This window comes from Phocoena phocoena, chromosome 6, assembly GCF_963924675.1.
Source record: "Phocoena phocoena chromosome 6, mPhoPho1.1, whole genome shotgun sequence".
Classification (NCBI taxonomy): Eukaryota; Metazoa; Chordata; class Mammalia; order Artiodactyla; family Phocoenidae; genus Phocoena; species Phocoena phocoena.
The window spans coordinates 76,520,480-76,664,658 of NC_089224.1; the positions used below are offsets into that span (position 1 = coordinate 76,520,480).

Genomic DNA, 144,179 nt, shown 5'->3' on the forward strand with positions numbered 1-144,179 from the left:
CTGCAATATTTACCTTTCCTCTGAACTTCCTTAATTCAAATTAGAACACACTTCTTCAGTCACAACCATTTAGCAGAATCTGAGTTCAAAATCTGAGTTCAAGCATCACCTTCTCTGGAAACTTCCCTGACCTGCATCCACCCAGCAAAGGTCATGGCTCACTTCTTAGTGTCAAAATCTTACCTCTTACCACCTCAAACAGGTCAGAATGGCCATCATTAAAAAATCTACAAATAACAAATGCTGGAGAAGGTGTGGAGAAAGGGAACCCTCCTACATTGTTGGTGGGAATGTAAATTGGTGCAGCCACTGTGGAAAGCAGTATGGAAGTTCCTCAAAAAACTAAAAATAGAGTTGCCATATGATCCAGCAATCCCACTCCTGGGCATATATCCAGACAAAACTATAATTCAAAAAGATACATGCACCCCTATGTTCACAGCAGCACTATTTACAATAGCCAAAACGTGGAAACAACCTAAATGTCCATCGACAAATGAAAGGATAAAGAAGATGTGGTACATATATACAATGGAATACTACTCAGCCATAAAAAAGAATGAAATAATGCTATTTTCAGCAATATGGATGGACCTAGAGATTATCATACTAAGCAAAGTCAGAAAGACAAATACCACATGATATCACTTATATGTGGAACTTAAAATATGACACAAATGAACTTATTCACAAAACAGAAACAGACTCGTAGAGAACAGACTTGTGGTTGCCAAGGGGGAGCGGGGTGGGGGAGGGATGGATTGGAAGATTCGGATTAGCAGATGCAAACTATATATAAAATGGATAAACAACAAGGTCCTACTGTATAGCACATGGACCTATATTCAATATCCTCTGATAAACCATAATGGAAAAGAATATGAAAAAGACTATATATAACTGAGTCACTCTGCTGTACAGCAGAAATTAACACACATTGTAAATCAACTATACTTCAATTAAATATATATATATATCTTACCTCTTTCATGACAGCAACTCCCAGCAACATTCACTTAACCTCTGCAAATTCAACCCTACGTAAATTGTTCCATTAATCAGCTGTAAAATGTGACTGTCATGACACATATACTAAGTACAGAAAAACAAAATAATCCAGTGGGTGAACAAACATCAAAAAATGAGCACGGTAGAGAGAAGCCAACCCAAGGAGGAAGCTTGTAGCTTGTTCCCATTCCCAGAATGAGGGACACAAGGCCTTGTGCTTTGGTCTCATCCCATTGTTAGATGCAAGATGAAAGGCCCAATGGGGCTGAGGTAGGAGGAACCTAACAAGGTTCCAGAAGTGATGTCAGCCCCAATAGCCACGGGGTGAAGTGGTAAGGATGGCCTGTCTTCCTCTTCTTCTAATACGGCCTCCAAACCCCTCTTCCCTCCAGAGAAGTCTGTCTTTGTCAGCCTAGTTCTCGCCGAAGTGGTAATACAGAATCCAGAAAACGTGTAGCAGGAACAGGGTGAGAGAGGCGACAGGAAAGTAGACGCCATCCGCTTGCTGCTCGGCTCTCGGTGCCTTGTTTCCACGTGGCGCAAGGGACAGGGTGCCCGTGCAGGGCAGAAAGGGAGCTAAACGAGGAGCTGGCGGGTTACGGAGGATGAGGAGGAGGAGGGAAACTGAAAAGGCACAAGGGTTGGGTCCAGGAGATTCTTGAAGATGAGGTGAGACGCTTTGAGACCGTTCTGGGAAGAGAAAGATTGGGCAACAGAGGAAGGCGTTGCTAAATGTGGCTGCGGATCTCGCGAGAACATAAAGGTTTACTTCATGCAAAGTGGTGCTGTCCTGGGCTTCCCTGGTGGTGCAGTGGTTGGGAGTCCGCCTGCCGAGGTAGGGGAGACGGGTTCGTGCTCCGGTCCGGGAGGATCCCGCGTGCCGCGGAGCCGCTGGGCCCGAGAGCTATGGCCGCTGAGCCTGCGCTTCCGGGGCCTGTGCTCCGCGGCGGGAGAGGCCGCAGCGGTGAGAGACCCGCGTACCGCAAAAAAAAAAAAAAAAAATGGTGCTTTCTGTGAGGTGAGGGTATTGACTGAGAAGGAGCAGAAAGGGGCGTTTTGGGGTTCTGGAAACGTTCCGTATCTTAATCTGGGGTGGGGAGGGGTATAGGCTTGCCAGGTAAAATATAGGAAACTCGGTTAACTATTTGGGACAATGAATATCAAAAAAGATTGTTTATCTGGGCTTCCTTGGTGGCGCGGTGGTTGAGAGTCCGCCTGCCGATGCAGGGGACACGGGTTCGTGCCCCTGTCTGGGAGGATCCCACATGCCGCGGAGGGGCTGAGCCTGCGCTCCACGAGAGAGGCCCGCGTTCCGAAAAAAAAAATAAAATAAAATAAAAGATTGTTTATCTGAAATTCAAATTTATAAACTGGGTGGATTTGCTAAATCTTGCCACCATAAGGTGGTAGTTACATGAGTACAGACCAGTGCTTCTCAAGTGGGGGTGATTTTGCCCCAGCCGACAACTCTGGTGACATTTTTAGCTGTCATGACTTCGGTGGGCATGCTACTGGTACCTAGAAGGTAGAGGCCAGGGATGCTGCTGCTAAACATCCTACATGGCACAGGGCAGCCCCCTCAACACAGAATCATCCAGCCCAAATGTCAATAGTGTTCATCTTCGTAAAAAGTCAGCAAGCTGAGGTTTGCTGATATGTTCTTTTTACTGTACGTATGTCACAATAAATAAATTTATGACAAAAAATTATTCTGCGATATCAGAGACCTTAAAATGAGTGTAGGTTTGAATTAAACGGGATAGTGCATCTCAACAATATCAGGAAAAAACCCTCTATTTTTAACTACATTTTTTTCATTGGAATGTGCTTCCCTAAATTTGAGTCCATGAGGAGATTGGGCAAAGTGGGGCTCCAGGGTTATTGAGTTGCATATTTCTGCAACATTTACCTAAGACTTCATGGCCATGGCTCCTGGGGCAACCCAGCAAACTCACAGGGACGCCATGAGATATTTTACCTTTTTAAGGGAAACACAGGCACTCAACTACTGCCAGACGTACAAAATACTAGCTTGAGCTCATTCCCAGTTTTTAAGCATTAGATCAGAAAAATCACTATGGAACAGGAAATGAAGGGTGACAGTCTTCAATCTGCTTCCCAAATGTGAGAAGCTGTGAAGTTCCCAATTGGTGCACACATCCCATTAGTAAGCATGGTCATCTCAAAATATTTTTTTCTTTTGATTTATGTTTATTTCTTTAAATAGCTACCAAGTTTATAAGACACAAATATTATTAAGTTGTTTGAACTTAACTACTTAATAAGTGGAACTATTAGATATTTCTTTCGGCCTGTGGTGCTGTGAACAGAGAAAATTTGGGAAGCTCTGCCTAAGAGAACCGAATGGTTGTGTAAATTCAGCAGTATTTATTATTATACATATCACACTATTTTAGTTTTTGAAAGTAAGTGTGTCTCTCCTCCTTAAGGAGATCATCTTTGTCAACCTGAAGACAGAAATGTTTGCTAAATGACTACTGTGTGAAGGGGAGGAAATGCCTTTTATTTTTTAAACCACTTTTATTGAGATATGATTGACATACAAAGAGCCGTACATATTTAACGTACACAACTTGATGAGTCTGGAAACCAATGAGACCAAAGGGGGGGAAAAAAAAAGAAGCTTTTTAGAGAGAGCTTGTTACTCCCAGAATGTAGCTAACATGTGATTTCAATCAATGGGTTAAAATGTGAAAACCCACAAAAAAGAGAAGAAAAAAGGAAAATTTGGGATCAGAAGATTTGAGAAGCAGGGTTTTCTTTCCTCATCTTGACATAACACAGACACAGCAGCCTCCTCTATTCATGGGAGCAGCTTGGCCTTAGTGCGAGCACAAAAGGCACAAGAAAAAATTCTGAACATTAGGGCAGCTGATGTCATGACATCTATCTCATAATCACCAGTGGAAAACAGCCCATTCCTCCATGGGTTAGCATAGAATTTTTCAGTTGTGTTCAAAGCATTGCCACAGAGACACTCATTTTGTCACCAGCTTCTCACTTAGCAAACAGCAGGAACACCACTGGGCTTCCAAGCCTGGCTAGGTTCAAATTCCCTGGCTTTCCAGAAGGCATCCGGGCCTCTCCGCTTTTGCACAGGACAGTATCCCCATGACCCCTTGCAGTTTTCCACGGTTGTCTCATACCCAGTCACTCTCAGGCAAGCACAATTAGTTGCACTGCCTAGTGCCAAGGGAGAAGTGCCAAGCTAGTGAGGAAATGAATCAAAATGAATTGAAATTATCTGCAGAGAACTGATGAGGAAGCCTCCCGCTGCGGCAAAAATCAATGAGTGAAAAAAATGGTCTGCCTGAGAAAATCAATGAAACCAAAATGGGCTGACCATAGAGAAGAATTCTCTCATATACACAGGCCATGCCTGACCTCAGATGTGCTCAGCAAATACAGCCCTTGCCCAGGTTGTTGAAGGGAACATGACCTTTCCTCTGCAGCGGTGCTTCTTAAACTTCAGTGTGCACATCAGTTACCTGGGAGCTTGTTAACATGCAGACTCTGATTCAGTAGGTATGAGATGGGGCCTGAGAATCTGTATGTCTAACAAGCTTCCAGGAGATACTGATGCTGCTGGTGTATGGACCAGACTTAAGTAGCAGACATCTAGAGGAATGTGGCTTCTCAAAGTGTGTGGTCCCTCTACTGCAGCATCAGCATCATCTGGGAACTTGTTAGAAATGCAAATTCTTCGACCCCACCCCAGACTGACTGAATCAGAGGCTGTGGGGCTAGAAATCTGAGTTGGTTTTTTTTTTTGTTTTTTTGTGGTACGCGGGCCCCTCACTGTTGTGGCCTCTCCCGTTGCGGAGCACAGGCTCTGGACGCACAGGCTCAGCGGCCATGGCTCACGGGCCCAGCCGCTCTGCGGCATGTGGGATCCTCCCGGACCGGGGCGTGAACCCGCGTCCCCTGCATCGGCAGGCGGACTCTCAACCACTGTGCCACCAGGGAAGCCCTAGAAATCTGAGTTTTAACAAGCTGTCCAGGTGGTTCTGATGCACTCTCACATTTGAGAACCACAAGTATTCTAGATCTAGGCCACGTTTTCATGTAGGTCCCTGACCATCTATCTCTACCATGAAAACTTCTCATGGTAAGCAAACCTAAGATCCATTGCCTTCCTCTGAAATCATCATCCTTAAATCTCTATTTTATGTTGTTAACTTTTCACACGCTCTTATTTGTCTCCTAAACTATATCAAGAGCTATTGTCTACCAAACTACATCAAGAGCTATGAGACCAGGGTCATAACTTGCAGAGCTCTGCATCTCCAGCTGCTTTAGCACTGTTTCCTATATAGCATGTGATCAATTAGCACTTGTTGATAGGTTGATGATGTTTTGTGGATTCACAGTGAAGTCAAATATGGCCGAGAAGCAGGAATTTAGTTGCTAGGTTGAGCATCCTCTTCAAGTAACTAAAATATAGGTATTTGCATTCATTATCTAATGCTGCATAACAAACCACCCAAAAACTTAGTGGCTTAAACAACAATACTCATTTGTTATCTCTCATTTTTTCTCTGGATCAGGAATTTGGGGCTGGCTTGGCTGAGCAGTTCTGGCTTGGCTTATGGGTCTCTGATGAGGTTGTAGTCAGATATTGGCAGGCTGAAGTCAACCAAAGGCTGGACTGGGCCTTAAAGATCTGCTTCTAAGATGACTCACTCATGTGGCTGGCAAATTGGTGCTGGTTGTTAGAAGAGGCCTCAGTGCTTCTCCACTGGGCTACTTGAGTGACCTCACAATATGGCAGCTGCTTTCCCCCAAACGAAGCCACCCAGAAGGCCAAGGCAGGAAGTCCCACACTGTCACTTTCTTAGTATTCTTTTGGTCACACAGGTTAGCCCTGGCAACACAAGGGCCTGAATACCAGAGGCAAGGATAACTGGAGGCCATCTTGGAGGCTGGTAATCACACGTTATCTTCAGTTTGGCACAGACATTGAGTTTGCTCTCAAGGAGCTCACAATCTTGGGGAGGGAGAAAAATAGTAAACAAGTTCATAGACAAAGGACTTAAGACAGAAATACATGCGTGGAAAAAAAGAAAGCAACAACAGAAGTAGACGAGGTGGGGGTAACTTTAGATAATGAGGTCAGGGACTCTCTGAGGTAGTGAAATTTGAGCTAAATGATGAGAAGGAACTTCCACGTGGCAACCAGGCAGGGGGAATGGTTTGGGCAAAGGCACTGGATAAACTTGAACAAGCTTGGCATGTTTCAGAAACAGAAAGAAGCCAAGTGTGGCTAGATGGTAGTAAAGAAACAGGGAGTGCCAGTGAGGAGAAGCCAGCATCCAGCGAGGCAGGAGGCAACCTGTTTGTTGTCTCCAAAGCCGAGAAAAGAGAGTTTCTAGAACAGAGTAATCAACTGTTTTAAAAAGCGGCTGAGAGGTTGAACAAGAAAAACATAAAGAACTGGCCAATGGATTTGGCAAGGAGAGCCCTGGAGACCTTGTCAAAAGCAGTTTCCGTGGCATGGCTGGGATTAAAAGCCTGATGAGTCTGTTGAACTGAGGCTGGAGGTGAAGAAACAGTGGCAACTGGCATGGAATTATTCTGAAAAGAACTGATGTGATAAGAAGACAAATGGGGCAGCACCCCTGAGGGCGTGGAGTTAAGGAAACTTTTTTGTTTTGATTTTGGGCTTCTGGTTTTGGCTTTTGGTTTTAAAATAGGAGATAGGCCAGCCTACGTGAAGTATGCTGAAGGGAGTGATGTGAGATACAGAAGTCTCTGGAACATAGCAGTCACTCAGTGTATGCAGTTCTCATCCTTACCCTTGTGACTGAATTTTCTTTAGACCCAACTAAATCAAGACAGCTAATTTGGCAACTTGGGACATTTTTTTCCTGATTTCATTGAGAATTGTAGTTCTTTTGGTAGCTCTTCTCATTTAACCCATGAGTAGCTTTTCTTTTTTTTATTGAACCGTAGTTGATTTACAATTTTGTGTTAGATTCAGGTGTACAGCAAAGTAATTCATATATATATTATTTTTCAGATTCTTTTCCATTATAGGTTATTACAAGATATTGAATATAGTTCCCTGTGCTATACAGTAAATCCTTGTTGTTTATTTTATATATAGTGCTGTGTATCTGTTAATCCCATACCATGAGTAGCTCTTTAGACTTTAGTGTCTAATTTCTAGAGTTTATGGAAGAAATAAAGCCATCATTTTTCTACAATATGCAGTTTTAAATTCCCACTGCTTAAGACTAGTCTCCTTTCTTACAGTCTTCTGCTTATTCCTCCTGAGTTTTTGTGACTAAACGGGGCTGGGTGCAGAGACTCAGCCCCAGCTCTGCCCAGCCTAGGGTGTCTCCAGTGATCTCAAAGGGCAGTGAAAATTTTCCTACCGATTATTGAAATAGTCAACTTTTATTTAATTTAAGTACATATATATGCCATAAAGGAGGGCTCTTTTTTTTTTTAGCCAGAACTTCCCATTGCTGCCCTGAGGCACATGGGGAAACCACAGGTCCCCTCGGAGGTTGCGATACGCGGTGCACAAACACTCTCTGTTCCCCAACTGTACCTAATGAATATTTTCCTTTTCTGTATGTGCCACAGCCTGAAGAAGATTGGGAAATACTAATTTTAAAACACTGAGTAGGAGTCAAGTCAGTCCAGGCCTTCTTGCTTTTTTCCTGTCTCCTCCTGGATGGACCCCTAGCTGTCGTCCCAACCTCCATGGTCAGCCCTGCCCTTCTCCCTTGGAGAGTCCTACCCTCTTTCAACTCTATAGGACAGGGTTCTACTTAGGTTTAAGGTTGCTGCCTGGAGAAAGAGGTGAAGGAAGAGACTTCAATAAAATCAGTGATCCTCACGTGTACGTAGGTTACTGTCAATCTCCCTGGTTGCTGTGAGTTAGCACGAACCCTACTCCGGAATCCCTACTCCGGAGGCAGTTAATTAGAAAGTGAAGAACCCTAATCAGGAGTACATACTCCAAATTCTGTAAGTCCTTCAAATATTATCTGAATCAGAACCAAGTATGCCGTAATGTTAGAGATGTTAGGTTTCAGTTTTTCATTGGGAATATAGGTGTTTTCAAGCTATCTATTGGGCTAGAATGATTATACATGTACCACCGTCCTGTAGGAACAAAGCAATAAGCACAGGAAGGCCTGCAGCCCAACAGCTTCAGGGCAGTCCCCAGTTCCAGAATACCACGTGTGCCTGAATGGACTGTTGCCTGACCCAGCTAGACTTGCTGATGTCTCCAGGCAAAGCACTGTTCACAATGCCCACAAGGATGGAAAACGGGCTGCACCAAGCCTAGAGCAGACGTCGTATGTTTCTGAACCTGTCTCCTTACAGAAGCCAGAATACTCTGAGACCAGCTTCTATTTCTAACAGACCACCTGTTTCAGTTACCTGCTGCTGTGTGACAAACCACCCCAAATGTAGGGGCTTGAAGCAATGATTTGTTAATTTTCAGAATTCTGTTGGTTGGCCATGAGTCACTGTTGTGCTGGTCTCATGCAGGTATGTCGTCTGATGGTTTGCCTGGGGCTATATGTAGGCTTTTCAGATTGGTTTCTTTCACTTAGGAATATGCATTTAAGTTTCCTCCATGCCTTTCATGGCTTGATAGTTCATTTCTTTTTAGTGCTGAGTAATATTCCTTTGTTTAGATTATCATAGTTTTTGCACTGTAGTGTTCTGGGTTTTCCAGGAAAACAGAACCAATATATACACGGGGGGAGAGAGAGAGAGAGAGAGACAGAGAGAGAGAGATTGAGAGATCATATGGAATTGGATCATGTGGTTATGGAGACTGACAAGTCCCAAGATCTGCAGTCGGTAAGCTGGAGACCCATGAAAGCCAATGGTGTAGTTCCAGCCCGAGTCAGAGTTTGAAGGTAGGAGAAGACTGTCCCAGCTTGAAGACAGTCAGGTAGAGAAAACATGAATTCGCACTTAGTCTTCTTTTTTTTGTTCTATTTGGGCCTTTAAGTATTGAATCAGGCTCACCCACATTGGGGAGGGCAATCTACCTTACTCAGTCTACTGATTCATATGTTAATCTCATCCAGAAACACACTCACAGACACAACAAAATAACGTTTAACCAAAAATCTGGGTACCCTGGGGCCCGTTCACACATAAAATTAACCATCATATACAGTCACCTACTGAAAGACATTTTGGTTGCTTCCAAGTCTTGACAATTATGAATAAAGCTGCTCTGAACATCTGCGTGCAGGTTTTCGTGTGGACATACGTTTTCAGCTCTTTTGGATAAATACCAAGGAGCACAATTGCCGGATGGAATGGTAAGTATATGTTTAGTTTTGCGAGTAGCTGCCCAGCTATCTTCCAAAGTAGCTGTACCATTTTGCATTCCCACTAGCAATGAATGAGTGTTCATCCACGTCATCAGATTTTTACACCAATTTTGATATTTTAAATATTGCAGTAAAACATAATTTATCTTGATCACTGTGATTTTTGGCATCACCTTAAACTTTGAGCCTCAGTCCTCATCTCACCCTAATCCTGGCCCTGGATGCAGTTCCTTCAGGACAGAAACCATGTCTTATTATTCTTTTTAAATAAAATATGGCAAGTAGAGCACTTAGTAAAGTACCTGACATACAGTAAGTACTCAATAAATGTTAACCATAGTGTGATTATGTCCTTCAAGTAGCACCTACCAGAGTTACCTGCACATAGTAAACGTTTGTGGAATGAAGTAACAGCTTTTTACACAAATGAAGTATCCTCTTACTTTTCACATATTTTAAAGGCACATTATTCTCTGTTTTGTCAGGCTGAGCAAATTTGGTGTCTGGGGCCTGTCCATATGTTTATATTCACCTCTAACATGTCAAGCGTTGCATTTTAAAAAGTCAAGTCTAGTGCTTTTAGGTAGCAAATGCTTCCATTGAATCCTGGATGGAGAAAGGATTTTCTATTCAGGCTGGAAAAAAAAAACCTGGTTTCCTCTGCCTCTCTTGTTATGGAATGTGATGCAGATATGCATTTGCTCTGGGATTCTACTGGTGATTAAAATAACATTATAAGGGACTTTCCTGGTGGCACAGTGGTTAAGAATCCACCTGCCGGGCTTCCCTGGTGGCGCAGTGGTTGAGAGTCCGCCTGCCGATGCAGGCGACACGGGTTCGTGCCCCGGTCCGCGAAGATCCCACGTGCCGCGGAGCAGCTGGGCCCATGAGCCATGGCTGCTGAGCCTGCGCATCCGGAGCCTGTGCTCCGCAACAGGAGAGGCCACAACAGTGAGAGTCCCGTGTACCGCAAAAAAAAAAAAGAATCCACCTGCCAATGCAGGGGACATGGGTTTGAGCCCTGGTCTGGGAAGATCTCACATGCCGTGGAGCAACTAAGCCCATGCACCACAACTACTGAGCCTGCTTTCTAGAGCCTGCGACTCACAACTACTGAGCCTGCGAGCCACAACTACTGAAGCTCGCATGCTAAGAGCCTGTGTTCTGCAACAAGAGAAGCTACTGCGATGAGAAGCCCGCACACCGCAATGAAAAGTAGCCCCCGCTCGCCACAACTAGAGAAAGCCTACGCGCAGCAACGAAGACCCAACGCAGCCAAAAATAAATAAATTTATTAAAAAAAATAAAATAACATTATGATTCAATAAAAAGTGCACAAGGCAGTGTTGCTTGCACATGTCTCTGTCGTTTTCTTTTCTTTTTTTTTTGCAGTACGCAGGCCTCTCACTGTTGTGGCCTCTCCCGTTGTGGAGCACAGGCTCTGCGGCCATGGCTCACGGGCCTAGCCGCTCCGCGGCATGTGGGATCTTCCCGGACCGGGGCACGAACCCGTGTCCCCTGCATCGGCAGGCGGACTCTTAACCACTGCGCCACCAGGGAAGCCCCGGTTGTTTTCTATTTAAAGTTCAAAAAATAAAGTATAATTCAGAACTGACTTTAGGGTTTGCTCTAATGTTTTATTGTCTAGTTTTATTTGATCGGCATTCATTTCTTCTACGATTTTCCTCACATGCTAGAATCATTGAAATGTGGATCCAAATGACAGAGGATTTCAACCACCGGCAAATTATAGAACTGCAATTCCTAAAACAGAAGTAGCCATAAACCGGAGTCATTCAAAATATAGACAGTGATGAGAAGAGAATTTTGTGAAACAGCCTATGGAAACGCCGGGAGAAAAGTTTCCCATTCTAACAGGACAGTCACTGATATTTCTGTGACTGTGCCTGGAAGCTACTCCAAAAGTTCTGGCACTTACGCAAGGCAAAGCATTTAATAACCTGCTTCTGAGCAGCTGTCAATTAACAACGTAAGGAACAATACACTACATACAATGAAATTTCTGTTTAACTCAGATCAAAGGCTTATTTATACCCATTTCTGTATTTCCCAGCCTACTTCAAAGAAATCATACGTGCATCAAGGGCTTTAGACAAGCCAGGTGGGATGTCGGCCTTGCCCGCCGCACAGTCAATTTGAGGAAAGCAAGAAGGGAAGGAGGAGCAGAGAAAATGGTAAGTTTAATGGTTTTCAGCTTGTGAAAATATTGGCTAACTGGTGATTTATCTTCATGTTTCTCTCTCCAGGAGGGGGAGAAAGGCCAGCACCAAAATCCATTTCAGCACTTTTCTCGTGTGAGTCATTCAACCAACCAACCCTTCAGCACTTCGCCCTCAGAAAACGTGTTGAGTTGTGGCTGATGGGAAGGAAAGCTTCCCTCGGCGGGGATGCCGAGAGGAAGAGGAACGTGTATGACTAGGGCAGTGTGGTCTCCGGCAGAGCTAGTTGTAGAGGGGGTATTGCTCTGAAGATGTGTTTTATCAGTCAGGCAGGTTTGTGCCACAGAAATGTAAGTTTATATATTTCATACCACCATTAATAGGTAGCAATTTATATTTACCAAGTTCAAATAATCCATTGAGGTTTAAAACTTAAACAGTGAACATCTAGTCAATTTAATCTAAATAATCTAAGTCTAATGTTAGTAGAGGAGCTCAGAATAGATGGGATACTGAAGTGTATTTTTATTTTAACAAAAGCCAACTGGAAAGGCAAAAATTCATACTGTGAGTAATCCAGCATCTCTACATGGCAACGGTGAGAGCTGAAATGACTTTGAAGCACTCTGTTCCTTTTAAAGCATCCCTTCTGCTACTAACTGTCCCACATTACTAAAAAATAACCAACCCCTGTTGAAACGTTCAACTGAACTGCAGCCGTGACAGAGCATTTTTTTAACGGCATTTCCCTTACCTGTGCGGGATTCAGCTCCACAGATGCTAGAGACGACTTAGAACTTTTCAGTTATTTAGATGTGTACGTTAAGATTTCCAACTACTTCATCCTGAGAGTCCACATCTTCTAGAAGGGAAAACATCTAAAATGGATATAAATTAGTAAACAATATGACTAAATGTTTAGGCAGAGATTGAAAACAACACTAAGATTTACATTCCATGTACTGAAGGTATGAAAAGCCCACCTCGGAATACCTTCCATGTACTGAAGGTATTCCGAGCGTCAAAACATCTGATAAAATAAATGACAGCCACTAGCAGACGGTCATCATGCTGCTAAACATTAGTTCAGAAATTAGAAAGACAAACATGGTAGACAAGGTTTGCACATTGACAAAGTGGCGACGACGGAAAGCAGTAATAATCACCTGGACCATATTCCTGAATTCTTATTTGTTTGATAAAAGGTTAGAAGAGCAGACATCTTGCCTGGGTGAATTCTATTTTATTCACTCTTCAAATAAAAGTCTTTCGAGCCCAACAATATGTCATGGGATTGTACAAATTGGCATTTGAAGATATCAAAAGGATGCCTGACACCTAGAGAGACACGGAGACACGTGACTTCACTGTCAGTTGCTGGCTTTTCTGTTCCTGTTTCCATGACATTACATAGGCGTTGGGGGGGAAGGGGGAGTTATGGGTTGTGTTAGTTCATTACTTCAAATAAGATGCTTGAACCCTTTACCTTCTTTGCACCCATCTGATACTGGTTTCCCTGGTAACGGAATCAGGGATGCCACCCACCCCCCACCCCAAGAGCTGAGAGCAGGAACTCTTACTTTACTGATCTCGGAAGATAACACTGAAGGGGAGAGTCACGAAGGCTACGGTTCCTGGGTTCAGCCAAAGGGGTGAAAGAAGAAAAGGAATTAAAGTGACCTGAAACTTCATAAGGCTTAAAAAAAAAAAAAATAAAACAAGGGTTTCTTTAATTCAAAATCTAGTCATTCAAGTAAAACCAATATACAGGTGATGGTCTGCCAGGGACCTTAAAAACTGCCATCCCACAGGTCTCAACAGCTCCTCTCCCCACGGCTCATACTCATGCATTTTCTTATGCATCATGCTCACTTTGCTTAGAGGGGAAGAAAAGAAAAAGGAAAATTCCAGACTAGGGCTCTTTGGGTCATTTTCTTCCCATAGATCAATGTTTTCTTACACTGAGTGATTTGCTTTCCAAGGGACTATAGTTGTTTTTAAAAGGATTTTCACTGCAGACGGTACGTTAAATGGAGAATGTGGTAGCATTAAAATGACTGTCTGCTTAAAAAAATAATATACAAGAAACCATAGGGGAAAGAAAAGAGTGGCCATTAAACTAAACTATTAAGAATGGTTGCACTTTACATTCCAAATGTGAAGTTATGTACTGGGGCTATTACAATTGCAGAGTGCTGTGTAGTGTGGATTCAGTAGAATGGCCATGTAAATTGAAAAGCAAACTAATGTCTCTTCAAGCTCTGGAAACCACAGAAGGAATTTGCTCCCAAGTGGAAAACTCTAGGCAATCAACCAATGAATCACTCACCCAAAGAACAAGAGCTTTGTCTTTCTCATCAACTGTCTTTTACACAGAAGTGAGATACGGGTCACTTCATACAATAAGAAAACCAGAAGGGCATAGGTTTTGTCACATAGACCTCACTTGAGTGCTGATGGTTTGTATTATGGAAAGGGAAACAGTGTGTTCCTTTCTTTCATTTTGCCATATAAAACATTCTCATGAAATATTACAACTGAAATGCTTGATAAAAATAAAACTCTTGATTGAGATGCTTGTGTTGGGTGGAGGGAACAGATTTTACTTTTATGCAAACAAGAAAGCCAACTACAAACATGAAAAATAGGCTTATAATATATTTACACCCTATGATCTAAAAATCCCATGCTTGAGGTTATACCAAAGAAGTAGTTCAAAAGAAGAAAACAGTTCTATACATGGAGATAGTTGATGCAGTAGTGGTTATTAGAGTTAAAATGTGGTAAAAAAAAAAAATAAAATAACCATGCAACATTGCAGAAGTAGCCTAATAAATGGTGGTGTATCATTTGATGGAACCAATAAAAAGAACTGAAGACTATGCAGATATATGGGGGGGAAAGAACTTGTGATAGTTTAATGTGAAGAACAGAATACTACAGAATGAAATGAGTGCTGTGCTTACATGTGAATGCACATAGAGACTTAAGGGAAATACCACAAAAATAGAAATATTAGGATGGAGAGGTTTGCAGTTTTTTTTAAGCTTTATAGTTCCTTCCTTAGTGATATAGATCTGTATAGATATCTACGTATATAAAAGACAGTAATCTGATTTTTGGACCCTCCTGCCTTACTTTTGTAAGTGGCTTTGCATGTTGGCTATTGCTTGCTCAGTCGGTTTCAGAGCATACAATAAAACTGGGTTGTTACACTGGTTAGCTCTCTAACTAGATACAGAGTGAGGAAAATAAAGAAATAGTATCAGGCTCTGCTTACAGCAAGGGTGATGGCCACATGCATCCAAAAAATGCTGACACTGACAATTAACAAACAGGTAGAAATTGTGCAAGCCTTAAAGCACACTCCTTTTGGGTGAAATGCATAGTACAGCCTTTAAAACTGCAAGAGATATATGCCATCCAAACTCTAAGGAATATTGAAGCATACATTTTCTTCCTAGAGAGCACAGTCTGAATGATCAGTGTTCCAAGAGATGAACGGTACCCTCCCAACATAACCTATTAAGTTAAAATCCATTTACTGACACTGTCAGCATCTTCTCCAGAGCTGAGATAAGCTATGAAGAGTAGACCTACACCAGTTGCCAGCAGACGGTGTCAGGACCGAAACAAGTCTGCAGCACCCCTACAAGTGCTGCAAAGCAATTCCAAGTTTCTTTAGAAATTGCCTTTTCAAATGTTGACACCTGAGTTTGGTTATTTCTAGGGAAAGATGCCAGTTCAGAAGGTCCTGGACACAGAGGCCTGACTTTACAAGACCCACAGATGTGCTTCAACAGACTACACTGGAGTTGCTGACAGTGCCAGTTACTGATGTGCGAGCTTGAGTTCATTCTGAGACCATCTCCTCATTGCCCAAGGCGTTCACAAATAACAACAAGCAGGTAAGTTCAGTGGTCAGCCAGACAGGGACTCAAGTGGCAGCTTCTCAAACAAGAGTGACCAGCCAGCATCATGTTAAATTCTCAACATGGTTAAAGTCTCAAAAAATGATAAAAATTTGTAAATTTTGTTTTAAAAATCTCAAATTTCTTAAAATTGTTGAATTCTCAAACAAATGGCGTCTCATTTAATGCTTGCAACAACAACCCTGTGAGGTAGGCATTTTTATTACAATTTGACAGTTGAAGAAAGATCCTGAGGGACTAAGGAACTTGCCCAAGGCCATGTACATATGAATGTATGTATATGTATACATATGAATCACCCCTAGTATCCTTACCTGATGGGAGTTGATTCCAAATGCAGTGTTCTCCTAACAGTGCCCAGTTTGTGTCCTCATTACAAGCAGGATACTACTCACGCAACTACAGAAGAACCTTTTATTTTAAACAATAAAAATGGTATAGAAGTAGGTTATAGTTCCCTGCTTTTAACTCATTACTAACATTTACCGTCATTGTGGTTTGCTAAATTACCTCCTTGAGGCCAGCAAAAAGTAACGATGGAAAATAATTAACACATGTAATTATTATAAACTATTGATTCTTAATATTGAAAATAAAACCCACAAGTTTATACAACAGAAAGCTATCTTGAAAAAATTGGACATCCACTTTAAGTGGCTGAAAGAAACTCGCAAGGGTCTATGAAAGATTTTCTAGGAATAGTTAACAGGACAGACATATTAAGTATGAGGACAGGATGATCAAACAGCTGAGCTCTTTAGGATCCTTTCAAAGAATGAATATAAGTTAGAACAAAACTAAATGGGGAAATGAGATATCATATATGGCCCATCATTAGCAAATATTCTTTAGAGTAAGAACAATGTGGTCAACCTGAAACAAACTAGCATTGCCATGCTTTGCTGAGGGTAGTATAAATGGGCCCAATATTTCTGGAAGGCAATTTGGCAGTGAATAATATCAGTGATCTGAAATATCACTCTATCTCTTGATGCAGTAATTCCATTTCTTGGGATTAACTCTAAGGAAAGGAACAGGAGTAAGGCGAGAATATGATATACAAACATTTTCTCTATAAGAATTGTATCTCGGTGTTCAAAATAGCCTATATGCCTAATAAAAGAGAAAGGGCAAGTTAGAGTAAACCTAGCATAGCAAGTTGTTTGTGAATAAATTTTAATAATAAAGTCAACTGAGTAGCAAAAACCCTCAAATAACCTAATTTTTTAAAATGAGCAAAGGACCTAAATAGACATTTTTCCAAAGAACACATACAAATGGCCAACAAATACATGAAAAGGTTTTTAACATCACTGATCATCAGAAAATGCAAATCAAAACCACAAGGACATATCACCTCACATCTGTTAGGATATCTATAACCAAAAAACAAGAGCTGACAAACACTGGCGAGAACATGGAGAAAAGGGAACTCTTGGTGGGAATGTACATTGGTTGAGCCACTACGGAGAACACTACAGAGGTTTCTCAAAATGTTAAAAATAAAACTACCATATGATCTAGCAATCCCACTTCTTTGTAGACATTCAAAGGAAATGAAATCATCTTGAAGAAATATGTGCACCCCCATGTTCACTGCAGCGTTATTCACAATAGCCAATGTACAAAAACAATATCATACCTTGTGTCCATCAACAGATAAATGGATAAAGGAAATGTGACATATGTAAGTATATGTATGCATATATATTTTATATATATATATATATATATATAAAATGGAATTATTATTCAGCCTTTGAAAAGGAAAGCCTGCCATTTGTGACAAGATGAAATAACCTAGAGAGCATTAAGCTAAGTGAAATAAGCCAGACAGAGAAAGACAAATACTGCATGGTGCATTATATGTGGAATCTAAAAAAAAAATTCAAACTTATAGAAACAGAGTAAAGGATGGTTGACAGGGGTTGAGAGAAATAGGGAGAGGTTGGTAAAGGTACAAAATTACAGTTATAAGATAAATAAGGTAGAGGATGATAATAATAATGTATTGTATAACTGAAATTTGCCAGGAAAGTAGAACTTGTGTTCTCACCCCAAAAAAAAGGTAAATATGTGAAGCGATGCATGTGTTAATTAACTGGATGTGGGGAATCCTTTCACAATGTATATGTATATTAACTCATCATGTTGGACACTTTAAATATTTTACTATTTTATTTGTCAATTATATGTCAAGCTGAAAACAAAAAAGAAAAAGTGAGAAGCAGGTTAAATGAATATGAAACCAGTAACTACCTCATTGGGCTTTTGTGAAAATTCAATGAGATAATACAAAGTGTTCAACTGTCCTTGGCACATAGTAAAACACTCAACAGATTGTTCACTTGTTCGCTATTATTAATCATCTGTACTATAGTTGATATAATTGGCATAAAAATAATATATTATTTCTAAGTGGTACAATTATAGGTTTTTATTTTCTTCTTTGTACCTTGCCATATTTTCCAAATTGAAAATCAGAGATATATGATACTTTTATGAATAAAAAAAATAATCATGAGAAAACAACTGGAAGCCCTTGGACCAGTACCTGGAACACAACAGTTCTTCCAAATACTTGCTGGAGCGTCACCCACCGGCGGCCCTAGCCAGCTAATGTCAAATGAGTAATTCACATCCAAGACTGCTGAGAGCCGCCTGCCCGTCTCTTACTGTTGGTCTCCTTTGGGCAGTGACTCACCCACGTCCCCCTCCATTACTGCCAGGAGATTCTTCCCCAGTGCCCCCCGCTGGAATAATTTCACCTTAGCCCAGTGACCGTCCCCATGTTGAGGTCACCCACTCAGTAAACACTGGCTGACTGACTGAATCTAATATGATAATTTGAAGAAGAAAAACATTCTGTAAAGTCAGTAGCTTACTGTTCTACATACAGTAAGTATTCCGGTTTTTGAAGAACAATTTCTAACTTTTAATTATGCATCACCACTCCAACATTGTGTACATTCTCGAGGCTTCCACTATATGAGGTGATTATGGTAGGTTTTCCAAGCCTTATAATAAGACTCACATAATTCACACTGAGTAATGGCTAAGTAAAAAAAAAAAAAAAAAAAAAAAAAAGCAACTTTTTTAAGAGCTCAATTTTGGTTTAGACCTATTATAATATTTAGCTGCTAAAGTTAGTTTTGGGAACAGAGACTAATGTAAGAACAGCAACATCAAAACAGTATGCCTTGCATTTTATTTTGGTTTAGACCTATTATAATATTTAGCTGCAAAAGTCAGTTTTGGGAACAGAGACTAATGTAAGAACAGCAACATCAAAACAGTATGCCTTGCATTTTATTGTCATTTTACTTTTAATCCTCAGCCCAAAGCCAAAAGTATACGGTTATTCCAGTCTTAAGAGAATATGAATATACTCTAATAGTTGATAGCTCTACTGTAAAGATTATTGCTCTAGATTAGCAGTTCTCAAAGTGTAGTCTCCAGACCAGCAGCCTCAGGAACAACTAGGAACTTGTCTGAGAAATGCAAATTCTCAGGTCCCACTCTGACCTACTGAATCAAAAACTCTTAGTCTGGGACCCAGAAATCTGAATTTTAATTAGTCCTCCTGGTGATTCTGATGCAGACTATAAAGTCTGAGAAAAACTCCTCTAAAAATAGGAACCCAGTTAACACCAAACCACTTAACTGTTGAAGTACTAGGACAAAATATGAAGCCAGAGAAGTTCTGGCTGTCTGGAGAGAAAGTTCACTGGGGCACAAAATGCGCCTTACACAAGCTTCATCTTGCTCAGGGGAGACTGAACCTGTGGTGATCTGATGATTTCACTGCCGAAGGAAGAGTGAAGAGAAGATATTCTTGAGAAACAAACAAGCCACGATCTACAGCAGGGCGGAGGGTCTGAAATGTCCTCCCTCATGCTCAAGCTGATGGCAGAGGAAGCAATCTCTTGATGGAATTAAACAGCGTGCTGAAATTGAGAATTTGATCCCTTTCTCTGATTTGCTGGAAAACTTTTGGGGAAGTCACCACCTCGTTGTGCCATTAGCAAAAGTGCAATTTAAAAAATCCCTGTATGAATGCTTTGGAGCCAGCTGTTACTTGCCAGTCATGAAATATTCAAAGAATTAACCCATCAAAAGTCCCATCTCTCAGCCAGTGTGAGGATTATTATAATGTATGTCAGAAACTTCCCTATCATCTGCCAAATAACAAAAACTTTAAAAATGTTAATTATCATATTGATGAAATATTTTGTTCTTATTATGAAGTACCAGAAACATCTAGTTATGAAAAAAGGCATTACAAAACCAATCTCATTAGGCCTTCAATTTTTACCCAGCAAACTTCAATCCCACGGAAGAGCCACGTGGCAGAAACCTACGTTCAAGGTTAAGACTGTGAGTGATTTAAAACAAAACGGAACAAAAACAAGAGTAAATATATATAAAATAAAACCTATTAAAAAGAATGGGGAAAACAATCATTTGCATAAATTCAGTCCTAAATTAGTAAACACAAACCTATCTACACACCTATGTACATCAGGGAAATGTGCAAGTTGTAAATATTTCAGATAAAATGAAGAGGAAATCTGGAGAGCTGGGAACGATCACAGGCCACTCTGCAAGGCTAGAAAGAACAAACCTGAATTTGGTTCTATCTCCCATGAGGCCAGGAGGACACAGCTTCCCTGAGCCTTGGTTACTTAAATAGGGATAACGACATTCATCTCCTGATATTCTTATATGTGAACCTGCCTTGCACAGTCTCCAGGAGGATCTGAATTTGTTGAACACTAATTTATAATCCATATTCAAGGCAAGAGGTACATAAACATTTGGCTTACCCAGGTGTCAACGATCACATGATTCCAATCTCCCGGGGGAGAGAAGTGGGGCCTCCTAACTTCACAGTTGAGAAAGAAATCTCCCATTCATGTCCTCCATCTGTGAGACAGTTGGTGGTCCCAGTCGTGCTTCACATCCCTGAGTCTGACCTTCAAGACCCTGAGAAGGAGGTATGACTATTTTATCGTTCCCGTTTTACAAGTGAGGAAACAATTGTCTCGGTAATTCCCCGAGATTCCAAACCCTGAGCAGAGGGACGAGCTCTGTAGAACGCCTCTTCCAGGACCAGACTAGAGTCTCATCCAAAAGCAATGGAACTGGTTTCATCAGATTCAAGATAATCGATGTCTTGATAAGATCTAGACCCTCAGAAAATCCCATGAGAGAAAGAATATCGGAAGCTGGGGAAACCATAAAGCATGAAGGGAGAAAATGCACCAACAGAAAATAGGACTATTTCTTTAACCCAGAATCCCTTCAAATATATTCCCCCTTCTCCAGGAGCACCCGCTGCACAGTAGGAGAAATCTCGTCTCCCACGTGACTAAGTCCCCACCAAGGGACCAGTAGTGGAAGTGATGGACAAATTCCTAGTCCCCTGCCTGGAAGCATACCCCTTCCCCTGGACTCCCACTCTTTCCCCACTGCTGACTAGGAGTGGAGGCCCACGGGAATAACGGTGTAAGTGCAGAGCTGCATCCCTGCCCTGAGGCTCCGGGTCATAGGTGGGTAAGACACAAACCCTTCTGTGGTCTCAAAGCCACTGTACTGTTGGGTGCTGTTACAGCAACCTAATCTCTACTCTACAGAAAACAGGGATGGTGAGGCAGGGAAGGAGAGAGAACAGAAGAGGTAAACAGCTCATTAACAAGCCATCGGAGTCTGTAGTACAGAAAGTTACTTCATTATACAAGGAAGGGATGAGAGAGAAATCAGCTTTAGTAATTAGGCCTTTGCCATCCACTTACTGAGAAGAGAAAATATTTAACGAACTATGTACATAAACATTATTTTGGCAAAAAGCAAACAGAATAATGTTGTTAAGTGTATAAAAACAAGAAGGTCTGGATAACAAACGAAAAATGTTACGACAAACTGCCAACAACTTGCTGGATCATAAGAAAATAAGAACATTAAAAGATTCCTTAGGTGCTATTTTTAAACAGCGAGAAAACCTGGTTTAAAATTATTAACCATTATTTTTGAAAATATAGCAGTAAATAATAGGTATATAAAGAATGAGTCATGCAGCCTTTCCAGGAGGAACCATGCACGGCAACTTATTAAAAGCCCAGGGTTACAGGTTTCATCTAATCAAATTAGTGAAAGCTTGTCCACAAAGATAAGGACCAGACTAATGACAGGGAGCCAGGGCTGTAGCTGCAGGGAAAAGCCTTAACGAGAAGGATGGAGTGAAGTGCTGAGTGCGGTTGGCTCACGTCAATTAATATAATAGATCAAATAAGTATTAATGAGATAAAACCAGCAGGCATCCCACCTTTCTTTTACAGGTTAATGAACTCCACAGCTTTGTGGATATCATCAGTCTTAACACTAAACCCAAGTCACCTCCCTTTCTTGAAATGTGCAGCTTGTGAAGGGAGAGACTAGAGATTTGAAAATGCTAGGCTTTCCTAGAGAAAAGAATATTCTATCTCCCAGTGAATCACCAAGAAAAGGCAAAGCTTTAATTTGTGACCTCGAATCACAACAGTATCCAAACAAAAGAATGAATCTTGGCAAAGTTATTTTTGCTTCCCAAATAAAATCGTCGTTAATAAACCTCCGGTTACTCATTATTCCTAGTCTTGACTTCCTGGTTAACTCAGAACTGTTAATTAGGTTCTAGTGCAGTGGGAGTCCGTGACAAAATATATTTATAAAATAAGAAGTGCACTTTAAAACTTCCTCTACAAATGTTTGAACTTTGCTTATAGAACCCGCACCAACGATCCCAAAGCGTTGATAAAAACAATGAAGGAGGAGAAGGAAAACCACTTATTGGTACTAAAGCCTTTACTGTAATAAACCAAATATATTTACAATTTATACAAATGTTTAACCTTCAACAAAAATACAAAAAAACATTTCACAAGATGCAAAACGAGGAAACAAGTTCATTGGAGACACCACTGCTCTACCACGGACAGACAGGAGGGGAACGGCAAGGAACAGAAAGGTAATCTCGGCAGATCTCACAGAAAGAAAAGGATGGACTCTTCCCGGGTCAGCGGGCTCCATTCCTCAAGCCCACAACCCTCACCCCTCTGTCCACTTTGCCTCGGTGCTCCATTTGGTCTAGGTAGGTAGGTGACCTTCTGTTGATGTGCTCACTGCCTCCTCTTTGTAGACGCAAAGTAGTTTTGTGTCAAGGTTTGGAAACAGGTTTTTGTGTTTTTAAAGTTACAACTTTTCTATTTCTACAAATTCAAAACATTTTGGCCCAATTCAACTATAAACGTTAAACCACATAATGTTTTCAGTAGATGACTTCATAGACTGTAGCTTTCTTGTCCCCTGAGCCAGTGACTATGTACTTATCATCCACAGAGATGTCACAGCTGAGCACGGATGAGGACTCTTTGGACTGGAAGAGAAAACAACGGACATGTGTTTAATGTGGAACAGAGATGCTCAGGGCCCTGCTCCCAACAAGGCACCTTCACTTCTGGCGTCATCAGCAATGCTGTGGTCCAACTGTCTGTCATTCTATGTAAGGAGCACGGACTTACCTGGAATATGCTAGCTCCGTAGGGTGTCCGCCAAGCATTGAGGAGGTTGTCTTTTCCAGTACTCACAAACCATTTACCTAGAATTAGCAAAGGAACATGTGGTTGTGGCTTAACTAGATTAGAATTCCTGCTATACTATTAGCTACTTGGGCTTAATCAAACTCAGAGCATTTTTAATCATGAACTATCATGTCCAAGGGGTTGGGCCATGACATGAATAGACACAGCAGGTTTTAAATCTGGGCTCCACTGTGAACCATCTGTGATCTTGGGTTTAATCAAAGCGGTGGCAGGAACCATGTCAGTCCCGTTAGCCACTGGATACATGACAGGTAGCTTCACACCGAGCATGCAGTGGGTCCTCGAATAGTCAGTCAATGAAGTTGTCTTCTGTTAGTTTCTTTATGATAAAATGGGACTAGGAAGGATTAAATGACGAATCTAAGTTAAACGGCAGACAGCACATATGGCACATAGGATGGTCAATATGTGATAGCTATTCATCCATCCATCTGTCCGTCCGTCCATCCATCCGTCCATCCATCCGTCCATCTCGTGAGTAAATATTTGACCCCCCATGAACTTCTTCCCTCATTATCCTCACTGCAGAGTGTAACGGTCTGGGTGCAGCCAAGTGTTCCCTTCTCTGCCCATGGGCTGCTCATCCCGGTCAGTTCATAGCAACTTCCTCTGCTCCTGCCTCATTTTTCTATAAACTCCCACCAACCCCTCTCAGAGGGGTTGCCTCCACCCACACCCCTGACACTCCCTGCTGAAAACAAACATGTGTCAAAACTTTGTATTAGGCAATTCTATCACCTGCTGACTTTTCCCAACTCAGGGAAATGGACGAAAACAGACATCCCTATGCTCTGAGGGACATTTTAAGACAACAGAATTACTGCATCCAGCTGCTCAGAGAACAACATTTTTTCCAGATATCATCTCCACTATATTTTTTAGAAGTATTTTCCATTTAGGCCATCAACATTTCCCGGTTTCCTTTCCGTTGAACTCACCACAATAAGCAAATTTCAGGGAGAGCACACAGCTCTCGTGGAGATGCAGCTGGTACTTGTCAGGTTTGTTCACGTGGAGAACTTCCACGTTGCTGCTCTCCATGCCCACGGCCAGCCACTCCCCAGTTGGGCAATAACCAAGGGAGAATATCTACAAGAAGCAGAAGAGGCTCACTGAGTATTCTGCCCAATAGACTTAGGAAGTGAACAGACAACAAGAAAAGGGGAAAAACTAGCAAGAACAGGAGGAGGTAATAAGCAAAGGCAAAGTCTACAGGACAACCATGCCAACCCAGATAACTCAACTGTTAAAGGCCTTTATGAAACAGTTGGAAAAAAATAAAAACAACTGCAACACTTATGTCATGGGTGATAAAATCAAGAAATTATTCTTAATAATAATGGTATTCTGTGTGTTGTTTGAAAGGGTTCCTTATCTTTTACAGATACTAACTGAAATACTTATGGATGAAATGATATAACGTCTGGGATTTACTTAAAGATAATCCAGTGTTTGGGGGCAGGGATAACAGATGAGACAAGACTGGTCGTGTGTTAGTAACTGTTGAAGCTGGGTGATGGGCATATGTGGTTTATCATATAATTCTCTGTACTTTCATATATGCTTGAACATTCTCTGTTCTCATATATTGAATATATTTGAAATTTTCCATAAGAAGTTTTAAAAAAGGGCAGACCAAAAATAGGATCCTACCCATAATGGGAACAGGGCTGGAAGGGAACAGGGAAGACTATAAGAAACTCAACAAAATTTTGACATGAAATTTAGTTGCATGTATAGTTGTTTTCCATTTCTGTCCTATTTTTCTGACTGGAATTATTAAAGAAAAAAAAGTAAGTAAATAAGTCACGATAAAAAGAACAATTCCACCATCAACAGAAAACACTTAAAATGGCATGCACTATCTTTCCCCAAACAGGCCTAGATTCAGACACTTGACATCTGAATAAGCTCCACAATCCACAAAGTTGCCATTTTTATATCATTTCAAAACTCCATAAATCGAGTCACCCATGAGTCCAGTGTCTAAGGGATGAGTAATAAAATGGGCATCAACTGAGATACCGCTGTATTTTTTAAGCTCCCTGATTTAAGCAAAATGAATCAATTTGCAGAGCTGTTATGATTTTTCTCTACTCCTTGTGATATCCTTGCATATTTCTCAAGGTCTATTTATATGTGAATAAAATCATTTCTCACCCCCACATTAGATGGACAACACATCAGACCCTGTATGTTCTTCACGGCACAAATTCCTGAAACAAACTCATATACAAGTAAAACAACTAACACGTCTTAACCTACAGCATTTTAAAAACCAGTCTAAGTGTTTCAGGGTAATTTGTGTGTGTGTGTGTGTGTGTGTGTGTGTGTGTGTGTGTGTTTGTATCTCAAATTAAAGCCAGGTCTGTTTGTCTAGCTACTACTCTTGGGGGGAGGGGAAGGGAGGGGGGAGGTATGGGGAGGGCGTGCACCACACACACAGCACCGCGTGGGTTCCGGGGAGGGACAAGCCTGCACCTGGGAGGTGAAGTCGTGCTGCTGCAGCTGCCGCCCTTCGCGCAGGTCCCAGGACCGGACCGTGTTGTCCAAGCCGCCCGTCCAGAGCTTGGTGCCATCGTTAGAAATGTCAATACAGCTGGCCCCGTCTGTGTGGCCCTGGAATTGCCTGATAAAACAAACCAGATTGAATAATGATTTCCTGCCAGAGCTCAAGGTAAACACTGTTGTGTTGTTAGTTTTGGACTCGCTGTGCGTGTGTCATCTCCTCGGTGTCTGCTGATGTGCAAGATGAAACCAACCTTCCCCCCGAGGAGGAGAGGAAACGGCACCTGCAGACGTTCTTTTCCTTTTTTCATGATCCAAGTGCTGAAGAAATGGAATGCCGTTTTAGGTCACCACACAGGAGAAGTTAAATACGCTCCTACAGCTATTCTTACAAATCTGTCTGGAAGGTAAAATTCCTCCTAGGTCTGGAAAAGTGTTTTAAGTGTGAAAGTGGGGGAAAAAAAGACAAACACACAAAATCCCAAGTGTATTCCTTAAAGAAAGAAGCAGGCTTGGCCTATAACTGTGCAGGCCTGAATCACCACATCACCAGCCCAGGGCCGAGGAGCACTCCCATTTTCATGAGTGAGTAACACCGCAGTGCCCTTCGTGCCAACAAAGCATGAGCTCATGTATTTACTCAACCTCGCGTCTTCTATTCGAAAGAGCCCCACGTTAGGAAATCTGGACTCCTGGAGACAAAGGGGCATGCCGGCCTCCTGACTCAGAGGTGTGGGGCCGAGACAGAGCCGATTGCTGACTGACCCCTGGGCACGGTCCTGCCCTCAAATCTGAGCACAAGGCTGTTGTTCTCTTAAAGGGGAACCTCGTGCCTCAGTTAGAAACCACCACCAAAGAACAGACTTGTGGTTGCCAAGGGTGGGGGGCTGGGAGGGATGGACTGGGAGTCTGGGGTTAGCAGATGCAAAATATTACATTTAGAATGGATAAACAACAAGGTCCTACTGTCTAGCACAGGGAACTCTACCCAAACTCCTGGGATAAACCATAATGGAAAAGAATATAAAAAAAAAGAATGTGTAACTTTGCTGTACAGCAGAAACTAGCACAACACTGTACATCAACTATACTTCAACAAACAAACAAACAAACAAAAAGCAAAGAACCACTACCAAGGACAACCAGCCAACAGGGATTTGCTGAGTGCGATGCTCTGCCAGGCCCCAGGCAGGGCTTGCCATGGGGAGGTGGACGTAAGCCACCACGGGGCTGGTGGCATGGGAGTCGTGGACCTGGTTTTGCAGGCCAAGAGGGAGCTGGCAGAGGAGTGACTGGAACAGGTGAGAAGTGTTCCGAGGTCTGATCAGGATGGCGAACCAGGCAGAATCCATGAGAGAACTGCTTGGAAATTTCAACGCCCGGAGAAAAGTTTCCACCGCCTCTCCTTCCTATTACCTTAGTATTCCCGCAGAGCTCCCAACTTTAAAGCTGAGCTTGGAATTTAAACGGCATGGAGGAAAAGACAAGAGCACCACTGTTGCCCTGAATTCTGAGACAAGATGTGAACCATCACTCCAAAAATCTCTTCCCTGAAAACTACTCAGAGCTTCCATCCTGGTCCTCTCCCCCATGCACTCCAACTCTCTGCCTCAAACATCCCAGCCTGCGCCCAAGGCTTTCCCGCTGGTCTGGAGCAGTCCTGCCCCACATTTCCAAAGTGCTGCTTTTCCGTCCTCAAACAGCTCGTGAAACCCAGGGACCTCCTCTTCATTTCATCCCCTGAATTTTTTTTTTACCTCTGAAACTCATGAAATACTTTGACTTCTTGAAAACAACTGTGTTTCTCTGCTGACCTAAGCTCTTGGTGGGTGTCCCTCCATCCCTCCGTCCACTTATCTCAGCGCTACCTTCAGGTCAGGCTCCTAGAACGCAGATCCTAGGGCTGTTCAGAACGTGCTGGGTCACAGCAGATACAAAGATATTCAGGAGACTCCGTACTGCCCTGTCACACAGAGTGGCCGCTAGCCACGTGTGGCCTGTCCAAACTGAGAGAGAGAGAGATGTGTGAAGCAGGCCAACGTATCCAACAGGTACTTACTCCCTGGGGGCCAGCACAGAGCAGGGGCCCAGAACATACAAGAGGGCAGAGTGCCTGGGCCCCATTACAGCTCCTCCACGATAACATCAGGATAACAGCAGTGCAGAAGCGACAAGGATTAAAGAGATGAATATTTGAAAAGCACTTCGAATGAATATTTTGGGAGAGCTATTTATTAAGTTTAAAAAAGAAAAAAGCAGGAAGAAAAGAAAAAACAGCCGACACTTGCTAGGCTGAAAGTTTGAAGGGGCTGTTGGCTTGGCTCCGTGTGTTCACTTTGCTCACTCTCTGAGCTGCCCGGAGAGTGACAAGAAAAATAACCACACTGTCACCGACACACAGGGACAGAGCCTGGTTTGGTGACACTTAGTGGATTTCTACAGAAACGGCTGAAGAAAGAGGGAGCTGCTAAAATCAACCCCACAGCCCGTCCCTTCCCTCCAGCTCTGGGCCCGGAAGCACGGGAGGAGCCCTGCTAAGTAACCTCCAAGTCTAAAAAGGCACCACGAACAGTGTTCCTGAGCGAAGATGAACTGTGACACGAAAGGGCGAAACACAGGCCCGTTCCGCCGTAGATGTTTAACTAGTTCTTCCTTTTCTAAAGACTTTTCTCTAACATCCCTGATGTGAGCACCGACTCAGCCAGAGGGAGTGAGCTGGCCAGAGCCGAGGAGGGACACAAAGCTGGCAGATTCCAAGCAGCTGGGCTCCTTCCTGGGTGAAATGACCCCTGGACAGAGCTTGTTTAGTTATTGAGAAACACAGCTACTCTAAAACCATTTTGTGGGTGAAATTCGTGGAATCTCCTCTTCTAATGTCCTTTTGTTGATTTTCTGTCATCCTTTATCAGCTGGCTCCTGTGCGCACATACGAGGTTCTAGGCAAAGCCAAAAACATCTAGTATTGAGGACCTTTTGTACCTCCATCTAATCCATGGTATGCTGCCCCTTGGCAAAAGTCAGGAATGTTTTTTAAACAAATCTGGCATGTGTACGTGGCTGAAGAATGGGAACATTAGGGAGGTAAATATAAAGCCTGGGTGACACCCAAGCGTGGCCACAAGACCGTAAGCCCTCTGAGGGCGGTGATACGGTACTGACACCCAGATCCAAGCCTGGCACATGTGGGCTGAGCCTGGGGGCAGGCAGAGAAGCAGGGGTAACAGGGGGCCTTTTTTTCTTTTTTTTTTTGGGCGGTACGCGGGCCTCTCACCGTTGTGGCCTCTCCCGTTGCGGAGCACAGGCTCCGGACGCGCAGGCTCAGAGGCCATGGCTCACGGGTCCAGCCGCTCTGCAGCATGTGGGATCTTCCCGGACCGGGGCACGAACACTGTCCCCTGAGTCGGCAGGCTGACTCTCAACCACTGCGCCACCAGGGAAGCCCTAGGGGGCCTTTTGACCCAGGTACTCAAGCAGGGAAGCCCCACTCAGGAAACCACCCCTGCTCACCTCACCAGCGTCTGGTTGTGCAGGTCCCACACGGCAATGTTGCCGTCGCTGCAGCATGAGAAGCAGACCTTGGAGTCGGGGCTGATGGCCAAGGCGTAGCAGGCGGGGGCCGAGGACGTCAGCTCTGCCTTGATGCGCGGGGTGGGAGCCGCCAGGTCCCAAATGGACAGGGTACTGGCTTCCCCTCCCACTATGAGAGTGCAGCCATCAGGGAGCAATTTGCAGGAACGGATGTAGTTATCCCTGTTCTGTGAAATAAACATAATTCAACTGTTATAATGCATGACCAAGCGGTAACAATGCCATGTTCTCTAACTGCTGTCTCCGTTGTTGACTTAAAAAGTGGTATTTCGTGGACACTACCAAAGCAAGCGTTCTGTAGTAAAGATCAGCATCTGATGGCCCCTGGCTCCTCTGAAGTCGTAAACAAAGCAAACTCACAGGATTGCTCAGCATGTGTGAAGGCTTAGATATAACTGCCACCGAAGCCCAATTTCCTGCTGAGTAGACGGAACTGAGATGATCAGGGGATGTAAGGTAAGGGTACATGTACTTCTTTACAAAGAAACCACTTTTCACAGCTAGTTTATAAATCTTTGACCTCATCAGCCTCCGTTATTTACTATTTGGAAACTGCAGACATACTACCTATGCTTTGGTTTTCATTACTCTTAAGTTTCTGCCTAAGGCTTGTACTGTGTCTTTATTAGCCAAATGGATCCTTGTCTGAGACTTGAACACAGCTGCTTTCTCAAGTTGTAACATGGCTGCTGTGATATTTAAGCCTCTCAATCCAAAGGCCAAAAAAATGAATAAAAGAAGGCATCTGGGCTTCCCTGGTGGCGCAGTGGTTGAGAGTCCGCCTGCCGATGCAGGGCACAGGTTCGTGCCCCGGTCCGGGAAGATCCCACATGCCGCGGAGCGGCTGGGCCCGTGAGCCATGGCCGCTGAGCCTGCGCGTCCGGAGCCTGCGCTCCGCAACGGGAGAGGTCACAACAGTGAGAGGCCCGCGTATGGCAAAAAAAAAAAAAAAAAGGCATCTCTCCCTCAAAACCAACACATTAGAAAAGGGAGGTGGGACCTAAAATGACCCCCGCCCTCTCCAACAAAGAAATAACTGCTATCCTTTGACCCAAACAGATACAGTCAGAGTCTTTAGTATGCTTTAACCATGGCCTATTGTTCAAAGATTAGAGAAACTTTAAGCAATGTAATTTCAAAAAAGATGATGAGTGTTACAAAACTCTCCTACCATTGGGTTGCCAAAAAGCTTGTTTGGGTTTTCCCGTAAGATGTTTAAGTATGTTTCCCTATGTTTAACTTTCATTAATGGATATATTTTTAAGTTATTTGATTGCAAAAAAAAAAAAAACCCAAGAATTAGCCCAAAGAGGCTTTTCGTCTCAAAAACACAGTCAGTCTTCGTTTTGGAAACACCCTCTCAGGAATCCTTGCCACTTGCCAGGGGGGGCAGCAGGTAAAGTGTACCATATGCCGAAGCAAAGTGCAGGCAGACACCCTACAGGGGCAGGGCGGCCTATAGTCCACTTAAGGCCAATGGTACGTGGTGTGTAAATCCTGTGGCTACTGTGTAGAGAACATGTCCTGATGTATTCTATGATCCTGAAAAATGCAACACGGTATTGGCTGGGGGGAGGCGGGGAAGCATTCCCACCACCCCCGTTCTGCTGAAGGCTGCCCTGATTTCTTGCAGTGCGATCTAGTAACTCGTTCGTAAAGTTAAGGTCATAAAACTCAGCCAGGTCTCCCTGAAAACACAGACCCTGTTCAGAATGGTTTTATGCCACGTTATCAAATGTTTACTCTTCAATATTTATCCAAAGGCTGTAGGGAAATTAAAAGTCGAGGGGAGTGCAGGGCTCAGAGTCCAGGCCTAGCTGCACGCCATCCATTAAACGGGAAACCCCCTTCTGAATACACATTCAAACAAGAACCGCTTCTGTAAACTACTGTTAAAATATGCTTTAAGAGAAATCCATCAACTCTGGGATTTAACCACTGAAACAGCAACAAATGAAACCTTCGCGCTGAGGGGAGAGAGTGGGGAGAGCTAAATAGCTAACACAGGAAACAGAATGGGCTTCCATTTCCTCATAATGGGAATAAAACCCAGGCCCCAACAGCGATTTCCTTACTGAGACTCCAGGAGGAAATTACCCTTGTGCACCAGCTCCTTCTCACTCACCAGACAGTCGAGCTGAGAGACGGGGCTCTTGTTGCCAGGGTGGCTGATGTCCCAGACCTTGACGCAGCCCTTGCCGCCCGTGTACACGTGTCGCGTGGGGTTGCTGATGGTCACCGCACACACCACCTCCCCGTGGTTCAGGGTGTTGATCTGGCGAGCGTGGCGGGGGATGCCGGGGCCAATGAGGGCGTCCGGGGGGAAGGGGACAGGCTGCATCTGACCGTCCGCAGTAACGTGGAAGGAGTATGCACTTTTGGGGAGGGGATGGTTAGGGAGAAGGGAGAAGAACAGGAGAGGAGACAGAAAAAACATTTATCATAAAGCAGTTAGTCCCTACCGCAGCATGCTTCTATGAGAAAGAGCAAAGATTCTTGCCACGACTTCCTTTTGAAATCAGTATAAGTTGAAGTGTTTACTGATGAAACAAACGAAATAAATAACAGCCAAAGTCCAGTGTGTTCAAAAAGATATATATTAAATGCTTTTTTTAAAAACTTTTTTAAGATTTTTAAACTGTGCTCTTCATTCTGTAAGGCATTCCTTCAAATCCTGTTAAAAAACATTACATGTGCTTCCAAATTAACATAAAATACTTCCTTCTTGTACCCTGTATAATTGTATGATTCCTTAGTATAATTTAAAATGATTATTTTTGATGCTTAAGATGAAGCCCTTGAGAGCTCATAATGATTACACACGGTAAACCACGTATTTCAACATCAACAAACAAAAACAGCTTTCTAAACGTACCAGTTTAAGGCTTGGACTTAAACTCTCTTTTGCATAATTAACAGAAAATAATAAAGAGATTCTCTTACATCAAATGGCTTTGTGACAAGACTTCAAGTTTCCTCCTCAACAACCTCCCTGTCTACTTTGGCCACAAAGCCCAGTTTTATCAAAGGCAGCAAAGCTTTCAACTAAAAGACTATTCTTCCCAGCGTTGCTCTAGCCAGGTATGCCCATGTGCTGACCGACGAGATGTAGGCAGAAGGTGCTGGGCGGCACTTAGTTCATAACTTGAAAGAAAGGGGACCCTGAGGGACATGGAAACTACCTGTACTTTCCATTCAATTTTGCTGAATGTGAACCTAAAATTGTTCTAAAAAATAAGTTTATTAATTTAAAAAAAGGGGCTTCCCTGGTGGCGCAGTGGTTGAGAGTCCGCCTGCCGATGCAGGGGACACGGGTTTGTGCCCCGTTCTGGGAAGATCCCACATGCTGCAGAGCGGCTGCGCGTCCGGAGCCTGTGCTCCGCAACGGGAGAGGCCACAACAGTGAGAGGTCCGCGTACCGGGGAAAAAAAAAAAAAAAAAAATTTAAAAAAAGAAAAAGAATTTTAAAAGAGGGAGGGGAGAGTGCCTTCCTTCTTCTCTTCCTCCTTCTTGCTACCTGAACTATGAGCAAGATGACTGGAGCTCCAGCAGCGTTTCTGGGCCACAAGGTGACTCTGAAGATGGAACTCAATTGCTGAGGGGGACAGAACAGAAAGATAGAATGGAGAGGTCCTGGTGACACTGTGAGACCTGGGGCTGTATCACTGGGGCTGTGATACCTGCCCTGGGCTACTGACAGCCAGTATCTTTTATGGGAGAGAGAAATAAACTTCTATTTTACTTAAGCTATTATTTTCTTCCCTGTTAAATACAAACAAACCTAATCCTAGTGCACACTTCTGTTTCTACACTAAAATCTTAAAGCATATTTTTTCTCTAACAATCTAATTATTTAAACTCCAAGCACTCATATACTACAGATACTAGAAAGCACGCACAAAGAAAAGACCCTGTAGAGGATGGAAGATATAGGAGTGCTAACGTTTTATTTCCCACCCACATCTGAACTAGGCACTTTGAAGACCACTGCTTTCACTTTCTTCTTATCCAAAGCATCACTCGGTGATCTAGAAGTTCAACATTAAAACTTTTCTATAGGTCTGCATACATAAACAATAAATGAAGTACGTAGGGCTTCCTCCCTCCCATAACCTTCTGGAATAAGTCTGGGCCCTTTCTGGAATTTATCAGTGGCACCTTGCAGTCCCTTTACAGATCCTAAAGACCTTGGGCATTAATACAGAACTTACATTTTCATTTTAATGCTAACTCAAATTTTGAAAAATAACTAAGCATGCACAAAACTTAAAACTGATAGAAGTTATCAGGTTTCTACCTGCCTGCATATAAAACCACATACTTCCTTAGCTTGAAAATAAAATACATGCTGTTATTTTCCTTCTATAAAAACAAAATATCGGGCTTCCCTGGTGGCACAGTGGTTGAGAGTCTGCCTGCCAATGCAGGGGACACAGGTTCCAGCCCTGGTCCGGGAAGATCCCACATGCCGCAGAGCAACTAGGCCCGTGAGCCACAACTACTGAGCCTGCACATCTGGAGCTTGTGCTCCGCAACAGGAGAGGCCGCGACAGTGAGAGGCCTGCGCACCGCGATGAAGAGTGGCCCCCGCCCGCCACAACTAGAGAAAGCCCACACACAGAAACGAAGACCCAACACAGCCAAAAATAAATAAATAAATAAAATTTAAAGAACAAAACAAAACAAAATATGAAATATATGAAAAGATTTTTAAAAGAACTTCCCCTTCTCCCTGACCAAAGGACACAATTTTAGATACGTTATCTCCTGGCAAACTGGTTCCAGTAATTAATCTTATACAGCTATTTGGCCCAAATCCTTAACATTACTCTTAATTTGAATGACTGAGTACACATAATGGGAACCACAAAGAATGTCCTAGAAAATAAATATGCATATAAAACAACTACAGGTCAAAGTCCTTACGTCAAGGGTTTGGTTTAGTACCAAACCGCTAAATCTCCTATTTTTTCATACTGAAGTATATTTGATGTACAACATTATATAAGTTAGAGGCATATAATACAGTGGTTCACAACTTTTAAAGGTTGTGAGTTTATAGTTATTATAAAATAATACTCATTATTATTTTATAATAAAATATATTTTATAATTATAAAATATAATATACTCATAAAATAATACCATTCGTAGTTATTATAAAATATTGGCTATATTCCTTGTGTTGTACAATAATATATCCTTGCAGATCATTTTATACATAATCGTTTGTAACTCTTAATCCCCTACCCCTACTTATCCCTCTCCCTCTTCTCTTCCCTCTCCCCACTGGTAACCACTAGTTTGTTCTCCACATCTGTTTCTTTTTCGTTATTATATCTCCTATTTTTAGCTCACAGTATCCTTTAGTGTCCGTAGTTATGTATCAAGCCCACATGATACTTCAATACATGCACATTACACTTAATTGAACCTATGCCATTTATTAGAGGATATTTGGAGTTGGAATCAAATAGCATCGTATTATTGCCCTTGAAGATAAGACCACAAGAACTGGGGTTTAAGTCTATTCACATTCTAAATTATGTGACCCAGATATCAGGCACCACGACCTGGGTCTGAAAATAACAAATGAACGGTGGTAAACGTGGGGAGAGAACTTGACTCTTAAAGCTTTCTGTGCTGTGAGGAAAATGGCAGACGCGAAGGTTAGTTTTTCTGTTCGCCATAAATCAAGGTGGGTACCTCTAGGTGGGCAGTTTCCGTCAGGTATCCTTTTAGCAATTCCTGATTTTTAGGGGAAGGAAATTTTATCTCGCTTCAACTGGAACTCTGCTTATTATAGAGTTAAATGTTCCAGATTAAAATAGATGCACGAAGTACAGAGGGCTGTATGCTTGTCTCTGGAAGGTACCCACCTCTCCCCTAGGTGTCCTCTTCTTTAAACTGTACAGGAGGTCTGTGATCATCATACTTAAGCAGTTTAAAATTGATTCACAGTGCAGCGAACTGCTGCCACAAGCTGTGAACATTCGTTTGTCCCAGGGGAAACCCATATGGCTGTTAATACAGGAGGAAGCTGGCGCTGTCTGCTGTGCTGGAGGGCCTAATCGAATGAACAAACCCCAGTGAGGCACAGGGCGGGTGTGGCTCACAGAGGGACCCACAGGAAGGAAAAACCAGGGGAGCAAACAAGACAGCTTGGAATCTGTTATGCACTTCCGGGAAGCACACAAACGTCTTTGAGAAAGTCCACATGGATGGCGCATCGTGACAACGTTCAAGAGATCCCAGAAGGAAACTTACCCTCTTTACTGACTGAGGAACTAGGGAAAGTAAGATCAACCAGGAGGGCGAATTTATAAACGGATAGTGTACATTTATAACTATCTCTCAAGCCTGAATTCAGAAAGAGACCAGCCACAAAAGGATGCATCTGGTACAACTGCGTTTACAGAAGTTCAAACCCAGGCAGGATTCGCCTCTGGTATAAGAAGTTGGGGCGGTGGTTCCCCTAGAGACTGGAAGGGGCACGGGAAGGGGTTTTTCAGGTGCTCTTGGCGCAAAGTCACTGGGCTATACACACGATGTGTACATTTTTTTTCTATATGTATACCTCAATTTTAAAAACTTGAATTTATTTGTTTATTCAAGAAAAAGGGGAGAGGAGGCTCCTGACCGATGAACACAGTAGGCTGGGTCCACAGCCAGGTTAAGAGCCCAGACTCTGGATTCAAAGGGACCTGAGATGCGGGGGCCCCCGGCGCGAGGTCTCACTGACTGTGGTTTTCCGAACGGGACTAACTACCTGAGCCCTGTAATGTGTCCATTTTCTGATCGACAAGATAGAAATAATAATAAAATGTTGGGGTCGCAGGGGTTGTTGTAAGGAAAATAAGAGAGAAAACAGCTGCAAAAGTGCAAAACCCTTAACCGTGCTCGACACCTGCAGGGGTCTTCGGGAAATGACAGCATCGATATTAAACACCCATGACTTAAAAAGAGGAAAGTGAGGCTATGTTGAAGCCAGGGCTCTTATCTCGAACAGGGGACCAGTGTGAGGGCCAGGAATGTGGAAAGGGAGGAAGGCGTGGGGTGGGAGCCAGGAAAGCACAGGGCGACGGTGAGGCCAGGAAAACCGGGAAATTCATAAATCCTAAAAGGCGAGGTGGGGAGACAGCACCGGGCAAAGAGGAGCGGAGGACGTTTGGAGAGAGAATGGTGGCAAAGTGTGGGGCAGAAAGAAGGAGGCCCTGGGGCCCTGCTTAGGGGCCACCCGCCCACATCCCAGAGCCTCAGAGAATTGAGTCCCCCTGCTGTGTGAATCAAGCGCCTGCAGACCAGGGTCTGATTCGGAAATGTGGTGGCAGAACTGAACAGAACAAAGCCCACTGGACCTCACAGATTTAAAAGCGGAATGAAATCAAACTCATTCAAACTCTTCAGTCACTGGGCACACGGCAGAGGTAAAGGCACTCGGAGTCCCCACGGGTGCTACAAACTGGGAAACAGGACTGCGTCCTGGGGAAACACAGTGTCTTTCCCTAGCAGACTGGCTCCTGTTAATAAAACTATGCTGTGTTCCGTGGGCAAAGGAAAACAGGCGTTAGAGTTGTTGGTTTGCTGGAAGTAGAGAGGAACGGCAGTGGCCGGATTCAGCGAACAGTGATGAAGAACCACGGACCCCAGAGATAAAGGCTGCGGCCAAGACCCCACTCACTGCCTGTGAACCTGGCCCTCTTGAGGGGGAATCTGTTGCTGTATTAACAGGTATCAAAAAGAATCTGATCATGTCAAAACCTTCACTGGCTCTTCCGGCTCTACGGCTCACCTAGCCCTTCACAATTGAGTGTCGATGAGTCTCAGTTCATGTGACCGCCTTGTATCCTAAATTCCCAGCCGCATGGAACAACGGGCCAGTCCCCTAAAATATCGCATGCTGTCACGTCATGCACAAACTGTTCCCTCCTGCCTAGAATAGCACGGCGTCCCCCTAAGCGCACGTCACTTCCCCCTCCCTCGGCCTGCCTCAACTCCCCAGGTGTCGTGAGTCCTTTCCCAGGACCCTGGCTCATCCTATAAATCGGTATCATGCTGAGAACTACAGCCCACGTTTACATGTGTCTGTCTCATTCCCGAGTCGTCTGGGATGACTTCGCCAACGAGCATACAGCTGGCACTCAGTAAATGAATCCGAAAGCCCCGAGTCATTTACTGCTACCTAATCACTTATAAATCGAGGCATGAAAGGTTGCTCCAGCAGCCTTTCATTTGTAAGCTGCCAGGTTGCTCCTTGTAGCTTACTCTCGTGTAGCTACGGAAAGTGAGCTACAAGAAGGTGGGGAGTCTCTAACCACCTGGGCTCTGCCAGGCAACTCTCCCAAGGAACTCCTAGTCGTCGTACCAAACGTGGCTCAGAGGTGGTACCAACTTTCCCAAGGGGGGAAGGCAGTCCCTAGAGATGAAGAGCTGATGAAGAGCAAAACAAAAGGCAACGAGAGCAACAGTAACAGTGAAATCCACAGCCCACCCATCAGCAGAAGCCGGTGGATGTGGAACCCCTCAGATACCAGCTGCAGCAGAAGTTGCCATGGGTCAGGAGTCTAGGTGCTGAAGAGCATGCAGTAAAGTTCAGGAAGTGAGGGGACCCAGGTCAGAGTTTCAGTTTAGTCACTAATAAGATGGGGGGACCACACGGAACTTATTTGGGCCTCATTTCCCTGTTTTTACAACATGCCCTGACAAAACTTACCCTACCAACGTGACTGCTGAGGTGTGGGGGAAATGAAAGCACGTAGGAAAGTACGAAGCACGATATAGATTCAGCCTTTGGTTCCCACGTCACAGAAGGCAGCTCGCTGTCCCTTATTATTTACAGCAGGGAAGAGGCACAGAGGAGCTTAACAGGCCCAACTCAGCTCGTAAGCAGGAGAGGTCAGCCAACCACAGAAGTGGGGCTCTAACCTTTACCTTAGCTTCCACATCGGCACTACCTTCGACACTCTCGACTCAAGAGGGCTCGTGGGGCCCATCAGGAGGGAGACGCCTACCCTACACAAAAGGAGAACACCAGGCATGTCAGCGTCACTGATGTGCTTCATTATGGAGCCCTGGGCACAGGAGGCTCTGAGGGCTGAGAGCTGGGGCGTTTGGCTCATTCTAAGACAGATGAGAATAATGTTAACTTATGACTTTGGAGGATGCTCTCAGCCTGAAGAACTAGTATAGGGAAGGTGGAGGCTGGGGATGCTGTGATGTGGGGTGATAAGAAAACCAGAGCCAGGCTTCCCTGGTGGCGCAGTGGTTGAGAGTCCGCCTGCCAATGCAGGGGACACAGGTTCGTGCCCCGATCCGGGAAGATCCCACATGCTGCGGAGCGGCTGGGCCCGTGAGCTATGGCTGCTGAGCCTGCGCTCCGCAATAGGAGGGACCACAACAGTGAGAGACCCGCGTACCGCAAAAAAAAAAAAAAAGAAAAGAAAACCAGAGTCATGTTATTCTAAGATTTCAGGGACAAAAATGTCCTCAGGTATATAATTCATCTCCTTCTGGTAAAACCTCTTTCTTTGCCAATGTAACAAGCTCTACCTTTAACATTTTTTAGGGTCTGCACACCTAACTCCTAACATCTGTGAAATCCTTTACTTCTTTCACAGGATTTTTCTAGTTTGGCATCCGGGCATCCTCTCAAACATGCAGATCCAGGTGCAACCCCTACCCTATCTGAAGACAGCATTTCTGCATCAATGGAGGGCTTTAGTAACAATTAAATGACAAGTTGAGGACTTCAAAGCCTTACAATAGAAGACTTTTTGTTTGTTTCCTTATTTAGTTGAATGCACGGCTATCCTCATTTTTTAAAAAAGCAAATGCAGAACTTCCTAAAATGGATAGGAAAAAGAAAATTACTAGACAAAGTAAGGAAGAAGAGATGGCCTAGCTGATATACTAGGAGGTTCTCTGGTCAAAGTCAGCATTTATGATTCTGAGCTCTAGGTCCTACTTCCTCCATCAATTAAACATTTCCAAATTGTAAATGTGCTGGGGCAGCAACCGGGCTCCTAGGTAGGACAAAAATACAAACCAAGAGATGCGTGGACGAAAAGTAAGACAGAGATAAGTTTAAAATATACAGCCATTTCAAAGCTCAATTCAAAAAATCCTAGCAAAGGAACCAACCACTGCAGGCAAACAACAGTATTCGATCAAGAAATAGACAAACTGTGCCTGGTAAGCTGAAAGCCATTTCTGAAGAGGTGAAGAGGGAGAGAGAGGGAAGGGACAGTTGTCCAGCAGCTAAACATAACTCACATCAAAAGGAAGGGCCTCACACCTCAATATAACTCCAAGAAATTAGCTACACATTCCCAGACCATCAAAAAGTAGAAAAACAAGAGTTAAACTAAAACCCACATGGTGATAATATGGCACAAAATAAGCATGTTACTTTTAGCATTTAATAGACAAAAAATCGGGCTTCCCTGGTGGCACAGTGGTTGAGAGTCCGCCTGCCAATGCAGGGGACGCGGGTTCATGCCCCCGTCCGGGAAGATCCCACATGCCGCGGAGCGGCTGGGCCCGTGAGCCATGGCCGCTGAGCCTGTGCGTCCGGAGCCTGTGCTCCGCAACGGGAGAGGCCACAACAGTGAGAGGCCTGTGTACCGCAAAAAAAAAAAAAAAAAAAAAGACAAAAAATCACCCAAATATCGTGACAAGTAAAAAAGGGGGCTGAACTAATTTTCAAATCCACGAAATAAACTAAGTGTGGAATCCAGACATGGTCAGCAGAGGGATCAGAGAGGAATGGAGGGCAGAGGGAGGAGGACTGGCCACTGACACATCTTCTCAGCCAGAAGCCGGGACTGGCCCCTATTCACTGCCGCAAATCATGTTTTCCTAAGAAGCAATTTTACCCCAAATGTAGTTCAGATTTTCTCTTCCCTTTAGGCTCCAACTCCAAAAAGGTAGTTTAAAGATTTATTTAAACACTAAACAAGTGGGTGGAAGATTTCTCAATTACGTGTCTAGCATTAAAACACAGGGTACAGGAACCCGGAACTTACCTGGAATCTTAAGCCAAACTATTATTAGTGTGAGTTATGACTGACCTCTAGGTGCTACTATAGGAAGCAGGTAGAGCTCAGCCCCCCAAGTATTTATGGAGAGGAAAGCGGTGCCACGGGGCCAGAAAAATGCCTTGAGGGGAGAGAGGCGTGGAGTACAACGAAGATGTCAATCTGTCTAAACTTCAGGTTTCTTCCTTATCAGTGATCTCCACAGAGTTCAGGCAACAAATTTCCTAAAACTAAAAATGAGTTCAAGTTAAGCTGACCAAACAACAGCAATTAAATTTCACCTTGAGGGTTTGGAAACACAGTCAGGGTAAACCGCTTATAAATCAGCATTACACATCTCTAAAATGCAAACTGCACTCTCCCTTGGAAAAGGATGAATCATAGGGTCTTGCGCAATCCTGGGCTCACCGCCCCCTCCACCAGTCAACGGGGCAAACATTTGTTTACTGGGTATCTGTGCTCAAGGGGACTTCAGAAGCTTCAGTTCTAGTGGGGAAGAAGCTGACTGAAACATGACCTGGACATAGGATTATAACTCAAGGCCAAAGTGTGGAAAGTGTCACAAGACATTACAAGGTGCCAGAAGAGAGACAGCACATAGGGAAAGGCAGAGGCTTCACGAAGGAGGCAGCAGCTGAAGCGGTCTTTGAAGGAAAGAAAATATTTCCGCAGGAAGAGGTAGAGGCTAGTGAGAAGGAAATCTGCTCCAGGTAGGAGGAGGGCTCTTCTCTTCATGGAACAGAGCGTTATCCCATTTGGCCAGAGCACAGGATGCAAAGAACACAGCACACAAGGCTGGAAAAAAAGGCTGGGGTGATACTACCAGAGGGGCTACATCAGGAGTTTATATGCACCTTTTGAAGATATCTGAGCAAGAAACAGACAAGATCAGATAAATATTTCATTAAGGGAAAAACTCACCTATGATCTTAGTGAGGATTTTAACAAATAAGAAGACTGGGTAAAAACGGGAATTAAACAAGGAAGTACCAAAGGCTAAAAGTTTGGGTCCAGATGTTAGATAGAATAGGGACAATGCTGGGAGATTGGGATTGACATACATACACTAATATGTATAAAACAGATAACTAATAAGAACCTGCTGTATAAAAAAAAAAAATAAAGTTCAAGAGAAATGAAAAAAGAAGAAAAATAGGGACAATGCCTTTAACAAAAAGAAGTTAGGAGAAGTTAGAAGTGGGAGAGAGAAAAAATGTCCAGGTTGGTTGGGAAACCCTACTGAGATCTTAGATCACTCTGACACCAAAACAAGTACAGAACAGTGGCAATGTCATCTTGCTCTACGCCACTTTGATAAAAACAATGGAAGGAAGCAGGGCGTTTTGCATATAGCTGGTTCCTCCACCTGGAGTCTTTTGCCCTTCCCCTACACAATTACTGCAGCTCTGAAAACACTCTGAGAATCCTCCCCTGACCCTCCAGATGGGATCAGCCCTTCACAGAATTTCACAAAAACAGTACTCCTCTGTCACAGCTCTTATCTCAATTATAATTACACATTTATTTTTGTGATTACTTGATTAATGCCACCTCTCCATCACTAGGCTGTGAGTTCCCAATAGGGTCCTCTATGCCTAGTCAGCAGATTTTGATGAAATCTGTAGAAGAGAGGACAGGAGGGAGGTGACTGACCAGACTGTAGTAGGCAGATGGTGTGGGAACCTGAAATCACATCCCATAACACAGGGCTGAAGCAATGGACATACTCAGACAGAAGAGACCCTTCATAGAGAAACGGTGGTCTCCAAATATCTGAAGAGCTGCCTGCCCTGAGGAGGATGGATTAGCAGCACACTGTGTGGTCTCGGGGAGTGGGACAGAACAGGATAGATGCGTAAAAGTTCCAGGGAGACAGATCTCAACTCAAGGGCTGGAAGAGTTTTCACACAGCCAGGGAAAATGAGTCGCCATCACTAGAGGCGCTGGGTCAGAGATGCGCAGCCACGCGGTGAGGCCACTAGAACCACAGATGGGCATTCACGCTAGACGCACTTTTGTGTGTGTGTGTGTGTGGTAGGCGGGCCTCTCACTGTTGTGGCCTCTCCCTTTGCGGAGCACAGGCTCCGGACGCGCAGGCTCAGCGGCCATGGCTCACGGGCCCAGCCGCTCCGCGGCATGTGGGATCTTCCCGGACCGGGGCACGAACCCGTGCCCTGCATCGGCAGGCGGACTCTCAACCACTGCGCCACCAGGGAAGCCCAAGACGCACTTTTAAGTTCCCTCCAGTCCCACCTGCACTCTCCCGGCTGTACCACTCTTTGAGGGCACTCATGCAGCTGCCCGTGAACCCTCAAGCTCCCTCTCTGTGCTGGGAGCCCACTGTCCCTCTACTGGCACCAGCCCACCCTCCCGGCCCCCTCTGCCGGGTGGCCTTATCCCTCCTGCACCAGCTTCAGCTTCCTGCATATCTACCCTGCCCCAAGGAAGGCCTTCCCTTCCTAACTCTGGTCACTCTCTACCTGTCTGCCTATCACCCACCACTCTGCCTTCACAGCACTCAGCATTTGTCGCAAACTTAACCCAAGCATCTACTGTTCCTTTAACATTCCCCCCACATCAGTAGGCTCTCCCCAAAGCCAGAAAGACGAACATTTTCTTTCCTGGAGCACAGCAGGCGCCTAACACACAGTTCTCCATCAAACATCCACGAAGAGCCTCCGTCTGTCCTTCCCAAATATTACTTCGACTGGTGTTTCTCAGAGAATGACTCTCGCAAACCCTTTACCACCTTGTTCACTCTACCCTGGACATGACGGTTTGTCACCATTCCTCTTATAAGCCTCACACAGACGCTGCCCAGTGTGGTCGGCTGACATTCACCGTTGCCCCCGGCGAGGTGCTCACTCCTCAAGACTAAGTGTTGAGAAACGTTCACACAGCAACTCAGAGTCAGTTCACAACTGCTGGCTCTTGTAATAAAAAACTGGGACTTGTATTCTGTATCTTTTTTCCCCCCTATCCATCTGTATTTGTCTGTTATAAGAGTCTCAATCTTTGTCATATTGGGAAAAAACTGGTCTGCTACCATCATAGCCAGTTTGAGAAACCATCCCAGGCGGTATTACTTTTCTGAACGATGAAAACAGTACGTCCTCTCATACTAATTAACGGATTAATATGGGGACTGAGACTGTGTACGCAGCCCAGGTCCCAGACAATGGGCAAGTTCATTTTTCCATCTGATACCAATTTACTCAATCTTCCTCTCATGATATGGCTCACCTTAAACTTGAAAGAGAATCCAAGAAAGTGTTTTAACTGTTTTAGAAAGCAGCGACCCCTCGGATCCACAGCCCAGTGCCCGTTTTGACCAAGGGGAAAAAAGCACCATCATACCTGAGTCTCACAACTTTGCCTCTCTGCCCACTGTCGTGGTCCTAGCCTACGCAGCTGTGAACACAAAGAGATCCAAGGTTCTCACAAGTCAAAGACATGACTATTCTGGCTCCAGGAAGCGTGACACCAGTACTGTCATCCACTGAAGGTGTAAACTGTGTCTAACTGCACACACAGTTGTTAGGAACTGGGTCTAAGTTAACCCTCCCCCCACACACCAGCCCTGAGGACCAGCTCTGTGGCTCTCAGCTCTGCTCACCCCATGCCCTCTGCCTCTTATTTCACATTCGGGGCGGGGCTGGGTGGGGGGGCTTGGCAGCTGGAAACTCCCCACAGCTCTGACTCCTGAAACTGGCTTTCCCTAATGATTCGCTGAACTTGGCCTTAGCTGCCTATTATTCCCCTGAAGATTCGTCAGTTACTGTTAATTGCTGCATCCTGGCTCAACATTAACTGTTTGCTCGTTTTCTTCTTTATTTTTTGGCCACAACTTGCGGCATTTGGGATCTTAATTCTCCGACCAGGGATCGAAACTGTGCCCCCTGCATTGACGCGCGGAATCTTAACACTGGACTGCTAGCGAAGTCCCCATTTGCCCTTTATCCACTCACCAGACAGTGGGACACACAACAGCTAGCTACACTGCCAGCAAAACCACAGGTAAGAAATACCCATAAGTGCCCTGTGGCATTCCAGGCTGGACACAGGGGGGGCATTCCCAAGAAAACACAACATAGTAGTTCACAAGTATTCAATCGGAAAAGATCTACCAGCTAAGAAAGGATATGCGATGCTGCCCCACTTCCCAGTCCTGCTCTTCCCTGGGCCTAGATGTCACCATAAATTCCTAACATTGCTACTAGCTCCTAGTATGAACCAAAGCTTCATTTCATCATATGCCAAATTACCGTGAAACAGATACTATAACGCAGGGAAAGAGGAGCAACAGGAACCTGCTTTCTAAAAGCAGATGACGGGGTAAGGAGTTCCATCTTTCCTCATGCTATCGGTTTGTCTGATGCAAGGCTGCAATAAAAACCACAGAAGGATGACCAGGTAGTTGAACGGACCACTCAAAATAATGCAATATGCAACAGATGCATGAGTAATAGCTGAAAGAAACCACTCAAAGGTAGAAGGTATAACGAAAAAAAAAAAAAAAACCTGAAGGCCTGTGACATGTACCTCTATTTGGAAAAATCAATGAGTTGGAACTGGCTTTCTGCCATCTTCTACCCTAGGGGAAGAGAGTATTTGCTGAGAAGTAAGACAGACTCCCACATTTCATGTTTGTTTTTCTTTGGTTTTTTTTTTTTTTCTTTTTTTTTTTTTTTGCGGTACACGGGCCTCTCACTGCTGTGGCCTCTCCCGTTGTGGAGCACAGGCTCCGGACGCGCAGGCTCTGGACGTGAAGGCTCAGCGGCCATGGCTCACGGGATCCTCCCGGACCGGAGCATGAACCCGTGTCCCCTGCATCGGCAGGCGGACTCTCAACCACTGCGCCACCAGGGAAGCCCTCGGGTTTATTTTGTACAAAAATTGAGAACTTTAGGAATTCTTTGAAATCACGTTTCTGATTACCAATATTATGGAAAACAGGTGATTTTAAGTGACCCTGGAAGAATAACCAACGGGGCTTTTTAAATTCTGAAGGCTCTTTTGCCCTTTAACCTACCTCTCCTGCTTCCTCACCAAAGCCACGTTGCACTTTATAATCTCTCAGAGGAAGGCACCCAGTAAAACTTTACTTGGGGTTCCTGGGGAGGGGGGGTGGTCAACCCCCGATGTTGGCATCCAACAGAATGTACCTTTCACGGAACTCCCGTTTCGACCAAAATAAGGAAAAGGTGGCACTGAGCCGGGTAAAGAAACAGCACGTTTCCCATTTCTGAGATTTCAAGTTTGTGACAGCTTATTGCCCACAACATAGTCCTGTGGAAAATCTCCAGCAGCTACCCCCTAACCAAATGGCAAAGCAGAGCAGCTTTCTGAGGAAGGGTCAAGCAAGGAGGACCAATCGCCCCTGGCTCTCGCCTCCCTCCTCGCCCCCTCCCCAACAGCTTCTCTCCAGAAATAACTAAATGCATGACATCATCCACAGCGAGAAGACAGAGGCGTGACACCTACCAGGTGCCTATTTATAGCAAGTATTAACACTCCTCAGGAAAAGACACTAGAAATCTCCTTGGAAACGCCCAAGCCTGTGCTCCCTTTGGAATTCGAGTCTGCTGATAACCATGACTAAGTAACCGCCTTTACAGTAAAACCAAAGAGTTAGAGGTACTTACGGCTTCCCCCCGGGGATTCCTGCCAGGTTTGGAGGGATCGTAGGTACACGCATGTGAGGGGGAGGATCAAACCCAACCTGGAAACAGAATAAGGCATCGCACTCTCAGTTTATGCAGGGTAGGCACTTTGTGACACCTCTAAAGACTTTTCACTAGAAACTCAGAAATCCCCAAAGCAACAGAAACAGAAACAGGGACATGCGCTAGCATTTCTCAAAAGAACGATTATAATGCAAAAAAATAATACAGCCACCTCTAAATACCACAAGACACTCTTTTTTGGGAAGTAGGAAGGTGTGTGATTGATCCGTGCATCGAGAACCAGCTTCCCATGGTAAATACGCCCTGTGGACTTAGGATGTTCTACCTGTCCAAACAAGTACAAAGAGCAGTACGCTGAGTCAGGACAACCTGACTATCAACTTTGGCACTATCGACGTTTTAGGTCAGATAGTTCTCGGTTGGGGGCCGGCCTGGGAATGGCAGGATAATTAGCAGCATCCGTGGCCTCTACCCTCTCAGTGCCAACAGCATCTCCCAGTTCTAATAAACAAAAGTGTCTCCAGATATGACCAAATGTCCCTAGGGGGCAAAATCACCCTGTTTCATACCACTGGTCTAAGTCATCGCTTAGAAGGTCACGCATGGACGCTCTATTTTGTGCACCTTAACGAAGGTACCTAGTCCCTCAGCTGTCCCCTTTGCTTTAAATTATCTCGCCCTCCACTGCACAGCCTTTCCTAGTAGTACAACATAAGGGAAAAAACGATGAACTTTACTATCACCCCAAGTTATTGGAGGTAATGAAGAAGGGAGAGGAGAGAAATGCACGTGACATATTTCAAACAGCCAACAGAAATGATTTAGGGACTTTCATCTGCTATGAGTTACAATCTAGTCCCTTTTCCTGATGCAGTCAAGGACTACACAGTCAATTTTCCCCTTCACATGCAGTTCTGTCTCTTCCTGGTCAAACATGAGGCCATTTACACAGTGGGAGAAGGTAGGACAAGAAGGAGAACCTGCCCCACGGTTTCAGTCCCTTTGTGTTTCTCCCTGTTGAGCTGAGATCACTTCTTACACCTAAGTCACGCTATTGGGTTTAAAGAATAATATAAGCATGGAATGAGAAAATTACGGCTCCTCAAATATTTTTTTCTAAGAATTAAAGAGGAAAAAAAAAAACAAACAACTTCAAGAAACGAATGAAAAGGCTTCTGTGAGCTACTTGAGTCATTTCATCGCCTTCCAAAAAAAAAAAAAAAATCTACTTTGGTGGGAGAAAACCAGATGTCCCCTGAACCGCTGAAGTAGCTCCTAAACACTGCCTTTTTTCATCCACAAAAACAGTAAAACAAAAAGCATTTGGCCTTAACTTAATGAAGCGGCATGCTGATGAAGGCGGACAAGAGGGAGGCGGGCGCAGCGAGGACACTGGGTCTTTGTCTGCAGGCGTGGGGACTGCAGGCCGCTGGCCGCTCCTTGGGTCCCGCCTGCCCGCCTGCGCCCACCCACGGCTGCCTGCCTGCCTGCCATCCCCGCCATCCCTACCATCGGGGAGCGCCCGTAGGCCACCACGGCGGCCGCGGCTGCGGCCGCGCTCATCTGCGGCGACATGTTGTGGAGGCTGGCGTAGGCGGCGCTGGGACTGGTCAGCTCGCCGTTCATGCCCGCGTGGGGCACCATCCCGAAAGGCGCAGGGTACGGACCCGGCACCGCCAGGGGCGTCCTCAGGCCGGCCGCTGCAAGGAAGCACAAGCTGCATGTGACTCACCTGGCCGCTCAGGTCCAGCCTGACCATCAGTTCCAGGGTCCTCTTCAGTGCCCTTCATTATAGGGAAGGAGGAGAGAAGGCTGGGGGGAGCAGAGGGGTACCAACTCCAAATCCTACAAAGGTCCCTTCTTCCCTGGAGCTGAATTCATCTCCAGGAAAGAATGGACCCCAGGGGAAGAACTGCCCACATATTTCCTCCTCAGTCGGTACACTGGGCAACACTGCGAACCAGGGAGATTAAGCAGCATCCTTGTACCCAATTCACAGAAGGCTGACCGAGGCACAGGCACTACCTGTTGACTTAAACTCAAAAGAAGGTTCTCTTGATAAAATCCAAGATTTCTCCTCCACCCTAAATTTTCCATTACCTGCTACCAATTCCAAATGAAAACCCGATCCTGGATTTATGTAAACCAGAGCACAGGTTTAGGGGGAATATTCTGGGGCCTCTCTTCCTCTGGGCCCAGAGTGTTACATTTTTCCTTTGCCAGGGAGGAAGATAAAGTTAAAAGTTATGAGTTTATTCAGGGGCTGGAGTCCCAGTGAAACCCTCCCAATTTCTCCTGAAGGAGAGACCGTGATTCCTGAGGGATATACCGGCAGAACACTGGCCAACTAAAGCAAGCAAGAAGCACACTTGGGCCGGTCAGACAGGCTGTTTCAGTCAATATTAGCAAACTCAGACACACAATGATAGTTTGGTAAGGAGCTTACATGTGGAATAATTATCAGAAACTTTATTGAAGTCCCTGGGATTTGGATTATTTGGAAATAAAAGAAAAGCCAAATGTAAACAGTCAGAGACTGAACAGGGTACAGCTGCTGAAACCCAAGGACAAACATCTGTTTCTTATCATGGCTTTTCAGAGATAGGAAGGAGGGAGGGGGGCAGAAAGTGCATCTCATATTCACGAGGAAACTGCATGAGAGCTGAACTGACGAATCAAGTTGGGAAAGGGAAAAACAAAACACAGCCCACAAGAGGCAATGCCCTACCCGCTTGGTTAACGAGGGGGTCCATGGCTGGAGGCTTGCCGAGGCCTGGACGTAGTCCTGGAGTGGCGCTGGTGCCCGGCGTTGGCATGTCACTCCGAGGTGTCGGTGTGCTGGATTTCAGAACAGGCGTGCTGGCTTTTTCGTGCTGGTATCATTAAACAAATTAAATGAGTATTATTTTTAATCCAAGCCATATTACACAATTTATCACAACAGCAGCTGGGACACTGGGCACCTTCTAGCTACTCCCGCAGCCAATTTTCATAAATCCACACGATGTTGACAGCATTAACTTGTGAGGGAGAAATGATGACCTTTCCTCTTCCTGCCAGAATTAAAACTCTAGCTAGAGACACAGAACATGATCACACTCCTTCCTCCGCAGATTTTATTTTAAAAAGTATTTTTTCATCAGGCTTGTGGACTTTGGATCTAGGCCAAGTTTGAAGGATGACCACCCAGAGGAAAGTTCCCGGTCACTCAGAAGCGACTGCCCCGGTCATCGAGAATAGCAGAGGGAGGACCCCCTTTCCACCTTTGCCGCTTAATGGCAGTGGGATTGAGACTAACAGTGAGAGGCAGCGGAGCCATCAATTTGATGAGAAGCAAACTGGCATCTCAGGGGCAAAAGCCCTAGACCTAGTCCTATCATTGTGAGAGATGTGCCTAAAAAAATAACTCTTTGGCATTCAGCAGCTGCACCCATTTGCCAACGTAACCAGAGTGGACCCACTAGCGCAGGGGCCCTCAGGAGTCAAGATAGTAACAGGGTCACAGGGCATCTTCTTCTGCATCTTAACCCTTCATGTCCCTTAAATCATAGTCTGAGAAGCACTCTGGGGTAGCAAAGAACATGGGTTAGAGAGACCCCAGCTCCCTCTGGCCTTGGATCTGAGGAGCTGTGCAAACTTGGCAAATTCCTCCAGCTTCCCTCCCCATCAGTGAAATAGGATAATGCCTTGAGGGACTATGTAGGGATTAACTGCAGGGTTGTTATGGTGCACTTATGGTGAGTGAAGAGATGAGATACTCCACAATGTTTGTTGAATGACTGAAAGCATGAATTGGCCTGATGTACCCACATCCCTCCCCGAGTTCCAGGCTTCCCCTGGTGCCGCCTTGAGTACATCACCATCTGCCCAGCAGCCCAATCACAACATGACCCAACGGGATGGGTCAGTCTAAAACCAGGGGAAGTGTACCGCTTAAGAAAATGAGGACTCCTTAGGACCTAAGGCATTTGAACCATTTGCCAGCGAGGAAGCTGAGCCTACGCCAGGAACATATCCCCCAAGTAAGAAGGACATGGGCATGGAAGCTTGTTATCTCTCTCTAATCATGGCCCAAAATAGACGACCCAGAGGGCAAAAGTAATCACCATGGGGACAGAAAGCAGAACGATGAGCTTCACTTTTAAACCCTTAAAAATGTAACTCTCAATTAGTAAAAACCCCACATTTCAAATACTTTAGGGAACCTCTGGTTCCCTGATAAAACTAAACTGCTAAATAGGCAAGTGACAGTTCTTATGACCTACCAAGCTCATTTCTTTGGATTTCAAAGAAGTGGAACTTCCCGAGGAGGCGGTGGATGCCGGGCTGCTGGAGGCGTCTTTCTTTAGCAGACGGTTTTTGTCGATTCCATTTTCCCTGGGTGAGTGGGCGGGGCTTGCTCGTGGAGACGAGGGGTCCTCAACAAGCACAAGCAAAGGGCTCGTGATTTCACTTAGAATGGACGGATCTTTCCACACCAATTCGCCAAATTAAAGGAGAGCCCTGAAAGTCCTTCAGATTTGGGGGATTTGAGGGTGTGCACCTAATACTGCTATTACAATGAATAGGATGGTGTTTGCGAGTGCACCCATGAAGACACCATAAAGAAACAAATCTAGAAATAATCGTATCTTCCCTCATGCTCAAATACTTTGCCCAGAGGGCACGGGACCGAAAGGAGCACCAGACACCAACTTAGGAATCCAAATGGTTAGGGAAACAGAATTTTTTTTTTAAAGGAAACAAAAGTTTGTGTCGGTTTTAGACACTTATTGTTCCATCCATGAACAACCATTAAATCCTTAACGTGTAAAGTTGCAAAAGACCAAAATATGGTGGTTCCACTTCCTTTCTCTCCCAAGTCACTCTGAAAATAAAGTTTGATCAAGAGAATGGTTACCTCATTAGACACATCCACAACTAAGTTGTCATCACTTTTGTCACCATCGCTGTCCTGAAAAAAAAGAAATTTTAATGCCATTTACTAAAGGGTTTGAGGCTCAATTAAATTTCTGTAGCTCTTGGTAGCAGACAGACTAGCAAATGACCTGGGCTCCCTTCCAGAATGCCAGTCCTGGTAATTAATACCACCGTCTCCCCTTCGCATCTGACCTGGGGACGTGCAAAGACCCAGGCAGGGAACTCTGCTGCGGCAGCACACCAGCTAAACAATCACAATGTGTATACAACAGGTGATGGCAAGCCATAAAACCTGGCGCACAGCAAGGGCTCAATAAATGTTTGCAGCAGCTGAATCTCTCTTATAATCTGAAATCTGCATATCCTTATCTCAGAGATCTTTCCCCACTGGATTTCAAATTAAGAACACAATTTCGGGCTTCCCTGGTGGCGCAGTGGTTGAGAGTCCGCCTGCCGATGCAGGGGACACGGGTTCGTGCCCCGGTCCGGGAAGATCCCACATGCGGCGGAGCGGCTGGGCCCGTGAGCCATGGCTGCTGGGCCTGCGCGTCCGGAGCCTGTGCTCCGCAACAGGAGAGGCCACAACAGCGAGAGGCCTGCGTACCGCAAAAAACAAACAAACAAAAAAGAACACAATTTCACGTCATTGCTTTTTTGTGTATCACCTTGAAGGCTGCCAATCAATTCTAGTGTTCATGGACAATTCATAATTATAAAGACAAACTTGAACCCTGTTCCCATGGGGTTACTAGTTACTACAAAAAATTAAATAAAGAAAACAACAAAGCTAGCTACTGGATGGGATAATGTACCAAGATCTAACCTCATGATAAGAATAAAGCTCTTTAGCAATCAGCTTGGAATATTCTTGAGATGGAAGGAAGATAGGATGGCAGTATCTGGAGGGCCCTGGCATCCTACATTAGGGCTTTTAATGTCTTGACATGAAGCCATAAAATTGGCTAATCAGAGGAAACTCCAAGGTTGCACGCACTGAGTTTCAAAAAGCTTCAGAAAAGCTGTTCAATTTAACGTGATCACTCCTAAATCAAATTCAGGGCAGGCTGAAGAAGTCTACTTTCTTAGCCAAAAGGCCTTATATGTCTTTTAGTACAGAGTAATACAAGAGACATACGGAAAAATAAGTTATCGCAATGGGTCCTATTCTCAAAAAGGAGCAGGCCCCTGGTTTATGATTTACACAATTCTTTTACTGATGTCACTGTCAAATAAGAATACACAAATAATGTTTGAGACATATTAGTACAAGTGCAGGTGTCACCCATTAGCTTTTTGTGGCCCCCAAGTCCAGCTAGAAAGGTACCCTCAACTCTAAATTCATGTCTTAAATGTTTTATCTAGCCATACCTAAAGCATTAAGTGTGGGAGACCCAATTTACTTTCTTCAGTAATGTGTTACTAGATATACCTTTAGTCATCGTTATAAAGGCACCATGCAATTCATTAGCCATAACAAAAGATTACAACCAATGAGGAAGCCTGGATAATTAAAAATAACAGGCTATTGAAAGAAATATTTTCATGCAATAAAAGAAAAAATTAATACTAAAGAAAATTTACTTTCTCTTAGTAAAGCCCACAGAAAAGCACAAACATTGTCGGGTGTTAAGAAACCCAGGGTGCGGGAATTCCCTGGTGGTCCAGTGGTTAGGACTCTGCACTTCCACTGCAGGGGGCATGGATTTGATCCCTGGTTGGGGAACTAAGATCCCACATGCCACATGGTGTAGCCAAAAAACAAAACAAAACAAAAACAAACAAAAAAAACCACTGATTAAAAAAAAGAGAAAGAAAGAAACCCAGAGTGGTGGTGACAAAGTATAAGCCAAAGGGGATTCCCTTTAGGAAAAAAAAAAAAAAAACCCAGTATAAAAATAGTTAATGTAATGTACAGACCAAACTGGCAAAAGGTAGCAAATAACTAATTTATTATAATGGAACTGTGCAGTGCGTCCTTAAGTAGTCTGAAATTTAAATCTTAGCTTTGTACTGGACCCTTCTGCAAATATAAACCTTCATGGTACAGTATACACCTGTCATCAAACATCTAAGGTCGGAGTCCTTTGCCCCAGGTTCTCCAACATCATCTCAATACATCACCCTCAACTACCTACACAACTAGACATACCTAGTACAAACGGGTTACAAAAAAGTCATGCAGAGCTATGGATTCTAGATCCCTCACTACTAAATAACTTATCTACAGAGCAACTTGGAATTCTATCATTGGCAAATTTGCAAATTTCTGTATGTCGTGGACTTTCTTGACCAGCTTATTAACAGTTGATGCCATGTATAAACGTACTTGTGTGGGATACTGGCTCTGGGCAAAAGATAAGGGGTAAATATGTGCTAAAAAGGCTTGGGCTGTGGTGGGGAGATCAACAACTTGGGTTCTTGGGATGTTATTATGGTACAAAGTATGGACCAATTTGAGGACCTCTGGCAAAATATCCAATCCTAGGCTCTCGCTTTGGGAATCCTAACATGGTGATGAAGAGTATGGATCCTGGAGTCAGACTGTCTCCAGGCTGTGCCGCTAATTCTGACCTTGGGCAAATCACTTAAAAGCTCTGTGCTTCACTTCCCTTATCAATGAAATGGAGGGATGATACAAAACTCACAGAGTTGTTTTCAGAGTTAAATGAAACAAGCCACGTAGAAGCACACAGTACCTGACGCTAACTTGAGATGTTGCCCAAGAAATGTTACCCACAGTTAGCCATTGGCTTGCGCCAGCCAGCAGGAGACAGAGGTCTCGCGTGGAAACCTCCGCACAGCCTGCACAGCAGCCAGCCAGAGGTAGACACTTCTTCCTCCAGGGTCAGTGGGGAGTGGCCTAATTTGAATTCTACTCCCACGCTGTTCCTGAGAATGTGTGCATCCTGAAACAGACACTCGGGGACACACAAGGAAACTACAAGGCATCTGTCAGCTGCAATGTTTATGACGCCGAGACCAGAACCAATGGCCATTTGGCTTGGTTTGCTCTCCTCATGAATGTGGTTTTAGCTACATCTAAGTCAAGAGTCCTCACATCCAGTCGTGTGATCTCATCTGTAGGGTTTGAACGAGATACCCCCAGTGTTTCTTCCAGGTTTTTTTACCGTGGACTTTTATCACTACACTGCTCCCTGTGGAAGAGGACGAACTCTGCCTTAAGACATGATAAGAGCCTGAATATACTACCAGAATGGCATTCAAAAAGGTAAGTTGGTGACACCGAATTCTTGCCCTTGTTGTTTTAGCAGGACAGGCTACCAAATTTGAAAGGTCTAGGACAAGATGAAAATGCAGGCCCTAGCCTCAAAATTGAGAATTTGAAGAAGGTGGAGAGCACAGCATGAAACCAATGGTGAGGCAGGGCCCCTGCAAGACCAGGGTCAGTGCAGCTGCACAGGCTGCGCACCACGAGGCCAGCCCTACAATTTTGTATTCCCTCTCATGAGTAACTACGGCAGAAAGCCTAAAATTTAATACTAAGCCTGGCAGATGCATAATTTACAACTCAAGATGGAAATAATATCCTACAATGTAAGAATCTATCCTCTTGATACTATTATTTTTTTTTTTTTTTGCGGTATGCGGGCCTCTCACTGTTGTGGCCTCTCCCACTGCGGAACACAGGCTCCGGACGTGCAGGCTCAGCGGCCATGGCTCATGGGCCCAGCTGCTCTGCAGAATGTGGGATCTTCTCAGACCGGGGCATGAACCTGTGTCCCCTGCATCGGCAGGCAGACTCTCAACCACTGCACCACCAGGGAAGGCCGATACTATTATTTTAAGGGATGTGAAATTGTCACCAAGATCTTAGAGGTCCTTTGTATACTCACTTAGAAGCTGAGCAAGGAAGCAAACCAATATTATTTCAAGTCCTTTATTTACTTACATAGTGGCTGGAGTCCTTATCATCCACCTTTCTTTTTTTGATGTCATTGGAAAACTCGGGTCCATTTCTGCGTTTATCTGTGCCTCTTAGACTGTCTGGGACCAAGAGGGAGTTACTCTGCAAGACAAAAAAAATTAATCAAAGATTTCTTCCCAGGTCTCCCTGTACACATGAAAACCCCACCTGGATGTGATAGCTGGTTTAGAAAGGTGATGCCTACATGGCCTTTCATTCCATTTAATTCGTCTCATCTGAAGACTTTGATGGCAAACATTTATAGAGATTTAGGCACTTAAAAGGGAGACCCTGACTATGCACTCAAGCCATCCAAAGCCTGGTGGATCCTTCAGGCCCTGCTCACTTAAAATGTTCTTCTGTTCTGTTTGCTGTTAGAGAAATGGGAGCCTGCTGTTTATATGCGGATGTGTTTTTATTCTTTCCCACTGAGACTCCCTGGTCAGGAATAAGAATGGCCTATGAGCAAAACCTGAGATCACTCTATTAGACATATTCTGTGACTGTAAGAGTCAATGTGTGCCTCTCTAAAAAGACACAAAGAGAACGGGTGGGATTAACAGCATGGTTTCCTAAAAGGCAAATCACATTTTCCACAGTAACAATGAAGGAACTCTTTTGAGTTCTTCTAATTTATTGTTGAAAATAAGATTTGGTGTTCCTTGCCAAGAGCTCTGAAATTTAAGACCCAAAGCAGGAATTCCAGCCAGTGAATCTTCAACAGCAAGGCCAGCTCCCACACACAAAAGCGGGAACAAGGACTAATCTTTTCCACAAACCACACAGGATACTTTCATTCACATGTGCTGAGTATGAACTGTTGACCCAAAGAAAACAGGCATTTTAGATATTTGAGGGTCACATGACACGATGTGACATCCCTTCAATTCCCATCTCCCCTCGGGGCTAAAGCATCAGAACATGTTACAATGAGTTCTTTTAAGTGCGGGATTAGCATACGCAAGGGGGCAATTTGTTCAGTGGTGTGTTACTGCCTTGAACAATGCTGAATGGGCTGTGCAAAAACTTTCTTTCTCAAAGCCCAGATAACCTCAATTTCTGAAAGATGTTGAAGAACTAAGTCGGGGAGTCCAGGGCCAACAAACAGTAATGCTACCTTTCTCTGTCACAATATAAAATAGAAGGGGCCTGGGGAAACCTTTAAGTTAGACCATCTCTAAAGCAATAGTACGTACCACGAGCAAATCTTTAATGGTCCATTTTTAGAGGCCATGGATGGGTCTTCGTTCCTAACCAGCCCAAGGAAATTAGCCAGGTGGCTGGCTCTCAAAACTCCCCCGTGAAAACCGTGAACCCCACCATGGGAACGTTCTCAGCTCAAACACACACAGGAGGAAATCAAAAGTGGGAATCAGAAGGCATTCTGAAGCCTCTTTGCCCACTTCAGAGGCTGCCTCTGAAGCAGCTGAGCTCTCATTCACGACCGTTCAAGCTCCACAAATGCCAGGAGGCTTACATAAAAGCAGCAGGGAGGGACCAATGCAATTCAATATAGAGAAGCTCAGAATAACGTCTTGAGCTCAGTGTGGGGCTGAAAGGTGAGCTGGCTGGATCCCTGAACTAATTACATTGGTAAATATCTGCTAAAAACTAATCCCTCTGACCCAGACCCACAGCCTGACAGGTCGCAGGAGACTTAAAACTGCAAAGTGCTTACATGCTGGGGAGGGGAGAAGCAGCTTGAGCTCATGTGGAAAAAGTGTCCATACACACCTGTCCGTGTTCTAGATTATGTCAGCCCCCAAGTCTCCTCCTCCAGACTCAGACCACATACATTAAGGGCAAGGCTGTATCATATTCAACTTGACATCTACCCACTTGCCCAGCAGAATGTAGCATAGAGTCGGTGTCCACGCACAATTTAAGTCTCTTTCCCCAGGGTCCCCTGTGTAGCCCTCCTGCTGTAATTAGCACGGGGCCTCCAAACCACTCAGCCATCCAAAGACAGCTTTTTAATGATCTGATTTTTTGAACAAAAAAGTAAACGACACGCCTATTAGGAACAATGCAATTTCTGCTAGAAACAATAACATTTCTCTGGCTGGACCTGTGAGCCTGTCAAGCTTTGAGCCTTCTGCGTCTACGTATCAGAAATTAAATTCCTGTCTGAGCAGCTTAAGTGAGGCCTATCATCTGAATGCGTTTTGCAAAGCTCTGAAAGTTCTTCTAAATTTAGATGGGGCTGATAATTAGCACCCTTGCTTATCTGAAGATTGGCTCCATTCAGATGGAAGATTGAGACAAGTTACAAAACGAAATGTCTCATCATACCTTTGATGCTGTAAAACTGATTCAAAACAAGGCAGCAAAGAGTATGGGCGGCAGAGGCCTGGGAGAGCCACAGTCCAGAGTCAGGGGGTGCCTGGCTCACGCTGCAGCCCCAACAAAGACGAACCACTTTCTTTTACCCTTGTTCCCATGAAACTTGCTTGCTGTGTGTAATTGTCCCTGACATCCTCCAGCCCTGACACTGCTTTCATTGTTGTTCTTGACTTAAGCAAACAGTTCCAGCCTAATGGACTTCATTTGCTGTTGGCAACAAAAACAGTCTTGCTTAACTACTGCCTAGGTGACCCTAATCCTCTTGGCTACCTCACTTGCTCCCCAGAAACCCAAAAGTAACTACATGGGTAGTAATGGACGTCTCCTAATACCATCAAGTCGTCTTCCCTCATGCTGCGTTTTGTTCTCACGTACCGTCTTATGTTCCTCAGGGCTCAGAAGTGGAATACAGTCATTTTCACGGTTGTTCTGAGCCACTTTACACATATTTTGAAAATGCGTACTGACTGAATATCCTTTGGATCCTTCAAAATTTAGGGTTTTACCTTGATTTGTTAGATTTGAACAAGGAGAAGACAGACTCAAATTTAACGTTAAAATTTAATATTTAATCAACATTTAAATGTTGATTAAAAGCCTGTTTGTGAAAGAATAAAACTGAGGTTGCTTCGCGTTAAGTTACTGAAAAAGTCATGCATTCTAAACACTGAAGATAATTAGGACCAAAGTTCTCAAGACGCCAAAGCAACCTTAACACATATCCATCCTCTTCACCCTCCTCAATTTATCTAGAGGATGTTCAGAGGGGAAGGCAATTTGCCTAAAGTCAAGAAGCACCACCCATTAAGTCAACTTGCCTGTGCTCCCGGAAGAAGTGATTTTTAAACTCAGTTTATATACATCAAATACTTGGACCCAAATACTTGACCCCCAAATACTTCTCATTTAAAAGTCACACTGGCTCTTTAACCTATCGAGCTTAATATTCTAATGTGACATAATAATGCCTACTGCATGCTATCTCTGATTCCCCCCACCTCCTAATCACAGACACATCTTGATTTACTTGGTTAGAGGCCCACCATAACAAAATTGTGAACATTTAAAAACAAAGAACATTTTACAGCCTACTTTTAAATAACCTGAAAACAGTCCCGAGTTCCTGGCTTTCCACTCATGAATCCTGCCATTTACAACCCAAGATGTACACTAACAAAGACCCCAGCAGAGAGCAACAAAGCAGCCCAGGTACTCACAGCACTGGCTTCATGCCACATCAACCACCAAGAATAGTGGTTCCACAGACCTATTTGCTGCTGCAGCCTTCTCTTCCCAGAGTCCATATCTTGAAAGATATGTATCGACCAAACAGCATTCATCAAGTAAAATTCCCCTTTCAAATTTTTATTTGCCAGAGTTTTTTAATCAACATGAGAATTAGTGTTACCACACTGACTGCTATACTCTAATTCTAGCCAAGAAACTTGATGTTTTATTTCACCTTGCAGCTGGTAAAATTTAATCATCTCCCAGACTTTTTCAAACACTGTAATTATTGGGCAGACTTCTACAAATGTTCTGAGAACTGGGATTTCCAGACTGTATATAAGTTTTCCTTTGTTTAAAAATTTTCTTCAGAACCAAACAAAATCATCTTATTTACCTTATGTCTTCTACAAGAACTCAAAGTAGAAGTCTCATACAGCCCATGGGGGATATTACAAACCTGAGCATATCAAGATCTAAAAGCCCATTATGTCTTCAAAACAAGCTAAAATTTGAAAACCATGATGATTTTCTGCACCTAACAAGTTGCACACATTGACGGGAACAGAGCCAAGTAAAACGATAAAGGGAGAGGCAGACCAGACAAGTCTCTGAAGAAAACAAAAGAGCCCTCTGAAATGTTCAGTACCAGAGACAGAGTGTCCAACAGACCTGTTAGCCCAACAGGCATGCTTTTCTCTCCATTTATATATATGAGACTACACATGAAATGACTTGATGAGGTGTAAGAACAGAGAAAACATTATGAACCACAAGAAGGGACCCATCCCTCTTAAAATCTGAAATATCTGAGAACCTAAAACCTCAGTGGGCAACTGCACTGACAACAGACAAATTGTTCACTGTGGTTACCCTGTGCTTCCTGAGGGTCACTTCCTGCACTAACAGTGATGTGATGGTTAAGAACAGGTACAAGGGGCTTCCCTGGTGACGCAGTGGTTGAGAGTCTGCCTGCCAATGCGGGGGACACGGGTTCGGGCCCTGGTCTGGGTGGGTCCCACATGCCGCAGAGCTGCTGGGCCTGCGCGTCTGGAGCCTGTGCTCCGTGGCAGGAGGGGCCGCGATGGTGAGGGGCCCGCGCACCGCGACGGGGGGTTGCCCCCGCTCGCCGCAGCTGGGGGGAGCCCTCGCACAGAGGCGGGGACCCAACACAGCCAAAAATAAATAAATAAATTTATATATTAAAAAAAAAAAGAACAGGTACAAGAGTGAGCAGAAAAGCTGCTCAGAAGGGAAAAGAAAAAGTAGGAGGTCTTCCAATATTACAACTGGTGTGCGTTCCTTGAGTGGCCAGATCCAGAGCACCATTTCCCAAATAGGTGAACCATGTTTTATAAAAACACACACCAGAACCGTTCCCTGCTGAGTGGGCACATGTTAACTAGAGAGTTGGTGGCAATGTGAACCCAGTGAGTAGAAGTGGACAGTGTATTCTCTTAAAGTAAAAATAAACATGCAAATACACAAGTACGGAACCATACCTTCATATAAGAACTTACCATGTAAGTAGAAGAGTCTTTTGAACTTCAAAGAGCATTCGGTCGAATCAGAAGAAAATGTCAAGAGTTGGACTCTGTACCACCTTTATTCTGACCATTCTAGACAATCATGTTTCTATTTCATGCTCTGAACACCCACCCCCTCAAGACCAAGGTAAAGAGACTCAGCTGCTTTAATATGAATTTAAAAAAAGTCTTTAAAGTCTTGTTCCAAGAATTTTACTTTTCTTTGGCAATTTAACAGGAATGGTTGTTCATGTATACAGAGGTATCTTGGAAGGTAAACTCCAGAATATATAAAAGAAAGCATGTTTACATTGTCAGTGTGGCCAAAACCCTTTATAAGAGTATTCATGTATCCTTCATCTATCCTGAGACCTCAAAGCAATTCTTCTGCCAGCCAAGTCTAAACCTTGAAGCCACCAGCAGCAAATGTGAAAGGAAAACCCGTTCATGGAGACAGCAAAAGTGAGACAGGTTTCCCTAATGTGAAAATAATACACATTATTCAAATGGATTTCTTTAGCTGCCATGCTAATTCCCCTTGGGAACGGTGTCCTCCTCACAGGAAAAGTGTCTGTGTCAGAGGTACAGATTGGAAACTCATGACACCTCATTTATCCTCAGTTACACTAAGGCAGTGGGAACCTAATTTGCTAGCACACTCTACACTGACAATTAACTTCTCAGTGAACATTAAAACAATGAGGTAAGGACGCACCCCATCACATCTGTGCGCCTTCTCATCCACACCTGGTACCAATTAAGCCATCACCCTGTGTGGTACTTCGTGCTGCAGTCCAGTTGGTCATTGAAGTATTCTGTGTGACAAATGCATTTTTAACCTATAAGATTAACGATCCCCACTTGTCAACAGTGAAGAGTGGAAGCAAGTGGAGACGTGTGGAAATCACATCTTGGAAGACTGGCTGTGAAGCAGGCCTAAAGGGTACATGTTTATTTTTCATATTGTTTAAAGGCAAAATATGTGAAAAAAACAGGGTGTTCTTGCACCTCGATCTAAGAATTTGGCACTGTCGGGCGCAGACGGGCAACTCAGGAGGATACTCAGAATAAAACGGAGCCACAGACATACACACCCAGTGAGTATTTGGGCTGGAAGAAGTACTAAACCACAAAATGCCTTCGGCATCAACTCTGTACACCCACAGCTTGCCCTTCCACCGTCCTTCTCCAGGTAAAACAAAATAAAACCAATAAAAAACTCTGGAGCTCATAACAAATATAACTTTAAAAATAATCTTTAAATGACCTCGTAACACCTTCATTCCCCTAATCAGGACCGTGGTCACAGCCAAAATCAAATTTGTATTTCAAACCTTTTCTAGAAGCATGTTTTCGAAGTGCTCTTCATTCTCCAGCCCCTGATGAGATGCTTCTACTGCAAGAAAAGGTCCTGAAACTAGAAAGCACTGGGTCAGGACTTGACTGTGGTATCTGGATATCTGACGCCACTTAACCCATCTCTCCTCATCAGAAAGACTGAGACACAAAGTTTATTGCTTACTGTGTTCTAGAGGGAATACTGAAGATGATGATCAGGCCAAAAGGAAAATAAAAGTTTACAAAATCTGCTCCAAAGGGTGGGCATTAAGGTTTCTAATTACAGAACACAAAATGAAGCCTAAAAAAGTTTGTGGAGGGAGAAAATAGCCTCTACCTGCTTTCTGTTTGTTTAAAGATGCCCTATCCTCACAGAGATCTCAGGGAGGTAAGACCTGAACATTCTCTGGTCACGCACAGGTCCTGACATCCGCCTGGCAAGCTCCGGCCCCACAGCGAGCAGACACCTCACCTGGCACAGGAACACGCCACTCCCGACAAGCAAGAAGCTGCCAGTGCTTTCCTTCCTTCAGGGGGTCACCCTTCTCGTGGCAGTGATGCTGGTTTTCCCAGAAGATCTATGTTTTTAAGCACAGAGTTTTAAATTCTGCCAAAAGAAAAATCTACTGAGGCAACCGCTTAAGAAAACTTAATGTTTTCTGCTGTGCCTTAATATTGAGATTTCAGGTGATTCATTTCAGTTTTATCCTTTATCTCCAGGCAATTCCTTGACATAAGTCAGGTCAACAACATTTAGGCGAAAACACCTCCTCCTGGTCCCTGTTTACCTTTGATGAATTCGAGCATCACGAGACTGATCAAATTCCTAAGAGGCTGGGATGGGTTTTGTGATGCTGACACACTAAGAATCATTAGGAATGGTCACCGGTCATGTGAGCCCTCATCTCCACAACAGCCTCACACATTTTTTAAAAAGGAAACCACAAGTAACTACGTTGACGGTGACTAACGACGCATTTACTGTTGTCTGGCTACCCTGCAGGTAGAGTCAGGGAAGACTTTCCTAAAGGCTTGCTACGGTATGTCTGATGACTTCCCATTTGTGGTCCCTAAACCCTCACCCTGCAGACAGCCACCATCACCACTTTATAGAAGGATGAGAAATCTTGCCTGTGCAGCCAGAACTCCACTGGGGTCTGCCTTTGTCCAAAACCCATGTTCTTTCTATCACTTGTCCCCTTTCCCCCCACACCCACAGTACCGCGGTCCTAAAGAGCCACTGGGAGACGCTGTGACATTCAAAAAAATAAAATTTCAGAAACAGGCCAAGAGTGAAGTATTCCCCAAAGCAAGCCTCACACCTTATTTCCTCCTTGCTCTCTATATTGCTGAGGGTCGTCTTAGAAAAGAGTGAAGTGATGGGTGGTCCGTAACTAGGATCTGGTCCTACCTCTGCCAATCAACTAGTGAAGTACAACAGCTAGAGAAGAAAAAGATACAGACACCTCCTTACATTAAATAAAGTGATGGCTGTCATAACTACTTTTAAATAAGTTCTAAATGTGAACGTAATTTTAGAAATGTTATAGGAATGGCAACAGGGTCCCTCAGAAAGACATGATCTAAATCTCCACCTCTGTTAATTAACTATATGACCAAAGACACTCAACCTCCTTATTTTGGTGTCTTATTGAGAAAATGATGGTGACGCACCATTTTGACCTCTGAAGTAGATGAAAAGTGCTTAGACTTTTCTGGGCCAGGAACCCCTTTGGAGAATTTAATGAATGTTATGATCTCTCCTCAGCATTATGTAAGAGCACTGACCCACTCTGCATATAATTTTAGAGGGGTCCCAGGACCTTCTGAAGTCCACTAGGAACCTGCCTTAAGTCTACAGATCGTCCCTGTCCTGAGTCTCTCCCACACAGCCCCCTCAAGTCTCCTCCCTCTTCCAAATGTTCCAAATAGCGATCACATGAGTTAGATATTTCAGTGCTTTTCGTTCAACACATAATTTGACTTTGACATTAAAAGATATCACTGCAAAATGGCAGCAAGTATACGCAGTGCCTCAGCCAGTGCCTGGCACATAGTAAGTGGTCAATAAATATGCTAAATGAATGAGTATTTAAACATCCTTTCTACCATTTTTCTTAAAAAGCCATACAACTCCTTGTCAATTCTCTAACTCCAGGTCTTTCAAGTAGACCTATTTAAAGTGCATTCCCTTCAGCCAAAATTTAGTGCAATTCATCTTTAAATTAATTGGGATATCTAAAGTTCTTATTACTCCTGAAGAAATAAAGGCTTTTGTTAGGTCATTTTTTTGCTCAGTAGTAGCGCTCTGGTAAACAGGCTTATGTTAAAAAAAAAAAAAGGTTTGCGAATTAGAAAACAGCCGAACAGCAACATACACCTCGCAAAAGTTACTAGCTTTAGCATTCATCTCTTTCAGAAACAAGAAACTTAAATATCGTGTCCGTATTTTCTCTCTGTTCTTAGCACCTTTATTTCCTGGGTTTTATGTTAAACAGGTTACATTAAGGTTCATTTGTTTTCCTACCATAAAACCTTAAACCAGCAAATGGGATAATCTGTCACTAAAAATAAACATACACTATCTATGAGCCAGTTTTAGACCCACAGATAACAATCCACACACACTCACATTCCCTCCGACATAAATTCCTGGTTTTTGCACTTGATATAAAAAATATGTTTGTTCAACACAGAAAGAAGGGCAGGAAAAAAAAACAAGACTATATGCCAGCCTAGAATTTTTTAGAACTCCTTGGTCTTCTTTATGGCAGAGGTTCTCAGAGTTTGGTCTAAGGACCCTGAGGGTGTCTCTCTGTGGGCAGATTTCTTCCAATACTTAAACCAAAACAATGTATGGCAACAAAGAGAATGCAGAAGCCGAGGAGAATTCAACTGCCCACTTTTAGGCCAGGCATTAAAGACATCTGCAAATGTGCAAAAAAAAACTAAACTACTCTTCCCACTCCAATTTTTTATTTTGGGAAATAGTTATTTTTCATTAAAAATGTTATTTATGCTAACACAAGTAGCTCTTTATCTGTTTAAGTGATTTTAAAATGTTTTATTTCTAACCCAGAAAATTTTCAAAATATATGACACACATAAACAAAAGTTCTCTGGGGTCATCAGTTACTTTAAGGGTAAAAGATTCTGAGACCATAAGGTTTGAAAATCGCTGCCCTATAGCCACTGCTCTTAACCCCTTGATGAGCGAACAAACAAAACAGCAGTACAGAGCAATGAACTGACTTTATCTGCCAAGTAAAATTCAACTTCATAATTCAAACCACTTTATTAAACAGATAAGTACTATAATATTTTAGGAGCTAATAGTACACATCATCTCATTACCTACTGAGTCTCATATTTAATTTTACACAAAGTTTGAAGAGAGCTAGTTAATTTTATGTAACTGCAGCAAAATCCCACTTATATGGACAGTGAACAATTTAATTCCTCTCTACAGACTGAATTAAATTTTTAGATTAAAAATGAGTGTAGTTTCTCCATTTTATATTATCATTACCATGAGTTTTCTGTAATAATTACACAGGAAACTCAGCATATATACTTATTCTGGAAATACTCTTTGAAATTATTATTAAGACTTGACAAAAATTTGGTGTGAAAAAGGAGACATGCAAATAACACATTAAGTAACCATGTATTTTATATTATTTTATAGATTAGTTTATGCAATGTATCTACCACATTTGGACTTAAAAGTTCAGATTGCTAACTCAACACGGACTTTACAAACTACACTAACTGGACTTGAAAACAATCCACAGCTGCCTGAAATTCAAGAACGATTTAGTACTTCTTTAAGGGTACAACTCATTAACCTTCGTCCACCTCACCCTCACTTCCCCAATCAAGTTCTTGATTACATCTTCCAGCCAAAATTACACACAGATTATTAGACATACTCAGAAATACAGTCATACCGAGTTATGCAAAAATGCCTCTACGAGCTTAAGTGTGCAAATTCTACTCTTTCCTGCCACCGGCATTTCAGAGAGGCATACACCATGGTATCCCTTCCACAACTGTCTAGAACTCTTGCTAAAACTTTCTGCAGCCTTGTATCTTCTAGTATTTTTGTTGCTTTCCCTTGGTTCTTTGAGAAAGGGCTTGTGATACATGTACCTACATATCCCTACACATCCCTCACTACAGATATATTTCCTATATTACCTTACATATAGTAAGCATTCAATAAATATACGGTGACTTAAGGTGGAACAGTAGTACTGATAACATAAAGTGGAAATAAAGTCTCAAACCTAGAATAAATTCAATAGATTAAAACATGCAGCAGACTAATGCATGTGGGCATTCCCAGCACCATCTCCTGCCATCTCTATTCTCTGGCCCAGGATTAGGGTTTTTAATTTGATACTCTATTGAATGAACATGGCAGAAAAGATGACAATCTACAGGGACACTGAAACAGCAAAATAGAAAGGTCACCTCCATAAATCAGTTTACTTAGGTCCATACTTTCGGAGTAGGTAATTTTATTCCCTAGATCTAAGTTTTTTCTCCCCTCTTTTCTCCTCCCAACATTTTCCAAAGAAAACTTACAGGACAAGAATTTCACAACTACCTACCTCATCCTTTCACCATTATCCATTCCACCAATACATCCTGACACATGAAGTAAACAAAGCTCTGTCCCGAAGAGAATTTTAAAAATAGCTACCGTTCTACACAGAAGGTGTGTGTGGAGGGGTGCCTAAACTTTTCAAACTGAAAAAGTTTACATATCATCCCCCCAAACATAAGAAAGTATCAGAGTGATTTAAAAGTTCAGTATCCTATTTTTTAACAATATTTAGATTGAAGATGATCAAAATACTGCCATGTTCAGAAAGAAGGAAGGAAGGAAGGAAAGGGGCAAAAACTGGAGGTTATCTGAGCTGAAAAGGGGCCAATTTCTCATTCTGTTTGTTCCACAACATGTAAGAGACGCATTTTAGAGACAGGCCTCCCCACAAGCAACCAACCGGCAGATATGTGTACAGACCAAACGTGCTTTATGTAAAATGAGTAAGATTTAGGCTGGTGAAAAAAAATAAACTCGATAAGCACAGAGCCCCGTGCACTGAATTTCCTTGGTTTTGAGAGCTTACTCAGATATTCAGTTCTTTGGACTAAAATAAAGTTAAGTTCAAGTTCACACTCCAAGGACAATTATGAAAAGAAAACTAGATATGGAAACCTAGAAACTAAGATGCATTTGCAGAGGATAATGAATGGTTTAGGTAGAAATAACACAATGCTAACTAATTTCACATATGGATGGTGACCTCTTGCCTGCAGAACTGACTTAAGATAAAAATGAATACTCTCTTAAACTACAGGTAAACCTGGACTCGAAGTGCAATGATAAACATATTTTTTAAATGGGTCTGGGGCACATAGGGATCAAAGTGTATTTTCAAGTGAGTAATCATAGCAAACAGCTTTGCCTCCCTCTCACCTGATGGAAGTTTTATATAAAAGACAAAGGGTAGGGGGAAACAGTCATATTTTTTTTAAAAAAGAAAGAAAAACAACAGGTCGCTGAGAGAGAGTAGAATATACGTGTCTGTGCCTGTGCTTAAAGAAAGGCGGCTGAGGGTGCACTGCAGGGGGGGAGAACGCGTTTATGTGCAGCAGGCGTCAGGGTACTTACTGTGCCCGGTTCTCTGTCTGCTCCCGAGGTTACCAAGAAACGCACAGACATGCCCGTTCAGACACAGAGGCAAGAACAGAAATAAAAAAAAGGGGGGAATAATTAGAACACAAGCCCCAAACAGTTTTAAAATGGCTTTTATTTATATAAGTCATTGCACATTCCTAATACAGTGATTTCCTGAAAATTACAGTATTTTGTAAACATAAGATTTACAGTTTAACCATACACAAAAGCCTATTTTTTAAAAATTTCTTGACAGAATAAATTACTTTTTTTCAAAAATTAGTCAAGTGCAATTTTGCCCAATATTTAATGCATACTAGAATTAAAGCCTATGAAACTAAGTAGTAACAGATGCAATTATCAAACCTTTCATTTGAACACATTCACTTTCAAATTTAACTTCTTATTTCGCCCCATTTAACAACATTACTTTCTTTGAAAATTACCCAATTAAGCAGTTAACAGTTTTCCATAATATGGTACAGGCCACTGGCATTAATGAGGCAGTTGCCAAGATGTCAAGATGCCTGCCATCTAAAGAGATGGAGAAATCTACAGATGCCCACGTTAAACCCTGAAAACCTCCAGGGTGAACTGTGTTTCAGTGGCCAGGCTGTGCGACAGACAGTTCCTCTTAGCTCATTGTTTGCTCTCTGAATGGGTTGGGGCTTTCTTTAGCGGTGCACAAACTTTGCAGCACTAGTAAGAGTGTTAGGGCAAGGTCCTAATCTGGCTTGCCCGGCCTCTCACCTCTGTGGTGCTCTGCATCGTGGTGCTTCTTGTCATCTTTAATTGCCAAGTGAGACTGGCCACTCAGAGCACTAGACAGCGCCAGGAGGCCGGCACTGCCGCCGAGGGGCGGGATTCCAGGAGGCTGAAGTCCCGAAGGGTGAGGGGTGAGGGGCACTGGAGGTCCATGGCCGTGAGAAAGATGCTGAGCTTGCAACTGCTGCTGCTGTTGGTGGTGGTGGTGAAAGAGGAAGAGGAGGAGGGAGAGAGAGGGGGGTGGTGGCAGTGGTGGCGGCAACCAGGGAGACAGCAGACATGACAGGAGAGGATGGAGGAGACAGAACAGGAGGTTACACACACACACACACACACACACACACACACACACACACACACAGAGGAAGGGAGCAAGGAGAGAGACAGGGAGGAAAGAGAGAAAAAAATGTGGTTAGCACTTTCAGTCCATCAAAAGCTTTCATCTGCTCAGTTACCTGATATCATATAATCTTCCCAAAACATAATCCTCAGATTGACACTGTCACTTTCTGGCCTAACTCTCACCCCCTGAAAGTGTAGCTACTGATTATTAGCAAACTTGGATAAGTTAGTAAGCCCTCACACGGTGGTTAGTTCCATCTCTAAGCGCCTCCAAGGATCAAATCCAGTGCATCATTGAATCCAAGATGCCACAGATTTCAGACTCATTCTGACTTCAGAAAGGTTAAAATAGGGGAGGTGCAGATATGCAACCTAAAATACAGAAACTATATTCTCAACTAGTCACCAGTTACTAGGTGACTCCATTGCACCCCAGCATTCTTGCATTAACTTACCACAACGTTAGGATGAGACAAAACCAAACATTATCTTTAGTTAACAGAACTTAGAAAGCAGGAAGAACTAGCATCTCTCATGTACTTGTGTGCCCTTAGCTCATCAAGCCCTCACAGAATGGAGGAAGTATTGATATTCCCATTTCACAGATGGGGCTCAAGGCATTGAGTTTCTCCCACCAGGTGGCAGGGAAGTGAAGTCAACGTAGGAAGGACCCTCATGGCTGTGCTCTAGTCATGGTACCACCACATACAGAGGGAACCCTCAGGGAGCCACGCACGTGACAAATGGAAGGAACCTTAGAGACAAAACTTTGTTTATCCCTTCCTTTCTCCTGAGCCCCATGCCCCAAACCCATCCCCCTCCCATGTCACAGAGGAAAACACCAAGACTCAGGCCAAGAACCTTGCTGAGGAAAGCACTCACACCAGCTGTGCGGGACTCCAACCATGATGACCAAGTCCCCATTCCCAAATGCCTTCGCCTCTATCACTTAACCCATTCCAGAAGTTAGAAACCTGTTCACATTAGAGTATCACTGCTCTCATATATTATATTTAAGATTTGTTGCAGGAAACGAAAAAGTATCCAAGCAATGGCCCTTGCACCATAAATCTGGCCACATTTCAGCTGTCCAACATAAAACTCGTTTTTTGATGAGACAGGAAAAACGATTAAAGCTCAATTTCTAAGGTGTGATGTTAGGAAATTCTTAAGATTCTGATTTGTGCTCACTTCCCTGGGACTCAATTACTCGTTTTATTTATTACACCCTTGCACGTACTGAATATATTAGATCTTCACACCAGATCTTCAGCAATTTCCACCCTGACCACACATCTTTGACTGAATCCTAAACATTATGCTTCCGGCACTCAAGAGCAAGAGAAAGCAGCATCTAAAAGGCAGAAATCAGCATCTAGAGTCATTTTACAGTAAATTTTCAACCACTCCTAGTATCTTTTAAAAAATCTTTAGGCGCCAACCTTCTCTTTAAACCTCCACTCTTTCCAAAGAGAGCACAGTTCTAATGCGAGGGAAATTGGAAAAGGGGTGAGGTCAGAGCAGGCAGCATTAATAGTATTCTTGGAAAGTATTTATAAACTACTCATTCACCATTTGAGATCATAATAACAACTTCTTTATGCATAAAATCACCTTCCTGTCATCCCAAAGACACTAATTCTTGCTCCGTCACCTTTTAAGAGCTTGGCAGTAGCAGGACATAAAACTGAAGGAGCTGGCAGCAGCATCACGGTCCACTAGGCGTGCTCATTAGCACTTAATTAGGAACTAGACACCTGCCATAAGAAATGTGCTCGGAGAAAGATGAGGAACAGGTCTGCCCTACCAGCGATTACTATCATTACTCAGACTAAAAGCAATGTCCGGCTTCTTGGGGGGAAAGGCAGTGATGCATACACAAGCGGGTACGGTGGGGTAATTAAGCACTGCACTGATTAAAGAAGATGAGAGAGGCTAAGCACAGGGGAAGGAATTTAACTATAGGGTGGAGGATACCAACCCTATCACCCTTCCCTGCACCCTACCCCCAGTCCCCCTCTAACACTCCCCCCCCAAACGGAGACACCAAAACACAACTCCAGACGTGTGATTTTACGTCAGAGCAAAGGCAGTCTCAGGTGATATTTGGATATGCTAGAAGGAAGCAGATTTTCTGCCAAGCCCAAGTTGGTTTTTGGAAAGATGAACTGGAAAGCATTCTCTGATGTACTATTGAAAAGAAAGACTAAGCTTATAAAATAAAGGGGCTTTGCCACAGCTGTGAAACAGACCTGCAAAGTTAAACTCAACCTTCAGGCAAATAGCTCTCAACAGGGCTATCCAACAGCCTAATTGGCCATGAGTAAGTCCCACCTCTAGCCTGCTCTAGTTTTCCAGGCCCCTTGAAGAGACAGCTCACTGCCCATTATTAGAGGCAATTAGGTTCTTCCATCCTTAGCTTGGCGATCTTGAAAGCTCCTTCTTCCTCCTTTTTTTTAAAAAGCATAAATCCTATCACAAAATGAAAGGAGTACTAAGTAGGTAGCGACAGGATGAATCACAGCTATTGAAGATGCTGTAGACCCAAGAAATGTGGATACTGCTGCCTCACATTCTACTTCTTTATCCTACCATGCAGTGCCCCTAGATAGTATTTCCAGCTTCCTTATCTGGCCTCAGCTCGGAATACACCAGAGGGAGGAAGGGTGGGAGGGCATAATGGCTCCCATTTCACAGATGAAAGAGTGGCTTGCCATGGGGCTCACAGCCAGAACAATGATTGCAAAGCTTTTATTCCCTAGAACAGCATTTTTCCTGTGACCCCAGCAGCCCAGTCCTGTTCACAAGGGATCAGTTGCAGACCCAGTGTTCCCAAGCAAGGGGAAGGAAGAGGACAATCTCTTTCTCCACCGAGGACCCCACGTTTCTCCCTTCCCAGCTAAGGAGATACTCTTGAGGGTATGCAATACTGCACACCCAGAGACAATCCACATTCACTATTGGGCATTTACCCGGAAATAAAACCATCTTCACGACGCAGCCTCATGAGCAGTGACAGATGGGAATTTGTTCTTAGATTTATGACTCACGAGTGCCATCCCTCCAGTCCCCACTTTCCAATACCCTACATCTGAAAAAGGAAAGTATCTTTTGCTCTAGCTCTCTTCCAAGGAAGCCGATAAAGAAGAATCAAGCTGAAACAGAGATAGTTTTGGCTTCTCTCAGAAGAAGATGCTTAATAAGTAATAAGTGTTATTTCTAGGATAAAAAATTTTTTGAAATGAACAGAGGGCCCACATCCAGGAGATTGAAACAACTGACTCCAAAAGGGCAGCCCACTTGCCCCATGTGTCCTAAAGAACATTTTTTTCTCAACACGCTTACCTGGGACAGACTAGTACTCATCACCTTCACCAAAAGGAAGAAACATGAATGTTACTTAAAAATATATGCTACAAGAAAAGAGATCCTGACATTGCTATATAGACAGCAACACATCAAAAAATCCAATGGCTCTGTCAATTAGGGGAATTTAAATGAATCAGTCCTCCAAAGATCCAAACCTACCCAAATCATCGGGGAAACTGTAAAATCTTTCTCAACGTGACAGCAAGGCTGGCTGGGAAAATTCAACCTTCTACCCATTCATTAGCTTGAACTAATTAGTAAACATTTTCTTTAAGTTAATGCTTATAGATTTATACACCACAGAACACATAAGCAACACAGTTTATAAAGCTATCAGAAAAGGCATTTCTGATGAACAATGGTGGTTTGGGGTAATATGTATCAATCTAGACTGGTAGCTCTTAAACAATTTCAACACCACTTTCCCCACCCCAGGGACATTTGGCAACATCTAGAGACATTTGTGGTTGTCACAACTGGGAGGGAAAGACGAGTAGAAGTGTTGCTGGCATCTAGTAGGTAGAGGCTGGGGATGCTGTTAAACATCCTACAATGCACCGGACAGCCCCCAGCACAGAGAATTCACGAGCCCAAAACGTCAACAGTGCTGAAGGTGAGAAATTCTGGTCTCAATCTAAGCTGGAATTCTGTCCCATTACATTAGAAACCATGTTCTTATATGCCAAAGGACTTGCCAAATTGTTGCTTAAAAACCAGAAGTACTTTAAAATATTAACTTTTCACTGTCCCTTCCCCATCGAGTACCTTGTCACAGCTCAAAAAAATGAGCCTCTGCTTCCTAATGCTGACTCCACTAACAATTCAAAACAAAACAAACAAACAGAAACTTCACTTTACAAAACAATTTGGGAAAAGAGCTAAATGGGAACTTTTACATACTGTTCTGGTGCCTCAAAGGTGATTAGGGAAAGGTTTAGTTTGGGGCATAAGGAGATAACTGTACGTGTTCTTAACCCAAACAATTTAAATAGGCTGGGAAGGAGACAAGTAAAACAAATCACCAAACACAGAGTTAGTGATACTGAAAACCCTCAAGGAATAAAATAACCTCACCCATGTCAAACAACAGCCACACATTTAGAATTTTAATTCACATTTTACCCAGTGCAGACTGGGTCAATTATGTTGCTATATGAAATTGACTTTGCCATTTACATTCAGAGCCTTAATATAACTGTGCAGTGGTTTCTACATTTTTGTTTCTAAAACAGGTGTAGCACAGGGTTTATCACCACAGAGCTGCCTATACAAGTCGAAAGGACACCAGAATAAAAACGAAGGCCAACGTCCCTCTCATTCCCACTAGATGCTAATAAGTTCCTTATCACCAACCACTGAATTTCTGAAATTTAACCCACTTTATAACCTTTGGGAAAACTATGTCACACAGATCACAAACTGAACCCAACCAGAACTAAAACCATGCCCCAAAATAGCATATTTAATGCTAAAAGCGTGACAGTAAGTGGCATTTATAGCACTTGGTATTTAAACACTTTTAAAGGGGGGGGGGAGTGAAAAGTAGCATTTATTGACAGTTCTCTCCAAGTCATTCTTCCTTGATTTTCTGCTATTTCTCTGTTCTTTAAAACACTCAGTTCTTATCTTGGGAGAGTACAGAAAAAGAAAATTGGTATGCTATGATAAACAAGTGGGAAAAGTAGGGAAGAGCTATGTGGCAGGAGAAACATCAAGGACACTACTACAGGAGTTATCTGAAAACCTCCCATTATGTGGATGGCCTCTCGCGTGAAGGGGACAAGGGTGATAAACAGGCAGAAACTGCTTGCTGGGGCCAAGAATTCGCAAGCCACTTGAAGACAATAAAATAAATAAATACATAAATCCATTGAGAGGCTCCATTTCGATGCAGGAGCGCACAGAAAATGAGATGCAGAAGCAACACTGATGGCCTGTACGTAGGCAGGCACCAGGATGCAGGCCTAAAATTCTGAAAAGCATCTAAACTCGTCTTCACTGCTTCTGCATTTCAGCTAATCCGCACAGGCCAACTCATTCTGCGACACCCCCCTGATTTATTCATCCTACCTGCCCTGGGTGTCTGTTTCCGTTGTGACTTAAAAGACCTAAACAAGAATAAGTTTTTTAAAAGCCATGTTTACTTAGGTAGATCCATTTCTAAAACCATATAAGGTTTCAGTGAAAACATGCTCGCATCATCAGCCATCAGAGAAATGCAAATCAAAACCACAAGTGAGACAGCGCGTCACACCCACCAGGAGGGCTAGAATCAAAACAATGGACAATAACAAGTGTTGGAGAAGAAGCAGAGAAACTGGAATTCTCATCCACTGCTAGGGAGAATGTAAAATGGTACAGCCACTTGGCTGTTTAAGCTAAACGGAGTTACCATATGACCCAGAGTTCCATTCCTAGATATAAACACCAGATAAAAGAAAACATGTCCACACAAAAATCTGTACACAAGTGTTCACAGCAGCATTATTCGTAACAGTCAAGAGGTGGAAACAACCTAAATGACCGGCAACTGACTGGATAAACAAATGCAGCATATTGATGCAATGGAGTATCATTCATCAATAAAAAGGACTGAAGTACTTGCTACAACATCTATAGACCTTGAAAACATTATGCAAGTGAAATAAGCCAGACACAAAAGGCCACATATCATATGATTCCATTTATATGAAATGTTCAGAACAGGCAAATCCACAGAGATAGAAAGATTAGTGGTTGCCAGGGGGTTGAGGGGAGGGGGCATGGGGCCTGACTACTAATGAATATGGGTTTATTTTTGGAGTGATGAAAATGTTCAAGAATTAGATAGTAGTGATGGCCGTACAAGTCTGTGAATATACTAAAAACCACTGAGCTGTGTGTGTTTAAAAGGGTGAATGATATGGTACGTTAAGTCATCAATTTAAAAAAACTGCATAGATCTAATTTCTAAAATGAGATGCTCAACTTTCTATTCTGAAGATTTTTCTTCTTCCTCTGAAAAGAGGGAAAATGTTATAACGCCTTCTTCTAAGAAATCCAAATAAAAATCATACGAAAATATATGGGGAAATGAACAAGTAGACAATGCTTCAGTAAGTTTCCTAATAAATAAAAAGCACACTGCCCAATTCACTAGAACCCAGACACTGAAGCCAAGCTCTGCATTTGTCAGAGATACCTAGTTGTACCCTCAGTGGAAAAACAAAAACAAAAACAAAAACAAAAAAACTAGCTCGACCTAACGGAGAGGTAGGAGGCATAAAAGACTCCTCTGAGATATTGCACCATCTCTTTGGAAAATTAATAAAAGGGCTAGACTGGTGGAATTTAAGTGGCAGGTATGTCACTAAATAGGAGCTGGAAGATCCATGTTTGTTGTCATCATTTTATTTACTCCCTTTGGTAGCAGGCTATGCATTATTCTCTCAGGGTGAATTTGTTTTATAAAGAAACTTACAGCTGGGTTATTGATGGGCTTTCCAGGGATTAACTGCCTACTCATAAGAATAAGAGGCTAACCTCATCCTCTTAAACTTCCCACACTACAATCCTATAGATGTCTGACAGCTACAGCCGGAGGAAAAAAATAATCCAACATTTTTGCTAATCCTTAAACCAGTCATCTCCTGCAACAATAGGGAGTCCTTTAGGTCTACAACTCAATCTCTCAAGGACAGAAAGGCTTCTTCTGCAGACACGTCAGGAGTTTGTATTCACAGCCATCACCTACACAAATACACATAGTCAGACACCACAGACCACCCTAGACTTCTTTTATTTCATACTAAGTTGTTTTAAAGTATAGAGAATTATAAATTTGCCTATGGAACAGGAGTATACACACATGACCAAGAACTGGCGCCCCAAACCTGAGCCCCATAGGCCTTGACAGAAGTTATATTCATGGAAAGTCAGTCAGATCACATCCAAATAAATGAGAAAGGACAAACAATGCTGCTTACACTAACCCCAAATTTCCCTGAGTTCCCTGATGTTCATAGCACTGCTATGGGAAATTGTTTAAATTTTCTTATATCCAACAGTCAGCATCAAGGCTGCTGTCAGAAATCTGGCATTCTGTGGTAGGGGAACTGTTCATCTGTCCATGTCTTCTAACTCTTCTCTCCTTCCAATTCTATCACAAGGATCCCCGCCACCTCCCAGGGCCAGCAAAAGGCCTGGTGCGCCCTTTCCTCTTTACGTTGAGTAAGCAAGCCAATGATGCCCTGTCCTCACATTTTTGCTTCTCAAACCCCTCCATCTGTTCCCCTAACTTAGCTTTCCGCCCTGGTTCTGAACTTTAATAAGTTTGTTCATCAAAAGTTAAATGGCAGTGCTTTTGCACTTCTGAATCCTTATTAAAAGTCATTCAAGCACGACAACTTAATGGCAGGAGCAGAGCATCTGGCTGGGTCTAATCTCAAACACCAACATCCATGTAACCACAAGAAAAGACAAAGGAGGAGGTGACCTGCTGCTAGGAGCAATCGCCCCTTCACAGGAGCTTGGCCAACTGGGCCCAGAGATCTGCTACAGGTGCTGAGAGAGAGACCAGGCAGACAAAACCTCAGTTCAGGGTGTCAGCACCACATGCTTGTTGACGGCTGCCAGCCAAGGTCTTACCCCCACAAAAGCCATGCAAGGTAAATGGTATTATCCATTGTCCTGTAGAAGGACGCTGATAGAGGTTAACTGGCTGTACAACGTCACAAAGCTAAGAAGTGGCAGTGCCGGGACTTCCCTGGTGGTCCAGTGGTTAAGAATCCACCTTCCAATGCAGGGGACACAGGTCCAACCCCTGGTCTGGGAACTAAGATCCCACATGCCGCAGGGCAACTTAGCCCGTGTCCCACAACTACTGAGCACGCAGGCCACAACTAGACAGCCCGCGTGCCACAACTAGAGAGAAGCCCGTGCCCCGCAACGAAAGATCCCATGTGCCACAACTAAGACCCAATGCAGCCAAAAATAAAATAAATAAACATTTTTTTAAAATAAAAATAAAAAGTGGCAGTGCAAAGTCCCAACCAAGTGCATCTCATCCTAGGCCCAGGCTTTGTCCAGGTTAACACAATACAAACGGTCTTAGAAAGATGAGCATAAAACACTGAGAAGTTAGGCAGTAGGTATTTGATTAGAAATAGATACACAACTATGTAACTGTTTCAATAAAGAAAATCACACTCTGCTAATTATTCTTTTACTCTTCTACTTTTTAATCAAAATGCAACCATGTTTCTTTAGGGGGGTGGGAACACTTGGCTGAGAAGAAGCACAAGGGGACTTCCTGGGGAGGTGGGAACAATCTGTACCCAGAGAGGAATGTGGGCTACAGGGTGTGTGCCTGTGCCAGTGATCAATCCGTACACTCAGGAGCTGTGCATCTCACCTGTGAATTACACATCAATTTTCTAAAAAATCTGTGTGTGTACAGGTATGTATAGATCCATATCTATATTTATATGATTTATATTAATTATACGTGATATAAACCCAATTAAAAGATAACACTAATTATTTGGAATCCCAATCTCAACTTAAAATCAATTCTGTAGTATCAGAGCAGGTAGAAGAGAGCTCTTAGTTCCCAGCTCCCCAAATGCTACAATGAGGAGTGACCTGAAGAGCCCGTCCGTCAATTTTCCTTTCCTTCAGGTAGCCATTAGCTATCCCACAAATAAAGTGTTACGTCGGTCAATAACCTACTTCGGTTTGAGCATTTTTAATAGCATTCCAAACTAAAAAAAAAAATCTTTGAGGAATGCTGATTAAATTGTGGAGACTAATGTTTGGGGGAAAAAAAAAACACCAAGGTTCAAATACATAAGTTTCCTTCCCACAATGAACTTGTTTTCTCAAGTACAAGGGAGTTTGTGCCAAACCAAACCAACCCTGTATCTATTAAGATCTCTGCATTTTTATTGTTACAAGAACGTAACACGTTTAATAACAAAAGAGCTTATAAAAAGCAAAATTCAAAAAGTAAGGTTGCAGTTATTAGTCTGCCAACTACCAGATATGCCATCAGTCAAGCTGTTACAAAAAGTATATAACAAAAAATATCTCAATAGTTTCTCCAAGTATCAAATATCTAAGAAGCTTATCTTTCTTAAATACCAGGAATCTACGTAGGTTGAAGGCAGGTGCTGTGGTGAAAAAGATTTAAAATTCAGTATTTTCCGTCAGATATGAGAACTAAGTTTTCTATGCTGGTGAGAAATGGGCACCATTAATTCACTCTACAAAAACGGAAAAAACTATAACCTCTCTCTTCCTCCTAAAAGAGCAGCCACGGTTCCAGGACACAGCTGAGCTTACCTAGAAGCCTGGTGTCCTTGAGAAGATTTAACTTTTTCCAGGTTTGCTAAAGAGAAATATCTGTAGCCCTGTCAAGCAAGCAGTAAGCTCCTTGATTGTACCTTAAAGGGAATGAGAGTGTTTCAGCTCATTTGCATTTTAAAGGGTACTCTTTCATGATCTTTCACACTTGTAATAGATGTCTAAACCGTTAAATTACTATTTCTTTTCTTAGCTTGAAAGTCGATGCAGACGAAGAGCATGGCCTCTCCCAGTGTTCTTTACCCTAAGTCGGTCCCTGAACAATACTGACAGCTGCTATCAAACCAGGCTGCCTTTACCCTGCGCGCAGCTGCTGCTTGTAGGAACAGACAGCCTCCCAGAGCCTCCTCCCCTCTGGGGAGACAGGCTGACACACTGCATGTTCAATGAAGGGGTGCAAAGGTCTGCTGAATTGTCAACCCAATTTTATGCTACTTCGATTTTCCAGGACGCGCACAATTCCTTTCAAGCAAAAATCAAGCATATGCCACAGCATGAAACTTATGGTGCGGGATAATTATTGATCACTACAAACTTTAAAAGAGCCTGCTGACATAAATTAATATACTGATCCAAAAATTACAATTATAAAAGCCGCACATGCCAGTATGCTGAAGACCTGCAACTGGCGTTAGGTCTTGTGCTGGGCCCAATTCACTGATTTGGGTTATTGTTGCTAGCTATCGGAGCTAATCTGCCTTTATAATCTCAACAACATGTTTCCTGGACTAAAGCCATTCATAAAATTAGCGATTCATCTGCCCTTCCAGAACAACCTGCTATTTTTATTTTCTGATTCAACTCAAAATGAGTATTACCTATAAACATCTGGTTAACACAATTTCCTCCTTTCTAATGGACAGGATTGGGCAGTGCCTTTGAGAATGTAAGAGTACAAAGTTTTACCATTGAGAAATGATACGTAAAAATGTAGAGCCTATCAGAAAACAAACATGTTCCACAAAGTGTAACTGGGTACTTGAGAACTGCCTTGCATATGTTTTCCTTTAATCAAAACAGGCTTTTCCATCCTCATTCATCTGGGCTAAAAATTTCTGTGCTCGAGCTACAAGTACAATTTGCTATTAGTCTTTGCTAATCAAACACGGTACATGCAAAAGTACCAGTGAATATTTGATTTGATCTCTGAAATAAAGCAATTCATTACACAAGAAAAGCGTACAGAAGGCGGCAGACAAATGCAGATGTAATTGTGTTTTTTGTTGAATGTGATTAGAGAGCCCACTAAGTAACAGTCAAAAATGTGACACTAAGGGGGAGAGATGCAGAGCCCAGACCTGTGGGGAAGAGGAGGGGAGAATTGTTTATGCAGAGCTAAGCTGTCAAGTGTAATAAAGCAGCTTGAATAAAATTTAAGCTGAAAATCCACTGAAGCTCCCCATTTCAGGGAGGAAAAAGCTATTAAAAGGAAATGAAGGTCACCCTCCCAGTTTATTTCACCTAATTGACTGCCAATAGCTTACCACAGGCAACCCGACTGCAGATCTGCAATTGAGAAACTGATGAAAGGAGAGTTTTCAAGCTGAGGCTCATTCTTTAATCCTCCTTGGCTCTTATGTTTTTTCTCCATCTCCAGTTGGGATGTAATTTTAAACCCTGATGGATTAACTGGTTCCATTGTCTGTGGCCATCACTGCACTATGGCACTCTTAATCCGTACAGCAGCATGTCTAATTATCATTACAAAGTGTCTGAGGGAACTATAAAGACCAGCAGGGCATCTTCTCACAAGCAATTAACATAAATTGATAAATGAGTGATTTGAATCCGCTCAAGGCACTCACATATGAATAAAATCAGCAAGGACGGTCGCTTATTTCAGCTACTTCTTTCGCTTAGTCTGGAAGGGCAGAAAACATGAGAACAGTCCTGGATCCTGCAGTGAGGGGGCGGGGGGATGAACTCATGCAGGGGATGGACCCAACAGTTCACCAGGCTCATTAATGCAGAGCAAATGACTTGTGATTGACAACCAGTTGCCAGCAAGGAGCACTGACTGAACTCAACCCAGGAGAGCAGAAACCTGGTGAAAGGCTAGAGGGCACTAGGGCAGACAATCATCACTTCTTCAGCGGCAAGAGGGCTTTCTTTGCATTGGGGTGCCACTTAAAAATTCATGAAAGAGGCCCAAGAAAAGCAAAACAGTTATTCGTAGGTTCTAATACCCTGGGAAAGCAAAAGGCAAAAAAGCAAAAGACAACGAAATGAAATAATGCCGAGCTACGTCTTGACCTCACTGGGATCTAAAGTTTATACAACAGAAGTAAGGAAAGTACGTATTTAAAACCCTTGCCAAAGCTTTAACCTAAGGGAGCAGGATAAACTACATTTATTTTTCCATTGAAAAGAAGATTTATTTTTTCTTCCCCTCCTAAAAATGTTTCTATCATCTCCCTTATGCTAACCTTTCTTCCCCTACACACCTCAGCATACCTGACACTGCCACCTCCTGCCCCCCCGGCTTATCAAGTGGGTTAAGATTAAGCGGCACAACATTATATATAGATAGATATATATTAAGCCAACAAATTAAGAAGAAATGAAAGCTGGTTATACACACTGTAGGAGGTAGACCTGGTAGGCCACGTACCCCGATGATGGCATTCAGCTCTGCCATGGTCACCTGTTTGGCACGTTCGACAGCCTGGGCCACCTGCTGTTGATGCTTTGAAAACAAGGAGAAGGAAAAGTGTTAGCAAGGCAGCCAAGACCTTCACTGTACCTTCCAACAATAAGACAAATGCCACATGAGGTGCAGACTGAAGTGTAATATGTCTTTAAATGTGAACTTGCTCGAGCACACGTTGTTCCACAGAACACGCAGACAAACGGCAAAGGAAAACTCAAGAGTGGTGCATCCCTTATTTCTAACCAACACCAGTTACCACTTTACTTCTGATGGGAATCTGGGGCTCGGAATGGTAGAGAGTCAAAGGAGGACATCAAAAATGGAAACGTGAGGCCTTAGAAAATAAACAGTATGGGATTTGGAAGATCACCCTGGTTCTCAGAATGGGTTTGCTATGATAAGTTTGAGCAGGAAAAGTTTACAGCCATTTAAAAACACCCCTTTTGATACTTAAAATTTAAATATTAAGCCTGCAATCACTTCTCTGGTCAACAAATCTCAACCCACCAGTTGGTTTTTGGAAACTCTGGGAATTCCTCTCCTCCTTTAGCCCCTAGATGTTTCACCCTCCACAGGGGAAAGGAAAGACCCCACCCCCCGCCCTCCCCACACACACTCTGAGATCACAGGCTGGAAATAGCCTGCGCACCTCCCAGCTCCACCCACAAATAAAAACAAAGCCACAGGTCTCTGGGAGAAAGGAGACTGTAGCAGAGACCAGGATTACTAAAATCTAATGAACAACAGGCTTCAAAAGGCCAATAGGGGACCTCCCTGATGGTGCAGCGGTTAAAAATCCACCTGCCAATACAGGGGACTCGGGTTCGAGTCCTGGTCCGGGAAGATCCCACATGCCGCGGAGCAGCTGAGCCCACGAGCCACAACTACTGAAGCCCGCATGCCTAGAGCCCATGCTCCGCAACAAAGAGTAGCCCCCGGTCACCGCAACTAGAGGAAGCCCAAGCGCAGCAAGAAGACCCAACACAACCAAAAATAAATTTAAAAAAAAAAAAAAAAAAAGGCCAACAAATCTAAACTGTAACATCGAGTAAACGCTATGCTGGAAAGTCTGCCATAATAACAGCAGAGATGGTGCTACCCAGCATGGAAAAGTAGATGCCAATGAGAGCAAACACTCAGTATTCCAGCTCCAAGGCCCATAAGTTTTTCACTGTCTCAAGATATAAGCATCCTGTACACACATAAAACAGTTTTGCATTTATTAGCTTGTATCCAAGAGTAAAGGCAAAACTAAAACATAACTGGTTTTGAGTCATAGATTACTCACATAAAGAGCTTTTCCCTCTCAAATATTAAGGGTAAACTTCTATTACTTTGTAACTTAATAAAATGGCTTATATATGTATATAACTCCATAAGCTAAAGTAACATGAACAGGTAACATGAATGGTCTTATCCTTAATAGTATTGGCATCCACTCCCTCCATGGACAGCATTAAGTCAATCTGCCCCGATGTACAAGGACAAATGAAATACCTGCTCCCATGGTCAAGTCAACCCTAATGGAACCATTTTTAAAATGCAGTAAACGAAAAGCTCTCTAGAGAAAGGACACGTGAATCATCAGTAGCTATCAAGCTGATTTATACTACTCCTCTGAGGAAAGAAAAGCTTTATGCTTGATAGTCGTTTTGCAGTTTTCCACAGAAAAAAATTAATTTAAGGTTGAGCTATTGTCACCACTTCTACAGTGTCCCCTCAGATCTGTTAGATGGAACAGCAGGGGGTTTACACACTTCAGCTGTAACAGATGTTCTTCACACTTGTTCCTCGTGATAAAATTAACATCTTAAAACTAGCTAATTTGCAAACAGAGAAGCAACATAATTGCACTTTAACAGCTGAACAGTTTTACTTACTTCCTGAGACAGAAATGGGATGACTTGTGCACAAATCGTATTCAATCTCTTGGCGATTTCAGTCTATAAAGACAAAGCGATATAAATGTTTAGTATATTTCATAATCAGTTCAGAAAGATAAAACTTCATACCCAACATCTGAGTCCTCCACTGCCTCACTCTTGAGGGCATAAAATTGCTTTCCCAGGCTATGTTAGCAATATTTATCTTGAGATAAACAGCAGATATTAATCCCACTTGCAAACTAAGACATAATCGCACGCGTTATTGGTCACTTAAGAGATAATGGGTAGTTTAATTGAGCTGGAAAATCTACACGGTTTAAGGCTATGTAATCATTTAACCTGGTGGGATTGCAAACCTCTCCGAACACTTATTCAATAATGGCATACCAGGGCACATTCATATAGCAAGTTCATTCAAGCTGGAGTCAGAACCCTGGGGAGCAGGGGCACCGCCAAAGCAGTCTAGCTCTCAAGATAAGGTCTAGAGCAAGTGGAAGAAGACCTCCTCCCCACTTGTCTCAATGCCTGCACAACTGAAAGAGGACGTTAATGTTAGGAAGCCTTCGCTGAGCCTCAAAATTTCAAACAAGCCTAGAAAACACTGCTGAAACAGAACTCAAGTCCAGAGTGACAGTCAAGTCAAGGTATTCTGGCTATCTGTGAAGTTTCACCACAATTCCGCATCAAATGCCAGGACCTCACTGACAGGGCCCACGGTTCCACTGAGTTTAGGAAAATGTGTCCTGAGTGTCTGCGGCACGGGCTGCTCTAGAGAAAGTAAGAAAAGTCCCTGCTCAGCTGCAAATGCACAGCAGTCCCTCTACAAGAGGGACAAACTGGCAAAGAAGGGAATGAAGTGTGCTCTGCTCCCAGGCTAGGGTAGGATCCACATGCCCACCCCACCTCCAACACCCTCCAGTAATGCAAAGGAGCCCTGCTTTCCTCTAACTCTGAAGAACCAGTTCTGCTTTAAAAAAAAGTCATCCGAAGAGTCCCACATAGGCCTTATTTATTTCATCATTTTCTGTCAATGCTTACTAATGCTGCCTCTATTACTGAATTAGGCAATGAAAAGCATTACGAGAAGAAAATTATGAAGCGCAAAATCCATGCCCTTGAGAAAGAGAGAATGGAATAAGTGAGACAAAGTAGAAACCTCAGGAACTGTATAATCAAGTACATAAAAAAGAGCTGCCTTTTGTCCTCTGAGATGATTCCAGTTAACTGAGCAACAAGCCTTTGGTTTTATGGGATTGGATTTAGGCCAACCCAACTCAATTCTCCCTGACCACCAGTGAGATAGGGTTACAGACAGTGCCTTGGAAGAAATGTACTGGAAGGGGAAATGACTGGTATAGAGAACAAACTCATGACCTTGCTTGAACAAGCAGGGCAAACAGATACGTACATGCAAAAAGGGTGCAGCTGTACTAGGTGCAAACACAGAACTAGGTCAGCCCTACCCAGTTCATTTGATCACAGCCACCCACTCAAGCTAACTCAAGGTCATGAAAGCATGGATGGGCTACCCTTGCCTTTGCAACAGGGTTCTACACTATATATCTGGGTAGATGTAAAGGAGTAGGGATGCTCTCTGTGGACTCTGAGGTCCTTGCTCCCCACTTCCTACCTGCCACACATTCCAACAGCATTCTGTACTTTTCCCATCTCTAAAATTCCCTTCATGTTTTCCAATTTTAAAAATGACATCCGCTCACTTTGAGCACATACACACAGATGTATACTATATAGAAATATACAAGAAAGTTAAAATAACCCTAAGTCCACCATCCAGAGATTACCACAGTAACATTCTGGTGATCCTGGGAAGCAGCACCCCAGGCTCTCATTATCTGTGTGTGCACAAGCCCAGAGTGGAGAGAGACACTTTGATACCAAGGGGTCCCAATACGTATACTGCTTTTCTGTAATTTGTTATTTCCACTCAATAAAAACAGATATGAATAAGGACATCATCAATATATCCCACTTGGGCTTCCCTGGTGGCGCAGTGGTTGAGAGTCCGCCTGCCGATGCAGGGGACACGGGTTCGTGCCCCGGTCCGGGAAGATCCCACATGCCGCGGAGTGGCTGGGCCCGTGAGCCATGGCCGCCGAGCCTGCGCGTCCGGAGCCTGTGCTCCGCAACGGGAGAGGCCACAGCAGTGAGAGGCCCGCGTACCACACACACACACACACAAAAAATATATCCCACTATACAAGCAGACGGGTGTCTCAACACTCCCAATATCAGGGGATATTTATGTTTCACGTAATTTTCCACAATTACACACTGTATGTCGAATAACTCTCTCCCTGGATCTCTAAAAGGAATCTCTAGAAGTGAAATTGCTAGGTCAAAGTGTATGCATATTTTAAACTGTAATGCATGCTGATAAACTGCCCAGCAGAGAAGCTTACCAATTTACATCATCACCAGTCTATGAGGGTGCCTGCTCCCCCACCCAGTGTCAATACTGGGTTTTGTTAACCTTTTAAAAATCTTTATCCATCTAATAGATTTTAAAATGACCTCATTTTTGTTTGCATTACTTGGATTCTTCCTGCAGTTAAACATCTTTTCTTATATTGACTGGTCCACTTTATTTTTCCTTTCTTTTTTTTTCTTTTGGTATTTATTCATCCTTGTCTTTTGGTAGTAGTTCTTTCCATATGACAAATACTGACTTTTACAGTTTTTCCACCTTGTTACCTGTATTTCAACCTTGCTTATGATGGATTTTTTGCTGTGCATAACTTTGTTTTTACGTGGTCAAACTAAAAAATAGTCTTCCTATGTTCCTGGCCTTTGGGTCAGGATTAGAACACCCCCAAATTACAGAAGCCATTCTTAATTTTCTTCTAGTGCTGCTGTGGCTGTACTTTCTGCAGTTAGTCACTTGACCTACACGGAATTTACTTTAAGAAGGAAAGATGATCTCCTCTTTAATTAATAATTATATATGTTATTACATAGAGTGGCTTCAAGGTAGAAGTGAACTTGACTGTCAGGGAACAGTTAAGACCTGGTCTGAATGAAATCAACTTGTAAACCTTTAACATTAAACATTTAATATTAAGAACAAAATAAAAGAAGTACAGATTAAAGCACAGACCATATAAACTGAGTTAGAGTAGCTAAGACTGAAACAGGAGGACCAGGGTTAAAGTTCAAAGCTCAAACTGATGAAGAAACATCAAAAGCCATACCATTTGTCCTGGGAATTCTAAATAAATGGTCTGGAGAAGAAACGGAAATAAGAACAACAGAGAAGGATATTATCCCAGCTGTCTCCTCCCTCTGCCAGGTCTATAAACCCTAATCTTAAAACTATCCTCTGACAAGTGAGTTTAACTTTGATCAAGGAGGCCTGGATACAAATCTCACCTCTGATTTACCTTAAAATTCTCCGAGCCAGCTATAGAGTACCTACTCCTAGCAGCGTGAGGATGCAACTTATTTCCCTGACGGTGCTTTGGGAGGTCTAAGACATCACCACCACCCCAGCCCTTAAAATAGTCTGGATGGCAGCATAAAAACTGACAGTGATTCTTTAGTATTATCTCTTGCTTCAACACAACGGTATTCTGATAAGAACTTTAATTTAGCGCAAATTAACAAGTAGTAGTGTTTTCCACCCGTGCTTCTATTCCTGACCACAGTTTACAAGCAGGTTAAACTGTATAGTTGACCCTGCTTAAGCAGGTGTTAAGAAAGTTCTGTAACCTTTTCAGACTGCCTTCTTTCTACCTCTTCCAAAGACTAGACAAATCCAGTGGGGGAAAAAAAACTGCAGGCTAACTGTATTTCCCACCTGGAAATCATTTTCCTGCCCAAAGCTGAAGACGTATTTGGTACCTGCTAACAGTCATAACGTTTATAAGTAAACTTACCCTGTGCCTGTACTTCTGACACCATGTAAGGCAACAAAACTAAGTCAGCATTCAAGAGCTAGCCCTAAACCACATTTGTGTGGAAACTTTGTGCCCAGAAACTTAACCAGCTTGGTTAAGGCCCCAGCATCAGGCCTTACTTCAGGGACAGCCACCACCCACTGAGGCAGCAGGAAGCAGGAGTCCAAATTATCTGTCTAGAACCAGCTTTTACTCTCCCTGTCAAGGCCAACTCCCCTCTCACTGACTTGCTTATGGTAACACACGGTTGGCCCTCATAATCCAAAAACTTGGGTTTGCATCTCAGCACACTAGTATTAGGTGTCCTGAGTTAAGTCCCTTCAACCACTGAGCCCCAGGTCTCTTATCACCAACCTACTTCAGTGTTTCAGCAGAATCAAGTAAGCTAATATGTAAACTACAGCTGCACTATTACGAAGTGCTTTGCTCTTATCCCAATCCTTCAAGGCCTACCTCAAATCCACGTAGAAGCTGCCTTTCTCCCATAACACCAATAAACAAACTCTAGGCCCTTCAAGATCCTCCAAAGCATTTACCATCATTTGGCAAACTAAGACTTTATGTTTAAAATCACATCTTACGTGAAGCTTCTGGACAGTTTCCTAACAGCTTCCAGCATCAAGTCTTCTCAACATAACAGGGAAGCAGAACACTCTGGCTGAACACTGTGATACAGCTCCTCGCTGAACCCTCCCCACCAAAACTGACCAGAGGGTACACATTCCACGTGTGGGACTTTCAAAGGAATGCCTCGCTGAACCAAAACGGAATCCCTATACACCCTAAACTCAATGACCAAGATGTAACCACAAAAACCGTTCCTAACCAGTGTCAGAATAAAGCTCTGTTTATAGTAAGAAATTGCGTCTTAGTAGGTACAAGATTCAGGTACATGTATATTTTAACTGAGTTAAATAGGCCAAATACCTCAAAGGCCAGCAATGAACCAAACCCTGGTACATGTTGCAGAGCTCTTAAACTGAAGGCATGTTCTTCTGAGCACCTGAACTTAAGTTTTTAGACTTCATGATTCCTAAAAGCTCGGCTTTCCACCTTTTCATACTCCTCCCACCTCATCTAATTTCCAGACTGAAGAGCCAGCCTGCTCCCCAACGGCTGCCCACTTCTCCACTACACACAGAGTAATATATAATGAAGGTTGTTGTAGGCTGAAAGCAGGGCGAGGACTGCTTAAGAGTAATTGCCCATGGGTCTCAAAGCAACACAATGGCACCTCGCCCAAAGTCAGCTTACGGAGGGGAAACTCCACCACCATTAAATTGCAAATTGATGGATCATAAAAAATGCCACTTATGCTGAGGGCTGGCAAACTGATCTTTCTGTTTCCTCAAACCAAGCAGGAGGCCAAGAGAAAAACACAGTGGAGAGCTGGTAAGAAGTGCCTGGCAACAGATAAACAGGCAAGAACATGAAAACAAAGCACACAAAAGGAAATAGATAATCTCTAAATCCCTTCTGACGAGAAGGTTCAGGGTCTGTGAAATGACAGCCTTCAATACAGAAAAATGTTCAACCTCACCAGCAACCAAATAAAATGCAAATGTTGTAAGTAAAGTGGGTCATTCTGCACCAGTTAAGTTAGTTTATTAAAAATAAATTAATGAAATCCAACGATGATGAGTCTTCTGGGAAACTGGAGCAATCACACATTACTGATGACAGAGTAAATCGGTACAGTTGTCTTGGAAAGCAACTGGGCAATGTGTTTCAAGTGCATGAAATTATTCAAACCTTTTGGTAAGGCTTCCCACAGCTAAAAATTTATCGTAAGGAAATAGTTCAAATGAAAAGCATTCCATGCATGAAGCTGCTCACTGCAGCACGAGTTTCAAAGCAAAAGGAAAAGTCAGGTAAAAATATAACAGTAGTTCAACACATCACGACCATCTGCAGCTTTTTAAAAACTTAACATTTGCCCTCCTGATAAATCAGTTGTCTAGTACTAGGAGAAAGGGTTAAATACACGACATCAACTCAAAGCCAAGGCAAGTAACCATTTTAAAGTCATGTTTATGATAATGATGCTTAAATGGCCAACACATTTACTAGATGAAGCAGGAGTGGAGGAACAAAGCTGTGGTGTTAGTGTGACTGTTTTTTGTTTTACAACATATGCATGTGGCCAAGCGCTGTAATTTGATACCCCAAATAAAACCAGTGATTATCCTGCTGTAGCAGGGTTATCAGTGCCATTTCCCCCCCTCCAGTGACCTTGTAGATGCCACCCTTGATTTATCGTTTGGATGTATTATTAAACAGGGAAGGGAGCAAAGGGTGATCAGGCCCACCACTCCTGTGATTGACCCTGGCACTGAGTCACAAGGATGCTGGCAAACCCTGAAACCCTTTGGGTGCCCGGTCCTCTCACAATCTTCATGTCACATATGGAGAAGCCAATGCCTAAAGGAAATGATTTGCCCAGGATCATAAAGATTAAAAGCCACATTGCTGCCTAGTCCTTTCTCCAGGAAGCAGAAGTGGGAAATTGGAACATACTCTAGACCAGAAACAAAGCTGATGTACTCAGCCTTGTTTGCAAAGCAATACAGCCCTAACAGGACCACAGCAGTACAAGGCCAAGGCCATGTCATCGCTCAGCCAACAACGGTACTACAACAAGTGGCCCCAGTCTGTCACTGACAGGGTCACTGTGCTCCTGCTGTCTTTGGCAGAAGTACAGTGCAAGGCAAAGTAGGCATTTCACAAGGAGCCACAGTTATAAATTGCAAACCTTAAATAAACAAGTAGCAGCCAAACTGCACTTCTGTCCTCCCCTTCGCAGGCAAAGAGAATTAGTGCCTCAGCCCTAACATTAGACAACCTGGCCCACCAATAAAGCAAAAGCCACAAAAACACATCCTCAAGTACATCTCTATTTCCTGAAGATGACATCTGATGCGCCTGAAGAAAATTCAAGGTGTTTGACTAAAACTGCATACCCAAAATGATATACGCAAAACTCTGCAAATAAACTTCCAATACTCCCCCCACCCCTTTACAGGAGGGGGAAAGGCTTCTTGGCCTAGAGACCTCCTTCAGAACACTGGCGGGTCACCAGACCATCTCCCGTCCTAGCACCATGCTTCACCAGCACACTCATGAAAAGCGAATTTTATCTGAAGTTCTAATGCATCAGAGTACCTCTGTTTAAAATATAATGACGTCGATAAATGACTAACCACAATTTGGGGAAAATCCAAATGAAAAGGACTTGGGGTCTCTAAGCTGACGATATAATGGTTATGAGGTTATCGCCGGTTTTCAAACATAAGAATGCATCAGGATCACCTGAGAGGCTTGGTAAAACACAGACAGCTGGGCCCACGCCTAGAGTTTCTCAGCCAGGAGGTCTGGGGCCCCAGCATCTGTAGTTCTAACAAGGCCCCAGGTGCTCTGCAGCTTGTTGGACTAGGGACCACACTTTGAGAACAGTGCCAATGAATAACCATGACAGCGGCAGCATCTACTGCTTAGTACACACCAGCTCCAGTTACATCCAGGGTCTAAGCGTCAGTCAGCGTAGGTGCCCTTGGAGACTGGACCGGAAGGTTAAAATAACTCACCTAGGTCAGAAACAGGAGGGGAGGTCAGGCCTGCCTTTCTCCAAAGCCTTGCCACAGTGAGAGATGACCGCCTTTCTCCACACTGCTTTTTGGTTTTTTTGTGTTTTTTTTGGCAGTACGCGGGCCTCTCACTGCTGTGGCCTCTCCCGTTGCGGAGCACAGGCTCCGGACGCGCAGGCTCAGCAGCCATGGCTCATGGGCCTAGCCGCTCCACGCATGTGGGATCTTCCGGACCGGGGCACAAACCCGTGTCCCCTGCATCGGCAGGCGGACTCTCAACCACTGCGCCACCAGGGAAGCCCTTTTTTTTTTTTTTTTTAAACATCTTTATTGGAGTATAATTGCTTTACAATGGTGTTAGTTTCTGCTTTATAACAAAGTGATGAATCAGTTATACATATACATATGTTCCCATATATCTTCCCTCTTGCATCTCCCTCCCTCCCACCCTCCCTATCCCACCCCTCTAGGTGGTCACAAAGCACGGAGCTGATCTCCCTGTGCTATGCAGCTGCTTCCCACTAGCTATCTATTTTACGTTTGGTAGTGTATATACGTCCATGCCACTCTCTCACTTTGTCCCAGCTTACCCTTCCCCCTCCCCATATCCTCAAGTCCATTCTCCAGTAGGTCTGTATCTTTATTCCCATCTTACCCCTAGGTTCTTCATGACATTTTTTTCTTAGATTCCATATATATGTGTTAGCATATGGTATTTGTCTTTCTCTTTCTGACTTACTTCACTCTGTATGACAGACTCTAGGTCCATCCACCTCACTACAAATAACTCAATTTCGTTTCTTTTTATGGCTGAGTAATATTCTATTGTATATATGTGCCACATCTTCTTTATCCATTCATCCGATGATGGACACTTAGGTTGCTTCCATCTCCTGGCTATTTTAAATAGAGCTGCAATGAACATTTTGGTACATGACTCTTTTGGAATTATAGTTTTCTCAGGGGATATGCCCAGTAGTGGGATTGCTGGGTCATATGGTAGTTCTATTTATAGTTTTTTAAGGAACCTCCATACTGTTCTCCATAGTGGCTGTACCAATTCACATTCCCACCAGCAGTGCAAGAGGGTTCCCTTTTCTCCACACCCTCTCCAGCATTTACTGTTGCTAGATTTTTTGATGATGGCCATTCTGACTGGTGTGAGATGATATCTCATTGTAGTTTTGATTTGCATTTCTCTAATGATTAAGGATGTTGAGCATTCTTTCATGTGTTTGTTGACAATCTGTATATCTTCTTTGGAGAAATGTCTATTTAGGTCTTCTGCCCATTTTTGGATTGGGTTGTTTTTTTGTTATCGAGCTGCATGAGCTGCTTGTAAATTTTGGAAATTAATCCTTTGTCAGTTGCTTCATTTGCAAATATTTTCTCCCATTCTGAGGGTTGTCTTTTGGTCTTGTTTACGGTTTCCTTTGCTGTGCAAAAGCTTTGAAGTTTCATTAGGTCCCATTTGTTTATTTTTGTTTTTATTTCCATTTCTCTAGGAGGTGGGTCAAAAAGGATCTTGCTGTGATTTATGTCCTAGAGTGTTCTGCCTATGTTTTCCTCTAAGAGTTTGATAGTTTCTGGCCTTACATTTAGGTCTTTAATCCATTTTGAGCTTATTTTTGTGTATGGTGTTAGGGAGTGTTCTAATCTCATACTTTTACATGTACCTCCACACATTTTTACAAAACAAAACCAAGGCAAGAACACGAACTGGGGCTGGAAGAACCCATCTGACTACTGTGGGAAACCTCAAACAATATTCATTCAAATGAGTCCACCTGTGGCAATGTAATCTTGCCCCTTCTTCAACCTGATGATTAAAGCAAAACAAAGAGTACCAGATGACAGAACCCCATCAGTGGCTCAATTAATCAGAACACAAGTCGCCAATTATGGGCAGATCCTAACTTTTATGTTCTGTCTCCTCCCTCACTTGGCAGCTCCTGCAAGCAAGCATTCTAAACCCCAGCCCTTTCCAAAGGGGCACAGACTCTCTCCTTTCACTACTCACCTTTCACACTCACAGCTTCTCTCCAAACAAGAAGGGGTTAAAATAAAGGGAAAGAATAACCTGCTGAAGGCTGCGGAGGCGAGATAGCAACACTAATTGCTCCCGTACTCCGGGCTCCTCGAGAGGCAGATTGCAAGGGCTCGCATCTCCAGAGAAAGCTCTGGGATCTTCGCAGCAGCTCTCAGCAGAGCAACTCAAGTGCCCTTAATTGTTTATGTTCTTAATGCAGAGCCTCTTGAATGCATTCATTTTTAATAGCAGGCTTGAGTGTGGGGCCCATCAAAGAATGACAAAGCAACTCTATTCACTGGTCCTCCTTCCTGCAATGACGGTCTTCTGATTTATTTGCAAATGACAAGCTTGGCAGGCTCCACTTGAGGACTGCCCTCTTTTTTTTTTTTAAGAATTCAGTTGCATTTTCCACGATGAAGTTGAGTCTGCAACGCTGTGTATTTGTGTAAATTCTTCCCCCTTCAGTTCCTTCTAATTAATGACTTAAATGTTTTGACCCAACTGTTGCCAAGCAGTGCATTTGGGCTTCACTTTGTCATTCTGGTAAAGATGCATCCTTGACAAAAGCATCGCAGCTGTTTCAGTGCCTAACAGCACATTTCCATTATTCAGAAACCCTTGTTATGGAGTTCAGAAAGTGCCGTTCACAGGAAATCGTAATGACTTGTCCCATGATGGAAAAAGACAGCGTTCGGTGGTGTCAAAGGAAAATGCACTCTTTTGCACCACAAGAAGGGTTTCAAGACAAACTCCACGGGGTGAATCACGGAACGCTACCGTGAAGTCACCACCTATTGTTCTGGGAATGGAAAGAGAGCAAGCCTACACCTTTCACCTTCTTCACAGGTCTTAGTCATTAGGGAGCTCATGAGAAATTAGATAATATCATACAGTAGCAGGAAGATCAGTGGGAGGAAGAGCCAGCTACATCATCATGGCATGAAGGCTAAAATTACAATTACGAAAATAAAATATGCCTATGTAAAGACAAAGACTGCACGGGAATATGCAAAAACCAAGTCGCCTCGGAAAACCAGGTTTATGAGAATGGTCTTTATTCAGAACTTGGAATGTTATTTTCCTTGCAATAACACTTAAACCCTTTCCTTTTCATCATGGCAACCTTTTAGGCCTGTGTAACCCGTCTTTGGTTGGTACTGACTTCCAAGGGTCTGTGTCACTATGTCCCTGACTTCAATCATGACAAAGCAAACACCCAGTGCACACAACTATAAAGCACAATTTATCATTAGCTTTAGCACTTCTCATCGTCCCCTTCCCCACATCTTGTTTGGAAATCACTGAATAAGCAGTTTGGTGTGAATGTTTCCCTAACAGGTTGGAATCTTTAGCCAATCTAGATAGTGGGAAAGGAATTTCCTGCCTTAGGTGACCATGGGACCGTGGTTCCCTAATTTTAAAAACATGCTACAGCTGAATGACCCACACACATGAAGGACGGCTGCCACTCTTCTTCCAGAGCAACTTCGTAGGGAAAGCAGCTACTCCATCAAGAGGCCTATGCCATCAAAGCCATGTGGCATGGCAGCAGAATGGCCCCAAGTTAGATGTGTGTGCATGCATCGCTAAGGCCATGTGAGTCCCAAACTCAGTCTCAGTTGGGAAGCCCCATCCCTGGGCCTTCTTCCTCACAGGCTGAGCTGCTGGAGAGGTGGTCCTTTGGGAAGGAAGGCAAGGTTCCTGGCATTCCAAGTGGAAACCTGGGATTCTCTTTTCAATCAACACCATGTGCCAAGAAACCTGCGAAGCTCCAGTATGCAATTTACCCCCCAGAGTGGCCAGAAGATGAATTTGAAGGGAGGGGGATCTACTGCAAACTGGGAATCGGCCTCTGCCTCAGGAACAGTGCTCTGCTGAACCCAGCAAGTGCCAGAGGGGCATCAAAGGCTGGGAGCCACTGAGGCAGAAACAGAACTTGTGCGCAGCGAAGTCAACAGTGGGAAAAAAAAATATTTTCTCAAAAACACCTTAGGGGGCTTCCCTGGTGGTGCAGCGGTTGAGAATCTGCCTGCTAATGCAGGGGACACGGGTTTGAACCCTGGTCTGGGAGGATCCCACATGCCGCAGAGCAGCTAGGCCCATGAACCACAACTACTGAGCCTGCACGTCTGGAGCCTGTGCTCCGCAACAAGAGAGGCCGCGATGGTGAGAGGCCCGCGCACCGCGATGAAGAGTGGCCCCCGCTTGCCACAACTAGAGAAAGCCCACGCACAGAAACGAAGACCCAACACAGCAAAAATAAATTAATTAATTAATAAACTCCTACCCCCAACATCTTCTTTAAAAAACACCTTAGGATCATAACTGAAATGAAATCTGGGAGGCTGGAGAAAATCTTCAAAGCATACCTTTTTGGAAAAGTTTTAAGTATTTACAAGATGGTAAGTACAAGGATACTAGACAACAGACTTCATGAATGCATTCAAAAGTCACAGAATATTAACTCAGCCAGCTATGCAGGTGGAGGCAAGGAGAAATATTTTAAATACAAATTAATTCTTTTTTTTTTTTTTCCTTTGGCCACCCCGTATGGCATGCTGGACCTTAGTTCCCTGACCAGGGATCCAACCTGCACCCCCGCATTGGAAGCATGGAGTCTTAACCCCTGGATCACCAGGGAAGTCCCCACAAATTAACTTTTAAAAAAACAAAATAAAGTGATCATCACAACACAATACAATCCACAGAGAAATCAAAGCAAGAGAAAAATAATCATCATTTCTCCAAGATAACAATTAAGCTACGTTCAGGGAAACAAAGTGTGCTCTATGAGGATAATTTACTCAGGGTTACTTGGATTGACCAGGAGTATATATAATTAAAAGTATATAAAGAAAAACCCCCTTATGACCAATCATATCAACTTGTAATTTTTAAAAAAATTTTTGTATTTTATTTATTTATTTTTGGCTGCATTGAGTCTTCGTTGCTGCGTGCAGGTTTTTCTCTAGTTGCGGCGAGCGGGGGCTACTCTTTGTTGTGGTGTGCAGGCTTCTCATTGCAGTGGCTTCTCTTGTTGTGGAGCACGGGTGCATGGGCTTCAGTAGTTGCGGCACGTGGGCTCAGCAGTTGTGGCTCACAGGCTTAGTTGCTCCGTGGCATGTGGGATCTTCCCAGACCAGGGATTGAACCCATGTCCTCTGCATTGGCAGACGGATTCTTAACCACTGCACCACAAGGGAAGTCCCTCAACTTGTAATTTTTAAATGATACAGTGTTACAACGTGTTGTCTAAGATTTACTGGGGAAGCATTAAACAAGAAGGGATAAAAGAACACTGGGTCAGGCTTTCCTGGTGGCACAGTGGTTAAAAGTCTGCCTGCCAATGCAGGGGATACAGGTTCAAGCCCTGGTCCAGGAAGATCCCACATGCCACGGAGCAACTGGGCCCGTGCGCCGCAACTACTGAGCCTGTGCTCTAGAGCCCGCGAGCCACAACTACTGAAGCCCGCGTGCCTAGAGCCCGTGCTCTGCAACAAGAGAAGCCACCGCAACGAGAACCCCGCGCACTGCAACGAAGAGCAACCCCTGCTCGCCGCAACTAGAGAAAGCCCGCGTGCAGCAACGAAGACCCAACGCAGCCAAAAATAAAAGAATTTATAAATAACTAAATTTAAAAAAAGAACATTGGGTCACGGAAGTGAGAACAATTTCTAAACCAGGGGCCACCAGAAGTTATCACTTCTATCATTCACCAGTTATTTTACAAGTGGACAAATCAATTTCTGTGCTTGTGTGTGTTTTTAGAAAGCATCCTAGATATTCTCCCATTAATTATGTGGGTTCAGGACATGTCAATTCTTGTTTCCCAGAGCACAAGAAACCAAATTTAACCCACGTATTGTGTTACACTGGTCTGCACTCGTGTGGTTCCCACAGGGCTGGGCTGGCTCAATAATGTCGACCTCCTTCTGGAAGAACAGAATAGACTTCCTGCCATTTGGACTGTGAAACACAGTAATCCACCAGGAATAAAGGTCAATGTTGCACTTTTGGTCATTACTGAATCATTTGAGATGATCTGCGGTGAGGATGAGAGGAAAATCGAAGGCTGTGAGAATGCTGCAAATGGCTTGACCTCAGACCAATTTCCATCTCCATCTGTCTAATAGACATGTGGATAAAAAGCCTCCCTCCTTCTGGGCTACTCGGCTGTTTTCAAATCCGCAGCACAAGCCAGGAACCAGTTAAACAATACATTAATAAGGGGAAATAACCTTCTAAGCCCCAGACTGACACTTACTCAGGTTTTAGGTCATCAGCTCAAGTTTGGAAAGTAATTTTCCAGTCTGCAAGCAGTACTGCAAAGCAGAAATTTTAACGAATACGGAGAATCATCTGCAGAGCTGGGGCATGTGCCAGAAATCTCCTTATTTGTACATGCAAATATATGCATGCTTACACCTCCACCCCCCCACCAAAAGACATCCACACGATTTCTATTACGTCTGCTAACACACACACAAAGGGCAACAGCAGTTCCAAAAACTGCGCTGCTGCAAAATAAGTCTTTTTTTCCAAGTGTCCAATTAATGCTGCTTAATCCTTATTAAGGCATTTCAATCCTTAAATACAAAATATTCCTGGGAACCCAGAGCCCAATTATCATTTAAGCCATGGAATAAATGTTAATATCCTAACTTTACACTAATACTCCCCTTTACCGGTTAGGCCAAGCTCCTTTTTTGAAGGTAATGGCTGCACCATATATAAGTTGAGGCCCCCACAGTATATCAATGTCAAACAACATCGTGTCAAGCTAAGATTCAATTCAGGTAAGTGCCACTGCCAAATTTTCTTGTTCCCAGACGGGCTTTAAGATTATTTTATTGCTTAAAATTTAATTTGTTCCAACTCGTGTCTCCATGACAACGTTGGCTAACCCTGCAAATCATTTGGGTAATTGGATATCTTATCTTTCTATTGCTCTCAAATCGAATGATTCTGCTAGAATTGTAACAGCCAATCAAATTTACAGTCCTCCTGAGTAATAGACTTGGAAAAGTAGCCACATTCATCTCCTCTTTACAGCCATATTAACCAGTATGCAACACACAGTAGAATCTGGTCTTCAAACTATACTCCAAAGTATAAGTGGTGTCAATACCAATATTCTCACTGTGCAAACTCTACTCAAAAGCCCCCTTTTATACTATTTTAATTTGAGAAGGAACAACTGGTACTCATTCCCTATAAACCTTGATCAATTTCAGTACTTGGAGGGAAACTGACAAGAATAATTCTGCATGCTAATCACAAAAAATAATAAAATAGAAACCACAGCATTTGGGGGTTATTTGCCCTTATGATAAAATCATGACCGAAACAATGGCTGCACAAGATGACAGTAGTACACCAACGCTGATTTGCCTGGGGCTCTTTTAGGCGGGTAAAGCTACATCTGATACACTGTAAGAAATGAGAATGAATACAGATTTAGCGACCAGTTCAAAAATCTCTGCACCCTTAGAGAAATCCACAGTTGAAATGTGACACCCCCTTATTATTTCATTTAATTCATGAGTATCACAGCATCCAGGGCAGTCAATTATGAAATACAGATTTCTTATAAGATTTCAAAGTCAGCAGTTCTGCTCTTGAGTTAGTGGTATGATTTTGGCCTTTTGGTCAGCTAAAAAGTACAGAAGTTGGACACATTTCAGTGGTCCAATTCCAATCTCCTCGGTAGCTGTGCAAAGAGATTTGCTCCGCGGGAGCTCAGGGCCCAGGCACTGTAAGAGAGCCAGCCGGGTTACAAAAGGAAAAGGCTCTGGAACCCAGGCCAACTGGCAGGCCGAAGGGGTTGTCAAGAACCTCGTGCTTCCCGTACAGACACTCAGAGGACTTCAGGACTCAATCTAAACACAAACAGATGCAACGTGGAGCTTCTCGGCACACCGATGTCAGCAGGCAGCCGAGCTTTTAAGCAAGTGTGAGAGCAGGTATTATTGTCGACTGTGTCCTCTTTTATCCCAAATACTTACAAAAAGTTGCTACTGCATCATGCTTGGCAATAAGAGTCAACAGCCTAAACTCCCAGTCTGTCTAATCCCAATGGCCCTGGCTTTTCTCCCTCCTGTGTTTTCCCTGCTTCCTCAAATATTAGCACATAAGCAGCAGCTGTGAATTGACAGTCCACAGAAATCTCAAGCCCACGTAGTACCTGGAGAATACTGCAACACAATTATCTACTCAAACTTCTGCACGCGCGTCACAAGTTTTCATAGCCAAAATAAAACTATACATATGTATACAACATCAAGGCGCACAATTTTTTTCTCCAACAAAGCAACAACTTGGTCATGTAATTCACACACGCACACACCCCTTTTTTTTTCAAGATGACAAAACTCTCTTCAAATTCGAAGTTGGATTTTCCACATTTCATTAAAAATAAAAAAAATCAGAAACGCACCTCCCATCCTTTATTTTGCCAAAACTCACTTCAGTAAAATGAACCAAATCCTCTTTGTTGTTCATCCATCCCCTTAAATGAAAAAACTCAACACAAGGCTATTCTCACTGGTAGTTGTATTAACTTAAGGCTGTTGCCTTCCAAGGGTACATTTTGCTGTTTGGCTTAAATAAGGCATCTTAATTCCTCTAGATTCTTTAGACAACAGAGATTGCCAATAGAAACCTAAAAAGAAGTCTCCTTTTGAGCTTAGAGATAAATGCTTCTGATCTGAGAATAAAAAAACTTTGTAATTGAGGAGAAATAATGAAAAGTGAACAGTTCAGATGCAGGAAGGAAGGAAACTGGGCTTGCAAAAACAAGATGGAATCATGGCCTAGAATTCCAAGGGCAGGGTACAGTTTTAAAGGGACAATAATAGATTTAGGTAACAGATTTTGAGAACAGCTGTCCTGAGAGTGCCCAAGTGCCAGACTCTCGCACACAGAAACTCACTCAATCCTGATAACTACCCTATCCAGTAGGTGCTATTGTCATCCCCTAACCGTCTAGCCCAGCGGTCCCCAACCTTTTTGGCAGCAGGGACTGCTACTGTGGAAGACAATTTTTCACAGGCTGGGGGGCGGGCGGGATGATTCAGGTGATAGTGCGAGCGACGGGGAGTGGCAGATGAAGCTTTGCTTCGCTTGCTCCCCCGCCGCTCACCTGCTGCTGTGCGGCCCGGATCCTAACAGACCTCGGACGGCTAATGGACCCCCGTTCTAGCCTGTTCTTTCTTTGTAAGGAGGAATAATTAGTATCCACGGGAGACTGGAAGGATCTACAGAGAGGTCCTACAGTACAGTTCCTAGGGCACAAGGAGCTCAATGGATGGAGCTATGACTACTTACTCTAATGTCCCAAATAAGCTTACTCTACAATAAACCCAAGAAGCTGACTTTTGAAAGCCAAACTGCTGAAATAGACAACTGTCTGAGAACCGAGCGGGCACCTGTAGCTGTAGGCTGCGCGGGCACTGGACACCCTTCCTCCATCCCGGTGGCCCATCCATTATTCTCTCCATACCAGACCAAGATGCAGATCAATGTTAAGACCCCCCCTTTCCTAAACTGAGAGCGACCTTTTTATTTTCACTCACTAATCCATAGAAGCCTTTCAAGTGGCACAAATAAAGGCGGCTGCATTTTGTTCTCTAAATCAATTTTCTCCCCAGCCATCAACTAGATGTTCCTGCACAGAGAAAGAACAGCCCTTCCCTTCTAATTCAAAAATCCATACTGCCATTGCCCTTGCAAACTGCTAAACAAGCAGTATCGGCAAGTCACTTGTGTTCTGTAATATATTTACTGCAAATCCCAATGGCTCGCCTCCTAATGCAGTTTTCTATTGTGTCTGTGCGTGTCAATACACTGGCCGGTCACCTTACTTGTAAGAGGCTCTGCCCGACTGTTTACTCAAGGCATCAAGAGGGCGCCAAGGACAGACAAAGGCTGCGCTCCTGGAGGCCCTAGCCTTGGAGAGCCTCCTCCACATGCTGGGGTCCTCAAAGAGGTTTTGTTTTCTGGTACTTCACACCCCTATACCACCCACGGCCTCTGAGGCCAACCTAAATTCTCCACCAGGACAGCTTCCATCCACACAAAGTTCAAAATCAGAGTCCTTTTGCACAATTACTTCCTGGTTTCCTACCTATAAACACTAAAGCTGTTCCCCCAGTGAATATGCTGATCACATCTTAAAGGGGCGTTATCAAAGGCCAAAAGGTACAAGGGCTTGGGAAGGGGAATCTGGCTTTTCTGTTTAAGTACAAACCTCTGCATTCAGGTGACAGCTGAAAAGCAAGCACCCTGACACCACATAATGGTGCATCATCTAATACAACCATGCCAAAAACAAAAAGGCAAGTTAACGAGGAAAATGTTATAATATGCTATAAACACCTGTTCAGATGGAATTCTTAAAGTGTACCTGGAGAAACTCCCACTTTCATGTGCATCAGTCTCAAATGGAGTTGGCTGCTAAAGAAAGGCTTGAATTATCTATTTATCTTTCGGGGTGAGGGGAGGGCAAACGCTATATGCAAGATACGTGACCGGCAGATATTACAAAAGCGTTACCTTATAGACTCCTGGTATCAAATAGGTGGGTATAATACAGGGTGTTCGCTGTACTCTCTCTCCTTTTCTGTATAGTTGGAATTCTTCATAACAGAAGTGTTTGGGGCGCGGGGAGGGACTCCGTAAAGACTTTTAAGTAAATAATCAGTGGGTATAATCATTATTATTAAGAAACCTGGTGACTAAGTCAAGTCTAATGCCTTGGAGAAGCTTGTAATGCAACTTATCCACAGCTCTATTAGTGGCTGTGGTCACCCTTAGGAGATGAGCAGTGGTTCCCAAGGCGGGGATGCACGCACACATTCAATTCACACGGAAACCCAGGCCTCAGAAACATGCTACTTTTGTTTTCTCTCTCTCTCTCTCTTTTTTTTTTTTACTACAAACCCAAATATATTACCATAATTAAACTCCCCATTAAGAAGCCTCAGTGGATATTTGACTATAAATCACTTTTCCAAAAGAAAAACAACTGAGCAAAAGTGCCTGGATGAGATTAGAACTGTAATCCGATAAAACATCTAGTGAAACCAAACATTTCATTCTTAATTTTAGCTTAAGGAGCCATACTGGTACTGTAGATCCAAGTCTTTAATCTGGATTCCAAGGACTTGCTGAAAGATCTTACGATGTCCACAAACAGCCAAAATTGTTGGGCAAAGCTATCTTGTGTATTAAAAGGTGTACTTTTTTTTTTTGCCAAGCAGCTTTCACCTGATTTTCATACGGGTTCAGGATCCAAAACAGTGACAACTACCACTCTACCTAAGGGGCACATTAAATGCTACTTAAATGCCTATTCGAACTCACTGGGAAGGGAAGATGCAAGTCTCAAATTCAAGCCTCAAGCAGACTGCAACACAGCTGGAATAACAGAAAAAGGCACATAAAAAAACAATACTACAAAAATCAGAGCAACAATAAGCCATGTGACAGCCTCCTGTCGGAGCAGCCATGGAAGACCTTGAAGTAAACAGGCAGTGTTGGTATTTGAACTAGACCTTGAAGGATACTGAAGGAGGCCATGTGAAGTTTGACAAAATAGCCTGGACTTTTAGGAAAACAGAAAAACACAAAACATATTTTAGGTATGAAGGAGGGACCCATCTGGCTGGATTAAAGGGCCTGGAGGGAAGAGTGACAGAGGTAACCAAGTAAGACTGGCAGAGACAATAACCAGAGGCAGATACACAAGGCTGTGAGTGATGGGCAAAGAGGCAATTACCGGAGTGGGAAGTCAAAATCAGAAAAAAACAGGCATACCTAGGAGGCCAAAAGACCCATGCCCCTAAAGGAATTCTGCATTCACCACCTTAAAGGTGTTCCCTTCCAGGGCCAGCGTTCCAAGGCTGTTTAAAATGTGGGCTAGTGGTCTTGACCGTGGAGTGGGGGTGTCCCAGGGGCCACTCTGGACAAGCCAATAGGGAGCACTGAGAATATAAGAACTTTGATTTTAACCCCTTCATTTAAAATTTCCATGTATTATACATGTATACAACATACCAGTACAGTAACATATTTACAGAACTTATAAATTATAAGTAAACAAGTCTGGGGATATGTTTTTAAACTTTTTACTGACAGGCTGCACAAAATACCGCAGACTAATAAGCTAGTTAGATCAGCAATGACACTAATATCAAACCCAGTGCAGTGAATTCCCTGGCTGTCCAGTGGTTAGGGCTCCACACTTTCACTGCTGAGGGCATGGGTTCAATCCCTGGCTGGGGAACTAAGATTCTGTAAGCCGTGCGGTGCAGCCAAAACAAAACAAAACAAACCAAAACAAAGAACCCAGTCTAGTACTACATGTATTTCAGCGGTTTAACAAACTGCATGAGTTGGACACCCAAGTTCAAATGTACCTACATTCTCAAAGACAACTGATTCTGCTTTATCAAGTGAATAATGATTATCTAATGAGTATCTATTGGAAATAGGTGCACTACCCTTCCGGCGTGCACAGCAATGTACACCTACCACACTTAGTAGCAGTTTTTCTCTATTCGGCAGATGAAAAAAATCGATTCAACGCACAGAATTCTTCTAGCTTATTTTTTCCTTATACCCAAAATAAGCTTCATACTACCCTTTTCTCGCGAACATATTTTGTGGTCAAAGATGACTAAGTAGCAAATACTACTACTAGAAAAACTAAAAAACTGTGTTTGTTATACTTAGTATGAAAACATGCTGGGGAAGGGGGGTAAACAATGTTCTCATGGTTATGACTGTATGTTGCTTCAAAGCAGACAGAATTAAAAACTTAGTAGTTACTAAAAATTGAAATGCAAAATAATGAAATACAGACTTGTGTGAAATCACAGGTTAAAACTTTTTGTCAACGTTTCTTGGAGTTTCACAAAAAGTGTTATGGTAACTGGGTGATCTATAAACTGAGCAGTTCTGTAATCATGGTGGTTTTTCAAACAATTTTAGATACCATTTTTTTCTTTAACCAAGTGAATGGTAACACATGAATCTCTTAACTTACGTTAAAATTTTGGTAATCTTTTTTCATTTTTCTGATCAAACCATGCCTCAGAAAAAAATTAGAAAATCTCTCCTACACCCGAAGGCCCACGCCTACACCCACACCCCCCCACAAACACAGACTCTGCTTCAAACATCAAGCCACGTTCATGGAACAATCCTATGGCACACTTCTCACTACAGAACTCACCAATCCCATTAGCAAACACTATGTTGAAGCTATAAATGCCTAATCTTGTCCAGTAAGCCAACTTCCCAAAACAGCTCTCTAAAGTTTAATTAAAAACCATTACACCAAATATTCCACATTAAAAGTACTAGTCCTGAAAATTTCAATTTTTAAAAACCTGAAGCAACAGTAAGCACCATGGATAGGAAGGGTGGCGGGGGACACGGGACATGACTGAGTCAATCAAACCTTAATGAGAGTCCCGTCAGTTTCTTAGTTTAATCCACTTCTAGAGACCACAGAAGTTTAATAATAGAAAAGCTGAAGACTTAGATCTAGCGAAACTCAAAATGGTTCCAGGAGCCAGTAACTGAATATATCTTTAGGGTAACTACCACACAACATGATTTATTTAAATATTTGCTAAAGGAACAGATTTTCCTTTCTGTGTTTCTTAATAAACACTATTTGGAGGAACATCTGAAGCCCCCTGGACAGACTCTCCTTAACTGACACACACAAGGTGCTGGGTTCCGAAGCCTGGCGGGGACTCACGCCTCTGGAGGAATGAGTCCCCTCTGGTGAGAGGAGCCCTACTTTAGGGCCTGCCTAGTCTAACCCTTTTTACAGACCGGGGGAAACCAGGGCCAGGCAACTTGTTAATGACTCACCCAGTCACTAATTGAAATCCCTAAATAAGTGACCTTAACCCACTCTATCTTACACCAAGGTAGATCCCAGAGATCAGCGGGACATTTGGGTCTCAGCCCAGCCCTCTGGAGATGGCAGAACAAAGGGGAGGGGAGGGAGGTTCTCTGACCCAACACATGCCTCCCTGGCCTCACCCAACCCTATCACATCCTGTCCTTACATAAAATGCTGACATTTTGTTCCTCATGGGTTTTTTGGCTTTAATTTTGAACTTTAAAAATACTGTTCACCTTGAGTGCTAAACTTTTTGACACCTCCTTTAAACTCTGTGCCAGAGGCAAAGGCCTCACTCACCTCACCCTAGGACAGGCCCTGGACAGAAATCTGCAACTAGTCCAGCTGTGGAAGGGGTCAGGAGGGCGCTGCTTAAGGAGTGAAGAATCCGCCCCGCTTGCCAATAAAAAACAAAGGCTAATCTTGCACCTCGGAATCTAGGTTCTAAACACAGGGAGCTTTATCTCTTAACTCCTACTTGTAAAGGACAGGCCTGGCTAATGAAATCAAGTGGGAGACCACTCCAACCTTGAAGACAGCTACCTTCTTTGTATTACAAGGTGGGGCTTAACTCTAAGTTCCTATACTCCAGCTGGTTAGTTCCATTCTGAGATACTGACTTTAAAAAAAAAAAAATCTCAAAATGAGAAACTGCAGACTGAAAACCCAATGGTTTAAAAACAGGAATAAAGGTAAAACGTACAAATAGTAAGAGCCACATCTAAGGAATTAACCCACAGGTGAATCCCTAACAGTTCCACCTTAACACTTTTAAAACACTACTAAAGAACAATTTCTTTCTAAAGAGAAACTTTAAAGCACACATCAAAACTGTGAAAGCAGTTTCACTCCAAAATTTATATGGTCTGAGACATTGTGCTTGCTGAACTATCACACAGAGTTTGGAAATGTTCAGCTCTCGCCTGGTTTTTTTTTTCTCTTTCTCCTCTCCTTCCCCACCCCACAATCAGGATTGCAGAATACTTTCCTTTCAGAGCTAGTCCTTTCATTTATTTTTAAATTCTTCCACCACCCTGGAGAGCCCTAAGCACTCACTGCCTGCCTTCAGAAGAACACAGGCACAGAGAGGCAAAGTAAATGATCAAACTCACTGCATCACTGGGGCTCAACCAGAGCCCCGATAACACGTTTCAAATTTTCTTTGGTTCTTCGACTCATTTTAACCTGCGGACAGTACTGCTCAGTTGGTTACAACTTCCTACCCACCCACAGCTGTGGTCCCCACAGACCAGTCAGTACTGCTGATTTTCCTAATTTTTAGAACATGAGGCTCACCCCAAGGTGTCTCACAAATGATGAAGTTGATCAAAACAGACAAACACTGAGAACAGGCACGCAGTGGGGTAGACTTGGGTCGCTAAGCACAGGCCCAAGGGTGATTCCACCACTGGCCTCATGCTCCAGTGGCAGTGGGGGAGGAGGGAGACAGGGAAGAAGCGCTGAATTGGGACCCAAGTGAGCCAAACTCAAGCTTAAATAGATGCTTGGCCCTGACAAGTCCCAGACTCTGAGCACGCACCCAAAGTTGCAGGCAGAGCAAAACACCTACCTAACACCTACCACCCAATCTACTTCACGGGATGAGGCAAATTGCTTTTGAAAACTAAGTGCTGTACAAATTCACGCCACCAATAACAACTTATGGCACGGCTTCATCAGTGTGCTGAAAAGGTATACAAGTGGGATAAATCAGGCTTATATAAGTACTTACAGCGCATCTTAGTCCCCAAAATATCAAAGGAGGTAATACCACTCCACGTGACAGAAAAAAAACTTTAAATATCACACTGCCAAACACACTAGGCACAGCCCTCAAACACAATTAGACTCACGTTAACCTGCTACTTTTTCATGTACCCTAACACTGGTGGTATCAGAATCGCTCCATCTTTCATGAAGAGCCTCCACCTCTCTGTATAGAGATATCTAGAGTTTACACGATCTACCTGAAAAGAGGACAGGCAGGAATCTATAAAAGGCTCAAAGGAAAAATATTTTTGTCTTCATGCTACGATTAAAGATTTAAATATCCATGACCATCCTGATTTCATTGACTTTTCGGTAACCAGCCACAAATAGAAGCAGAGAAAGTGAGGGGAAGGCTTATCAGGAAGTGTTGACACAACATAAACACAGACTGCGGGCACCAAACCAAGTAAGGAAACCACAATTATACCATTCTTGATTTGGACGCACTTCCACTTTAAAACTTCCACACGGAAAAATCGGTGGTGAGATTTGACACTGAAACCTCTCAAACTCACTCCTCCAACAAAGCCGCTGAAAGGTGGGGAGGAGAGCGGTCATCACACTGGAGACAAATCTTAACAACATTAAAGCTCTCTCCGCGGAAAGTTTCCCCATCACTGCATTTTTTTTCAGTAACAAAGATGTTGTCAGAAATGACAATTTTTTCTGTCCCCTGATGATGCCTTGCTAGCATTTGGTTATAAGCCATAAAGCAGGACTAATTTCAGCCTGTCAGGAGTCTCGCTAATGCCCAGTTTCCCCCTAGAGAGAATTCCTGTCAAATCTAATGAGAGCTCCAAAGGCCCTCTCTACAATATAATGAGCACTTAGGCCATGCTGGTGATCAGGCGGCAAAAAGCATCAATTTGAGCCTGGCTACACCCTGGGGGCCAGACGTCACCAGTTTTAATAAGAATTATGATTACTAGCTGCACCAAATGCCTCCTCAGAACTTATTATTAATGTGTGACATTCAGAAGCATGTTTTTCAAATGTAAGGCCACTTTAAACTGAATTACAGCACTGTTCTGCATACCACTCTCGTTAAGGGTCTGTCAGCATTTACAAGATAAACTAAATTTCAGGGGGCTTAATATCCTACTATGAAGAACACAGCGTCTCTCAGCTTTTCACATCTTTCAAATTACTAAGCATATTATTAATGCACACTGGCTCATGGACAGACGATACATACCCACAAATGCCCGATGGAATACAGAAACTCATTAGAAAACTATTTTCACACCATGGGGTTCCCGACCCTCCTCGCCCCTTCTTCCTTCTTCCTACGCGATAAAGAAGAGGTCACTCCACCAAGCAACCTACAGGAACCCAGAAGAATTTCACACCTCCTGTAGCTCCCCCAATAAATCCAGCACCGGCACACATCCCACAGAGGTGGCATTCCCTTGTATGGAGTCGGTGAGGTTATTAAATCCTTTGAGTTCATGAGTTTAAGAGAAAGCTCAATCTCCCCTTACCCTTCCAGAATATTTGTTGGGGGAAAAAAATGCGCCTTTACGGTAACTTAAAAAAAAAAGTGGCAGGTTAGAACTCCTTGACCAAGTCTATTTGTGTAATTAATTTAAATCACCATATATCTCCTAGCTTAATTACTATCAACAAGTTACAATTGCCTCAATCAGGCACTAGCCATTTAAGCACACAGAAACAAAGGCACAAACCCAACATAAACTAGGCTACCAACTTTGCAAATCAGAATAAAATCAGCACTTTTAAAGGCCCAATTACATTGTTAATGAAAGGCCCTGAACTTAACTATCTCCTTCCAAACACATAACTGAGAACAGATCTAAGGTACATGACGATAAATTAACATTATGAAATCTATGATGAATTAAAAATCAAAGAGCGCAGAGTTACAAAAGCAGAATTCAACTCTGAAACACACTTGCTTAATGAAAGTCTTTGAATATAAGGAAGATCTGAAGGCTGAACTAATCAATTTCTCCACCGTGCCCCCGCCGGTCAGCCATGCTCTTTAATTTAATGAAACAAGGGTTTGAGATGAAATAGCACATATACATCAAGTAAGAATTGTATTGTTGCACTTTGAAATGTGTCCAACTGTGCAACTTCATCTGATGATAATTTTTTAAGAGGCAATCGATTTCTAAAAGACTTATTGTACCAGAGTCTTGATGAAAAAGTGAATGTCAGCATATCTCCAAAATACTTACACCCTGCCATTAATGCTTTCTTTGGCAGACAATGACTACTCAATCGAGGGTCCTTTGGGCTGAGCAATCATTTAGCTTTTCTTCTCTTATGAGATCCTTAGTGCCTTGTTCCAGCTCAATACTCTTTTTATACACCATTATAGTAGCCATAAGTGTGAATTTTATGGGAACTTGCAAACTCATAGTCATAGCTCGAGCTTTCCAGTCACTAATCTTTTCATGCTTTTAAAACCACTAGGACTGAAGCAACGCCCAACATATGCTGTGGTCATAAAAGGATGCTTTTTTCACCTCCAAACCTGCATCAACTGAGACATTTTTCAAAAAGATGTTTGCTAATAAGCCACTGATCCTGAGTGTTGCTTTATGCAGCCCCAAAGCATAGGGAGAACTCCATAGTCAGTCATATACCTGTTTAACCTGAATAAGGACACTCCCAAATACCCTTCTTTCCCACAGAGATTCGCACTTCTTTCCAAATCAGCATAAAAACATTAGCTATTATGAACTTCAGAACTCTACAGGATACACAGATCTTTCAAGAGGAAAATAAATGTATCCAGGCAGAAAAGTCAAGTCAGAGCCTCAATTCCTACCTGCCTATAAACAGGCTCATTTACACTTCCAAAGTACCTCTCACCTAGTAACTTAAACATTCTATAATGTCAAGCTCCTGCTGCAGAATACTGCCACCAATTTTGCAGGAAGGGAAACCAAGGCTGAAAAATGGCATACAAACCCCCCCCACTCCTGAGGACAAAGCCAGTATAATAAAGTCATGACTTACTTTGCATTTCAATTTGAGATTTTGCTAAAGCTTACCTGTTTATGCATTTCTATGTTTAATCCATATGACATTTCATAATACTGTAAAAAAGAAAAAAGAACCAAGCATTTCATTAACTCACATTTTGTAATGCCGAGAACCCATATTTGTTAATATTATGTGAAAAGGAAAAAAGCCTAATCTTTGATACCTACCATCACATAGTGCCTCTGCATTTCTGTCTTTTCACTTGCCAGTTTCTCACATTCCAATTTAAGGCTACGAAAACAAAACAGGCAACTTAATGTAAACATTATGTCACTTGTTTTAACATCTGCCTCACATATTTGCACTTCAAGTAAAAACACAGACCAATTTGGAGAAACCATAAACTATCTAGGTAAACACTCAAAAGCTTTGTCCTTGCGTTTAATAGGGAAAAAAGGAATAAGGTGAACAGTACAAGGTATCCCCTCTGCAACTATTCTTTTTCTTCTTGGTGCAGACCTGGTCTCATGCCAAGAACGAAAAAAATCTGTCAAGACCTCTGATCTACTCAGAAGACTGATTTCTCCTCATGGTCATCTGTTCACTCGTACTTGCTTCCCTGCATCAGAGTTTGCGTCCGTGGACTTCACCAAAACCTGGCCTTTGCACAACCTTCAGTCTCAGGCATAGGCCATCTCTGCCAACTCAAATAGTCTCTAGGTTTGAAAGCTGTACCTGTAAAGTTACTTCTACAATTGTTGGTCCTTTTAAAAACATTGTTTTTTAATTCCCTGCCAAAACATGTTACATAGCTTCTGCAATTAGGTAGGTTGAAGTCTTCCCTGTTTGGTAAACATAGTGTAGGCAGGTATGCTTCAAGCTCTAGAGATTATTATCTTCAAGTAGACAAAAGGCCAATAATCATAAAGCCTCTGCAAAATAAGAAAATTCACACCCAAGCATCTGTGTTTTTCAAGTGTGACAAAAAATAAAAACTGTCATTACACAGTTATTTCTTCGCTCTAATCAGCTAAAACTTAATAGAAACAGGAGAAGAAACTAACATTTCTAGAAAGTCCACTATGGACAAGGTGCTTTACAAATAGTTTACATTTATAAATTTTCTGAAGCAGCTCTCATTACATGAAGACGCTAAAGCTGAGACGGCTATAAATGTGACTCCAAGCCCTGTCCTACCCAAACCAATCCAGAATGAAGCCAAAGCAGGTGGGCTTCTCCCTACACATATCCACCCCACCCCCCCCACCACCGCTAATGATGGGCACAACTGAAAGCATCTACCCTCCATAATGGACTTTGCCTCAAAGAACTCAATTGCAGTATGGCCAACAGTGATTTCAACACCCGCCTTGCCTCCCTGAACCTGTACTCCCGAACTGGGGCATCGACTGAACCAAGGTTTCAGCTCAGCCTGTTGCAAAATAAATAAATGAAGTGCAAATATTGACAGTTCTCATGCAACTCCTAAATACACGAAAAAAGGCTCCCTGGAACACAAGCAAACGGGCAAAAGGGAAACAATGGGAGGAGGTGGAGACAAGAGAAGAGGCGGCCCGGGAAGAGCCGGGAAAGGGGGCAACGTGAATGACAGGTCTTAACTGCGACTCCACACGCCACCGCCTGGACGCAAGTACTAAGTACAGCCGCCGCCGCCGCCACCTGGGGCACGGAGCTGCCGGGGCAACCGCTCACCGGGCGCGGCCGGACACGCACCTGTGATACTGCGCCTGCAGGAACTGAAATTCCTCTTTAATCCGGTCCAGGGACTCCGGGATAGTGAACTTGAAGGGCTGGCCTGCAGCCTGGTGCGGCGTCTAGGGACGACCAGCGAGGGGGACCGAGGGACGGATATGAGGGCGGTTGGATAGAGAAGTCAGAGAACGAAAGAGTGGGTGGGACATAAACAAAAAATAAAGTTAGAAGTGGCGGAAAACAGAGCCCCAAACTCGAGTTTGCACTTCACTTTGGGGAGAGGGAAGGTGGACCCTCCCAGATCCGAAGCTTCTAAAGAGGCTTGGAGCCTCTTCCAGCCTCCAGGGCGGGTCGCGCGGTAAGCGCGCCCGGGTCACCTGGCTGAAGGGACAGGGGCTCCCCGGCGGCGAACGGGGAGGACCTGGCCAGACTGTCATCGACACCGCCGCCCTCTGCCTCACCGGGGCGATAATGACCCCGGGCACCAGAGGCGAAAACCCCCTTACGCTCCTCGTTTCCAGTGTCGCCGGGGCCACCTCCAGGCGCGCCGGAACGGGGGCCGCATTGACATGTAAATAGGCGAGACGAAAAACAAAGGGGGGGCGCACTACCCGCCTCGGGGAAGGGAGAGGATGTGGCCGCAGGAGAAACCCCAGTCTCCCCGAGCGCCCCGCCCGCCCAGTCTAGACGTCAAGTAGGAGGGAGCCCAGAGCAAAGGGGGGAAATTGAGAGTTTCAGTCCACTCCCCACCACAGGAGGGGAGGGTCCGGGACCTCCCAAGCCTTGCACCCCTGGAGGCCAGGGTCTCCGCCAAAATGCAGCAGCCACCCACCTCCTCACCCAAAGCAATAGCACCCACCCACCCCCACTACCCTGCTCCCTATTCAGCCACCCAACCGCGCCTCACCGGGTGCCGGCTCTGCGGGAACATCGCTCTGGCGGCGGCCGCGGCTCTGTTCCCGGGCAACTCAATTCTCCGCTCAATTTCCAACTTTAATCTCGCCGAGGAAAATTAAGCCGGGAAGCCAGGCAAAAGCGGGTAGCGCGCTGGCCACGCACGCAGGCGCGCTCGGCGGGGCGCACAGGCCGCTCCTGATCCCGCCGGTGCGGGCTCCCGCGCTCAGGGCCACATCACGGGGCAACCCGGGCCCGGCTGCACCAAAAACCTGCGGGGCGCCGCCAGCACTCGGGAAGAGGGCGCAAGGGCTACGCTCCAATCCGCGGGCCTCGGCCGCCCGTGCTGGGAGGTGGGGGCGCGGTGACTCCCGGCGCGCTCCCCTCGGCGATCCGCGTTCGCCGCAGCCGTCCCGGGCAAACAAATCCAGGCGGGCTGCTCTCCTTCGCTATTCTCCGGGTCCGCCTCTTTTCCGGGTTTTCCCCGCGGCGCCGGCCGCCGGCGAGGTGCAGGTGGCGCGGCGCTCCGGGCTAACCCCACACAAACAAACGTGACGGCGTACAGGGCTGACCGCCGCGGGTCCGGGCAGCGCCCACAACCAGGCACCCGCGGGCTCCCTGGAGGCAGCGGGGTGCGCGGTCCCGGCCGCAGCAGAGGCTCCGCGCCCGGCGCTCCGCAGCCTTAATCCGAGCCGAGGAGCGCGGGATGACGATGAGGCGGAGAAAGTGAGGAGGGCGCGCCGGGAGGCGGCTTGGCACGCCCAGTGCGGCCGGCTCTCGATATTCTCCGCAGTTGCACAAACCCTCCTAACCCTCCTGGGCTACTCCGCGGAGGGCAGTCCCGCAGCCTCTCGCTGCTCCTCGAGCCCTGGGCGCATCCGGGCGCCACGGCCCGCGCGCACTCGTCCTGCACGGCCGGCGCGACCGCTCCGGACCTTTCCTCCGAGCCTCTCTGTCGACCCCCTTTCTTTCTTTCTCTTCGTCCGCCTCTCCGCAAAGGGCGCTCCAGCCCACTGCAAAGTTCCCTCACGACCCGAAGAACGACATCCAAGAGATGGCGGGGAAAAGTCCAAGAGTGCTCTCCACTGCTCGGCCTCCCTCCCCGGCGGGCAAACTCCGCAGGCGAGTCCGGAGTATTCGCGGCGGGGGTTAAGTCGCCGAGGGCCACCGGAGGTCCGGGTTGGTGGCGCGGGTCCCGCCCGGCCGTGCGTAGGTGGGGGTGGCGCAGTCGGCTGCCTCGGGGACGCGGGGCACAGGGTACCCACCGCCGCCGCCGCCGCCGCCGCCGCCGCCGCCGCCGCTCCTGCAGCCGCCGCTCTCGCCGCCGCCGCCGCCGCCCGCGCCTCTCGCGCCGGTTACATTAACACGCGGTTTCACACTCCGGAGCTAACCAGCGCCGGCCCCGCCCAGCCCCGCGCGGGCGGGGGGCGCGAGCGCTGAGCCGGCGGGGTACGTGGGCCCGCTCTGGTGGAGGGGGGAGCGGGAAGGCCCGCGTCAGCCAATCGCGTGCGCCGTGCCCAACGTGGGGTGCTGACGCAACGCCTCCTCAGAGCCTATGGCAGAGCGGCACCGAACGGACTGTCTCCCCCTCCCCCCCTCCTCTCCCACCCCGCTCGCTTCCATCTCCGCCATCTCCCCTGTCTCCCCTCCCATCCACCCCCACCCCTCCTCCGCCAGCCGCGTCCTCCCGGGCTCGGTGAGGAACTGTTCCTGGAGGAGCCGCGGGACGCCGAAACCAGCCAATGGGAAGCAGCGAGACGCGGAGATTGGCACTGTAGATGGGAAGGTCGGTGAGAAGGAGAGCGGCGGGGCTGGGCTGTCAATCAAAGTAACGTGGGACAGCCGAGGGAGCGCGAGGGAGCGCGCGGGAGCGCGCGAGCGGGAGGGATCCAAGAGTGTGCAGCCGCGAAACCTGGGGGCTCGAGTGTGCAAAAATCCTGCCACTTGTTCACTTTCCCTTTAACGAAAATCCTCAGATCTCAGTGAAAGTAACTCAGAGACTAACCGCGTAGTTTCTAATGAGGGAGAGTGGGTGCTTTTTGCTGGTTCGAGCCAAACGCGTCTTTCGAAGCTGGCCCCTTGTTTGATAATCCTCTTGAAAGTGAGGTCACATTCAAAAATTTCTCTGAGGATTGTTTTTCCTTGAGCTGCCTTTTCGCGGACTCACGAGGAGTGGACTGTGCACTTTGTGGAAAATGCATAATGGGCAACTCATTGGCTGGCGTACGTACACCAGCGGCTTAAGACTAGGCTTCTGATGCCCACGCCCCCTTTTGCACCCAAGGTGGTAGGAATTGGTTTTTATTGGAGTATTTCAAACCACTTTGCAAAAAGATTGGCCTGACTTGGTTTGGCGGGAAGGATACCCGCGGTGCTGCCAGGGTAAGGCACACGCGTCCCAGTCACAGATGCGTTGTTTTGCCCGCGGCGCGAAATCTCGGGTCCTTCTCTTGATAGTCCTGAGTTCGTTGTGTTGGGAAGTAGAGGGCTGCTGAGAGTTTTAGGGGCCTCTCAGCGACATGACCACGAGTCTGTTTCCAATTACTAGAAACAAAGGGAGACAATGGGATAAACAGCACTGAAACCTGAAAAACCTGTCCTGCCCACCCCATCCCCATAGTTCGGGTGGTACCCCCCTCCCCGGCAGAAATGTGTAAGGAGCTGAATGGGAAGCCTTGGGTAAAGGACGTGGAAAAAATTCTTATGAGGTGGAACTTGACTTTAAAAGGATTTTGAGATTTTAGATAAACAAGGCATACTGCGTCAATCTCCAGTTTTTGTCTGTTTTTCTAAGTACATCCCACAGAAAACCTTCAATATTGCCGCATTTATACTTGAGTTTAAAGAGCAGTTCAGTTGAGCTATTTCCACATGATTGGTACGTGAATAATGCTGTTTTAGCCAAATGGTGGTGAATTCTTCCATGAGAAAGACACATCTTTGACAAGCATTCATCTTATGTTGGAACATACTAAGTTTTTGGTGTTAATGGCCTCCGTGTTACCATTATTTTACTTTCAAGACAGTTATGGAAACGCATTTATTTAAACAGAAATACAATTTATTCAAAGATTTGCTTTTACAGAGATCTTTTTCTTGAAATATTAAAAGAATCATTTTAGATAATACATTTCACTGGTGGAGTTCTTAAATATGTATGATATTGATTTGTCTATAATTGGATCAATCCCAAATATCAATATAAATGAAAAATTAAAGGAGTGATTTTAGCCAGTCTGTACAACACCATAGTAATTCTCAAACAAGTTCAGCATTGTGGCTTATTAAGTGGGGTAAGGGAGGGGTTCTATTATTCATTTTGCTGACATGAGAAATGAATAGGAAGGAAGCACTGCCCCTTTTCTTGGTTAAACTTGGTGATGATGAGAACAGGCTTGCTCCACATACAGAACTTTCTGAACCATACTGCCATGGGCAACTAAGCTTTGCCCGTTGGCAACCTGTGTGCCTTGAAATCATGTAATGAATGGGCCACCTATACCAGTCTGTGGTTGGTTCATCCCATAATCAGCTCCAGGATTGTACAGAAAGTGCTTAGATGCCACAAATGTGCCTGTGCATGCTGGGACAACTAGGGCAACTGAGACTTTTCTCTGGCTTACCCAAGCTTTACTTTGATTTACTGGCACACGCTGGTACTTAACTTTAAGTAGAGAAGTTAGAACAGGAACAAAACTGTTGCTACTTCTTTTTCTCTCCCCTCCCCATCCCCTTCAAAATCAGTTCTAACACATTGTTTTTAAATGTTCTCTAATATAACTGTTCACAGCAAACATGTCTACTCACTATATTTCCTAGTTTGCCAAGGGTAAAACTTAGAAATTCTCTTTTAACTAGTGCTTCATTACCAGTAGAGTTTGAATCACCAGGCTTTCTGATTTCCTTATGATGTAGTATCTGGAGAAAAGAAAGTGTTCTGATTTGAAAATTGGAAGGCCTTTAATTGTATGCATGAAGATGGTCGATTTTTGATGGCTTCTTTCTCTTACAGCACATCCTCCTTAATACAGGAGGCTGGGCCCTTTTTCAAGGTCATGTTTTCTATGTGATTGTCATGCTGCAATAATTATACTACAAAACTCTCATCAAACTGCATTACAAATAATGCTGTTTAAACAATCAAGTAGCTTTAATCTTATGTTTTAAATAAATAATATATGTGCAGATTGCCTACAGCCTTTTTAAAGGAAAATAGTCCTACTCACGAAATCTATAATTTTGGTCTGTTGTTTAAAGTCTGTTAACCACAATCTTCTTTACCTTTAACATATTCATATGTTGATGATGTTTTTTACATGAAATATTAAGTACCCCTTGTCCATAGGAAATTGTCTCTGAAAAAAGTTCCCTCTTTATCCTCTGCAAAAGAAACAAAAAGATTGCCAGATTATTTATTTTATCATCGATGCATATATGAGTATATTTCCATTCATTTGTTGCTGAGTCATCAAATTTTCAACTCACCAATAGTATAAGTGATTACAAAAACTAGGTCCTATCTATAGTATAGGTGCTAGACACAATGGGAAAAATTATGAATGCTGATCATAGAAATTATGCATCTTTTAAATCTATTACTGTTTTATTTGAAATAAATAATAATTATGCACATTTTAAAAAGATCACTTTTGTCATTTTCTCTTCCTTTCAGCTGTTATACATTTCCTTATTTGACTTGTTTTTTTTTTGTTTTGTTTTGTTTTTTGCGGTACGCAGGCCTCTAACTGCTGTGGCCTCTCCCGTTGCGGAGCACAGGCTCCGGACGTGCAGGCTCAGCGGCCATGGCTCACGGGCCCAGCCGCTCCGCGGCATGTGGGATCTTCCCGGACCGGGGCACGAACCCGTGTCCCCTGCATCGGCAGGCGGACTCTCAACCACTGTGCCACGAGGGAAGCCCCTGACTTGTTTTTTTTAACTGGAAGTGTTCTTAAACCTAAGAATGTAGGGTCCAGAAGAAATCTTCCGAGCATTGCTTTAAAACCATTTTTTCCCTCACCACTTTACCAAAGAAAAGGGCAGGATGGGCATGGTGGGTGGAGGGGAGAAGGCAGAGAAGAAAGAAAAAAAAAGTCAGTAGCAGATCCATGCAGCAGTAAAACCTCAAATAAAATCACATCCAAAGAATCTCTTGCGGTTTCACACAATATGGTAAAATTAGAGATTGCAGGAAACCAACTAAATTAAACTGGGAGCATTTGAAGAGAAATGAGCAGACTTTATGAAAATGACACATTGACTGACCAGTATGCTTTTTTTATCAACAATTTCTTTGTTAAGATGCAGATCAAAGGAACCTGCATATGTTTTCATTTTGTTCTAACTAGAAAATTACATCCAGATGTTTAATAGGCATTTGGTTGGGTTTTCAGCATTGATTAGATATGTTGGTTCTGTTTGCTTACAAGTGTAGCGGGATCATTAGCTAATGCAAAGAAATGTTTGCTGTGAGTTGCTAATTAGGGCTTTTGGAAACCCTCCATGCTCAAGAACAATTTGTACAGTGGCCAGAGAACTTGTGGGACTTGGGGAAGTTGTTTTCCTTTCTCTGTCAGGGTGGGGAGAAGCAGACAGCCCAGTTCCCTAATCTCTTTTTGCCTAGGGGGATTGTGATGCTATCCCTGAGGACTGGAGTGCAAATAAATTAGGAAGAGACCACACAGGCACTCCCAAACCCAGAGATAAATGTGCTCTTTCTGGAACCACCACAATGCTGTCTTTGGGGGTTGGGGGAGCGAACATCTAAAATGCTAAACATTAACATGTCGAAGATGCTTGGTGCTAATGTTATCAAATACACAGCCTTTTAAAGTATACTTTAGAGACAGATGGGAAAGCCCTTTATGATAAACGAGTGTACTTGAATTCATTACTGTAGTACTTATAATTGAAAATGTCTCCTTTGCAATTTCAGTACTTTTACAGGGTACAAGAGACCAAGCTTTGGAAGGGGGAGGCCGGGGCTCGCGAAAGGAGTGAGGGCGTGTAATTTTGGAGAGAGAATGAGACTGGGAGGAAATGCAGTGTTTACTTTCACAGCCCACCCATTTGTTTACCTTGTTGAAGCCCCAAAACTTGTCGGAGATTAGCCGTTTACACAGTGTTCAAATAAACTGAGAATTTGAGGCACCAGGCGGATAAACTTCTTAACTGGCCAGTCATGTTTTTAAAAACACTTGGCCTGCGGAAGAACACCACCTCAGCTGGGGCGAATTTTGTTTATGTAAGTCTGAACTTCTACAGAGGTGTAGGTCCAAAATAGCCTGTGTTTAGAAGTCCTCCTAGAGGTGCAGATACAAATGTTCCTCTACATCTCACCGCCCCTTCCAGGCCTGCTTACATATCTTGCCCATGTATGGCACACGTGTTAATTTGTTAATGTGGACTGGTAAAAGTTGGGATAATACACTTTTTTTTTTTTTTTAATCCTTTCGGTTTAGCATTTAGCTCAACAGAAGCTGAAGGGCATTTGGTAGACAAAAGAACAAGTAGTTAAAGGAAGTACCTTTGACGGCTCCTTCCTACATATTCGCATAATAGAGCAAACCCTGGCCACTTAATACCCTCTGTAATTACCCACTTTGCTGCAGGCCTTGGACTTGCTAGGAAACCAACCTTAAACAGGGGCACCTTTCCTCTGGCCTTAAAAGCCTTTGCTTTTGGCAGTATTATTTAAATAACTTTTCTTCCTGAAGCTAGCAATTTCTCTGAAGGGTTAAAGCTGAGTTCAGCTAATCTCTGATCGCTTGGTGCCCCTCATGGTTGAAGGCAGGTGAACTCTGGAGATGACAAAGGGGCTAGAAAGCAAGTGAATATTCCAGATACCTCCATGGCTTCTAGAATGCTAAGTCTAGACCTAGATGAACAAGCCAAGTGACATAATTACAGAATGTTGGAACATTTCACAAGACGACTGGCCTGGGCTCTTTAAAAAGTCAGCATCGTGAGAGGGAGAAAATAAATTGGGGAAGGACTGTTCCCTAAAAACAAAGACATATGATGAAAATGCAATGTCTGAATCTTTATTGGCTCCTGGTTCAAAAAAAGCCCAGCAACTATAAAAGATGTTCTCGGGCAGTTTTAATGTGGACTGGATATTAGGTAATATGGAATTATGGCTAATTTTTTTTTTTAATGTGAGAATTGTGGTCGTGTCAGAGGATGTTCTGAGAGGATGCATGGTGTTACATGCAACATCAAATGATGTCTGCAACTGCAGAAAAAAAGTGTGGAAAAAGAGAAAGCAAATCTGACAAAAAGTCTACAGTTATAGAATTTAGGGATAGAATCTGCAGCTATTCATTTTACTATCCTTTCAACATTTCTGTATGTTTGAAATTTTTCATGATAAAAAGTGGAAAGCCATTTTAGGTTCATTGTCTACAACTTTTTCTTCATATGTTAATGGAAATTCCCTTCGTAGTTAAAAGATTGGCTTATGGGCTTCTCTGGTGGCACAGTGGTTAAGAATCCGCCTGCCAATGCAGGGGACACAGGTTTGAGCCCTGGTCCGGGAAGATCCCACATGCCGCAGAGAAACTAAGCCCTTGCGCCAGCTACTGAGCCTGCGCTCTAGAGCCCACGAGCCACAACTACTGAGCGTGCACGCCTAGAGCCCATGCTCCGCAACAAAAGAAGCCACCGCAGTGAGAAGCCCACGCACCACAACGAAGAGTAGCCCCCCTCGCTGCAACTAGAGAAAGCCCGCGCGCAGCAACAAAGACCCAACTCAGCCAATAAATAAATAAATAAAAAGGTTGGCTTATGATGTTTCTACTTTTAAAGAGTACGAAAAAATTGGCAATCTTTTTCTTTTTTTCCCCGGATCATGCTAAACCTATTGTACTAACACCCAAAGTATTACCTGGTGTTTTTCTCTGGATCTTTTAGTTCTTGTATTATGCATGACATTTTATTTTTGTTTGTTTTTCTCTGCAGTCTCAAATGTCCCTTAGTTATCAATTAACATACAACGGAAATCTTTAAATAAATTAGGACATCACATTAGCAATCCTCTAATGCATCGTTCTGTGGACCATCAAGCTCTGAATCACCAGAAAATCTACCATAAAATAAACAACTGCTTACATATTAAGAATAAGGTAGTAGCAAATAAATTTTATTTCAGTTTCTTAATTCCCATTATAAATAGTTGTTCTCCTCACCTTTTCGTCACTTGAACCCAGAAATGAAATTTATAAATTGTTAGTTTGATTTGGAAATTTCCTTAATATTTTAAAATATAATGCTGAAACAGATTATTGCTCTGTGTACTAAGCTTTAAATATTAATCTTGTAAAGAAATGAAAATAGCACTAAATCTTGGATGCTGATATTATGAACATCTAGAATCACAGAGGCACATATTTATGATGTGCAAATAAACAGTTTTCCAAAAAGTTGTGAAAAGTGACAAGGCATAATCTGAGGGTTGACAGTTGGAATGCCCCATCCATCAATTTTTTCTCTTTAATCATGGCTATTTAGCATGATTTTGTTTTTCCTCTCACCATTATGTTGACTGAAAGGAAACATTCTGTGACAATGGTAAGCAGATTCCAGTCTGTGCGTGAACAGATTAAATTCACAACTTCCAGTGAAAAACTTGAGTGCATTAAAGGGAGGCAAATATGAAAATATAGGAAAACCAGTACTTTTAACACAGTGTCCAATATATCTAGCCACCATCCACATAAGCAATGCTTATGTAAAATGAAAAAGATAAAAATAACTCTTTCACCATGACAGAAAAAGCCCCATGGGGACAGAGTTACCATTCTGGTTTCCCCCATTGGCAGTCTCCACACTTCAGAAGAACTGGCAAGCTACAATTGGCACTTGAAAAAGTGTTATAGAACATTGACAAGTATTAGAGAAATGTTGATTAATGTAAACAGCCTGCCTCAAGGAATAATACCTTTCTTAAGAAAACTGGTTTCTAATTAGCATTCCTATGGATATGGGTATCTCCAGGTAACTCCAGGAAATTTTTCAACAAGTTATTTGCCTTTGCTGTTGAGTGGGGGCATCAGCATATTTATATCTTTAATTTCTGAAAACTTTAAAAAATTGGTAGGTTAAAAAGTCAATGGACCTTCATAAGAAAGAACAAATTTTGCCATTGGCAGAAACACGGATGGACTTGGAGGGTATTATGCTAAGTGAAATAAGTCACAGAGAAAGACAGATACTGTATGCTATCACTTATATGTGGAATCTAAAAAATACAACAAACTAGTGAATATAACAAAAAAGAAGCAAACTCACAGATACAGAGAACAAACTAGTCGTTAACAGTAGGTAGATGGGGTGGGAGGAGTGGCAGGTATAAACCATTGGGTATAAGATAGGCTCAAGGATGTATTTTACAACACAGGGAATAGCCAATACTTTGTAATAATTGTAAATGGAATATAAGCTTTATAAAATTGTATAAAAAATAAGTAGTCAATCAGTGGACCTTAAAAAGGAAGGAAATTCGGACACACACTACAACATGGAGGACTTTATGCTAGTGAAATAAGCCAGATACAAAAAGACAAATACTTTATGATTCTACTTATATGAGGTACCTAGAGTAGGCAAATTCATAGACAGAAAAGAGAACTGAGGTTGTCAGGGGCTGGGGAGAGGAAAGGGTGGGGAGTTATTGCTTAACAGGTACAGAGTTCTAGTTTTGCAGATGGATAGAGTTCTGTGGATGGATGGTGGTGATGGCACCGCCACAGTGTGAATGTACTTAATGACACTGAACTGTGCGTCTCAAAATGGTTAAGATGATAAATTTTATGTGTAATGTTACCAATTATTTTTTTAAAGTCAGTAGGATTCCTTTTTCTGGTTATGTACCAGTTTTACAGTGGATTCTTATCCTATTCATTTCCTGAAGTTCTGCATACCATTGTTTGTTTATTGAGCACTTAGTACGCTTCGGGCTTCGGGTGCTGTTCTAAGTGCTTTATTGTTTGTATTACCTCATTTGACCCTCAAGGCATTTCTATTACCATCCCTATTTTACTGACCGGAAACCTGAGGCCCAGAGTCACTTGTAGGAGAGCTGGGTTTTGAACCCTGGTATTCTGGAGAACTCACTATCAGCCACTGGCCACAGCGAGTACTAGTTACCCTTCAGAGTGCCATTTCTTATTCTCTCCTCAAATCCCTCATTGATCTATTGATAGAAAAACACATACGTATTTTGCTCACAAGCTTGGCAGGCTTTCTTAGTACTTTGGAGGTGAGGTTGATAATTTAAGAATATATATTCCTGCAAACAGAGCTCCCTCGGGGCTCTAGAACTGTGTCTGCCAGCAGAGAAATGCAGCCACCTTCAGTTGTGTGCTTTCTGGCAGCACCTGATCCATACACCAAGTTACAGTTCAGCAAGAAAAGATGGGCTCAGTAGCCAGCTGAAGCAGAGGAATGCTAGAGACAGCAAATCTTAATTTCAACTAGGACGGCAAAGCAACTGTCCTGATTCACAACGTTGCAAATATTACACTTTAAAAAAATAAAAAAAGCAGGGGGATATATAGAGTTCTGTGATTAATGATGCTTTGGGATGTCCCAGTAATGGTAGATGTGTAGTCTGGGTCCTGATAATATGTTTGGAAACATTTGACCTGTTGAATGTAAATGGATTGTTTCTATCCTCCAAAACCCTCTTAAAATCAATGGATTTTGAGTATCTTTGGCCATGAACCATACTAAGAAATACATTTTAAAAGCCTCAGTTCAGTTCTGTCTCTTTCACATACACAGGGGTCATATACACAGGTAGCAACACAATTTTAAAACATTACTTTAAATTATGTTATTGTACTAGTCAGTGTTCTCCAGAGGAACAGAACCAACAGGAGAGAAAGAGAAGAGATTTATTAAAGGAATTGACCAATGCAGTTATGGAGGCCGTGAATCTGCCATCTGTAAGTCAGAGAACCAGGAAAGCCAGTGGTACAATTCAGTTTGAGTCTGAAGACCTGAGAACCAAGGGGCTACTTGTGTAAGTCCCAGAGTCCGAAGGCTAGGGAACCAGGAGCTTGACATCCCAGCTCAAGAAGAGAGGAGAGCTCGCCCTTCCTCCTTTTTTTCTGTTTGGAGGCCCCCAATGGATTGGATGATGCCCACCCGCATTGGTGATGGTGATCTTGACTTAGTCTACTGAATCAAATGCTTATTTCCAGAAGTGCCCTCACGGACACACCCAGACTGCTTTGTCAGCTATCTGAGCATCCCTTAGCCCAGTCAAGTTGACACCTAAAGTGAACCATTACAGCTATAGAATTTTTCAATTTGATTATTAACAACTTCAGCTTATGGAAAGTCATTAACCCCAAAACCATATTCATGCAAAATGGTGACACAAGTCTACTCAATAACATTAGGACAGATTGTTCCTTCCTTTACATTTTTGGCAATGATAACTCATAATCCCTACCTTAAATGCCACTGCAAAGTTCCAGATCAATAGGATTCGAAGCTCTTCAGAGAACTTCCTGCATAATTCTTTTGTCACTCCCTTCTCTGCTGGCCCTTTTCTGCCTCAAGTTTCCATCTCCGCTCTCAGGATCCCCATCCTATCACCCACATCCCATGGCATCCCTCATCCTCCTTCCTGCCCTATCCCACCCCAAGCCTAGAATGGTTTAACAAAAAGAGTACCAGACTCAGAAACAGAGGGTCCTGAAATAGAATTGCTATCTGCCTCTTACTGTATGACCTTGGGCAAACTACTCCCCTCTCTGAGCATCAGTTTCCTCACCTATAAAACCAGGAAAACAGCACAGGTCTCTGGTTGCATGGACTGAAAGAGATAAGCTGAGATAACACAGTATCCTACTTCACTCAGTGCTTGATCCTGAGAACCTTGTTCCTTTCCCTCTTTTGCCTGGGGCTTGATGAAGGCCCTACCCTAGGTTACTAGGAGCTGGGGGATTACCACCCCTGCTATTATGCATCCTTGAAAATCAGATAGCACAGATTCTAAAAGTGTGTTCTGTGGAACTCTAGTCCAACCATGGCCCAATACTCTGGGGCCCAAGAAATACGTCACCATGGTGTTTCTTGGAGGCAGGAACCATGGATCTTGAATGTCTTCCCATTCATAGACTGTCTCATACTCAAGGAAAAACACCCCTGGTACATATATCTTTTTTGGAAGTGAAAATACAATTTGGGGTGGGAGTGCTATGAAAACAAATAATGAACAACATACAATGGTTATTCTGGGTGGCTAAATGCCCTGAGTTCCCCATTTAGATAATATAATAAGAAAAATGTGGCTAACCAGTGAGAGGTTAATGGAATTATGTCTCAAATACTCTCTTCTTGAGTGCCACACCATCTCACCCAATGAATGTGAAGCTGTGCGTTGGAAAGACCTTGAGAAACACATATAGAAATTATAATATCTAATCAGTCAATTAGATATTAACTGAACTCTTTTGAGGAATGTGATCTGGCCTAGGATACTTTTTGAACTGGGAACTTCCACTTTGCTTTCACATCATCTATTTTATTAGCGATGGCCAAAGCCTCTCAATCTGTGAATCAGGTTTAGTGAGAATTGATGAGCCCTGCCTAAGTAAGAATCCTAATGGCCATGGGTTGCTGTTCTGTAGTAGAAGTCAAACTCAATTATCTTTAAATTCAACAATTCTCTGTCAACCAAGGGTCGCTTTAGGACCTCTTCTATGTGTCTTCCTTCATTGGAAATCTTTTGTTTGAAATCAGGCCTACTTTAGAAAGACAAAAAAATTGAAATACAAAACCTTCATTTATGAGGAGAGTGAAAGGAAAAGAAGGGATTTTTCTTTCTAGATTTGGCCTTTTCCAGTAAGGATGATTAAACCATCGGGTAAACAATCTTGGCTACTCAGATCAGACTAAAAAAAAAAAAATCCAAAACCCTCATGATTTATAAAGCATAGTATGCTTGGCACTGCTGTGTACAGAGACCAATTCTACCAGCTTTTACATCTCTGTTGCTCCCTCCCCCGACTGCAGCCATTTAAGGGGGAGTTCTATTTGGGAAGATAGAACAAAGCCTATTTTTATGCTGTGAACAGTGCAGAGCTCCCAGTGGTGGAGGAGGGGAGAAGAGGAACGAATAATGAACAAGGAAGAGAAGGTGGTACTTAGTTCTCCTTAAATTTTACTTAGTAAGAATTCCTTCAGTGTCAAACGGGAGGCATATCTAGAATTTGCAGTCTGTCAACTCGTATCCAGTGTCTTCAAACAAATCCCAGGAAACACAGACCTCTTTTTCAATAAACATGTTCACATAATAATACATTAGCAGACATTAGGACCAGCATGGACTGGAAGGTCTACAGTTACACTGGGCTAGAATTATGAAATTCTTTCTAGGAATGAAGTATTCTCATTTCCATCATTCTTTTGGGTTGAGTATGGAAGACAACATGGTTTGGGGGAAGGGCCAGGGGTGTGGGTGTTGGTTGTGGATGAAAGATGTTAATGATGGGAACTTTTTATTTCCAGTGCAAAAAGAGCATAAGATATTCCTCCTGTGAACCCTATCATTCACATTCTTGAAAAGTGTTTTGAAAGGATTCTGCATAGTTCTACAATCTCATCAGATACCCAGTAGGAATCTCAAGCTGGATTTAGTTTCCCTGAATTTAGCTCAGTGGTCTATATAGTTCTTCCATATGAAAAGGGAATCAGTAGGGCAACAGCCTCTTCAAATATTGGCTTTAGTACTCAGAAAAGTACAGATCCCGTGCAATCCAGCAAGCCTTTAAAGTGAATGGAATTTCTTTGGTGAAGTGGGTTTTTTCCAGCCACAACAACTCTTTTAGGGGCTAATGCCCTACTCATGAAGCTCCACTTGTAGACCTTTTCACAAGCCGTCTAGATAGTATCATTCACCTGGGCTGTTGGTCCTCAGTAGGTGGACATTTTCTACTTTTTTAATTCATTAAGACTTAGCTGCCCCATGTTTCATTTGGGGGGATTAAATGGAAATTAAAAGTTATGATGCATAATTCATTCCAGGTAACAGGTTATGAACCAATATGTTTATTTGGATGTACCAAAAACACGGTTCTGTCCTGGCTTTGAGAACATCAGGGACTATATAAAAGTTAATTCCTCTTTCAGAGAGCACACAGTATAGCTGGGAAATCAAACTTATACTTTATTTTTTAAAATTTTGTTGAAGTATAGTTGATTTACAACGTTGTGTTTAATTTTTGCTGTACAGCAAGGTGACTCAGTTATATATATATATATATATATATATATATACATTCTTTTCCATTATGGTTTATCAAAGGATATTGAATATAGTTCCCTGTGCTATACAGTAGGACCTTGTTGTTTATCCATCCTATATATAGTAGTTTGCAGCTGTTAATCCCAACCTCCCAGTCCTTCCCTCCTCTCCGCCTCCCCCTTGGCAACCACAAGTCTGTTCTCTATTATCTGTGAGTCTGTTTTTGTTTTGTAGATATGTTCATTTGTGTCGTGTTTTAGATTCCACATGGTATATGTCTTTCTCTTTCTGACTTACTTCGTCCTTGTTGGTTATCCATTTTAAATATAGCAGTTGTACATGTCAATCCCAAACTCCCTATTTATCACTCCCCAACGAGCTTCCCTCCTGATAACCATAAGTTCGTTATCTAAGTCTGTGAGTCTGTTTCTGTTTTGTAAATGAGTTCATTTGTATCTTTTTTCTTTAGATTCTGCATATAAGTGATATCATATGGTATAAACGATATCATACAATATTTCTCTTTCTCTGTCTGTCTTAACTTTACTCAATATGACAATCTCTAGGTCCATCCATGTTGCTACAAATGGCATTATTTCATTCTTTTTAATGGCTGAGTAATATTCCATGTCATATACACACACACACATATACCACATCTTCTTTATCCATTCATCTGTTGATGGACATTTAGGTTGTCTCCATGCCTTGGCTATTGTGACTAGTACTGCTATGAACATAGGAGTGCATCTATCTTTTTGAATTATAGTTTTGTCTGGGTATGTGCCCAGGAGTGGGATTGCTGGATCTTATGGCAACTCTGTTTTTATATACTTACACTTTAAATGATGAGTACTAACAACAACAAAAAAACTTTAAGACAGTTCATGCTAAGGATCAAATGAGTGTTACGTTCAATGAGCCCTGTAGGAATTAGTGGAGCCATGTGCCCGGAAATGGTATCATGAAGTCTTCAGTACCTCACTGAGGGACTCAGATTCTTTCAGGTGGCACTGGGCCTTGATGCTATATGCTCCTGGTAGGGCACAACCAAATACTGACATATTTCATTCTCTCATACAAATAAAGACTAATTTTACTAGCAGAAAATGGCTCATAGCTATGCAGTTTAAAGTAAAAGCCATGAATGCAGCTTCATGAAAAATCTGGCTATCGAGCTAGGCCTGGACAACTGTCTTTGAGCTTTGCCAATAATATTTGTTTTCTACTCCTTAATTCCTTCCAAATACTCATAGCACCAAAGGTATAAAAAACTTACAGGGGGGCTTCCCTTGTGGCACAGTGGTTGAGAGTCCGCCTGCCCATGCAGGGGACACGGGTTCGTGCCCCGGTCCGGGAAGATCCCACATGCCGCGGAGCGGCTGGGCCCGTGAGCCATGGCCGCTGAGCCTGCACGTCCGGAGCCTGTGCTCCGCAACGGGAGAGGCCACAACAGTGAGAGGCCCGCGTATGGCAAAAACAAACAAAAAAACCTTATAGGGTGAAGACTTAAGTGTAAAAGTTCTATCCATTAACTTAATTGGATCTTCATTTGGTGAAGAACCGGCACAGAGAAGGCTGTCATTGTTCGATTTTAGCAATGAGTTACTTTGGCCCAGCTTCTGAAACACTCGTATCCCCTGAAGCATAATTTTGGGACCATTTGCAAACTGTAGGAGTGATCAGAGGGGGATCTTCAGGTGCCACGGCAGGTTGAAGGAAGATGCCTTTTGGCACCTTTATAGTCCTCCGCTATCATCATCATCATCATTTTCTGGTGGTCATTCCTGAGTTCACTGGTCTAAGTACTTTATACATGAATTCATTTATTCTTCACAACAATTCTAAAATCGGCACTATTATCACCTCCTGTGCTGGTTAATTTTATGTGTCCACTTGACTAGGCTAAGGGATGCCCAGATACCTGTTAAAACATTACTTCTGGGTGTGTCTGTGGGAGTGTTTCTGGAAGAGATTAGCATTTGAATCAGTAGACCAAGTAAAGAAGATAGTCTTCACCAACATGGGGGGGCATCATTCAATGGATAGAACAAAGAGGAAGGGCAGATTTGCTCTTTGCTTGAGCTGAGACAGACATCTTCTGCCCTCCAACATCAGCACTTCTAGTTCTAGAGCCTTAGGACTTCGACTGAATTACACACTGGCTTCCCTGGTTCTCCAGCTTGAAGACTGCAGACTGTGGGGCTTCTCAGCCTCCACAGTCATGTGAGCCAATTCCTATAATAAATCTCCCCTCATCTCTCTTTCTCTCTGCATATATGTACATCCTATTGCTTCTTTTTCTCTGGAGAACTCTATTACAACTCCATTTCACATATGGGGATACTGAGGCACAGAGAGTTAATAGCTTTCCCCAAATCTCACAGCTAGTGGGTGGCAGAGCTGCTCTGCAGTCAGCATTCCTTAAGCAGTGTGCCTGCCACCCCTCGGGTAGATTAGTGACTACCCCTTTGAGCTAAGTCCTAACTTCTGGGTTTAACTGAAGGAGCTGGACCTGGAGAAGTCCAGTTTGGAAATGGTTGGAGTGCCTGTCACCCAGGAGCATGAGAAAAGCCTTGGAAGAAGAGCGTTCTCTTGAGCTCACGGACAGTAGCGGCAACACAAAAGTGGCACATTTTTGAACAGGCGCAAGATTTGTCAAGATAAACTACATCTGCTCTGATTCTTTCCTGGCATCCTTTTTCTTCACTTCCAGTCCTTAAGGAAATTGAAGCAGCTTGTAGTAAGGCTTGTTCTTTCCCAGGGCCTCTCGGTCTCCTGTGCAGTTAGTTTGAGTGGGCAAACTTGCGCTTTACCACAGGGAAGGGAGAATAGACACGGTTGGAAAATGTGCCTGGTAGCGCTTCCAGGAGAGGGGATTTCTCCTCCCTCTCATCGCAGGTGGTTACTCTGGGAGACTCCCTTTTGCCCTTTGATTTCCACCCCCTTTCTACTCTCTTCTTGGCCTCCTCCCTCACCATCCTCCATTCCCTCCAAATGACAACCTTGGACACATTTATTGAAGGGTGTCGTTACTGTAAGACACTATGTTCCATCTTTCTCTATTTTGCTTCCTGCCGTCCTGAAGCACCAGGCTAGTGTTCCCAGTGCATTCTGAGGATACTTAGACTAACGAGGTAAACAGAGGTAGGGAGCCTTGCTTAGGAGTCCTGGCCTTGGCCCCATCTTTCTCTGCACGTGAACCAGAGACACACTGATTTCGAAGTGCGTAGGTGTGGGAGCTGGTTATGGCACTTGCCCAGCTAGTTCTTTTTCCCCATTTGGCTGTTCAGGGTATTTCTGTTCTTCCCTTCAGCAAAGATCCCTGGAGGATTAGAGAGGGCAGTGACAGGAGCTGTACCTCAGAACCCTTTTCTGAACTTCTGATATCAGGAGGACAGTGTTAGGTAATGCTAAATGGCTGGGGTAAGAGAGGCAAAGGTATGTAGTCCCGACAGAGCCCACAAATGGACTGGCTGTACCTTTGTCAATATTGAATCAAGAGCCATAAAATATTTCATCTTCTCTAATCCAATAATCCCACTGTTGGAACTGTGTCCGAGGAAAGAGTTCAAAGTAAGACAAGATAATTACAAGTACAGCTGGTGCCCAGATCTTAGTTTCTAAATACTGTTATCCGTGGATGGGTAACACTGCCCCTTGGAGAAATCACTCATTCAGATCTGGGGCAGGGAGACCTCTCACTGTCAGTAAGTAAAATGGTGCTCAGAGGATGAAGAGTTTTGGGTGGAGAGGTAGTGAATTCTGCCTTGGCTTGAGTTTGGGGTAGCTGGGAGATACACAGCTGGAGATGTTCAGTGGGGGATGCATAGATGTGGATGTGTAGGTCTGTGTAGACATATAGGTATAAATATAGACATGGTGCAAATGGATAATAGGGCCGAATAGTTCCCTACATCACTTTGCAGAAAAATTCTCTCAGATGCTTGGGAACATGCGTATTTCTGGGACCCACCTCGGGGAGCAGGACAAACTGCATTTTAAGGTATTCTCCAAATCACATTTTGTGCACGTATCAGTCTAAGAAATACTTATTTAAAAGACTGTGAAAATGCAAAGAGCCATTATGAGACTGAGAAGATAGAGAAGTAAGAGGTAGCCCTGGATAATGCAGTCCACAGAGCCAAGAAACAGAGTGTTTTACTGCAGAGCCCTGGACCATGTTGCTGAGAGGGCAAAAGAGTTACTACAAGCATAAATGTAAAAAGAGAAGCCATAAAAGAATAGAAGAACATATGGGTAAAATTTTACCTGATCACAAGATAGAGAGCTTTGTAAGCATAAAAGCAAAGGAAGAAAACAAAGTATTGCCACGTTTGACCACATGAATGTTAAATACTTCAGCAGGTGAAAAAAATGACAAACATTAATATAAGAAATGGGGGGGGGAAAGAAAGGGGGAAATCTTGTAGCATAGATGACCAAGTAAAGTAATATCATTAATATATGAAACTTATATAATCCACTCAGGAAACTATGACTATCCTAGTAGAAAAATGAGCAAACACATGAACAGGCAATTCCCAAAGGAAATACAATTGTCAATTATATGAAAAAAATGAATATGAAATGCATATTAAAGCAAAAATGAAATGCCTTTTTTTTCCAGATTCCCCATATAAGTGAGATCATGCAGTATTTGTCTTTGTCTGACTTATCCCACTTAGTATGATGCCCAAAATGCCATTTTTAACTCCTCAAATTGGCAAATACTGGTACCAAAAAGTGTAGTAATGCTCTGGCCTAGAGAGTCAGGGAAACAAGCAAAGTCCTCTACTGTTAGTAGAATGTATTTGGTGCAATTTTTCTGAAAGGCATTTGGAAGTATATACCAAAAATTTGAAAATATTTCTACCCTTCAAAAAGCAATTCTGCTTCTAGGAATTTAGCTTTCACAGTTATGTAAAAAGATGTTCTTTCCAGTATTATTGGTAATATCAACAAACTGGAAACAACTTGAACGCCCAACAACAGTGATTTGGTTCAATAAATTATGGAAGTCATATAATGCTATATTTTCAAAAGCCTTTACAAAGCATGCTTTAGTAAAAGGATTCCAAACTTGGGTTCCAGGCAGTAATAGAAGTGAGTGAAGTAGTCTGGATATAGAGTGAAGACATGGAGAAAAGAAGAACTATTTCATTTTCCTCTTAGTTCTATCACTTTTTTTTTTTAAAGAGTGTTAAGTGAAATTATAAACAGCAACTGACAATCTCAGTTGGAGAGCAATGGGGAGCAGTGGGGACTGCAGTAAAGTAGAAAGCACAGCCCTATCTCGGATTGCAGTAAAGTAGAAAGCACAGCCCTATCTCACAGGATCAGCTGAGCTCCATGTGGTTGAACACCCTGTGAGCCAATCAGATCTATTTATTGGCTACCAATTTACAACTTTTGCTTTCAATTTTTTTGGCAAGAAAATGTTTATAATTGTTAAGCGAAAATAAATAGGTTCCACAGTAGTAACTGTCTAATAGTGAATGTAGTATATCATACTATGATACTGAATTGGAGAATACTTGTGTGTATTTGTATGTGTGTATGTGTGTACATCTTCATATATGCACAGCAAAAAGCCTAGAAAGAGATAAGCCAAAATGTGACTTTATGTAGGCCTTTGTGATCACAAGCTGTTTTAATTTTTTCTTTAATATCGTTGCATTTTTAATATTTTCCATAACAAATGCATACACATTACTTTTAAAAACAACCAAACCCACCAACAAAAGTTTATTTTGAAAACACCTAGGCTCAGTTTTGACGTTCAGGAAGGATCTTCCTGAAAAGCACAGATGGAGTCCTCTCTAGCAGTTGTACTGTCAGCTCTTCACCTGAAGCTGGGTCTGGTAAGCTTGGTTGTTGTCGTTGTTATTATTCTATTGTCTTTGAAATGCTCGCTGGCTTTTGGCAACCTTGGCTCATCACCATTGCCAAGAAGTTTATGGAAGTGTGAGCCAGTGACAGTTTACCCATTCTAAGTTTTGAAGAAGTTCTATTTCTTCATAGTTAGAGATGTACACTTTAATAAAGATAACCATACAAACGTATACGATCAACTCCAGACCTGGCAGTGCTATTAGTTTAAACAGCATGAATCCCTGTGCTATACTTCAGTTGTTCAAACGTCCTTATGAAAACAGTTATGAAAAAGTTGCCATTCATACAGGTACGTAGGCAGTCTTTTTTTTGTCGTTCTTTACATCGGCAGTCTTAAACATCAGTAAGTTGGCTGTTTTCCCCTGAGCTGGAGAACAGCGGCCGATTCACACTTTGGAAGTCAGGCCAGCAAATCTAGAGAAGGCAAATACAGAGTTGCAAACCTGTGAGTGCTTTTATTCCCTTCACAGACTTCCAGAGCAAAATGGATTGCTTTGCAATTGTGAAGGGGAAAAAAGAAAAGAAGGAAAGAATGTGTTGGCTTTGTCTGTCCCCGGTTTGGATCTTAATGGGCGCTCCTAGTCGGCCGAGGCAGCCTCTGAAAGCTCCTCTTTGTCAGAGGAGTCCAAGATAGAAGGATCCATTGTTTCCCAGTCTGAAGTTATCACTCTTGCCTTTATCCTTTCTTTTGGACCTTTTAGTGTTTGCTTTATCAGAATATTTTAATCCCTACTGTGGTGACTGGTGTAATTTATCTCATTAAGCCTCTCCTATTTTCTTCTGTTTACACGACCAATATTATTATGTTTTATGGGGCTTATACCAAGAAGCCACTCCTTTGTCTCATTGTTTCAGCTCTAGGCCAAAAATCAACAAACGGAGTTTTATCTTTCCAATCTTGGACCTCACCTACTTGTCATTCAGTTTGTACAGGTTGCATGAAGAGCATGTTCCTTTGAAAACAAAGCAAGGATTCATTTTTATGACCTAAAACCAAACAATTACCTTTCTCAAAAGGTCCTGGTCATCTCTTATAGACTGGCAGAGACTCACCTTATGAGGTGGAAAAAAAGCAGATACTTCCTTGTGGGTTGAAAGCCCAAAGTCCCCTAGCAATAACGCCCTGCTTCCTAACTAGTGTATCTTCCATAGTGTATGGAATATCCTAGAAGCAGAGAACCTGAGCACTGGAAGGCACCTGGTGAGGTTATCTCATCCAAACCCCTGCCCTTCAGCAAGACCACACCCAAGCCAGACTGAGCCAGACCAGAGGAGAATCAGTCGTTTTAAAGGCATATGAAGGAGAGCCTTCACTCAACCAGTCACAAATATCATGTCAGAAAATTCCTTCTCTAAAAAACCAGCCTAATAAAAGCTTTGTCATCTCTTCAGTCACTCTTTTTCTTTTCCAGATTGAAAATAACAGGGTACCATCCTCAGGGAATCAACAACAGTTTAATGAGCAGTAACTTCCTACAAGGCAGTGGTTCTCAGACGTTAGTGCACATCAGAACTGCCTGGAGGCTTATTAAAAACAAACATCGCTGGACCCCAGCCCCTAGAGTGTCTGATTCCTGAGATGGAGCAAAGCTGGAGAATTTGCATTTCTAGCGAGTTCCCAGGTGATGCTGATGCTGTCAGACCAGGGATCCCACTTTGAGAACTGCTGATCCTAGGAACTCGAAAGGAGAAATATGAGGATAATTAAGAGGCAGAAACAAGTGGAGTAACAGCAAGTTAAACAAGTTAACCTCTACATAGAAAATGGTAAATGCCTATCAGATAAGTTCTTTGCTGTCAGACAGAGGCCAGTGGGGGAAGGCTGACCACAAGCGGTAATTTAGGATGTTAGCCATTAACACAGGGACCTGCGGGAGCACAGCTGAGGAGCGCGGTGTTCTGGGTAGGTGGGGAAGAGGCCAGGAAGGCTACCTGCAGAACTGGAGGCCTGAGGAGTAATTGCTGGGTTGACTTTTAAAGAAGGGAAAGTATCCAGGCAAAGGTCAGGGCTAGGCATGTGCTCTTCCAGCGGAAGGAACTGTATGGAATTAAAGAGGAGTCGTGGAGTTTTTACGGAAGAGCAAGTCATCCAATTTTCTCAGAGGGGAGAGTGGCAAACGAGGCTGTGATGACAGAACTGCAGAGGTAGGCAGGGGCTAGATCACGAAGGAACGTCAGAGCTGGTTTAAGGAGTCTGGCAATATTCTAAAGGCCATTATTTGGCATATAATATAAAGAACAATTTAATAAGACTCCATGGACATCAGAGATGAAAAGAGAATACACAGCTATCCCCAATCCTTGTACTTCCTTCTCTGTAACTAGGACATCTCTACCGGGTTTACTCTGGTTTGCAGCTGATGTCGAGGCCTTGCTAAGTTTCTAGCCTAAGTGTGGACAAAATTCCCTTTCCTTTTAGTTTAGTTGAGAGCTTTTGGAGTTTCATAAAGGGAAATTTGTAAAGACACTAGGCAAACATATATGAAGCCAAAGTGAATAGAGAGAATACAGAAGTTGGGTCTAGAGATAAACAGATGCTTCTAGCTCCAGCTTTCACTAGCTATACAGCCTTGAACATGTTACTTAACTTCCTGTGCCATAGTTTCTGTATTTAAATAGAGACCTAATTCCCTAACAAGATCCATAAGATCTTATGTGTTCTGGCCCCTACCTGCCTTTTCAGCCTCATCTTATGTCCACTGATCTTACTCTTCTATTTATTTATTTTTGGCTACATTGGGTTTTTGGTGGTGCACGCAGGCTTTCTCTAGTTGCAGCGAGCAGGGGCTACTCTTTGTTGCGGTGTGCGGACTTCTCATTGCAGTGGCTTCTCTTGTTGTGGAGCACGGGCTGTAGGCGCACGGGCTCAGTAGTTGTGGTGCAGGGGCTTAGCTGCTCCGCGGCGTGTGGGATCTTCCCAGACCAGGGATCAAACCCTTGTCCCCTGCATTGGCAGGTGGATTCTTAACTACTGCACCACCAGGGAAATTCCTGATCTTACTCTTTCTGCTCCATTTGCATAAATCTTCTTCAAGCTCGTGTTTGTCATGCTCCCTTCTACCACAGGGCCTTTGCACATACTGTGTCCTCTGTCTACAATAGTCTTGCCTCCCTCTTCAGTAATTACTAGATTTAGATGTAAGGCCCACCCCCTCTAGGAAATCTTTGATCTCTCTGAATAGGTAAAATCCCTCCATAGGCTTTTTTACTATGAGGAACTTATATGATAGCACTTAATATTGTTATTTGTGTAACTGTTTGCTTAATGTTTCTCTTCTCCTAAACCAAGGGGTCAGCAAACTATCTCCATCTTTGGCCTGCAGCCTGTTTTTGTAAATGAAGTTTTATTGAAAAGCAGCCATGCCCACTTATTTCGATATGATCTGTGGCCACTTTTGTACTACAGTGGCAGAGCTGAGTAGTTAGAGCAGACTTTATGGCTTGAAAAGCCTAAATATTACTCCGGCCCTTTACAGAAAAGAAGCTGCCAGTTCCTGTACTTGACTATAGTCTCCATGTGAGCACGTACAAAGTCTATTTTTGCTTACTCACATATCTTCAGCATCTAGCCCAGTGTCTGCTACATGGAAGATGCACAGTAAATAAATAAATGAATAAACAAACGAACAATAAATGCAAGGAGATTTCTTTAAATGTCTCTTTTACTAGAGTGTTGAAAGGGTTAAATAAGATAATATATGTTAAGAACCCAGCAATATAGTGCCTGAAACATAGCAGATGGTTAAGAAATGTTGGTAGTTATTACTATTCTCAATCTTTCCTTAGTGCATTTTAGTCTTCTCTCTGGGTCTGGACCTAAGCTGTCCCCTTGGCCCTGGGCTGAGTTGCATCCCTGTCCTTCACCTGTCCTACTTTCTCTTGCCCTCTGGCCTTTGCAGGTCTATTTCTGACTCTAGGTTTCTTTTCTGGGTCTCAGATTCTTAGGAATGTCTTCTCCACTCTTCCTAGAGATTTCCTTCTAGGATGTTCAGTCTATTTGAAGCATATTATTCTCAAACCTTGTCGTAGCCTTAGGGTGACCCTCCTTGAACCTCTCCCGGGGGCTTGGCTCCACGAGGGTCATCTAAGTGATGGCAGTTTCATCTTATTTTATGGCCATCTCTTTCAGGGACAGCAGACAATTCCTTCTCTTCTGGTTCGGCAGGAGAAGCTGTAGGATTGGAGGAGAGCTCCTAATAAGAGAGCAATGAGCAGAGGCTCGGGAACTGAACCTGTGTGGCTTTAAGGCAGAAGGGATCGAAGCGCAGCCCAGAGGCTGTTCAGCCTGGACACAGGCCCAGCTGGTGCAGAACCTAAAAGGAGGGGGTTTAGTAAAACCAGGGGTCAGCTAACTGTAACCTACAGGCCAAATCCAGGCTGTCGCCCATTTTTCTGTCCCTTTCATGCTAAGAATGTTTTTTGCCTTTTTAAATGGTTGGGGGGAAAAAATCAAAAGAAGAAGAATATTTTGTGATACATAAAAACTATATGAAAGGGCTTCCCTGGTGGCGCAGTGGTTGGGAGTCTGCCTGCGGATGCAGGGGACGCGGGTCTGTGCCCCGGTCCGGGAAGATCCCACAGGCCGCGGAGCGGCTGGGCCCATGAGCCATGGCCGCTGAGCCTGCGCGTCCGGAGCCTGTGCTCCGCAACGGGAGAGGCCACAGCAGTGAGAGGCCCACGTACCACAAAAAAAAAAAAAAAAAAAAAAACTGTATGAAACTCAAATTTCAGTGTCCATAATAAAGTCATACTGGAACACAGCTGTGCTCATTCATTTACATCGGTGGCTGCTTTCACGTCACAACAGCAGAGTAGTTGGCATCAGAGGCCATAAAGCTGAAGATGTTTACTGATAGGCCCTTTAGAGAAAAGGTTTGCCAACCTCTGAGTTACACGAGTAGCCTGAGCTGTGGACAGCGACTTTGACCTGAGCTCGTGAGAGCCTCTTTTGAGCTCAGTGTTGCATGGCCTCTACAAACCCCACCAGATCCCAGCCCAGGCTGCAGCCCAGGGTGAGGTAGGGAGAGAATGGGTTAATTAGATGGGTTAATGAGAGGAATCATTCTTGAAGGAGGTGGGAAGGGATGAGATGAGAGAACACAACAGTCTGGTTCAAATGCTGGTTTCGCCACTTAGAGCAGTGGGAGCTTGAGCCAGTGTCTTACCTTCTCTAAGCAGCAGTCCCCATATTTTAAAATGTGAATAATTATCCTCTCAAATGTACAGTGACATGGTGAACACCAAATGAGCTAATGCATGCAACAATGCCTGGGGTGTGGTAGGCATTCAATAAATATTCACTACTATTACTATGTGTGGATGGAGTATACCAGTGGAAGAGTTGGCTTTGGGGAGGAAAAAGCCATCTCAGTGCATCCCGTGGAATAGTGTAAAAAAGTAGACATTGGAGACACACAGACCTGGGTTTGATTCTGCCTCTGCTAGTGTACGCATCACTGTTGTATGACCCTAGGAAAGTTGATTAACTTCTCTGAGCCTCAGTACCCCGCCCCCGGCTACCCCTCCTTTATGTAACTCAGATGTCAAGTGGGACCTTCCTACTCTTTGATTTAGGAAACATTTCCTTATGGAACCACCTGCCACTATCTCAAGTAAAACACATGGGGCTCCTGTTTCACCCTGTGCCAACAAGGCCATTCAGAAAATTCTCTTTCAACAAGCATTTCACGAATTGAGTAAATTTACTGGAGATTTGAAGAGCTATACTTCTGAGCGTGGGATCATATTGTGCCCCACACAGTCTTTTTCTAAACCTCATCCCCTCCTCTTGCTTCTACCTCCCTTCTTTCTGAGTGCAGAGCCCACAGTACACACCCCCCTTTCTCCACCCATTTCCCTATACACCCCGTTGTAGCCAAAAGAGGCTGGTCAAGACATTTCCCCACAAAGATGGTTCTGTCCCCAAGAGGAATCCTCCTACCAGCTGCTAAAAGGATAAATTTCCTCTATCCCCTAACAAGCAAAATAGGGATAATTATGACTACCTCACAAAGTGTTTGGGGGAATTAAATGAGGTAATGTGTCTGCCAGCTCCCGGCATGAAAAAGGCATCCCCTCCCCTCTTGATTCTTACTTTGAGATTTGAAGGAACAAAGAGAGAAGCTGGGAGATATTTTGACATAGGGGCAAGTGTTGATAAAAGCAGCCAGGAAGGTCATCTCCTTGACCATCACCCTCCAGTGAAGTAGAAGAGTTTATTTGCCAGGAGAAACTGGGAGAGGTGGAGGGACTCAGGGCGGAAGCCAGACAAGTCTGGTTTGTCTTGGAGTCCATCCAAAAGGGTTTAGTTACTAAAACAGCAGTTCCTCTACATAAATCCTTCAGGTTCTTGAAAAATATTATTAACTCACTCCTGCATCATAAATAATCCTGATTTTATTAATTTTGCCTCTCAGGCCGAGGCATAGCTCCTGCACGGCCCCCTCTCCTGAGCATACAGCTGAAGGGGCAAGGTCCCCAGGCAGAGGGCAGTACCTGCACCCTGGGCTGAATGGTGTTACGTGGGCTGCAATTTAAACTGTCATTCGCTGATGTTTTCCAAACCCTTTCAGAGTGGGCTCTTCTTAATAATCTTTCCTTAGGTGTAGGACTCAGAATGGGTGGTTTATTGGCAAGGTTTTGCATGCAGAGGCATGGGAATTCTGTTACTTGTCTACTTGGACTTGTTTGATGTCCTGTTTGCATTAGTATTCTTTTTTTTTTTAACCGCAGAAGTTTTTGTTTTTTTTTTTTACTCCTTCCGAAAGAGCTGTTAGATGGCTCTCTTCCATTTTGCTTTGGGCCAAGGATGTTTCTACCCAATGTTGTGAAAACAAATGGTCCTGATTAGTCAATGCCAAGTTGTATCCTCTACCCTAAGAGGCCCTTGCTCTCCTCTCTAACTGCCCCCACCCACCTCCCTCCCTCAGTCCCTCCCTCCCTCCCTCTCTCTCTCTCTCTTTTTTTTCTTTTTTAACTGAGATTTCTCATAGTTTTCTTTACAAAGCAAAGCTAAGTGGAAGGGTTAGCAATACCTGTCTCTTTATATGGTGTTGTTTAGGGCTTAAGAAAGAAAAAAAAAAACCTAGGAGTTTAGGAAACAAGTGTTCAGTTCCTGTTAGTCCACTGTGTGTCTTCTGAAAGAGGCTTTATTAAATGTTTTGGTTTTATGACTTACTGTTTTCCCCAAATGTAAAAAATAATTTGTGTTTGTGTGTAAAACATGGAGACACCAAAACATATAAAGAAATGTAAATAAAAACCAGGTACTGAGTTCTTCCCCTGTCAGAAACCCCACTGTTAACATCTTTTTTTTTAATTTATTTTTGGCTGCATTGGGTCTTCATTGCTGCACACGGGCTTTCTTTAGTTGTGGTGAGCGGGGGCTACTCTTTGTTGCGGTGCATGGGCTTCTCACTGCAGTGGCTTCTCTTGTTGCAGGGCATGGGCTCTAGGCACGCAGGCTTCAGTAGTTGTGGCACTCGGGCTCAGTAGTTGTGGCACGTGGGCTCTAGAGCACAGGCTCAGTAGTTGTGGCGCAGGGGTTTAGTTGCTCCGTGGCATGTGGGATCCTCCCGGACCAGGGCTTGAACCTGTGTCCCCTGCATTGGCACACGGATTCCTAACCACTGTGCCACCAGGGAAGCCCTGTTAACATCTTGATGCATTTCCCTAGACTTCTTTCTCTGCAAATGGGCGTACATAGTTACCAAATGAGATCCTATTGTGCACACAGTTTTTTGGTTTCTCATTTTACTTTATTTTATTTTATTTTTTAACATCTTCATTGGAGTATAATTGCTTTACAATGGTGTGTTAGTTTCTGTTGTATAACAAAGTGAATCAGCTATACATATACATACATCCCCATATCTCCTCCCTCTTGCGTCTCCCTCCCACCCTCCCTCTCCCACCCCCCCCCACCCCTCTAGGTGGTCACAAAGCACCGAGCTGATCTCCCTGTACTATGCGGCTGCTTCCCACTAGCTATTTTACGTTTGGTAGTGTATATATATCCATGCCACTCTGTCACTTTGTCCCAGCTTACCCTTCCCCCTCCCTGTGTCCTCAAGTCCAGTCTCTAGTAGATCTGCGTCTTTATTCCTGTCCTGCCCCTAGGTTCTTCAGAACCTTTTTTTTTTTTTTAGATTCCATATATATGTGTTAGCATATGGTATTTTTTTTGCTGTTTCTGACTTATTTCACTCTGTATGACAGTCTCTAGGTCCAACCACCTCACTACAAATAACTCAATTTCATTTCTTTTTATGGCTGAGTAATATTCCATTGTATATATGTGCCACATCTTTTTTTTTTTTTTTTTTTTTTGCAGTACGCAGGCCTCTCACTGTTGTGGCCTCTCCCGTTGCGGAGCACAGGCTCCGGACACGCAGGCTCAGCAGCCATGGCTCATGGGCCCAGCCGCTCCGTAGCATGTGGGATCTTCCCGGACCAGGGCACAAACCTGTGTCCCCTGCGTCGGCAGGCGGACTCTCAACCACTGTGCCACCAGGGAAGCCCCACATCTTCTTTATCCATTCATCTGTTGATGGACCCTTAGGTTGCTTCCATGTCCTGGCTATTGTAAATAGAGCCGCAATGAACATTGTGGTACATGTCTCTTTTTGAATTATGGTTTTCTCAGGGTATATGCCCAGTAGTGGGATTGCTGGTCGTATGGTAGTTCTATTTTTAGTTTTTTGAGGAACCTCCAAACTGTTCTCCATAGTGGCTGTATCAATTTACATTCCTACCAATAGTGCAAGAGGGTTCCCTTTTCTCCACACCTTCTCCAGGATTTATTGTTTGTAGATTTTTTGATGATGGCCATTTTGACTGGAGTGAGGTGATACCTCACTGTAGTTTTGATTTGCATTTCTCTAATGATTAGTGATGTTGAGCATCCTTTCATGTGTTTGTTGGCAATCTATATGTCTTCTCTGGAGAAATGTCTTTTAGGTCTTCTGCCCATTTTTGGATTGAGTTGTTTCTTTTTTTGATATTGAGCTGCATGAGCTGCTTGTATATTTTGGAGATTAATCCTTTATCAGTTGCTTCTTGCAAGTATTTTCTCCCATTCTCAGGGTTGTCTTTTTTGTCTTGTTTATGGTTTCCTTTGCTGTGCAAAAGCTTTGAAGTTTCATTAGGTCCCATTTGTTTATTTTTGTTTTTATTTCCATTTCTCTAGGAGATGGGTCAAAAAAGATCTTGCTGTGGTTTATATCAAAGAGTGTTTTTCCTATGTTTTCCTCTAAAACTTTTATAGTGTCTGGTCGTACATTTAAGTCTTTAATCCATTTTGAGTTTATTTTTGTGTGTGGTGTTAGGGAGTGTTCTAATTTCATTCTTTTACATGTAGCTGTCCAGTTTTCCCAGCACCACTTATTGAAGAGGCTGTCTTTTCTCCATTGTATATTCTTGCCTCCTTTATCAACGATAAGGTGACCATATGTGTGTGGGTTCATCTCTGGGCTTTCTCTCCTGTTCCGTTGATCTATATTTCTGTTTTTGTGCCAGTATCATACTGTCTTGATTACTGTAGCTTTGTAGTATAGTCTGAAGTCAGGGAACCTGATTTCTCCAGGTTCATTTTTCTTTCTCAAGATTGCTTTGTCTATTCAGGGTCTTTTGTGTTTCCATACAAATTGGTGCACACAGTTTTGAAGCCTGCTTTTCTGCTTAACATTTATTTCATGAGCATTTCCTCATCATAAAAATTCGTCAAAAGCACCCCTCTTAATGGCTATGTAGTACTTGTAGTATTTGCTGTCCCTAACCTAATCATTCTCAGATTGTTCCACATGTAGCCTGTGTCCAGTTTTCCACCATATAAATAATGCTGCAGTGAGCTTGTTTGTACTTTGTCCTTGTGTATCTAAAAATTCCCATGGAAAGTATTCCTAGAAGTAGGATTACTGGCAAAATACAATCCTGGAACTTCACATTAGTCTTTACTGACTTCAGTCAGCTCAAGGTGTTTCCCGTTGGATCACATAACAAAGTTTTTAGTAACTAAAATAGCAAAAGGACTAGCTGATGTTTGCATATTGCTGGTTTCATGGTATGCAGCTTGGAGACAATATAATATAATGATGTTCTGTCATAATTATGATTTGGAGATATTCCAAGGTGATAATAGTAATAGCTAACATTTACTGGGTGGTTAATACGCGCTAGGCTCTGTTTCGAGTGTTTTACAGGTACTAACTCATTTAATCTCACCACAAGTCTAAGAAGTAATTAGTATTATTATCCCCATTTTATAGATGGGAAAGCTGAGGCAACAGAGGGGTCAAACTACAAGGTAAGTGGCTGAGCCAAGATTCAAACCCAAGCATTTTGGCTTGGAATCCATGCCCTTAAAGCACTTGATGACCCTGCCTGGAAGTAACCAGGTGGGTAAGATTCTTCACCCCCGACATGCCACGGCTGCAGTGCAGCGGGAAGGGGGATGGTGAATCCACTGCTCACTGCCAAGTTGCAGCCCTCCTTCCCCCAGCTCTCATTGCCCCCTTCCCTAGCTGTGTACCCGCCGCCTGGGTAAGGACAGGAGAGAAACCAAGCTGCAAAAAGCACCCAGTTCTGTATCTGAAGGGGAAGAGGAACATATATCAAGGTAGTCTCAGGAAGGTGCTTATTCGGGAAGGGAGGGAAGAAATAAATGAAAAAACACTGCTTCAGGGTCTTGGTTTTTTTGTTTTGTTTTCATTTTTGGTTTTGACAATCATTAGAGCATTAGACTTGCCTAATTAGAAGCAATGTTTCCCTTACGTTTTTCACCAATTTTATTTCAGTGGGTTCCTGGCTCATCTGTTGTTGCAGTGCCAGAAGTGAGCTGCAGAACAGGAGTTACTGGAGATGACAGTGACCGTGAGTCCTGAAGAAGGTAACTAATCATTTTTGGTCCTGTCCACTGCTGAGCGCCTTGGTTACAAATGACCTCTAGACAACTGTTCAACGTGGATGGTTCTAAAGGCACTTTGTTGGAGAGAGCGCTGCATGGGACTGGAGTTCTGATTAATGGCCATTTTCTTTTGTCCCACCTCCTTGTGTTTCCTTAAAATAATACTGGTGTTACAAAAGACTACACAGGGTGTTTCTGTTTAGGTAAAGTCGACTGGTGCTGGGGTGAAACAAAACATAACACAACCACTGCAGCAAAACACAAACACAGAGCAAATCCGTCCTGCTTCACCTCCCCCTGGCCAGGTTCCACATAAGGAAACCCAGCCAGAGGAGTTCCCTCGGTTAGCACTGGCTCAGGACAGAAATGTATAAAACTTTGAACAGCAGTGACCCAGGGAAGAAATGAATCACAGAACCTTTCAGGGATGTGGCCAGCCTAGAACTCCTCCCATGAGTGTAGGTCTCTGCAGTGGGGGACCTGGAACAGCCAGAAAGATACCTTCAGTGTTTGCTCTGCCTGGATCGGGCACATAGAGGCATTCAACCAATGTATGCTTAATTGCAGTGGGTTCTGTTGGAGTGAATGGAATAGTAAAAGGCAGAAGTAGACATGCTTTTTCCTTTTATTTTGAAATAGTCTAAGAGCACTAATAATAATAGTAGTAATAATAATAGTTAACACTGTTTCCTCTGGGCCAGGCCCTGTTCCAAGCAGTCTCTCCTTCCCTCAGGGGCAACCTCTATCCTTATCTATAATACCATAGGTTAGTTGGCAAAGGGAGATGTTTAATGGGGAAATTATCAATGTTCATCAAGAGTCCTCAGTTTCCCTGACTGCCTCTGTGATCTCTAATCGGCCCAGTTGCTCAGAGGCCCTAACAGCTAAAAGGTAGTAAAGTAAGGAGTCAAGTTCACATTACAAATTGGGCCTCAAAAAATAAAAATGAAATAAAAAAGGTTCATTATTGAGTTCAGCCTCCTTGAAGTCACATCAACCTGATCCACTTCCTTTGTTGTAGAGATCCAGAAGCACCCTTTCAGATCGTGAGGATGGGATGGGAGTGGGGAGGAGGTTGTATCCACCTACCTAAGCAGGTTTGTAAACAAACGACAAGCAAATTAAAGGGGAGTCCATGGTAGAGTTTTATGTACAGCTAAAAACATCCAAAATGCCTTCTAAAACTCAAGAATTATATAAGGTCTACTGTTATGCATAGAAGCCTCTGAGCCCCCCTTCTAAGAATTCTCCCAGGAGGTTGGGGGTTGGGAGTAGCAGCCATGTTGGTAACATGTGGTCCTTCCCCATGTTGACTGAGGGGGCTGGAAGCAGACACCGGACTCAAGGCCAGCCAATTAGATCCTCTCTCCCAGGAATTTATCACTGCAATGAAAGGATGCTGGTTAGCGTGGGCTGGTCTCTTACACCAAGGACATACAACTCAAGAGCTGTGGTACTGCCCCATAGGCAGCAGAAGCACAGAACACCTGACTGCAGGGAGAAGGAAGCAGACGTGCAGGGAGACAGATGAGGGCCCGGAAGTAAGAGACTGGAGAAGAGGACAGAAGGAGAAAAAGAGACAGCACTGGAGCAAAGTAGCTGATTGGCCTCTGCTGGTTTTCTAATTTAGTTCCTATTCAAACCATCCTGAGACCCAGCTGCGCCTCTTCTTCTGGGGCACCACTGGCTACTCTTGAACCTTTATACTATAACCTCTACTGTTTTGATAATGCTAACTTGAGGGGCTTCTGTTACTTGCTGTTCCGGCTACAATGGCTGTGTAACAAAAACCACCCCAAAATTGAATGGCTTAAAATAAGAACACTTATTTTGCTTAAAAATCTGCACTCTGAGCAAGGCTTAGCATGGACAGCTTGTTTCCACTACAACTTGGTTTCAGCTGGGGTAGTTTGAAGGCCAGGAGCTGAAATTGTCTAAACCCTTACGTATGCCTGGCCTGGGAAGACTCAAGCAGCTGGGGATTGGAAGAGCTGGAGCTATGTGGAAGTCTCTCTGTCCATCTATGGTTTCTTTATCATGGTGGCTTCAAGGTAGATGGATTTTCCCCTGGAGGCTCAGGGCTCCAAAGGTACAGTTCGCAGGGAGAGAGG

General features: G+C 43.5%; 1 protein-coding gene across 16 annotated transcripts; it reads right to left on the bottom strand.

The window, feature by feature from the left end:
- Nucleotides 1-22,759: 22,759 nt before the first annotated feature.
- LOC136124322 (transducin-like enhancer protein 1) lies at nt 22,760-111,053 on the bottom strand. 16 transcript variants are annotated; one of them, XM_065878926.1, is made up of 22 exons: nt 111,030-111,053; nt 110,144-110,244; nt 108,637-108,700; nt 108,478-108,522; nt 82,229-82,291; nt 80,306-80,384; nt 73,427-73,454; nt 70,195-70,198; nt 67,631-67,835; nt 55,864-55,880; nt 54,743-54,859; nt 50,813-50,866; nt 50,178-50,330; nt 48,641-48,785; nt 47,422-47,612; nt 45,871-45,947; nt 31,315-31,564; nt 29,109-29,356; nt 25,575-25,722; nt 24,032-24,182; nt 23,013-23,089; nt 22,760-22,867 (listed from the first exon to the last, which is right to left on the bottom strand). In XM_065878926.1, exons 1-22 carry the CDS (start codon nt 111,051-111,053, stop codon nt 22,760-22,762), a joined length of 2,349 nt encoding a protein of 782 aa, XP_065734998.1. The 16 variants fall into 16 exon arrangements, with proteins under 16 accessions (XP_065734998.1, XP_065735004.1, XP_065735002.1 ...); XM_065878932.1 differs by lacking the exons at nt 70,195-70,198; nt 73,427-73,454 and having other exon boundaries at nt 67,631-67,832; nt 80,310-80,384; XM_065878930.1 differs by lacking the exons at nt 70,195-70,198; nt 73,427-73,454 and having other exon boundaries at nt 80,310-80,384.
- Nucleotides 111,054-144,179: the final 33,126 nt, after the last annotated feature.

Excerpts from the sequence above, each read along its gene's own strand:
- LOC136124322 (XM_065878926.1), bottom strand. The coding sequence starts at position 111,053 with ATGTTCCCGCAGAGCCGGCACCCG. Across the intron at positions 31,565-45,870 it reads GGAATCCCCGGGGGGAAGCC|TGCATACTCCTTCCACGTTA; the intron begins GTAAGTACCTCT and ends CCTCCCCAAAAG. Across the intron at positions 22,868-23,012 it reads ACGGAGCTAGCATATTCCAG|TCCAAAGAGTCCTCATCCGT; the intron begins GTAAGTCCGTGC and ends TTTCTCTTCCAG.